This window comes from Carcharhinus amblyrhynchos, chromosome 12 (genome assembly GCF_965287045.1).
Source record: "Carcharhinus amblyrhynchos chromosome 12, sCarAmb.v2.hapA, whole genome shotgun sequence".
NCBI classification, from domain to species: domain Eukaryota; kingdom Metazoa; phylum Chordata; class Chondrichthyes; order Carcharhiniformes; family Carcharhinidae; genus Carcharhinus; species Carcharhinus amblyrhynchos.
Window position 1 is genome coordinate 88,977,657 of NC_137335.1, and position 121,982 is coordinate 89,099,638.

The window sequence follows — 121,982 nt, forward strand, 5'->3', positions numbered from 1 at the left end:
TCGCTGAAAGTAAGTGGCGGGTACAGCAAGCAATAAAGAAGGCAAATGGTATGTTGGCCTTCATAGCGAGAGGATTGGAGTATAAGGATAGGGATGCTTTACTGCAGTTGTACAGGGCCTTGGTGAGGCCACACCTGGAGTATTGTGTGCAGCTTTGTGTCTTTATCTAAGAAATGATGTCCTTGCTATAGAGGGAGTACAGTGAAGGTTTCCCAGGCTGATTCCTGGGATGGCAGGTCTGTCATATGAGGAGAGATTAAGTGGGTTAGGATTATATTTACTGGGGTTTAGAAGAGTGAGCGTGAATCTGATAGAAACTTATAAAATTCTAACAGGGTTAGACAGGGTAGATTCAGAAAGAATGTTCCCGATGGTGGGGGGAGTCCAGAACTAGGGGTCATAGTTTGAGGATAAGGGGTAAACCTTTTAGAACTGAGGTGAGGAGAAATTTCTTCACCCAGAGGGTGGTGAATGTGTGGAATTCACTCCCACAGAAAGTAGTTGAGGCCAAAACATTGTGTGATTTCAGGAAGAAATTAGATATCACTCTTCTGGTAAAGGGAATCAAGGGATATGGAGGGAGGGGGGAATCAGGATATTGAATTCGATAATCAGCCATAATCAAAATGAATGGCGGAACAGGCTTGAGGGGCCAAATGATTTACTCTTACATCTAGTTTCTATGTGAGATTTGCTTTTATCAATGGGATTGCTGGATTTGTATGCATTTTGTGAATTCTATCCATGATACAGAAATCTGAAAAGTTTATTTATTTATTAGTGCCACAAGTAGGCTTCCATTAACACTGCAATGAAGTTACTATGAAAATCCCCTAGTCGTCACGCTCTGGCACCTAGAACAAAGAACAAAGAAACAAAGAACAGAACAGCACAGGAAACAGGCCCTTCAGCCCTCCAAGCCTGCGCCGCTCATTGGTCCAACTAGACCATTCATTTGTATCCCTCCATTCCCAGTCTGTTCCTGTGGCTATCCAGATAAGTCTTAAACGATCCCACCATGTCCGCCTCCACCACCCTGCTCGGCAGTGCATTCCAGGCCCCCACCACCCTCTGTGTAAAATACGTCCCTCTGATATCTGAGTTAAACCTCGCCCCCCTCACCTTGAACCTGTGACTCCTCGTGACCGTCACCTCCGACCTGGGAAAAAGCTTCCCACTGTTCACTCAATCTATGCCTTTTGTTATTTTATACACCTCTATTAGGCCCCCCCTCATTCTCTGTCTTTCCAGGGAGATCAACCCCAGTTTACCTAATCTCTCCTCATAGCTAAGACCCTCCACACTAGGCAACATCCTGGTAAACCTTTTCTGTACTCTCTCCAAAGCCTCCATGTCTTTCTGGTAGTGTGGCGACCAGAACTGGACACAGTATTCCAAATGTGGCCTAACCAACGTTCTATATAACTGCAACATCAAATGCCAATTTTTACACTCTATGCCCCGTCCTATAAAGGCAAGCATGCCATATGCCTTCTTCACCACCTTCTCCACCTGTGCTGCCACCTTCAAGGATCTGTGGATTTGCCCACCCAGGTCCCTCTGTGTGTCTATACTCCTGATGGGTTCTGCCATTTATTGTATAGCTCCCCCCTACATTAGATCTACCGAAAAGTATCACTACGCGTTTATCTGGATTAAATTCCATCTGCCTGTACACTAGGGGGAATTTAGCATAGCCAATGCACCTAACCAGCATGTCTTTCAGACTGTGGGAGAAAACCAGAGCACCCGGAGGAAACGCACACAGCCACAGGGAGAATGTGCAGACCCCACGCAGACAGTGACCCTACCAGAAAACGAACCTGGGTCCCTGTGAGGCAGTAATGCTATAACCACTGTGCCACCCTAGATCTGCTTCCAGAATCTCTGTTTGATTGACTGGGTGTCACTAAGGGTATTGCAAACTTTGATCTTCTCAAATACTCCAAAGCAGCTAACTTCCTTTTGAGTTTGGCTATTATGAACTAATTCTGTTACTTAACAAGATCTCTTATGTTGTGAAGGAACGTGAATTTTAATGAAGAGTTCTCGGTAAGAATCAGTCTGTGAGGAGAATGTGGGGCAGACTCCGGTCTCAGTTTCTGGGTTTGCTGTGTGCTGTTGGACGAGGGGATGGAGGAAGAGAGGTGTCTGACCTACTTCTCCATCGTTAAGCAGATGATAAGATTTGGTGTGACTGGATATGAACTGTTCCAATCCAGTTCCTTGTTTGAATCTCTGAGAGAAGGCAACAGCTCATTGTCAGAACGCTGATGCTTGCGAAATGAGTCATTCAGTGACAGAATGGTGAGATAGGTATATTCTGACTGGTGACACAGAGTAGGTCAAAGACGGTGTTACAGACTATTTAAAATTACGCTTTAACTAAGAACACAAAAAGGAGAGTGGCCTTGTTACTTAAGGAGGAATTATTCCCATGATGGCAATTCAAGCCAGTCTGACTAAAGTTAATAAATTATCGAACCAACTGTTTTTAACCTCCGTGAGTTTGAGATCATCTAAAATTCTCCTCCCAGAACCTAAAATCTCTCACTCAGAACCTAAACTCTCTCATGTGGGGTTATGAGAATAGGGCCTGGGTGGGATTGGGGTCAGTGCAGACTCAATGGGCTGAATGGCTTCCTCCTGCATTGTACGGATTCTATGAATTTAACAACCCAACCTCTACAATTCTAAAGAATTCCACGATTCATTAACCTCTGAGAGAAGAAATTCCTTCTCATCCCTATGTTCAATGGGCAATCCCTTGTCCCACATTCTCCCACAAGGGGAAACAATCCCTCAGCATCTATCCTGTCACCACCACCCCCTGCAAGAATCCTATCTGTCTCAATAACGTCACCTCTCACTCTTCCAAACTCCAATGATTACAGGTCCAAACTACTCAACCTCTCCTCATTAGAAAATCCATCCATATCCAGGATAAACCTAGTGAACCTTCTCTGGACTGACAAGCACCTGAAACAATGGGAAATAATCACCAATGGGACGAGTGGGAGATTTAGAAAATGATAACAATGGAAAGTTTATCATCATAAAGAGTAGAGAAAACCAGTTTCTGTGCTCTGTGGATGTTGGCATCATTGGGACAGCTGGCCTTTATTGTACCTTCCTCGTTGTACAGAGAAGATGCTGGTGACCAACTTGAGCTATTAGTGTCTCCACAATGGTGTTAAGTAGGGACTAAAGAAGATCAGTTTAACCCAATGTCTTTCTGGGCCTGATTGGTCAATGTTGGTGTTGGGGAACAGGTGCCACATGTAGGGCAGTCCCGTAAAGATGGCAGAATTGCTTCCCCAGGGGGCATTAGTGAATCCATGGTTTTCACAATGATCTTCATTTTTGCGATTGCTGGCGCGCTTTCTGAACCTTCTGGTTACTGATCTCTCTACCAGTGAAAAGATTTTATAAGCTACTCCATCCAAACACACATAAGAATAGAAGGAGACATTCAAACCCTCAAGAATATTCTGCCATTTAATAAGACTATGACTGACTTGTGATCTAATTCTTATCCTGTACCTTAATAACTATGGTTTGCAAAAATCTCTCAATTTCAGGTTTAAAATTAACAATTGACTAAGCATCAGTTGTCATTGAGGAAGAGAATTCCATACTTCTACCGTCCTCAGGAGGTATAATTCTGGTAAATCTACGCTGCATTCCATCCAGGGTCAGTATGGTCCAAAGTTACGGTGCCCAGAGTTGCTCACAGTAACTCCAGGTGTAGTCTAATCAGGGTTTTGTGTGGTTGAAACTGACCTTTTGACTCGCTATATTCTGGCCCCCTCACTCAAACCAGCCTCCCATCCATTGACTCTCTCTACACTGCCACCTGCCTCAGAAAAGCACAGTAAAAAGTCTCACAACACCAAGTTAAAGTCCAAAAGGTTTATTTGGTAGCACAAGCCACAAGCTCTCAGAGCACTGTCTCTTCATCAGGAGAGTGGGAGTTGTGTTCATAAACAGGGCATATATAGACTCAAACTCAATTTACAAGATAATGGTTGGAATGCGAGTCTTTACAAGTAATCAAGTCTTAAAGGTACAGACAATGTGAGTGGAAAGAGGGTCAGCACAGGTTAAAGAGATGTGTATTATTTCCAGCCAGACAGTTAGTGAGATTTTGCAAGCCCAGGCAAGTCATGGGGATTACAGATAATGTGACATGAACCCAAGATCCCAGTTGAGGCCATCCTCATGTATGCGGATCTTGGCTATCAGTTTCTGCTCAGCGATTCTGCGTTGCTGTGCATCATGAAGGCCGCATTGGAGAACGCTTATCAGAAGATCAGAGGCTGAATGCCCGTGACCGCTGAAGTGTTCCCCAACAGGAAGAGAACACTCATGCCTGGTGATTGTTGAGTGACATTCATCATCTGTTGTCGTAGTGTCTGCGTGGTCTCCCCAATGTACCATGCCTCAGGACATCCTTTCTTGCAGCATATCAGTAGACAATGTTGGCCACGTTGATTTTGTGAAGGGGAGGTCGTATCTCACGTACCTGATTGAGATTTTTGAGAAAGTGACGAAGATGATTGAGGGTAAGGCAGTGGATATTGTCTACGTGGACTTCAGTAAGGCCTTTGACAAGGTCCCTCATGGCAGACTGGTACAGAAGGAGAAGTCGCATGGGATCAGAGATGAGCTGGCAAGGTGGATACAAAACTGGCTCGGTCAAAGAAGGTAGCAGTGGAAGGGTGTGTTTCTGAATGGAGGGCTGTGACAAGTGGCGCTCCTCACGGATCAGTGCTGGGACCTTTGCTGTTTATAATATATATAAATGATTTGGAGGAAAATGTAACTGGTTTGATTAGTAAGTTTGCGGACGACACAAAGGTTGATAGATTTGCGAATAGCGATGACGAACATCAGAGGATACAGCGGGATATAGATCAGTTGGAGACTTGGACAGAGAGATGGCAGATGGAGTTTAATCCGGACAAATGTGAGATAATGCATTTTGGAAGGTCTAACACAGATAGGAAATATACAGTAAATGGCAGAACCCAAGTCTACTCAGTCTCTCCTCATAAGTCAACCCTCTCAACTCCGGAATCAACCTAGTGAATCTCCTGTGCACCCCCTCCAGTGCCAGTATATCCTTTCTCAAGTAAGGAGACCAAAGCTGTGCACAGTACTCCAGGTGTGGCCTCACCAGCACCTTATACAGCTGAAACTTAACTTCACTGTTTTTAAACTCCATCCCTCTACCAATGAAGAACAAAATTCCATTTGCCTTCTTAATTACCTGCTGTACCTGCAAACCAACTCCTTGAGATTCCTGCACAAGGACACCCAGGTGCCTCTGCACAGCAGCATGCTGCAATTTTTTACCATTTAAATAATAGTCTATTTTGCTGTTATTCCTACCAGAATGAATGACTTCACATTTACCAACATCGTACTCCTTCTGCCAGACCCTTGCCCGCTCACTTAGACTTATCTATATCCCTTTGCAGACTTTCTGCACACTTTGCTCTGCTACTCATCTTAGTGTCATCTGCAAATTTTGACGCATTACACTTGGTTCCCAATTCCAAATCATCTATGTAAATTGTAAACAATTGCGAACCCAACACTGATCCCTGAGGCACACCACAAGTCACTGATCGCCAACCAGAAAAACACCCTTTTACCCCCACTCTTTGTTTTCTGTTAGTTAACCAATCTTCTATCCATGCTAATGCATTACCCATAACACTGTGCACCTTTATCTTATGTAGCAGTCTTTGGCACCTTGTCAAATGCCTTCTGGAAAGCCAGGTACACCACAACCACAGATTCCCCATTGTCCACTGCACATGTAATGTTCTCAAAGAATTCCACCAAATTAGTCAAACATGGCCTGCCCTTCATGAACCCATGTTACGTCTTACCAATGGGAAATTTTATATCCAGATGCCTCGCTATTTCTTCCCTGATGATAGATTCAAGCATTTTCCCGACTACAGAAATTAAGCTAACCGGCCTATAGTTACCTGCCTTTTGTCCACCTCCTTTTTTAAACAGTAACATCACATTTGCTGTTTTCCAATCTGCAGGAACCACCCAAGAGTCCAGCGAATTTTGGTAAATTACCACTCGTACATTTGCTATTTCCCCCGCCATCTCTTTTAGGACCCTGGAATACATTCCATCAGGACCAGGAGACTTGTCTACCCCATTAACTTTCCCAACTTTACCTCTTTTGTAATAGTGATAGTTTCTCGGTTCTCACCTGCCATCACCTTCCTGTCATCAATTTTTGGCATGTTATTTGTGTCTTCCACTGTGAAGACCAACACAAAATACCTGTTCAATGCCTCAGCCATTTTCTCATTTCCAGTTATTACATCCCCCTTCTCATCCCCTAAAGGACCAATGTTTACTTTAGTCACTCTTTTTCATTTTATATATTTGTAGAAAGTTTAGCTATCTGATTTTATATTCTGAGCTAGTTTGCTTTCATAATCCATCTTACTTTTCTTTATAGCTTTTTTCATGGCTTTCTGTTGACCTTTAAAGATTTCCCAATCCTCTAGTTTCCCACTAATCTTTGCCACTTTGGATGCATTTTCTTTCAATTTGATACCCTCCATTATTTCCTTAGATATCCATGGCAGATTATCTCTTTATCTACAGTCCTTCCTTATCACTGGTTTGACCAATTGAAATGTAGATTATAATCCCCCATGATAATTGCTGTACCATTTTTACATGTATCAGTTATTCCTCTGGTTTGTTTCTCACCCGATAATGATGCCATTATTTGGTGGCCGAGAGACTATACCTATCAGTGACTTCTTCTCCTTATTATTTCTAATTTTCACCCAAATGGATTCAATCTCTTTTTCCATAGAACCGATATCATCGCTCACTACCGCCGTGATATCATCCTTAAATATCAGAGCTACACCACCCCCCTTACCTTCCTGTCGGTCCCTCTGAACAGTTTGATAGCCCTGGATATTCAACTCCCAGTGGTGACCATCCTGTAACCATGTCTCTGTAATGGTCACCACATCAGACTCGATCACAATGATTTGTGCTGTCCACTCATTTACCTTGTTTCGAATGCAATGAGTACTCTGATAAAATGCTCTTATGCTAGTTTTTGTACCTTCCTTTTGAATTCTAACACTTCCATTCATAACATCTCCTGAGTTCTCCTTCCTTTTAACTGTTTTCCTGATCGTTGATATAGTTGGAACCTTCTCCCCACATTTTGTCCTTCTCCCTCCTTCTCGGACTCTTTACACAGGTTCCCATCCCCCTGGCATATTAGTTTCAACCCTCCCCAACCGCTCCAGCAAACACTCCCTTCGGACATCAGTCCCAGTCCTGCCCAGGTGTAACCCGTCCAATTTGTACAGGTCCCACCTCCCCCAGAACCGGTCCCAATGCCCCAGGAATCTGAAACCCTCCCCCGAAACCACTTCTTCAGCCACATATTTATCCGATATATCCTCTCACTCAAAGGGTGGTGAATCTCTGGAATTCTCTGCCCGTTGAAGTGGTGGAGGCTACCTTGCTAAATATATTTAAGTCACGGGTAGATAGGTTTCTGATAGACAAGGGAATTAAGGGTTATGGGGAAAAAGCGGGAAAGTGGAACTGATTCACTTCAGATCATATTGAATGGCGGGGCAGGCTCGAAGGGCTAGATGGCCTACTCCTGTTCCTATTTCTTATGTTCTTATGTTCTCATTTCTGCTCTGACTAGCACGTGGCACCGGTAGTAATCCTGAGATCACTACCTTTGACGTTCGATTTCTTAACTTTTCTCCTCGCTCCCTGTATTCTGCTTTTCGGGCCTCATCCCTTTTTTTACCCATGTCACTTGTACCAACGTGCACTCCGACCACTGGCTGTTCACCCTCCCCTTTCAGAATGTCCTGCAGCCGCTCTGAGATGTCCTTGACCCGAGCACCAGGGAGGCAACATACCATCCTGGAGACTGGTTTGCAGCCACAGAAACGCCTGTCTATTCCCCTTACAATTGAATCCCCTGTAACTATTGCACTGACACACTTTTTACCCCTCCCCTCTGCAGCAGAACCAACCAGTCCCTGGGCCTGCCTTATAAAAACCTCACGTGATGTGTTCCAGTGGGGCAGGCCACTTCCTGTTACCAGGGGGACTTATCAATAAGCCCCACTCAGAGGTTAATCAGTGATTCCCCATGGAGGGGTTATCACACCCATTATCGAATACCATTTGATACTAATCCGGTTTATCAGCATACCATGGCCGATTATACCTTGGTGCTCCTCTGCATCAGAACTTGGAGCTTCAAGCCTCACTCCAGTGTACAAAACCCAGGCAGTCACGGTCAAAGGTGCCATCTTTCAGATGAAATGTTAAGTCAAGGCTGCCACTGCCCCCTCAGGGGGTTCAAATAAAATCCCATGGCACCATTTAGAATTCCATTACAGCACAGGGACAGGCGATTGGCCCCAAAGCTCTGTACCAGTGTTGATATTCCATACAAGCCTCCTCCTCCCAGACCCTATCTCACCCTGACAACATTTGCCTCAATACATCTTCCCTCATGTGTTTATCTAACTTCTCTTTAAATGTGTCTGTTTGAAGAAGAATAGGGCTCTCCTCTAAAGATTGCTAATCGCATCATGATCTCATTGCAGTTTGTGGGATCTTGCTGTACACAAATTAGCTGCTATTTCAGTCAGCAGACTTCTGAAGTACTTCACTGGTTGTGAAATATTCATCATTTTATTCCAGAGATCCAAAAGGTGAAGGATTTAACTGGAGCCTATATTTTCACACCTTTATATTTATTTACAGAATTACACATTGCAAGCACATACCTCCTAACCCTACAGTTTTATCTCCGAATTAATAGGGATTGTTGTAAATTCCCGGTGATGAATATCCCCTGTGTGTGATTGAACACAGTTGCTGCACTATTAAGAGTTTGGATGTTGTGAGCTGAGAACAGCGCTCTGAAAACACATTCCTGCTTTTTTGGACAGATTCTGCATCTAGCAATTCCTGGTCACCTGATCACAGAAAGGAGGTTATTGCCCTAATCCTGGGCCTGATTTCTACCTCACTGCGTCCCAGTTTAACTGGGCAGTAATAGGAATTAAAGGCAACTAAATCCAACCTCCCTTCCCATTCTGGTTCAGTTGTCGAACAATCCTGCCAGAAAGCGGCAGGAACCTAATTACAGTTTTTAATGAAGGATGTAGTAAGGCTTCTGAGACCTGAACGTAATGTCCATGTTAATCTATAGTACTTCCAATGTTACTTCACCAACCTGTCCACTGATCAAATGGTGCTGAATTCCCTTATGTCCATTGACAGTTCTGCAATGGTTTGGGAGACAGTTTGCTGGCGGTGTACGATGGCTCTGCCTGGAATGACATAGCAATGATATTCTGGGAGCTACATTCCAAATGGATTCCCTTCCTGCAATCCCGCATTGGCTGGAGGAAAGGGAGCTGCAGTAGAAAGAAGCAGTACTTGTAAAGTTGATTTATTAGTCACAAGTAAGGCTTGCATTAACACTGCAATCAAGTTACGGTAAAATTCCCCCAGTCACTCCATTCCAGCCTGTTTGGATCAATGCAGCTAACCAGCACATCTTTTATTCTGGTTAGGTGCATTGACTCAGGCACTGGATTGCAGCGACTAGGGGGATTTCACAGTAACTAATTCTCTCCATAATGTGGAACACGTTCAAGGAGCCAACTCTCAGGGGATCCTTACCCTGCAAACAGCGTGCACAGCCCAGGAGGATGAAACAGGAGTTCACTGAAGAGGAGTTCAGGAGTTTCCCAAGGCTGTCCACCTCAAAACGAAACCAGTGATATAGTGGTACAGCCAGCATTCCAAAGTGCTCACTGTGTGGCCACAGCTGGTACCACGTGGTCAAATCTGCTGCTGTTAATGTCATTGCAACCCTGAGTTATCCGAGTCTCCGGTTTGTTTCGGGCTAGTATAAAAATCGCAGAAACAAATAAATGTCTCAGTAAAAGTGACTATGAAGCTGTCGATAGTTGTAAAGAAATGCACCTGGTTCACGAATCTCACTTAAGGAACAAGTCCTGCTGTCCTTACTCAGTCAGGTCTGGATAAAGAGATTTCTCCACCGAGGAAGGAGAAAGGTGAGGCGTCCAAATTGAACTTCACAGAACGCTCAGTAATAAATCCAGTTGGGAATTGAGGAGAAAACTCTTTACCTGCCGAGTGCTTGAGACAAAAACCACAGATATAAGGAGAAGCTAGGTAAATATTAATGTGAAAAGAATTTTAAAAAATTGCAAACAGGGTAAAATTAAATGGGAGAACACTGTTCTTTTTTAAAATTCGTTCATGGGATGTGGAAATCGTTGGCTGGGCCAGCAGTTATTACCTTTAGACTGAGTGTCTTGCTTCACCATTTCAGAGCATTTAACCACATTGCTGTGGCTCTGGAGTCACATCAGAACATCAGAATATCAGAACATCAGAAATAGGAGCAGGAGTAGGCCATCTAGCCCCTCGAGCCTGTCCCACCATTCAATAAGATCATGGCTGATCTGAAGTGGATCAGTTCCACTTTCCTGCTTTCTCCCCATAACCCTTAATTCCCTCGCCTACCAAAAACCTATCTACCTGTGTCTTAAAAATATTTAGCGAGGCAGCCTCCACCACTTCAACGGGCAGAGAATTCCAGAGATTCACCACCCTTTGAGTGAAGAAGTTCCTCCTCAATTCCGTTCTAAACTGCACTCCCCCCCCCCTTATCTTGAGGCTGTGCCCTCTAGTCCTGCTGTCCTTTCTGAGCGGGAAGAACCTCTCAACCTCTACCCTATCCATCCCATTCATCATCTTATACGTCTCTATAAGATCCCCCCTCATCCTTCTAAACTCCAACGAGTACAAGCCCAGTCTATTCAGCCTCTCTTCATAGTTCAACCCCCTCAACTCCGGTATCAGCCTAGTGAATCTCCTCTGCACTCCCTCCAAGGCCAATATATCCTTCCGCAAGTGCAGCGGCCAAAACTGCACACAATACTCCAGCTGCGGCCTCACCAGTGCCCTGTACAGTTGCAGCAAGACCTCCCTGCTTTTATACTCTATCCCCCTCGCTATGAAGGCCAGCATCCCATTCGCCTTCCTGATCACCTGCTGCACCTGTATGCTGGGTTTTTGCGACTCATGCACAAGGACCCCCAGGTCCCTCTGCACCGTAGCATGCTGCAGCTTTTCACCCTTTAAATAGTAATCCCTCCTACTATTATTCCTGCCAAAGTGGATAACCTCACACTTGCCAACATTGTATTCCATTTGCCAGTTCCTGGCCCATTCGCCCAGCCTATCCAGATCCCTCTGCAGACTTTCTACACCCTCCGCGCAATTTGCTTTTCCACTTATCTTTGTGTCATCAGCAAATTTCGACACCCTACACTCAGCCCCCTCCTCCAGATCATCTATATAAATGGTAAATAGCTGACGCCCCAGCACCGATCCCTGTGGCACTCCACTAGTCACCAACCGCCAATCCGAATAGCACCCATTGATACCAACTCTCTGCCTCCTATTAGACAACCAATCCTCTATCCACGCTAACACCTTACCCCCAACTCCATGTCCCCTAACCTTCTGTAACAACCTTTTGTGCGGCACCTTATCAAACGCCTTCTGAAAATCGAGAAACACCACATCCACCGGTTCCCCTCCATCCACCGCACGAGACACATCCTCATAGAATTCCAATAAATTCGTCAGACATGACTTCCCCTTAACGAATCCAAGCTGCATACACATATAGACCAGACCAGGTAAGGACAGCAGATTTCCTTCCCTAAAGGACATTAGTGAACCAGATGGGTTTTTATGACAACAGACAATGGTTTCACGGTCATCATTAGACTCTTAACTTCAGATTTTTTTTATATATGGAATTCAAATTTCACCATCTGCCATGAATTGAACTTAGGTCCCCCAGCTCAGTGACAATACCAGCACTTAACTTCCGATACTATATCCACTGGCACTCGTTTATCTACTCTGCACCCTCAAAAAACACAAATAAATTTGACAGACTCGTTTCCCTTTTGTGAAACTACGTTGACTATCTACTCCAGAGATGAGGGGGATGGTAGAGTGATGTTATCGCAGGACAGTAATCCAGAAACCCCAGGTAACGTTCTGGAGACTCCATTCATAATGTGGCTCCAGATCCACAGCCATGTGGTTGACTCCCAGATGCCCTCTGAATTACACTTAGGGATGAACAATTGACGCTGGCCCAGCAAAGCCCATCCAACAAATCAATGATAAAAATATTCGGGTTTCCAGGTGTGATCCTATCCAATGGAGGAGCAGGCTTGAAGGGCTGTATGGGTCGCTCCTACTCATATTCCTTTTGTTCTTAAGCATTAACATGGAGCAGTTGGGCTGAATCCCTGTTTCTGTGTCGTAATTTCTGAATAATATGTGATTCCAGGTCCAGTGTGACTCATTCTTAACTGTCCTCTTACTGGCCTCGAGGCTCCAAGAAATATAACAGTGAACTCCTGAAGGGTTTTGTTGTTAGATTGTTTCATTTGTGGGATATGGCCTTCACTGGCTAGGTGAGCAGTTATTTCCATCTCCAATTGCCCTTGAGAAGATGGTGCAGAGCTGCCTTCTTAAATACCTGCGGTCCCTGTGTTGTTAGGGAGGAAGTTCCAGCATTTTGACCCAGCCATAATGAAGGAACGTGATACATTTCCAAGTCAGGATGATGGTCAACGGTTGTTTGTAAGAGACCAATATGAGAAAGTAACCCACCTAACTTTATCGTCCTCAATCTACCTGTCAGAGAGGTGTGTGCCGTGACAGTTGGAATAATCACTGCATAGTCTCTGTGGACACCAAGTCTATCTTCACACTGAAGAAATATCAAAGTTCTTGTCAATTCTAGACTAATACAATCCATAATAGCACTGTGGTGGAGCTTTAGATGGTGTGAAAACCACACTTACTCACGGTTTATAAAATTAGCATTCTATCTAATCCTACTGATACCAGTCTCTACCTCATATCAGTGCTCACCAATAATAATGGGCACAGGAGTGACATCAATGATATAGGTGTCAATCTGACAGTCCTCATCGCAAACTTACTAATCAATCCAGTTACATTTTCCTCCAAATCATTTATATATACTACAAATAGCAAAGGTCCCAGCACTGATCCCTGAGGAACACCACTTGTCACAGCCCTCCATTCAGAAATGCACCCTTCCACTGCTACCCTCTGTCGTCTTTGATCGAGTTAGTTTTGTATCCACCTTGCCAGCTCACCTCTGATCCTGATCAACTTCACCTTCTGTACCATGAGGGACCTTGTCAAAGGTCTTACTGATGTCCATGCAGACAACATCCACTGCCCTATCCTCATCAATCATCTTCGTCGCTTCCTCGAAAAACTTGATCAAGTTCATGAGACATGACCTCCCCTTCACAAAACCATGTTGTCTCCCACTAATACGTCAACTTATTTCCAAGTGGGAATAAATCCTATCTCGAAAAATCCTCTCCAATAATTTCCCTACCACTGACATAAGGCTCACTGGCTTGTAATTACTTGGATTATTCTTGCTACCCTTCTTAAACAAAGGAAAAACATTGGCTATTCTCCAATCCTCTGGGACCTCCCTTGTAATCATGACGTGGACACACAACACACAACTTCACGACACACGACAGCGCAGAGTCGCTGAGCTGATAGCCAAGTTCCGCACACACGAGGACAGCCTCAATCGGGATCTTGGGTTCATGTCACACTTTCTGTAACCTCCATGACTTGGCTGGGCTTGCAAAATCTCACTAACTGTCCTGTCTGGAGACAATACACATCTCTTTAACCTGTGCTTAATGCTCTCTCCACTCACACTGTTTGTACCTTCAAGACTTGATTAGCTGTAAAGATTTGCATTCCAATCATTATTTCGTAAATTGAGTTTGTGTCTTTATATGCCCTGCTTGTGAACAGAACTCCCACTTACCTGACGAAGGAGCAACGCTCCGAAAGCTAGTGGCATTTGCTACCAAATAAACCTGTTGAACTTTCACCTGATGTTGTGAGACTTCTTATTGTACATCCCTTTTAGCCAGTGAGGATACAAAGATTTCTCCCAAGGCCCCAGCAATTTCCTCTTTTATCTCTCTCAGCATTCTGGGGTATATAAAGAACAAAGAACAAAGAACAACCCAGCACGGGAAACAGGCCCTTCGGCCCAACGAGCCTGCGCCGCCGCATCACCCTACACCTATTCTACCCTGTGTGTCTACGAATGGGACCCTACTCAGTCAGATTCAGGGAAGAAATAGTGTCAATTTGGTAAAAACCGATTAGCCTAAGAGCACATCTTTGGGGTGTGGGAGGAAACCGGAGCGCCCGGAGGAAACCCACGCAACCACAGGGAGAATGCGCAAACTCCCACAGACACAGGCCCAAATCCATGTGTCTGCACAGCCAGCAGTGCTAGTCACCGAGCTGTTGCGGTGCCCGTCTACCGGTCCAGGATCAAGCACACACACCGACACGAAGTACTAGGCCACTCCTGGACTTCCAAGAGCAGCCCACGCACGACCCGCCGTGTGCATGCCCCTCGCTTGACACGAGGTGGACCTCCACCTGTGGAATAAAGACAAAAAATATTAGTCATACAGCCTGCCCTTCCGGTGTCTCCCGAGGTTTAACCCTATTTAATAGCCCCTACCATATCCCTCCATTCTCGTTTCACTCATGTGCCTATCTAACTGCATCTTAAATGAGTCCAACGTTCCTGCCTCCACCACTCTACTCGGTAGTGCATTCCAGACCCCCACAACTCTCTGCGTAAAGAGAGTTATCCCACCAAGCCCTGGAGACTTGTCTATCTTGATGTTTCTCAAGAACCCCAATACCTCCTCCTTTCTGATCTCAGCGTGACTCAAATTATCTACACATCCTTTCCCAGACTCATCATCCACTAAGTCCTTCTCTTTGATGAATACTTACGCAAAGTACTCATTTAATACCTCACCTATTTCCTCTGGCTCCACACATAGAATTCCTTCCCTGTCCTTGAGTGGGCCAACCCTCTCCCTGGCTACCCTCTTGCTCTTTATATATGTGTAAAAAGCCTTGGGATTTTCCTTAATCCTGCCGGCCAATGCTTTTTCATGACCCCTTTTAGCTCTTCTTACTCCTTGCTTAAGTTTCTTTCTACTTTCCTTGTATTCCACACTTGCTTCCACTGTTCCTAGCCTCCCAGCTTTGACAAATGCTTCCTTTTTCTCTTTTACTAAGCTCACAATATCTCTCATTATCCAAGCTTCCCGAAACTTGCCATAGTTATCCTTCATAAGAACATAAGAAATAGGAGCAGGAGTAGGCCATCTAGCCCCTCGAGCCTGTCCCGCCATTCAATAAGATCATGGCTGATCTGTCGTGTCTCAGTTCCACATTCCCGCCCTCTCCCCATAACCCTTAATCCCCTCGCCTATCAAAAACCTATCAACCTGCGTCTTAAATATATTTAGCGAGGCAGCCTCCACCACTTCAACGGGCAGAGAATTCCAGAGATTCACCACCCTTTGAGTGAAGAAGTTTCTCCTCAACTCCGTTCTAAACCGCCCCCCCTTTATCTTGAGGTTCTGCCCCCTAGTCCTACTGTCCTTTCTGAGCGGGAAGAGCCTCTCCACCTCTATCCTATCCATCCCATTCATCATCTTATATGTCTCAATGAGATCTCCCCTCATTCTTCTAAACTCTAACGAGTACAAGCCTAGTTTATTCAGTCTCTCCTCATAGTTCAACCCTCTCAACTCCAGTATCAGCCTAGTAAACCTCCTCTGCACTCCCTCCAAGGCCAAAATATCCTTGCGTAAGTGCAGCGACCAAAACTGCACACAGTACTCCAGCTGTGGCCTCACCAGTGCCCTGTACAGTTGCAGCAAGACCTCCCTACTTTTATATTCAATCCCCCTCGCTATGAAGGCCAGCATCCCATTTGCCTTCCTGACCACCTGCTGCACCTGCAAGCTGGGTTTTTGCGACTCATGCACAAGGACCCCGAGGTCCCTCTGCACCGTAGCATGCTGCAGTTTTTCGCCATGTAAGTAAAAGTCCTTCCTACCATTCTTCCTACCAAAGTGGACAACTTCACACTTGCCAACATTAAATTCCATTTGCCAGTTCCTGGCCCATTCGCCCAGCCTATCTAGATCCTTCTGCAGACTCTCCACACCCTCCGCACAATTTGCCGTTCCACCAATCTTGGTGTCATCAGCAAATTTCGACACCATACACTCAGTTCCCTCCTCCAGATCATCTATATAAATGGTAAATAGCTGAGGCCCCAGCACCGACCCCTGGGGCACTCCACTCGTCACCAACCGCCAATCCGAATAGCACCCATTGACCCCCACTCTCTGCCTCCTATTTGACAGCCAATCCCCTATCCACGCTAACACCCTACCCCCAACTCCATGCCCCCTAACCTTCTGCAATAACCTCTTGTGCGGCACCTTATCAAACGCCTTCTGAAAATCAAGAAACACCACATCCACCGACTCTCCTCTATCCACCGCCCTAGACACATCCTCATAGAACTCCAATAAATTCGTCAGACACGACTTCCCCTTAACGAAACCGTGCTGCGTCTGCTCGATCAAACAATTCCCCTCAAGATGTCTCACTATTTTCTCCTTGATCACGGATTCTAACATGTTACCTACAACAGACGTTAAACTAACCGGCCTATAATTGCTCCTCCGTGAAGACCGAAACAAAAAAGTTATTCAAGGCCTCAGCCATTTCCCCATTCCCTACCACTAAGTCCCCCCTCTCATCCTCTAAGGGACCAACATTCACCCTAGTCAGCCTCTTCCTTTTTATATATTTATAAAAACTCTTACTATCCTTTTTTATATTAAGTGCTAGCCCAGCTTCATAGTTTATCCTACCCTTCTTTATCAACTTCTTTGTCATTCTTTGTTGATATTTAAACCTCTCCCAATCCTCTCCTCGCCCACTACTCTTAGCCACTCTAAACGCATCCACTTTTAATTTAATACTCTCCTTTACCTCCTTTGTTATCCACGGCTGATTATCTCTACTCCTACGATCCTTTTTAACCATCGGAATAAATTTCTGCTGAGCACCAAGAAAGATCTCCTTAAAGATCCTCCACTGTTCCTCAGCAGACCTAGCTTCCAATGCGCTCCCCAATCAACATTCGCCAATTCCTCTCTCATCCTACCGTACTCCCCTCTGTTCAAACAAAGGACACATGTCCGGGAACCCACTTTCTCCTCCTCCATCTGCATCAGAAACTCCACCATACAATGATCACTCTTCCCAAGAGGATCCTTCACCACAAGGTCCCCAATTCTACCTGCCTCATTACATAACACCAGATTCAAGATAGCTCGCTCCCTCGTCGGCTCCAACACACATTGTTCAAGGAAACTATCCCGGCAGCATTCCAAGAACTCTTCCTCAAGCCCACCGCGTTAAACATGGGTCGACCAATCAACATGTAGATTGAAATCCCCCATAATTATCGCTGTTCCATTCCTGCACACCGCATTTATTTGCGCGTTAACAGCCCGCCCCACCTCCAGATCATTATTTGGGGGCCTATGGATGACACCCACCAGCGTCATCCTTACTGGAATAGCGATGAGGACCATCAGAGGATACAGCAGGATATAGATCAGTTGGAGACTTGGGCAGAGAGGTGACAGATGGAGTTTAATCTGGACAAATGTGAGGTAATGCATTTTGTAAGGTCTAATACAGATAGGAAATATATAGTAAATGGCAGAACCCTTCAGAGTATTGATAGGCAAAGGGATCTGGGTGTACAGGTACACAGGTCACTGAAAGTGGCAATACAGGTGGAGAAGGTAGTCAAGAAAGCATACGGCATGCTTGACTTCATCGGCTGGAGCATTGAGTTTAAAAATTGGCAAGTCACGTTGCAGCTTTATAGAACCTTAGTTAGGCCGCACTTGGAATATAGTGTTCAATTCTGGTCGCCACGCTACCAGAAGGATGTGTCGGCTTTGGAGAGGATACAGAAAAGATTTACCAAGATGTTGCCTGGTATGGAGGGCATTAGCTATGAGAAGAGGTTGGAGAAACTTGGTTTGTTCTCAATGGAGCGACGAAGGTTGAGGGGAGACCTGATAGAAGTCTACAAGATTATGAGGGGCATGGACAGAGTGGATAGTCAGAAGCTTTTTCCCAGGATGGAAGAGTCAATTACTCGAGGGCACAGGTTTAAGGTGCGAGGGGTAAGTTTCAAAAGAGAGGTACAAAGCAGATGTTTTACACAGAGAGTAGTGGGTGTCTGGAACTCATTGTCGGGGGAGGTAGTGGAAGCAGATACCGTAGTGACTCTTAAGGGGCATCTTGACAAGTATATGAATGAGATGGGAATAGAGGGATCCGAACCCCAGAAGCGTAGGGGGTTTTAGTTCAGTCAGGCAGCATGGTCGGTGCAGGCTTGGAGGGCCGAAGGGCCTGTTCCTGTGCTGGAATTTTCTTTGTTCTTTGTTTATTCTGATGGAAACAACCAAACAACCGTTTACAAACTCAGAGATGTTAAAAATAAAACCAAGGCCACAAACAGTTACTGTGTGAGCGTGCATGTGTGGCATAGTGTAGGGCAGCACGGTGGCACAATGGTTAGCACTGCTCCTCACAGCGCCAGGGACCCTGGTTCAATTCCTGGCTTGGGTCACTTGGTGTGGAGTCTGCATGTTCTCCCTGTGTCTGTATGGGTTTCCTCCGGGTGCTCCAGCTTCCTCCCGCAATCCAAAGACGTGTAGGTTAGGGGGATTGGCCATGGTAAATGCGTAGGGTTACAGGGATAGGGCGAGGTGGGTCTGGTTGGATGCTCTTTCAAAGGCTTGATGGGCCAAATGGCCACTTCCTGTAATGTAGGGATTCTATGGGTGTGTGCGTGTGTGTCTAATGAGTTATCAAATGTGAGCTCAAACACTTTGTTACTCAGGTATAATGGCGCTGTCGGCAAATCGGGGGCTGGGGGGTGTGTTGATTCTCAACTACTGTAAAGGACCAATAGCCAGAGTATCAGTGCCTGTACCGTTCCTCCCTGCACCTATAACTCTCCTGCCTGTGCCTGGAACTGTCCCCCCTGCACCTGGAACTCCCACCCCGCACCTGAAATTCTCCTCTCTGTGCCTGAAACTCTTGTCTCTGTGCCTGTGACTCTCCTCTCTATGCCTGTACCTGTCCTCCGTGTGCCTGTACCTGTCCTCCCTGTGCCTGTACCTGTCCTCCCTGTGCCTGTACCTCTCCTCTCTGTGACTGTAACTCTCCTCCCTGTGCCTGTAATTCTCCTTCCTGTGCCTGTAACTCTCCTCCCTCTGCCTGTACCTGTCCTCTCTTGTGCCTGTAACTCTCCTCCCTCTGCCTGTACCTCTCCTCCCCGTGCCTGTACCTCTCCTCTCTGTGAATGTGTTTAGGGCTGAGTGCCACATGCATTCTGGTGATGAGAAGATTGAGCCTCAGTGAAAATGCCTGTTGTCGGGAGCAGTGAGTCTGCACCGTGTTTGATTCCTGTTGCTGCTTTCTCATTGTGGTTGCTGCTGACACTCTGCGAACAACGTTTCAGGGTTCACGTCTCTTCAGTTCCATTCTGAAACAGGTGCTGTGACACGCAGAAAAATATCCCCTGGGGGACAGCCTGGTTTTTAAACCAGAAACCCGTACCGAATGAAAGACATTCGGCGTGAACGCGAGACGCCTTTGGAACAAGGTGGATGAATTGACGGCAGTCGGAGCCTTTACAGGGATGTGGCTGCCGGGTGACCAAGTTTCAGGGTATCCGGCATTGAGGAAGCACAGGCAAGAAGGAGGTGGGGTCCCGCTAGGGTGAGATCGATAGAGTAGATGTAGAATCAGCTCGAGTGCAGCAAAGAAACTGCAAGGGACAGCAAATATTGATAGGATGTGTTTATGGTAATGTAGGGCACAGTATAAATCAGTACAGTAAAGGTGTTTGTAACAACGTCATTAATTATAGGGAATTTCCATCCACTTAACAGACAGGTTAAACCGAATTAACACGTGTGGTGGTGTCTTGTGTGGCTCAGTGGTGTAAACGTGCTTGACACAGCCAGGGTTACTGTGAGCCTGGGGAGTGTGGTGTGTGGGTAAAACAGTCTGGCAGCCGCAGTAACGTGGAATCCGAAAGGAGTTAAATACCATTTACCAATAAACAGCTCATGTTTAAATATATAAGCTTCTAGATCGCAGCATTGAGATATCTGAAACCCCCCACAATGAAACAGCACAAATTCCTGGGTTACACACAAAATGATTTTCCAGAACAATTTAGAACATAGAACATTCCAGCGCAGTACAGGCCCTTCAGCCCTCGATGTTGGTCTGACTAGTGGAACCAATCTAATGACCCTCTAACCTAAACTATTCCAATGTTATCCATACGCCTATCCACTGACCATCTGAATACCCTTAAAGTTGGCGAGTCCACAACTGCTGCAGGCAGGGCATTCCACACCCTTACTACCCTCTGAGTAAAGAACCTACCTCTGACATCCGTCCTATAATTACCACCCCTTAATTTAAAGCAATGTCCCCTTGTGTTAGCCATCACCATCCGAGGAAAAAGGCTCTCACGATCCACCCTATCTAACCCTCTGATCATCTTGTATATAGTCAGACTAAATTTGAAAACTGATTATTTTAGATCTTGTATTGTGCAATGAGAAAGGACAAGTTAATCACCTTGTTGTGAAGGTGACCGTAATATGATCTAGAATCCAGGATCCAGGATGCAGAACCAGGAGACACAGGCCGGAATTCTACCTTCCCGTCCGCCACGGAAATCGGAGCAGGCGAGGAGTGGACATTGGAACAGTTCTTAGGCCTCAGGCGGGTTTTTCTGGTCTCTGGTCGAGCGAGGCTATAAAATCTCACCCACTATCTCAGATTGAGGCAGGCCATTTACAACTGGGAGGAGGAAGAATTTCTTCACTCAGAGGGTGGTGAATCTCTGGAATTTTCTTCCCCAGAGACTGGAGGCTCAGTCGTCAAGTATGTTTAAGACAGAGATGGATACATTTCTAGGTGGTAAAGATATTTAGGGATATGGGGATCGTGGGGAAAGTGGTGTTGATGTGGAAGATCAGTCATGATCAAGGACAAAGAATAGAGAAAATTACAGCACATGAACAGGCCCTTCGGCCCTCCAAGCCTGTACCAACCGTGCTGCCTGACTGAACTAAAACCCCCTACCGTTCTGGGGTCCATATCCCTCTATTCCCACTCTATTCATTTATTTGACAAGAAGCCCCTTAAAGCTCACTGTTGTATCTGCTTCCACTACCTCCCCCAGCAGCGAGTTCCAGGCACCCACCACCCTCTGTGTAAAAACAATTTGCCCCGTATACCTTTAAACCTTGCTCCTCACATCTTAAACCTGTGCCCCCCAGTAATTGACCCTTTCACCCTGGGAAAAGGCTTCTGACTTTCCACTCTGTCCATGCCTCTCATAATCTTGGAGACTTCTGTCAGGTTGCCCCTCAACCTCTGTCGCTCCACAAACAAACCAAGTTTCTCCAACCTCTCCTCATAGCTAATGCCCTCCATACCAGGTAACATCCTGGTAAATCTTTTCTGTAAATAAGAACATAAGAAATAGGAGCAGGAGTAGGCCATCTAGCCCTTCGAGCCTGCCCCGCCATTCAGTAAGATCATGGCTGATCTGAAGTGGCTCAGTTCCACTTTCCTGCTTTCTCCCCATAACCCTTAATCCCCTTGCCTACCAAAAACCTACCTACCCGCGTCTTAAATATATTTAGCGAAGTAGCCTCCACCACTTCAACGGGCAGAGAATTCCAGAGATTCACCACCCTTTGAGTGAAGAAGTTCCTCCTCAACTCCATTCTAAACCGCACCCCCCCTTATCTTGAGGCTGTGCCCTCTCGTCCTGCTGTCCTTTCTGAGCGGGAAGAACCTCTCCACCTCTACCCTATCCATCCCTTTCATCATCTTATATGTCTCAGTCAGATCCCCCCTCATCCTTCTAAACTCTAACGACTACAAGCCCAGTCTATTCAGCCTCTCTTCATAGCTCAACCCCCTCAACTCCGGTATCAGCCTAGTGAACCTCCTCTGCACTCCCTCCAAGGCCAAAATATCCTTGCGCAAGTGCAGTGACCAAAACTGCACACAGTACTCCAGCTGCAGCCTCACCAGTGCCCTGTACAGTTGCAGCCAAGACCTCCCTACCTTTATATTCAATCCCCCTCGCTATGAAGGCCAGCATCCCATTTGCCTTCCTGACCACCTGCTGCACCTGTAGGCTGGGTTTTTGCGACTCATGCACAAGGACCCCCAGGTCCCTCTGCACCGTAGCATGCTGCAGCTTTTCGCCCTGTAAGTAGTAGTCCTTCCTACTATTATTCCAACCAAAGTGGATAACCTCACATTTGCCAACATTGTACTCCATCTGCCCCTCTCCAAAGCCTCCACATCCTTCTGGTAGTGTGGTGACCAGAATTGAAGGCTCTATTCCAAATGCGGCCTAACTAAGGTTCTATAAATCTGCAACATGACTTGCCAATTTTTAAACTCAATGCCTCAGTCAATGAAGGCAAGCATGTTGTATGCCTTCTTGACTACCTTCTCCACCTGCGTTGTCACTTTTAGTGACCTGTGATCAAGTTGAATGGTGGAGCAGACTGAATGGACCAAATGGTCTACGCCTGTTCTTGTTTTCTGTGTTTTTACAGCCACATAAACACTGTGTCAATTATTATTTTATAAACTTTAACCACACTAAATTGAACTGAAGTGTTCACTCACTCACTGAATATCTTTATGGCAGGTTAGTTTTGAATTCTCCCCTCTAAACCAAGGCTGCGTCCTTTCGTTGGAATGTCCTGGAGAAGGTGAAACAACTTGTCATACGGCCATCAACCAGTCTCTTCAGAATAGTCAAACAACAATTATATCAGCGTTCAGCTTCCTCTGATCCTGTTCAGCTTTGACACTGTGAGTTGCGGTTTTGATTCTGAATCAGTAGATCATGGATTTGAGCCCCAGCCTGGAGCTTGTGTGTGTGTGATCCTGGCTGACACACTCGGTGCAGTATTGAAGGAATCAGCCCTGGTGTATTGCAGATGATATGTGAAAGCAAGGTGCAGTCCAGCTCACCAAGTGGACATCCCAAAGATCGACTTCAAAAGGCAGGGAATTTTCTCAGTAACTTTTTCTCCCACAATCAACATCACTAACCAGATTGTGTAACATAAGAACATAAGAAATAGGAGCAGGAGTAGGCCATCTAGCCCCTCGAGACTGCCCCGCCATTCAATAAGATCATGGCTGATCTGTCATGGCTCAGTTCCACTTTCCCGCCCTCTCCCCATAACCCTTAATCCCCTCTCTTATCAAGAACCCATCAACCCGCATCTTAAAAATATTTAGCGAGGCAGCCTCCACCACTTCAATGGGCAGAGAATTCCAGAGATTCACAGTAACCATTATCACAATGCAGATTATTGGAAATTCATAGATTTCTTACAGCATAACAGTGACTTCAATGTCAAACACTGGAGCAGCCAGGTTTGCAAAAGTAGTTACAGAAATTCAGATCTTCCCTTTTCTTCCTCAGTGAGAATTTGCAGAGCCTCAAAAATTACTCATTGTTCGCTATCTTTCCCACTCCACCTTCCTGGTCTGTGCCAGTGAGACAGGTACAGAGCTTTCATTACCTTCCCTGACTGTGTGGGAAGCTCATTCCTTCAAACTGACCACTTTCAAGATGAGAATGGACTGGTTGGGGAATTGATGTGGAGATGCCAGCGTTGGACTGGGGTAAACACAGTAAGAATTCTCACAACACCAGGTTAAAGTCCAACAGGTTTATTTGGTGGCAAACGCCACTAGTTTTCGGAACGCTGCTCCTTCGTCAGGTGAGTGGGGGGTTCTGGTCACAGACAGGGCATATAAAGGCACACACTCAGTTTACAGAATGCTGACTAGAATGCGAGTCTTTACAGCTAATCAAGTTTGAAGGTTGCAGACAATGTGAGTGGAGATAGCATTAAGCATAGGTTAAACATATTAACCATATAAAGAATTTACAGAATACTGATTAGAATGCGAGTCTTTACAACTAATCAAGTCTTGAAGGTGCAGACAATGTGAGTGGAGATAGCATTAAGCACAGGTTAAAGAGATGTGTATTGTCTCCAGACAGGACAGTAAGTGGGATTTTGAGAATTAATGATGCAGACAACAGTCTCGTGGACCAGGAGAGAGTGTGTGCTCATATAAAATCATTGTTTCAAAGGATTCTTCACTCATTATACTAAAAAGCAATCTCTCGTTCACTAACATACAATGTCAGCCTGAGACTGACAAGGAAAAGGTGGTTCATCCACTTACCTGATGGATGCTTCATTCAACATCTGTCTCAGTGTCTGCAAGATCGCACACACGTCAGCTGGAGACTCCTGTCAGTACTAGCTCATGTTCTGCTCTTATACCGCCATAGTTGCAATGAAGCACATTTGCTGATGAGTCAAGGAAGGAGTTCCCTCCGTCCAATAAATGAGAAAGACTTGGCTTAGGGTGAACTGATGTCTGCTTCTCCACGCACCAGTACCTTATTTGCGGTCGATTCATTGCAAATGCAATTAATCTTCAAGCCACATCTAATCAAATTTGATTCGTGATATTTCTGAGAAAGAACATTCAAATACACAAATTAAGAGCAGGAGTAGGCCACTGGGCCCCTTAGGCCTGCTCTGCATTCAATCAGGTAAGAGCTGATCTTTATGTAACCTCTACGTTCCTGCCAGCCCCCATCAACCATTCACTCCTTCACTTAGAATCTATCTCGCTCTGTTTTAAAAATATTAAAAGAGTCTGCTTCCTCTGCCTTTCGAGGAAGAGAGTTCCAGAGACTCATAGAATCCCTACAATACAGGAGGAGCCATTTGGCCCATCGAATCTGTACCAGCCACAATCCTACACAGGCCCTATTCCTGTAATCCTGATTTACCCTGTTAATCCCACTGACACTAGGGTCAGTTTATCCCGACTGATCAACCGAACCTGCACACCTTTGGACTGTGGAAGGAAACTGGAGCACCCGGAGGAAACCCACACTGACACAGGGAGAAAGTGAAAACTCCACACAGACAGTGAACCGAGACCAGAATTGAACCTGGATCTCTGGTGATGTGAGGCAGCAGTGCTAACCACTGTGCCACCACAGAATCGTAGAATCCCAGCAGTACAGATCCATTTTGGTCAGCTTTCTGTTTCCAGTTAGCTGAGCCTATCTTCTATCTATGCCAGTATGTTATTCCTACATCATGAGCTTTTATTTTCCACAATAACTTTTGATGTGGCATCTTAGCAAATATCTTCCAGAAATATAAGAACTAGGGATCACTGTTTAAAAAGAAGAGGTCACCCATTTAGGGCAAAGATGAGAAGAAATGTTTCCTTCAGAGGATCATGAATCTCTGGAACTCTGTTCCTCAAAAGATAGTGAAGCACAGTCTTTGAATATTTTTGAACCAGAGCTGGGTAGATTCTTGATTAACGAGGAGGTGAAAGGTTACCTGGGGCAGGTAGGAATATGGCTTGATTAACAAGGGGGTGAATGGGTATTGGGACGTGTAGGAATATGGGTTGATTAGGTTAGGTGCATTGACCCGAACAGGTGCTGAAATGTGGCGACAAGGGGAATTTCACAGTAACTTCACTGCAGTGTTACTGTAAGCCTTACTTGTGGCAAGTAAATAAACTTTACTTCTAACAAGGGGTGAAAGGTTATTTGGGGGCAAGAATATGGGGTTGAGGTTATCATCTGCTCAGACACGATGAGATTTAATTTTCCTACCCCTGCTCCCAATTTGTTTGCTCGCATATTTACTTTGTGTGCTTTGCCAAGAGCTTATAACATACAAAACAAGTCTTCCTCTTTCATCTAACGTCACTGTGGCATCCTGGCTGCCCGGCAGATCACTTTGAAGTTAAGCTTTCTTTCTAAGAATGTGATTGTCAGTTGATGGAGAGAGATGAATTGGCAGATTTTTTTGTGTTAATCCTGGGCAGAAGCTCAGATACGCAGTGACTTACAAAGCTAACGTAACTGGGGAAAGGGTAAGTGAAAAATACCCTGCAGATCAGGGTATCTATACCAAATGTTCATGTAGAGATTAAACCTAAACAAATTCGACCATTTTTGGCTAAGATCAAATGTCAGACCAAGCCCAAGAAGGGGGCAATGCCTTAACTTGTCAGCTTGGATCTTGTTTGTGTCTCTTGTCAGGCCCATGAATTAGATTCAACTGGAATTTGAATTTGGTTTTTGGAGAAAGCAAGGGATGGATTTGCAGCATGGTGGTATAGCAGTTAGCACTGCTGTCTCACAGTGCCAGGAACCCAGGTTCGATTCCTGGCTTGGGCCACTGTCTGTGTGAAGTTTGCACATTCCCCCCATGTCTGTGTGGGTTTCCTCCAGGTGCTCTGGTTTTCTCCACAGATCTGCAGTTTAGGTAGATTGACCAGGGTAAATTGCCCCTTAGTGCTAGGGGGACTAGCAGGGTTAATATGAGAGGTTACTTAAAAGTTTGTTTATTATTGTAACAAATAGGCTTACATTAACACTGCTATGAAGTTTCTGTGAAAGTCCTTCAGTCACCACACTCTGGCACCTGTTCGGGTGCACTGAGGGAGAATTTAGCATGGCCAACGCAACTATCCAGCACCTCTCTTGTACTGTGGGACGAAGCTGGAGAACCCAGAGGGTACTTGTGCAGACACAGGGAGAATGTGCAGACTCTGCACAGACAGTGACCTGAGCCGGGAATTGAATCCAGGTTGCTGGCCCTGTGAGCCAGCAGTGCTAACCACTGTGTCACCATGCCACGAGAACAGGATCTGGATGGGATTGGTATCAGTGCAGGCTCGATGGGCCAAATGGCCGCCTTCCGCACTGTAGGGATTCTATGATTCTGTGCATTGGCTTTGTAACTTTAAGGGTGAAGTAAATATTTAAAAAACCCTTTCCTAACCTTCTTGACTCCACTGAATACTGCCTTAGCTTCACAAGTCAGCTGTCCCTGCTTCTATTCTTGTTTTTATAATCGAACAGCAAGGGGACATTTCCAAGATGCGGGATTGAGCAGAAAATGGAACACGATATTCAGTGGTTAGGTGAGAGTGCCAACTGTGCTCCCAGAGTCTGTTCACCACTTTAGCTGATTTGGGCAAAGGGAAGGAGTAACACAGGAGAAAACTCAGGCACCACCACCTGCTCGGGACAATTAGGGACAGGAGATAAACGCTGGCTTTGCATCCCTGAAAGAATAAAAGGAAGGTACTTAGAAATATCTGGGGATCAAGGCGAATGGGTGACAGGGATGCTGATTGGCAATGGCTAATGGCTTCAATATGGAACCAGGAGGAAACTCACTCACTCCCCCCAGCGCCACAATAAGGTCAGTAAAATAATAACCAGTTCAGGAGATAGTCACAGTGGTCCATTTAAGGACCCCTGGTTTAGTTGCCAATGACCTTAACAAAATGCCTGCAGTGTGTACTGAGTGCCATTCACTTGTTCCTGAGTGAATTTTGGGTCTCACCTTATTCACATATACAAAGAGAGCAGACCCTACCTCAGGTACATGGGTTAAAAACATTGGACTTCAGAACAGAAGTTGGCAAATTCAGCCCTTCAAGCTTGCTCCGCCATTCAATCAGATCATGACTGATCTCTCCCTGGTCTCAAATTCACCTCCCCACCTTCTCCCCATCTCCCCTTATCCCTTTTTCTCATTAGAAATATATTTATTTCCTTCTTGAAAACATTCAATGATTCAGACTCATTGAATCAGGGCTAGAGTTAGGGTAAGGGTCAGGGTTAGGGTCAGAGTTCGGGTTAGGTCAGGGTCAAGGTCAGGGTTAGGGTTAGGTTCAGGGTCAGAGTTAGAATTAGGGTCAGCATCAGGGTTAGGGTTAGGGATTAGGGTTGGGTCAGAGTCAGGGTTAGGGTTAGGTTATTAGGGTCAGGGTCAGAGTTAGGGTTAGGATCAGGGTCAGAGTTAGGGTTCGGGTCATGGTCAGATTTGAGTTAGGGTTTGGGTCAGGGTCAAGGTTAGGGTCAGGGTTAGGATCAGGGTCAGTGTTAGGGTTAGGGTCAGGGTCAGGATCAGGGTCAGGGTCAGTGTTAGGGTTAGGGTGCAATGTGGCAGCGAGTTCCACACATTCACCACCTTCCATGAGAAGTAGCTCCTTCTCATCTCAGTGTTAAATCCCCCATTATAGAAAGCGAAATAGGGGATTTAACCAAGATCACAGGGGAGGAGGGTGGGGGGAGTCGAGCTGAGTGTGGGCAGAGCATTGTATCAGGCCATCAGAGGCCCAATAAATACCAATCCAGAACGCATTGCAAAGAGGTTAGATTAAAAATACTGTGATAGAAGCAAGTTTCTGAAGGCGCTGGAGATCTGAAACAAAAACAGAAAGTGCTGGGTAAACTCAACAGATCTGGCAGCATCTGTGGAGAGAGAAACTGAATTAATGATTTGAGTTCTCTTTCGAGGCACAGAGACTTGAAACATTCTCTCTCCATTGATGCTGTCAGACCTGCTGACTTTTTCCAGCATTTTCTGTTTTTCATAAAAACATTAAGCCCAGCTCTAAGTGGGACATTGGAAATTGAGCTAAGGAGATTTGCAAAGATACTGAGGTGAAAAGTTTTTGATTTTGATTTATTATTGTCACATGTATTAGCATACAGTGAAAAGTATTATTTCTTGCACGCTATACAGACAAAGCATACCATTCATACAGAAGGAAAGCAATGTGTGTAAAATGTAGTGTTACAGTCGTAGTAGAGAAAGATCAACTTAGTGCGAGGGAAAGTCTGACAGCAGCAGAGAAGAAGCTGTTGAGTCGGTTGGTACGTGACCTCAGATTTTTGTACCTTTTTCCCAACAGATAAAGGTGGAAGAGAGAATGTCTGGGGCGCATGGGGGTCCTTGATTATGCTGGCTGCTTTGCCAAGGAAGCAGGAAGCGTAGACAGAGTCGATGGATGGAAGAAGGGTTTGCGTGATGGACTGGGCTTTGTTCATGGCCCTTTGTAATTTCTTGCGGTCTTGGGCATTGCAGGAGCCCATACCAAGCTGTGATACAGCCAGAAAGAATGCTTTTTAAGGTGCATCTGTAAAAGTTGGTGAGAGTTGTAGCTGACATGCCAAATTTCCTTAGTCTTCTGAGAAAGTAGAGGCGTTGGTGGAGCTTTCTTAACTTTAGTGTTGGCATGTCGGGAAACCACGACAGGTTGTTGGTTATCTGGACACCTAAAAACTTGAAATTTTTGACTATTTCTTCTTCTTCTTTGTTGACGTAGACAGGGGCATGTTCTCCACTACATTTCCTGAAGTTGATGACTAGCTCCTTTAGTTATGAAGCTAAAGAAACTGGGGCTCCTTCTAATGGGACTGGACAGGTTCAGACGAAGTCCGACTGAGCTGCTGAAAGGCTGTGATGATGAACACAAGGAAATGCATTTCAATTTGTCTATAACCAGGGAACATAAATTTAAAATTTATTTAAGACGCGGGTTGATGGGTTTTTGGTAGGCGAGGGGATTAAGGGTTATGGGGAGAGGGTGGGAATGTGGAACTGAGACACGACAGATCAGCCATGATCTTATTGAGTGGCGGGGCAGACTCGAAGGGCTAGATGGCCTACTCCTGCTCCTATTTCTTATGTTCTTATAAAATTACCATAAGAAGAAGACAGAATATTTATGGGCATGGGATTGGTGGCCTGACGAGTTTAACATTTTCACCTGAAAAGGCTTCTGCTCAGCCAATCCTCCCTCAGATGCTCCCTGAATTGCCAGCCCAGACTTTGTACTCTGGTCTCTGGCATGGGGTCTGCAGACATAAAGGTGTGACCGAGAGGCTGGAGTGTCATCACTGAGCCAATCTGATACTGACCAGGATGCTGGAATCTGAACCAAACACAGGGAATGATGGAAAATCTCCACATGTCTGGCAGCACCTGTGGAGAGGGAATAGAGCCAACATTGAGAGTCTGGATGACCCTTTGGCAGAGTTGAAAAGAAGGAAAATCAGACAAGTTTATCCTGTGATATTGGCCATAATACTCCATGGTTCCGAGCAGCCAGGTCAGGGGTTTAGCCCCTTTGATAAGTCTTGCCTGGCAAAACCTAAGTGAATCAGCACAAACTAGGGTCAAATCTGGGACACTAGTAGCCGGTGCAGTCAGAGCATCTCATTGCGTCAATTATTCCTATTACTCAGTGTGGGTCCGCACACACTCAAGTAGCAATACCTTCCATGAAACGAGGCAACCATCACATCTTCAGATGCGAACTGCAAAGATCAGTTTCTGGTACCCGAGCAGATAGACTGCAGCGCAGATCCTGCCTCTGTAAAGTAGGTTAGATGTGGTTTCCAGATAATTCTGCTGTAAATCATTAGAAAGAGGAAGGAAAGTCCATGGTGTTGGAGAACCTGCAGGTAACAACCTAACAACCCCCCCCCTTACTCAGTCATTCAGTGATATAATTTTCCACATGAATAGGTAGGAAACCCCTGAGCTGATGCCAGTAACCTGCGGCAAACCACATGTCAATGTTGTCCCCTATAAAAGAAGGCGCTGCAAGTACTCAGACAACCAGATTCAAGAGAGAACACAGAACAGGCACATCCGCTTCAAGCTCCAGTGAGTCTCTGTGAAAATTCTGCAGCAAAAATCAACAAGATGCTTTGTAAATTCAGCCCAAGATCCCTAATGGTGAGTAGATGGATAGTTAAAGTAAGAAATGCCAGTTGCCGCTAAGGGTGTACAGAAGAATGGTATGAGTTCTAATCGTTTATCGGGAGAATTCCAATGATGAACTGCAACCAAAACTTTCTCTTTCCTTTGCTGTAAAATTGAATATATTTCGACAGGTTTGGTTTTCAATGAATACCTAGTAAAATATTCAAATGTCACACTGAGGAATTAGATAAGGCTGTGGAATGGTGATGTGAATGTGTAAATGCGATGACAGTAGCTGTACTGGCTCTCTCAACCAAAACTGCACTCTGATTTAAAATTGCAGTGTTTCATTTCAATGTCAGATAATTGAAAAACATATTCAGCAGGAGCTGGTGAAAGAAATTAACATCATTTTTTGTTTGCATGTGGGCTGTGGGAAGTGATTAAATGGGGGGGTGGAGTGTACATGGGCTGTGCAAAGAGATTGAATGAAAGCACCACAAAGTCCTAGAAACAGCAAAAGATAATCTATTGTTGGCATTGCAGATTAAGTGTTAAATATTGGCCAGGTTATTGGGGTAACACCCACTACTCTTTTTGTAAACAGTGATGTTTCACATCCACCCATCAGGGTCATGGCTTAGCGCCTCATTCAAAAGACAGTATCTCTAACAGTGTAGCACTCCATCAGTGGTGTCATCCTACGTGATGTCTCCAGTTCTTGTTCTGCTACCAACTAAGTGAAGAGAAAATGTCAGTGAAGATGAGGGCTGTCTAATCCAAGGTATCCCTGAAACTGGAGGTTGTGTGTATGATTGATTCTGTCAATATGTCAACCTGAATTCACCTCTGCTTTATGGTTATGGAGGACAGGAATGTCTGAACATCAAAAAAGGTTTCTTTGTGAAGATTCTTTTTTCCTAAAATAAAAGAAACAGCTTTATTGTTGATTAGATTGCTCGGTACCCTCGCTCCATGTTTCATCTGAAAGGTTAAACTGTAGGCCCACAGAAATGGTGATAACACCACAGTGAGTAGTCTAATCCCAGAGACCTGAGACCTGAGTACAGCTGCTGGTTGCAAAAATGAAATGATATTCTCAGAACAATGCTAGTGACTTCCACAAGGAAATTATATAAATATTTCAAAAGGAAAGCAATTCCGTCACTAATGGAGAAAGAGTAGGGGGGAAAGAGCTAGCCTAGGAATGGCGGGCTAAACACCTGCTCCTGCACTCTATTCTTCTCTGATTGGTGATGAGGGAAGTGAGGGAGGATATTAAGATCTATGAAGGATGAAAACTTAGCCTAAAGATCAGCACACAATGGTGAATAATCTGAAGGATTGCCTCCTCTAAGTATTCACCAGGCAAGGCAAGAGCGACATGCTTGCTCCAAAGAGATCACAAGTTGAGGCAGAAGCTGGAGGTGAATTAATACTCAATGGTTGATGCTTTCTCTGACAATGGCCCGTTTTTGTTCAGGTCTCTGCTGTGTTGCTCATCGTAACGCTCACCATCCTAGCCGAAACCACCACTGCGGGAAAAGTGAGGAATAAAAAAACAAAGATGTGTCAGCCGCGTTTGAGGAGGGACACAAAATACACGTTGGACTTGGATCACATCAAGTTGCTGCTTCAAACTCCATCACCTATCTTGAAAGGTGGCTTCAATAATCGCTCCCTGTCCCCCTGGATCTACAAGTAAGTGTAACCTGCTTCATACCTCTCCTCGATTCTATTATCAAAATGCTGACTCCCTTTACAAAGTTGTTAACTAAGGAAGGCCAAAACATTGCATGTTTTTAAGAAACAGTTAGATATGACACTTGGGGCAAAGGGGATCAGAGGCTGCAGGAGGGGAAGGGAGATCAGGCTATTAAATTGGATGATCAACAATGATCATAATGAATGGTGGAGCAGGCTCAGTGGGCTGAATGGCCTCCTCCTGCTCCTATTTTCAATGTTTCTATGTTTCTAACTAATACCCGTATCCCCACTCCCACTACGTCATCATGGTATTCCCAACTGTCCACTCACACTACTGGCTCTTTCCACCTCACTAGGCTATCACACTCTGCCACTGAATGCTAATCAACTGTTTTCATGGTCCTTGGGATTTGAGGGTTTCTGATCTCAATCTCTGTCAGGACAAGATGATGATAAGAAGCTTCTTTTCATTCAGGACTAAGCAATCAAGCAATCAAATGAAGCTGTGTAACTTAGGATACTCACCAACAAACAGATAATGTGCCATTGAATCGATGCAATGTTTGACTTATTTACCTTTTTCTCCTGTTTCAGGGAAGACACTGATGACAATCGCTACCCTTCCACCATCTTTAAAGCACAATGTGTGAGTTCATATTGCAAGAACAGCAAAGGGTTCGAAGATCAAAATCTCAACACTGTCCTTGTCCAACAGGAGATAATTGTCTTGAAGAAGAAAAAGGTCTCTGATCACAATATCACCTACCGTGCGGAGAAGATGCTGGTCCCTGTTGCCTGTGTCTGTGTCTACCCAGATATTGTGAGTGCTTAAAGGAGGCAGCAAAGCCCCAACAAAGGGTAATGCTACTTTCAGCAAAGCCCGACCCAATCAGTCTTTATTATTCTAAATGGCCAATTCACAGTGAGGAAGAAAACCATTCAAATCAAGAGCTATCAGAAAGTCATTAGTAATGTTTTGAGGCACGAACTCATCCCCCCTCAACTCCCTCCCACCCCACTCCCCCCCTCAACTCCCTCCCCCCATTCCTCCCAACCCCACCTCCCCTCCCACACCCCACCCACACCCCCAGGTTAACAGGAGTCACCTTCATTTTAGGATCAGGCCTCCTGGTGCATTTGGCCCTTCAGTTAGAACAGTTAATGCTCCATAAACTCCAATCTTTTTGATTCTGGTCTCTTCTAAAGAACAGAAATTTCCCAAATTTCCTTTCCTCATGTGATTAAGAAATCCCCTAAAGATCCCATATCCTTTCAGGGAAAAAAGAACAATCAAACAATGTTGAATCCTCGGTGTACTTGGTTTACCCTAGAGTGGGCATGACAAAATTGAAAGCTTTCTCCCCATAACTGAATTATTGTGACAGATGTTGACTGGATTGGGAACCATTTCCCTCAGCCAGACCCAACCCTTACCAGAATCAGCATTGCGGCCTTTCTCTGACTGGGAAAGACCTATAAAGGCTAGAGTTCTGGTCCAGTATTCACATTGAGAGCAATGCTCCTTTCCCCTTCTCCCTCCAGAGATTATGCCTCTACTTATGGAATGGATACCTATTTCTCCAACACTTTTCAATATTGTATTTCTCTTTAAGCTAGATACCAATTTCATCTAAACAAAGCAAAGTTGTGTGTTTGCAAAATTTGGGATCTTGCTTGTCATCCACAACAGCTATGAGGGCTCTTCCTGGCAGTCAGCCTGTGTACACTGGTCCCAAAGTGCTGCCTTCTCAGAGTAAGCATTGAGCAAGGCTCTCTCTGCATCTTTCCCACATACTCCTGTCCATGCTACAGAATTACTAAATAACATTCTATGAATGAAATGCGACAGTGGGGCATGAGTTTGAGTGTGTGATAGATGCAGACTAGTCATTGTAAACCCAGCTAACATCTGCTTCAAAATATGGGGGGAGACAGTACAGAGGAGTGAATCTGATGTAAATTGGATTTGTTTAGAGAGGGGATGAGTGAGACACGAGTAACCAGTTCTGAGTGTAGCAGAGTATCAAAGTACTGACTATGTCAGAGGCAAGATGGAACTTGCTGGTACCATGCTTGTGTTGGCTTGTGCTGAAATAATTGCTTCATTTAAGTTGTTTGTGGCTTTTGCTTTATTGTTGAGATTCGGCTGTGCTTAGACAATGTGGAATGGCCCAATTCAAGTTTCCTCTGCCATTTCTCCCTGCCTCACAGCCAGCCCTGGGAGCAGTGACAGAGATCACAAACCCACCCATTGCCAGCTTGCCCACAAAAAATAAACTGCAATATTAGGTCAGCGACATTCTAATGATTCTCTGCTTAGCTTTAATAGTTGTTCAGGATGTACAGCAACTCCTTCCCGGGCTAGTGTGACAGTGAAATCTCCTGAAACTAACCCAGTATAATTAACTCCATGTAACGGCATGTCACAGGTGTCAGAGTTTTGTAAAGATAGGAAGGGGGTTCTGTGAGGGACCTTACCAAGCTCTCAAACCGCAGTGCAAATGCCGGTCTATGAGCCAGTCAGGAAGTGAAGAGTGGCCAGTTGCAGTCTGCATGGTGACGGTGTTAGCAGTGGACTATGCTGGGTAGCTTGTGGGCTCAAAAACTGTCTGCAAGCACTGACCAGATGTTAGCCCCATAGCCGATCCCACATAACTCTCACTAACATCAGTTGAAATCTATTATCCCAGAACCAGCGAGCCCTCTGAGTTGTAGCAATCTGAAAGTACAGGAAAGGTGGAAGAAAGCACATTAAATTAATTAAGGTTGGGTTGATGTTCAAACTGAATTGTGAGAATGTATTAATTGTGTTAATTTATTAAGTTATTTTTATATATTTATATAAGGATAAAATATTTCTGACTAAAGTGCCTCATCTGTGTATTTTGATTTTAAATAAAGATTCAATCAGTCACTGATTCTGGCTCGAGTATTTGAACAGGTTTCAGAACCAAGGTAAAGAAATGAACCTAGACTGCTGCATGCACTTTATCACAAACTAAACACAGAACACATAACATTTTCCAACTGCTCTTTGATGAGGTGAGCTGCCTTCTTGAACCGCTGCAGTTCATGTGGTGTAGGTACACCCATTGTACTGTGGGAGCACTGAGAGTGTTCCAGGATTTTGATCTAGCAACAGTGACAGAATAGTGATACATTTCCAAGTTAGGATGGTGAGTGGTTTGGAGGAGAACTTCCAGGTGGCTATGTCTGCCGCTCTTGCCCTTATAGATGGTAGAGATGGCAGGTATGGAAGATGTTAATGAAAGAGGCTTGGTGAGTTGCTGCAGTGGATGCCGCAGATAGTACACACTGCAGTAAAGGTGTACCAGTGGTGAATCAAATGGGTGAGAGATGGTGTTGAGCTTTATACATTGTTAGAGCTGCACACATTCAGGCATGCGGTGAGTAGTCCATCACACTCCTGACTTGGGCCTTGTAGATGGAGGACAGGCTTTGAAGGAAATCAGGAAGTGAGTTACTCACTGCAGAATTCCTAGTCTCTGACCTGTTCTTATGGCCACAGGATTTGTCCAATATACTGTCCAATTCAGTTTCTAGTCAATAGTAACCCTCAAGATATTGATAGTGTGGAATTCAGTAAAGTTACTGCCATTGAATGTCAAGGGATGATCATTAGATTTTCTCTTGTTGGAGGTGGTCGATGTCTGACACTTGTGTGGTGTGAATGTTACTTGTCAGCCCAAATCTGAATGTTGTCTAGGTTTTCTTCAAGCTATCAACCACCAAATCAGTACAGGATCCATCACTGGTGCTTCAGCAAGTCAATCGCAGCCATGATCATCATGACCTTGTGCTTGGTATGTTCAGTGTAGAGACAAACGTTCAAAACTTCACAAATCTCTTCCTTGTTTAGACTGGAGATGTGCATTTTTAAAATATATTCTTACTGAATTTATTTTCAATGCACAACAAACTCTCAGAGATTGATACAGTACAGCAAGATCATTTTCAAATCCATGTAGGAAGAGAGAAAGAAGAAAATACCAACCCAGTTGGTTTCGGGTTATTCATTTGTATCAGGCATCTCCCACCACACAAGTAATAAAAGGGTATGCCAAAGGATGGGGCGATATCAGGATACAGACACAACTGGTTCAGTGGCACACAACCAAGCTCACAGAAGAATGGAGACAGACCCACAGAACTTATGGAAAACCTTGCAGGAGCAAACTAGACAATGCAGAGCCCAGAACTTTAAGACTAGGGTCCCAAATATTACTGAATGTATCCGATTAAGCTCAACCGTTCCAATGGTACACATCCCAGAATGATTCCATGCCAATTCCTGATTGAAGGAGGCTTGTCACTAATCCACGAATAACAATGTCCTTCTGTGCTGCAAACGTTAGGATATTGTGCAGCCTTTTCCCATTCGCATCATTGATCTTATTGTTTGGGAGACCCAGTATCAGATTAAACTCTAGGTCCATATCAAAGATCTTCTCAAGCTCTTTAAGAACATTGAACCAATCGGCTTCAATCTTGACACAGGAGCAAAAAGCAGTGCACCAAAAAAGGATAGTAAGAGTTTTTATAAATATATAAAGAGGAGGAGGCTGGCTAGAGTGAATGTTGGACCCTTAGAGGATGAGAGGGGGGATTTAGTGGTGGGGGATGAGGAAATGGCTGAGGCCTTAAATAAGTTTTTTGCCTTGGTCTTCACGGAGGAGGACGCGAATAGTTTGCCGGGTATTAAAGATAGAAGGATGGTAGGAGTTGAGGGCCTGAATGCGATCACAGTCACCGGAGAGGTAGTGCTTGATAGACTAACGGGGCTGATGGTGGACAAGTCCTCAGGACCGGATGGAATGCATCCCAGGGTTCTGAAGGAAATGGCAGAGGTGATAGTAGATGCCTTAGTGATTATTTTCCAAACCTCGCTGGATTCCAGGGAAGTGCCGGAAGACTGGAAAATGGCTAATGTTACGCCGCTGTTTAAAAAGGGTAGCAGGCAAAAGGCAGGGAATTATAGGCTGGTTAGTTTAACGTCTGTTGTGGGAAAAATGCTTGAATCCGTCATCAAAGAAGAAATAGCGAGGCACCTTGAGAAAAATTGTTTGATAGAGCAGACGCAGCACGGATTCGTTATGGGGAAGTCGTGTCTGATGAATTTATTGGAATTCTATGAGGGTGTGACTAGTGCCGTAGATGGAGGGGAACAGGTGGATGTGGTGTTTCTCAATTTTCAGAAGGCGTTTGATAAGGTGCCGCACAAAAGGTTGTTTCAGAAGGTTAGGGTGCATGGAGTTGGGGGTAAGATGTTAGCGTGGATAAAGGATTGGCTGTCTAATAGGAGGCAGAGAGTTGGTATCAATGGGTGCTATTCGGATTGGCGGTTGGTGACTAGTGGAGTGCCCCAGGGATCGGTGCTGGGGCGTCAGCTATTTACCATTTATATAGATGATCTGGAGGAGGGGGCTGAGTGTAGGGTGTCGAAATTTGCTGATGATACAAAGATAAGTGGAAAAGCAAATTGCGCGGAGGGTGTAGAAAGTCTGCAGAGGGATCTGGATAGGCTGGGCGAATGGGCCAGGAACTGGCAAATGGAATACAATGTTGGCAAGTGTGAGGTTATCCACTTTGGCAGGAATAATAGTAGGAGGGATTACTATTTAAAGGGTGAAAAGCTGCAGCATGCTACAGTGCAGAGGGACCTGGGGGTCCTTGTGTATGAGTCGCAAAAACCCAGCCTGCAGGTGCAGCAGGCGATCAGGAAGGCAAATGGGATGCTGGCCTTTATAGCGAGGGGGATTGAATATAAAAGCAGGGAGGTCTTGCTGCAACTGTACAGGGCACTGGTGAGGCCGCAGCTGGAGTACTGTGTGCAGTTTTGGTCGCCACTCTTGTGCAAGGATATTTTGGCCTTGGAGGGAGTGCAGAGGAGATTCACTAGGCTGATACCAGAGATGAGGGGGTTGAACTATGAAGAGAGGCTGAATAGACTGGGCTTGTACTCGTTGGAATTTAGAAGGATGAAGGGGGATCTTATAGAGATGTATAAGATAATGAAGGGGATGGATAGGGTAGAGGTAGAGAGATTCTTCCCACTCAGAAAGGATAGCAGGACTAGAGGGCACAGCCTCAAGATAAGGGGGGGGGGGGGCAGTTTAGAACAGAGTTGAGGTGGAACTTCTTCACTCAAAGGGTGGTGAATCTCTGGAATTCTCTGCCCGTTGAAGTGGTGGAGGCTACCTCGCTAAATATATTTAAGACATGGGTGGATAGGTTTTTGGTAGGCAAGGGAATTAAGGGTTATGGGGAGAAAGCGGGAAAGTGGAACTGATCCACTTCAGATCAGCCATGATCTTATTGAATGGCGGGGCAGGCTCGAAGGGCTAGATGGCCTACTCCTGCTCCTACTTCTTATGTTCACCTTCGACACAAAGAGGATGCGGCAGGGTCAAAACAGTGCCACAAACTAATATTCAAAACTGAGGAATATCTTAAAGAGAGTTTCTTTTGTTCTATTATAAACTGAAATTTTATTTGCGCATTCCCAAATATCACCCCATATCTCCTTGTCAAATATTTGCTATGAAGTCTCTCTCCAAACACTGCAGTGTGCTCAATGTATAATCACCAGATCTAGAACAGAGAGTGTTGTAACATTTACTTGTTAATTGCCTGGGTTCCACAGATAGCAGGATTTTTCCACTGGGGAGCCTGCTCTGCCATTCATTTCGATCATGGCTGATCATCAAATTCAATATCCTGATCCTGCCTCCCTTCCCATATCCCTTGATCCCTTTAGCCCCAAGAGCTATATCTAATTCTCATCAGGATAGCAATGAAGATTTGAGTATATTCATTCACAGGATTGCCCCCTTTATTGTGATAAATTAAGTAACTGGATTAACTAAGAGATGGAACTTTCGGGGATACAGTCATGTTGACGCTTTATAGAACCTTAGTGAGGTCACACTTGGAATATAATGTTCAATTTTGGTTGCCACACAACCAGAAGGATGTGGAGGCTTTGGAGAGGGTACAGAAAAGATTTACCAGGATGTTGCCTGGTATGGAGGGCATTAGCTATGAGGAGATGTTGGAGAAACTTGGTTTGTTCTCACTGGAGCGACGGAGGTTGAGGGGAGACCTGATATAAGTCTACAAGATTATGAGAGGCATGGATAGAGTGGATAGTCAGAAGCCTTTTCCCAGGGTGGAAGAGTCAATTACTAGGGCACAGGTCTAAGATGCGAGGGACAAGGGACAAGGAGATGTACGAGGCAGATTTTTTTTAATGCAGAGAATGGTGGGTGCCTGGAACTCGGTGCCGGGGGAGGTAGTGGAAGTGGATACGGTAGTGACCTTTAAGAGGTGTCTTGACAAGTACATGAATGAGATGGGAATAGAGGGATTATGGTCCCCGGAAGCATAGGGGGTTTTAGTTCAGTCAGACAGCATGGTCGGTGCAGACTTGGAGAGTGGAAGGGCCTGTCCCCGTGCTGTAATTTTCTTTGTTCTTTGATGAACAAAGAACGCAAAATATTACTCCAAACAGGATGGTTGGCTAAGTTCGCCTCAGGATATCAGGATCTCTCAGGATTTCCGAGCAATGTGATAACTCATATCGCAGGATCAATGAAGAGATGACATTACAGGGGACAAAGATGAATGAATATCCTTGGACTCATCAGGATAGCGGGATATCAAGTAAAAGTTCACTGGCATGTTCACTCATAGGGTTGCCCCCAACCAATGTGATAGCTCACGTAACAGGATCAACTAAGAGACGCAATTACAGGAGATACGTTCAAGGATTTTCAACCAACTGCAGAATATGACTCTAAACGGGGCAGTTGATGAAAATCGCCCATACGTCAGTGACAGGATTGCTGTCATCAATATGAGAAAGCACAGGATCAACACAAGATAATAATGACAGGGGTGTGGAGCAAGAGCTGTGGATTGCAACTCCAAATCATTGCCTTTCACAAATTCTAAAAAAGCTGAAGTCTCGGCTGGATTATCAAATGTCCCAGTGGAACCTTTGAGGGTAACCCTCAGGGCAGGAGGATGGTGCAGGACAGACTGAATTCCAAATTCCTCCCAACGCTCTCTGACCACATCAAAGCCTTTAAGTTTTTGCTGTGTTACTGCTGAGAAGTCCTGGAAGAGCGAGACTTTTGCCCCATCATATAGTCCCGCCATGCCTGGCAGCCTCCAGAACTCTCTGGCAGCGCACGATGCCATGAAAAGCTATGATAATAGACCATGGACATTGGCTGTCCCTTGGCCGTGAGGATAGGGTAAATCCATTTTCGGTCTGATCCATCCCGCCCTCGTATTGAGTTTATAAAGGTGTGTCACCTGCTCACATCGTGGAAGACATCTTCCATCACTTTACTGACGATGGACAGTAAACGGAGGGGCAGTAATTGATTGGCTTTATCTTTGTTTTTGGGAACAGGACAGGTAGATACCAATGTCTTCAGTCTATTCTCTTCACTTTAAGCAGTATATACGGATGTTTCTTGATATCCTATGCAGTGAATCTAATTGACTGAGGTTTGGCACCTCTGATGCTAGGAACTTCAGGAGGGGACAGAGATAGAGGATCTGCTCGGCACTTCTGTCTGAAGCTGGTTAAAAATACTTCCACTTACTGTTATGGTGTCATATTCATCAATGTTTACATTTAATTAATTTTCTTTAAAAAAAAATTACCCGTACCTGTAATAGAATGGTGATCTACGTCTTGTGTCATGACAACGGATCATAGCTCTAAATTACAGACATCCTGAACTTTTATATAAGACATGCATTTTTTAAAAAAGGACTTACAAGCCAGAAGTGGCTGAGAATGTAAATTCTGAGACTGTAATTCAGCGACTGTCTAGAAAGTTCCTGTGTGGATTATAGTCAGCCCCGAGAGAAACCATGACAATTTTTTTCAGACAGAAGCACTTCAAAGCAAGAGATGTGATATAAAGACTGAACTGCAATCTCCTATGGAGATAATGGAAGCTGCTTACCATCTCGGCAGAAACCATCTCCTGTGAGCTATATTCCAGACTGTGGACATTATTTGAGTTGAAAGAAAGCAGTTTTTGAGCAAAAGACATATTTATGTTTTTCTCTCCCAGGAACACACAAGAAAAAGGATTACAAACTAACCGTGACTTGGGTTTGTGCACTAGTCTGGTGCTCCAGTGTGCATGTATGTGCTGTGGTGTGTCCTGTGAAGGTGACAGCTGAAAAACATCCAATAGGCACCTTTGCATTTGCAGGTAAAAGAAAAGTCTCACTCTCTGATAACTAGAAGCAAGTCACAACTCAACAAAGCCATAGATAAAAAGGAAACAGGACAACTCCTTTCAGCTAATGTGCAGAATCAAGGATTTCCAAACCAACTACTCAACTGTCAAAGTCAATATTTTCAGAATCACCCAACTTAATGACTGCAATACTTCACCATCCACTGTCATTGTCAAAACTTTTAGTTTTGGAATCACTCCTCATTTCTAATTTGTATGTATATATGCTGCATTTTATTTATTTTTCTTACCATGTTTTCTTTAACTGTGAGAAAGTCTGATTAAATGGCTCCTTTTAAAACTTAAAAACATTTGGACTGAGTAAAGATATCCAAGAGGGAAGGAATCCTTTTAGTTAACCTTGTTGCAACTAACTGAGAGGATTCAATAAAGATGGGAGCCAGTTTATCCCTCCTCATCACAAAGAAGATGCAGTAGATTTAGAAAGTTGAGCATTGCAAACGTAATGTGATTTTCTCAGCAAACATCACAGTACGTGCAGTTGTATCATCTATGAGCACATCATATACTTGAGTAGCTATTTGCAAACTTATAAGACTAAAACCCACATTTCTGGTGCATTCATAAGCAGCCTGTCTATTCTTAGCTTGGTCTTGAATGCCAAGGAAAGAAAAAAGGTTTCAAGATAACCATCACACCCAACTTCAGTACAATCTCAGTATGAAGGCAGATATAACCGGACAGCAATCAAGATCAGTCTTTGATAACATTGTGCTCACCTCAGAGGAAAAAGGCTTGATTCATTACAATGCCGCAGCTAATAGCTCAGGCCATCTTGCAAGATCAAACGTGTCTGCTGCATCGTAGGCAGGCATCTTGCAAGAGATACAAATGCCAATTTTGAGTAGACGTGCTCATATTTGCTTATATGATTGTAGCAGGGTTTGCACAGTGATAAACAACAGACATATTTACACATTCCTCAATTGCATAAATCTTAGCACGCTCAAGATTGCTTAGCAAGTGTTGTCCAATCAAGGAATCACATTTAATATTCTGTTCTTTGCAGAATTTGCCAGCTTTTAGTTCTAATAATTATCACAGCATTCTTTTTAATTATTTATTAGTGTCACAACTATGCAATGAACTTACTGTGAAAATCCCCTAGTCGCTACACTGCAGCGCCTGTTCATGTACACTGAGGGAGAATTTAGCATGGCCAATACACTTTATCAGCACACCTTTCAGACTGTGGAAAGAAACCAGAGCACCCGGATGAAACCCACATAGTCATAAGGAGAATGTGCAGACACCACACAGTAACCCAAGCTGGGAATCAAACCCAGGTCCCTGCCACCCTGGTTAACTCCCTGATGATAAAGTTCCTCTCTCCCTTTCACCCCGTGATTCACAACTATTTCTGGGAGATCATCTGTATCCTCCACAGGTTTAAAATATTTGTTAAATTCATCTGCCATTTTCATTAATTCCTCATTTTCACTCTTGGCTGGGTGGTGAGGGTCTGATGTATCAGTCACAACACTCACTCACTCTTTCCCTCCTTAAATACTTGTAGAAATTCTTACCTTTTTTATATTTCCAGCCAGGTTTTTCTTTTACTCAATAGCTCACTCCATGATCCCCTCTCAGAATTATAGAACTCTACAGTGCAGAAAGATGCCTTCAGCCCATCGATTCTGCACCGAACACAATCTCACCCAGACCCTACCCCCACATATTATACCTACACATCCCAGGACACTATGGGGCAATTTAGCATGGCCAATCAACCTAACCCGCACATCTTTGAACTGTGGGAGGAAACTGGAGTACCTGGAGGAAACCCACGCAGACACGAGGAGAATGTGCAAACTCCACACAGACAGTGACCCGAGCCAGTTCTTCCATTTGAACATTCTATCCCGAGTTACATTCTTTTTTATTTCCTTGCAACACAATCTCTTGTAAACAAATGCAGCAAATATTTTTAGCCAGAATGCTACAGGACAACAATCTGATATTTCCCACCTTTTGGATTGTTGGCAGCAAGTGGTCAACCCTGGAAAAAAGGGAACACATCACTACATCTCTTACAGTTTGAGAATGTTCAGTTCAGATCACAGATCTACCGACAGAAACAACACTGACGTGAACACAGATGAATGAAAATGTGAAGAAATGTCTAGGAGTGGGTGAAGAGTAGACAGCACTGAGGAGAGTTATCCAAGTAAAAAGTCTGACAACACCAGGTTTTAGTCCAACCGATTTATTTGATAGTAAACTCACAAGCTTTCGAGGGGACTGCCTCTTCGTCAGGTGAATGGAGAGTTCTGGCCTCAGACAGAGCATATAAAGCATGGACAGTTTAGAGATTACTGATTAGAATGCGAATCTTTACACCTAACCTGCTGTTCAAGTCCTAAGGTGGCCGACAATGTGTGTGGAAGGAGCACTGATCACAGGTTAAAGAGATGCGTATTGTCTCCAGACAGCACAGTGAGTGAGGTTTTGCAAACCCAGGCAAGTCACGGGGGTTACAGATAGTGCGACATGAGCCCAAGATCCCTGTTGAGACCGTCCTCATGTGTGTGGAACTTGGGTATCAGTCTCTGTTCAGCGACTCTGCGCTGTCATGTGTCATGAAAGCCGCCTTGGAGAATGCTTACCCGAAGGTCAGAGGCTGAATGCCCGTGACCACTGAAGTGTTCGCCAACAGGAAGGGAATAGTCTTGCCTGGTGATTGTCGAGCGATGTTCATTCATCCGTTGTCGTGGCGCTAAGATCAAGCATCAGGAAAAGACCAAGATAAACCCCACTTGGAGTACTGTGCGCAGTTCTGGTCGCCTCACTATAGGAAGGATGTGGAAGCTATTGAGAGGGTGCAGAGGAGATTTACGAGGATGTTGCCTGGATTGGGAGGCATGCCTTATGAAGATAGGTTGAGGGAGCTGGGACTCTTCTCCCTGGAGAGACGAAGGTTGAGAGGCAACCTGATAGAGGTTTATAAGATGTTGAGAGGAATAGATAGGATGGATTCTCAGGGGCTATTTCCCCGGGCTGAAGTGGTTGCTACGAGAGGACACAGGTTTAAGGTGCAGGGAAGCAAGCACAGAGGAGATGTTAGGGGTAAGTTTTTCACTCAGAGGGTGGTGAGTGAATGGAATCGGCTGCCGTCGGTGGTGGTGGAGGCGAACTCGCTGGGGTCTTTTAAAAGACTTCTGGATGGGTATATAGGATCTAATGGGATTGGGGGTTATAGATGGGTCTATGGCTTAGTAGGTATAGAAGTGATCAGCGCAACTAGTGGGCCGAAGGGCCTGTTTGTGCTGTAGTGTTCGATGTTCTATGGTACAATGCCTCATCTTGCCAGCTTGGATCTTGTTTATCTCCCTCTGGGGGACCATGAATTGGATTCAGTTGGAATTTGATTTTTGGAACCAGCATGGTGGATTGGATTTGTTTGGTCCACTCTGAACGCTGGCTTTGTAACTTTAAAGATGGAGTAAACATTTATTTTCCAAGAGAAATCAAAGTGTGACAGCACAGGAGGACAGAAATCTGCCTGTCCTCCTGTCATTTATTTGTAACAGTAAGGTGTTATTAGTTGTAAGATTTACTAGCAGTGATGAAGGTTATTGAAAAGGTGGAGTGGTAGCTCTGTTAATTAAGGATGACATTAGTACATAAGAACATAAGAAATATGTTCTGGCCCTTCGAGCCTGCCCCGCCATTCAATAAGATCATGGCTGATCTGAAGTGGATCAGTTCCACTTTCCCGCTTTCTCCCCATAACCCTTAATTCCCTTGTTTGTCAAAAACCTATCTACCCGTGTCTTAAATGTATTTAGCGAGGCAGCCTCCACCACTTCAACGGGCAGAGAATTCTAGAGATTCACCACCCTTTGAGTGAAGAAGTTCCTCCTCAACTCCGTTCTAAACTGCCCTCCCCCTTATCTTGAGGCTGTGCCCTCTAGTCCTGCTGTCCTTTCTGAGCAGGAAGAATCTCTCTACCTCTACCCTATCCATCCCTTTCATTATCTTACACGTCTCTATAAGATCCCCCCTCATCCTTCTAAACTCCAACGAGTCCAGACCCAGCCTATTTAGTCTCTCTTCATAATACAGCTGTGATAATTCAGCTTACCTGCTACCAGCCGACTACCAAGTAGTAACCATTTTGAATATCCCATGAAGTACATAAAGTTTCCAGCAATCTCAAATACATTAGAGAGAGAGCAAGATGACCTTATTCCTGGAGATCAAAATATAGAATCAGTTTTGGCAGAGATGAAGAATGCTAATAGATGTTACGTTTGGGTGAGGTTTAAATGTGTAGTGGTCCATTTTGGCAGGACCAATGGGATGAAGGAGTACAATATCAAGAGTAGGAGTCTTAGCAGTGTTGAGGAGCAGAAGGACCTTGGGGTCTGGGTCCATAGGACTCTTAAATCAGCCTTGCTGGTGGAGGAAATGGTCAAGAAGGCATATGGTGTACTGGCCTTCATTAATAGAGGGACTGAGTTTAGGAGACAGGAGGTAATGCAACTTTATAAGACCCTTGTCAGACCCCACTTGGAGTACTGTGCGCAGTTCTGGTTGCCTCACTACAGGAAGGATGTGGAAGCTATTGAGAGGGTGCAGAGGAGATTTACAAGGATGTTGCCTGGATTGGGAGGCATGCCTTATGAAGGTAGGTTGAGGGAGCTAGGTCTCTTCTCCGTGGAGAGACGAAGGTTGAGAGGCAACCTGATAGAGGTTTATAAAATGTTGAGAGGTACAGATAGGGTGGATTCTCAGAGGCTATTTCCCAGGACTGAAATGGTCGCTATGAGAGGACACAGATTTAAGGTGCTGGGAAGCAAGTACAGAGGAGATGTCAGGGGTAAGTTTTTCGCTCAGAGGGTGGTGAGTGAGTGGAATTGGCTGCCAGTGATGGTGGAGATGAACTCGCTGAGGTCTTTTAATAGACTTCTGGATGAGTACATGGGATTGGGAGTTACAGATAGTTCTATGATCGGTGCAACATGTGGGCCGAAGGGCCTGTTTGTGCTGTAGCGTTCTATTTTTATGTTCTATGTTAGAGCCCCAGAACAGTAAGCACACTGTAGGACAGATTATACAGAAAAACATATTGAAGACTTGTCAGAAAGGTACAGTGGTAATCATAGGTGATATTAATCTACGTATAGATTTGGTAGCCTGGCTGATAACTTAATTCCAGCATCAACCAGAGAGCAGGCTACATTAGATACGGTGTTGTGCATCAAGACAGGATTAATTAATGATCTTGTAGTGAAGGCACCCTTAAGTACAGTGGTCATAATTTGATTGAACTTCACATTTATGTTGGGGGAGAGGATTGGATCTAAGATGTGTGTTTTAAACTGAAATAAAAACAATTATGAGGGCATAAAACAGAGCAGGTTAAAGTGAACTGGGAAATTAAGTTGAGAGATAGGTCAGTAGAGATGCAATGGCACAAGATATTTCAGAACACTCAAAAAAAGATACATTCCAGTAGAGAAGATTCTCAGAGGACAAAGCATCTGTGGTTAACTGAAGAAGTTAATGAGCAGCAGGTCAGAGGGTTGGATAGAATAGCAAAGAATGACTAAAAGGTGAATGGGGAGGAGAGATTTGCATACAAGAGAAATGTAACTAGGAATATATAAAACATAAAATAGCAAGAGTTTCTATTTGACATGGAAAAGACCAAATGAGCATTGGAGTGAGAATGAGGAATTGATTAGGAAATAGCAGATGATCATGTCTTCACTGTCAAGGATCATAGAAAACAATATGTAGATTAATATCACAGGATACAAAACACTATTTATGAAGGCAATGAAAGGGAAGAACTTAAAACAATTACAATCACCAGGGAAAGGGTACAGAGAAAATTCTTAGAACTAAAAGTTGACAAGTCCCCAGGTTCTAATGGATTTCATCCTATGTCTCAAGTGACAGCTGCAATAGTAGATGCATTGGTTTTAATTTTCCAAAATTTCTTTATTCTGCAAAGGTTACTTCAGATTGGAAAATAGCAAATGTGCCTCCTCTATTCAAGGAGGGAGACAGGGAGCAGGAAACCGTTTAACTTCTCATCCATCATAGGGAAATTGCAGTAATCTATTATTCTAGGGCACTTGGAAAATCTCAATGTAGTCAAGCAGTCAACCTTACTGCATACCTTTAAGATCCTGAGGGGGTATTGACAAGGTGGATATGGACAGTGGGTGAAAGGTTACTGGGGAAGGCAGGACTGTTGTGTTGAAGTTACAATCAGATCAGGCATATTACTGAATAGTGCAGTAGGCTTAAGAGACCTATTGTTAATTCTATAACATGATCCTGTGAAAGGGAAATCACATTTGACTAATTCATTGGCGTGTGGATAAAGGGGAACCTGTGGATGTGCTGCATTTAGATTTCTAGAAAGCAGCTGACAAGGTGTTACATCAAAAATTACCATAAAACAAGAGGGCAACATACTGGGATAGATAGAGGATTAGTTAGCTAACAGGGAGCGAGGATAAATGGGTCTTTTTTCGGTTTGGAAATATGTGGAGCTCAAGAGGGATCAGTGCCAAGACCTCAACTGTTTGCAATTTGAATGAATGATTTGAATGGACTGAATGTATTGTAGCCAATTTTGCTGTAACACAAACAGGTCAGAAATTAAGTTGTGAAAGGGAGACGAGGAGTCTTTCAAAGGACATAGATAAGTGAGTGGGCAAACCATTTAACAGATGGGAGTACGACTTGGGAAAATCTGAACATAAGTAGGAGCAGGAGTAGGCCATCTAGCCCTTTGAGCCTGCCCCGCCATTCAATAAGATCATGGCTGATCTTAAGTGGCTCAGTTCCACTTTCCCGCTTTCTCCCCATAACCCTTAATTCCCTTGCCTACCAAAAACCTATCTACCCGTGTCTTAAATATATTTAGTGAGGTAGCCTCCACCACTTCAATGGGCAGAGAATTCCAGAGATTCACCACTCAGAGTTGTTCTTCCTCAACTCCGTTCTAAACTGCCCCCCCGCCCTTATCTTGAGGAACTTGTCTACTTTGGTAGGAAGATTAGAAAAACAGCAAATTATTTAAATTGAGATGATTGCAGAGGTACAGAGAGATGTAGGTGTCCTGGCACATGTTTCTCAAGTTTAATATTCAGGAACAAGTGATCAGTTAAGCAAACTGAGTTATTATTTATTGCAAGAGAAGTGGAATATAAGAGTGTTGACTGCATTCCCCAATGAAAGGTTTTGCAAGTCCCACTATCACTTGAAATCAGATTACTCTTTAACCATAATTCATTAATTTGTACATGAAACTTCACTCCAAATCAAAGTTCTCAAAAATTCCAGCTAAATACTCCCAGATGACTTCTAACATGGATTGTTTTGCTTTCATCCAGCTGCAAGCTCCCTGGTGCCTGGATTCCATTTCGACAAGTTGCTTCAAAGTCTCCCTCACATGGTTCTTGACATTTGACGCTGTGTTTTCTGGTTTTATGCTAACAATTTGCATCATTACCTCCCCACAACTCAACTTTTCTTCCCCCCTCCCTGCGCAGATCTTTCATGCTGAAACCATTGCAAACCTATCTGGTGCACCAGTCTGAAAACAATAGCCTTATGAGTATTGTACGCAACCCAACTCAATTATTTTCCAGGAAGACTTCTTGATGTATGAAAGCTGCTGCTCAGAGTGCTGTCTCTCCAGCTCAATTTAGTGCAACAGGCAGCAGTTACAATGACTAATCAGTCACCTACCTGTGTATAGCTGGCCACTGCCTCGATCATATTTAAATAGTAAGAATTCAGAACTATGACAAATAATTGCTGTTCATCCTCTGCACAATCTCCATTTCTGAATATTTTCACTAATTATTTGAGACAAGCTTGGGATTTTTACCCTGATTTATACCACCAAATTGCACATTTGAAACACCATCAGAGCAGAATTCTCCCCCAAAAATTCTAAGTGCTGAATTCACAAGATAACTAGAGTAATTCACACTGGCACTGCAAAGGTGCCCATGCCCAAGGGGCAACACCCTCCCCACAACTTGACCTCATGGGGGACCCCAATCTCCCCCCCTTCACTCCAGTGGGGTCATCCCACTAGTTTCTCAGAAGTGGGAAGCTAGTCTGAACCCTGCCGGAGTGAAACACTCTGGAGGGTGGGACAGGCTCTCCGGCCTGGAGAGTTCAGTCCCAGGTCTGTTATTGACATTTGAATGAAATTTTAAATATAATTTAAATACTAGGCCCGCCTCCCCACCAAATTCAGCACAACGGGATGGGAGAATCGGTCTTCTAGTGTAAAATTCAAGCTGACGGGTTTCCTAATAACAAGGTGTCTCCCATGTGCTGGAAAGATTGTGTGATTTGTGAGATCCCATCTTGTCTCTTCATATTCCAGAATCGATACTCCTGAGCTTGCTCTATTTCAGCAACATTCCTGTTTTGTCAGAAGGAAGTGAGAATGGATCCTCAGCAATCGAACGGAAGGATTCTCAAAACTAACGTACAAATGGGTAGAAGTGCAGTTGCTAATTACTGTGGGTCAGGTTATGGAGTTCTGTCTGAGATTTTCTTTGTCTGAGCACCTGTTCGCACTGTTCAGTTTGGTCATCCTGCTACAACAGCTATAGAAAAAAAACAGTAGTTCAAACCGCACATTACAGATGAACTGAAAGCGGACGTTCTGACGAGTCAGTATAACGCAGACAGAATTCAGAAAAGTGGAACAGGAAAACAAGGTCAATAACCCATGTTGGCGGAGAAAGATACACATTTCTTTCCATTATGTTCTTGCACTCAGCTTTTGCAATTCAAATATCTCATAGTGAAACCGAGGACAAAGGCTTCTTCTTTGAACAGAACAGCGTCCGTGAAAAAAAAGAGAGCCAAAACTCAGCTTTATTTTAGAAAAAACATAAGGCTTTTGTAAAAGTGGTTAACACAAATTTAGCAGTCTGCAAATTTCCTGGTTCTCCACCCATCCGGCAGTGTAAATTAGACTTTTGATTTACTGAAGTGTACCAATCATTGCTAACCAATAGTTCGGGCAAATTCCTGTAGTTAAGAGAGACCAATAAGTAGGGTCAGGGTGGTTGTTGCCAATGGGTCTGCAGGAGTTCAGGGGATTTACATTAGATGGTCCGATTACAAAGACCTCCTGCAAGAGTGCTCCTTCAGTGTAAAATAACCTGCGGTAATTGAAGGCCAGAGTAGTGGATTTGGCAGAACAGTAGGTCAATCATTCACAAGTGAGGAAGTGCTGCCACCTCACTGGAAACAACTCCAGTGAGCATAAAGCAAGCCAAACGCAAACGAGAACAGCAGGCCACCTCTCCAGTGCCCACACCTTTACATGTGGGCCACTGAGGCGATCGCTGATACCTGGTGTGTGTACCCCAGGGTAAATAATGCAGTGGCCAATGTGCTTATCATTTGTGAAGCACTGGTTAGGGCAAATCCAACAAAAAGGGCATGTCATGTTCTGTGCAGTAACATCCAGTTTAAAATATTGATCAGAGGACAAGACAACATGTACAAAATGTAGCTTCTGATATTTGCATAATTACCAATAAGTAATACTTGCATTTCGTTGCAGATTAGAATCAACCCTAGCCTCTCCCTCCTATAACCACACACCAAATAGCACAACACCAGTTCTGACAGAGTTGCTGATAGCTATAGGAAATTACTGCAATTTTTCCCCAAAAAATGTATGCCACCCCAACCTCTCCCTGACAGCACTTTGGGTTTCCAATCATTAGCCTCAAGTCTTCAGTCTAACATAAACAGATATTTTCCTCTGCACTTGATCACAAACCTCAATTGAATTAGCTGGTACACTAATTTTAAAAGTTATCATTTCCTTCAATTAATCAGAGCTCAGGACATTCACCTGTTATTGGGCCCCTTAGTCACTATCCACAACTTTAAACATCAGAACATAGCTCTGTGTGCTGTCACAGCACTAATACCTGCACAGAAACTCACCCTTGAAGGTGTGGGGTGGAAAGAGTGAGATAACCAGAGTTGAGAGCATACAGCAAAATTCGAAATTATATACAAAGAAATTGGGTGCATTAAATGGAAGTATGTTCTTCAGTCACCACCTACAGTTCAGTAAGAGTCTTTAACGCAGCTTGGCAGACTGGTGTGCCCCATACACACTGTCCCTTCACTAAGTTAGCAAATGTCAGTGCATTAGATAAGGAAGATGATCTGATCTGAGACCATGATCTGGTTGTCTTCCTGCATCTTGTCTAGGGCAGACTGCACCTCCACATCAGAGAATGGCGCCTTGTTATCTTTGTTGATTGATGCCATCAGGGTCTGCATCCCAAGGGACTGAGCATGTGCAGTCTTGAAAGCGTCCAGTAAAGCGGCTTTGAATTCTTTCAACCTGCGCCAGGATTACAGACAGGGTTAGGGTCACAAAGAAAAACCATCCAATCAAGGTTCAGTTACCCAATCCTGAGCAGCAGCACTAAGACAACAGCACTGGGTTTGTGCTGGAAGTAAAGTATGCAGCACTCCGCTGCTACCACCACACGCTGCCATTCAGAATGCTCCTTCCCTGCATTCCTTGTGTTCCTCTATATTCGCCAATTCACGGAGCTGAAGGTGAGCTCTCAGAGGCCTCCTTTATTCAGGACACAGCTGTTCCCAACTCGGTTCTCATTTCAATGGTTTCAACACTTAAATTCCATGCGCTTTGATTTTAAACTGCATTTTTTTAAAAATTCACTCGTGGGATGTGGGCGCCGCTGGCTGGGGCAGCATTTATTTGCCATCCCTAGTTGCCCCTGAATTGAGTGACTTGCTAGGCCATTTCAGAGGCCAACCACATTGCTGTGGTTCTGGAGTCACACGTAGGTCAGAGACGGTAAGGATAGCAGGTCTCCTTCCCTAAAGGACATTAACGAACCAGTTGGGTTTTCTGATGTTCAACATTGGGTTCATAGCCATCAGTAGATTCTTAATCCCACATGTATCCAGATACATTCAAATTCCACCACCTGTCGTGGTGGTTATTCAAACTTGGGTCCCCAGAACATTAGCTGAGTTTCTGGGTTAATAATCTAGCGATAATGCCACTAGGCCATCATCTCCCCATATGACCCCATAAATCCAGAAGAGCAGTGAGTAGGTCCCCTCTGACACACTGGTGCATGGATTGGTAGTGAAACATATGCATAATCAAGCCTGAGCAGTTAGAAAATCTATAAACACACCAATTTTATTTCTCAGTTAGTCGTCACTAGTCTCTAATTTTCAATCTCTCTGCTCATCTGAATCTGCTGAGGTTACATTTCCTCAGAGATTAATCAATTCTCTAATACCGGAGATTACTTTGGTTCCCAGTGTTCACTATTCAGCCAAAGACAAATACCCTCCTATATAAGGTTACGCTTTATTTGCCCGATGCCACTCACAATGTTCAAAGGGCTGGAGCAGTTTGTATAAAACCTGCCGAGGCAACAAGCCATTTCCAATCACTTACCCATATTCTCAAATACTGAAAAAGCCAGTGCAAAACACAAGCCAAAATGGAACAAAGCTACCCTGTGTCATTCACAGTGGAGGGAAAACAAAAGACAGATGTGACTCCACATCCAGAACCTGCGTAGCACCAAATTAGATGTACAGTAAAGTGAGGAACAACTATCAAGGTTTCACCATGCTCACCTCTGCTCACTCAGCCCAGGCTTCTCGGTAGATTCATCACTTGTATCCATGAGTTCCTCCGTTTCCGCGGTCTTTGGAGTGCGGGGTGGAACTGTGGGGGGGAAAATAATATCATACTGCTTTAATAACTTAGTTGCAAATGGTCCCTGCGTATATCCAGCCCAAAGCAGTCCCCGGCAGGTCTTAAATAACCGACTCCTTGTTTGTGATGATAACACATTCGTTGTGGCAGAAGCATTCTTCCACGGTCCTAACCTGAATTCGTCAAACGGGGTCTGCAGCACAAGATGAAATAGGAGCAGGAAGAGACCATACAGCCTAGCCAGGTAGAACATCTAAATGCCACACAGTCATTCAAGGTTAAAATTGAACGCAAATCCCTGGCACTACAGGCCCGATGTTAGCGTGAAAACATGGTAAAGTTGGATGAGAGACCATTAAGGCAATCCCTACCCATGTCCGTGCAGATTGCCATTTTACCGAAACCCGGGAATGGCTTTCTCCGTTTTCTGCGGCGTGGGAGCGATCTGACACGGCGTGCTTTTCCAAATTTATTTCTAACCGTGCATGCGCAGTTCAGAGCTGATTGTTTTGGCCGCGCTAAGCCACGCCCACAGTGTGAATGGGACTGGAGATGGCTGAGTGAGTATGGGGGTGTCTGAAAGCAGAGTTCTAAGTTGGATCTGCATTACGCCCAGATTCTGCGTTTAGAATGAAAATGGTAAAATTGCGCCCTGTGAGGCAGCAGTGTGCTAACCACTGTGGCCATCATGCCGCCCACAATCTCACACTCTGTCCACGTCTCACCAGGTGTAATCTCATGTGCCTCTTACTTCTCTGAATTTACTCTTTCTGCAGCTTAGTTCAGATTTAAGATCCACTCCTGTGCCACCCACGTGACTCAGTAAGATATTTAATTATGTATGACATCAGTGCCATATTTCTTAGCCAATCACCACTACTTAGGATCTTGGTTATTATCTCAAAATTGGTTGCTCAGGTTTTTATTACTCATAAACCACGAATCCCACCATTCAAAGTTCAGCTCACCTCTAATGAAAGCAAACAGGAAGTCAGTGTCCCTGCTGAACACACGGCTCTGATACCGTGCTGAGGATTAATGGTAAACCCACTCATTGCCCTCGGCCAGTCTCCCCCAGCCACACTCCGCACCAAGATCAATAGTCACTGAGCCCAAATATGGGAACTTACTATCTGGAGTCTCGCCCTCAGCGTCACTGAAGTCATAGGGATCGTACTGCTCATCCTCCTTCAGCTCCCGTCTCCTCTTCCTGCCTCTGCTGTCTTCAGCTTGAGATTTTCTTTTAAGAGGGACGGAGAAGAGAGAGTTAATGCACTGGATAGTGAAGAAAGAAGGATCCCCCAGTTACTATCTCATCAACTGAGCTAATGTTTTGGTTTTTTTGGATGGACGGAGATTATTAGTGAGAAAAAGGAAGATGGCTATCGATTGTCCAGTGAATGGCCGCATTGAGTCGGAATCAAAAATGCTCATTTTGTTGAGATTCTGATTACTGAGCTGGAATTCATTCCTTTCTTTAAGGATAGGTCCTCACAACCTATCCATCAACAGAGCCAGCTCCCGCAGAATACAGCAGTCGAGGACAAAAAAAAACGTTTAGGGCAGTGACTTGGACACTTTTTTATTGATGCACACAGGCAAATGAATTACATAGAACATAGAACACTACAGCACAAACAGGCCCTTCGGCCCACAAGTTGCGCCGATCACATCACCTACCAACCTACAGACCTATCTATAACCCTCAATCTCATTAAACCCCATATACTCATCCAGAAGTCTTTTAAAAGACCCCAGCGAGTTCGCCTCCACCACCACTGACGGCAGCCGATTCCATTCACTCACCACCCTCTGAGTGAAAAACTTACCCCTAACATCACTTCTGAACCTCCCTCCCCGCACCTTAAATCTGTGTCCTCTCGTAGCGACCATTTCAAACCGGGGAAATAGCCTCTGAGAGTCCACCCTATCTATTCCTCTCAACATTTTGTAAACTTCTATCAGGTCGCCTCTCAACCTTCGTCTCTCCAGGGAAAAGAGTCCCAGCTCCCTCAACCTAACTTCATAAGGCATGCCTCCCAGTCCAGGCAACATCCTTGTAAATCTCCTCTGCACCCTCTCAATAGCTTCTACATCTTTCCTATAGTGAGGCGACCAGAACTGCGCACAATACTCCAAATGAGGCCTGACAAGGGTCTTATAAAGTTCCAGCATTACCTCCCGACTCCTAAACTCAATCCCTCGATTAATGAAGGCCAGTACACCATACGCCTTCTTGACCACCTCCTCCACCTGCGAGGCCGATTTAAGAGTCCTGTGGACCCGGACCCCAAGATCCTTCTGCTCCTCAACACTACTCAGACTTCTGCCCTTGATAGTGTACTTGTTCATCCCGTTGGTTCTGCCAAAATGGACGACTACACATTTATCCACGTTGAAGTCCATCTGCCACTTCTCCGCCCAGTCCTGCATCCTATCTATGTCCTGCTGCAACTTTTGCCATCCTTCCAGATCATCCACACCACCGACCTTCGTGTCATCAGCGAACTTACTTACCCATCCCTCCACTTCCTCATCCAGGTCATTTATGAAAATGACAAACAACAAGGGTCCCAGAACAGATCCTTGAGGCACTCCGCTGGTGACTGACCTCCATTCAGAAAAAGCCCCATCCACAACCACTCTCTGCCTTCTGCAGGCAAGCCAGTTCTGGATCCACAAGGCCAAAGGCCCTTGGATCCCATGCCCTCTCACCTTCTCAAGAAGTCTTGCATGGGGGACCTTATCAAACGCCTTGCTGAAGTCCATGTACACTACGTCCACGGCACTTCCTTCGTCAATGTGTTCAGTCACATTATCGAAGAACTCAACTAGGCTTGTAAGGCACGACCTGCCCTTGACAAATCCATGCTGACTATTCCTGATCATGTCAAACCTCTCCAAATGTTCGTAAATCTTGTCCCTCAGAAGCCTCTCCATCAGCTTACCAACCACTGAGGTCAGACTCACCGGTCGGTAATTTCCCGGGCTATCTCTGTTCCCTTTCTTAAAAATAGGAACTACATCCGCAATCCTCCAATCCTCTGGAACCTCTCCCGTCTCCATTGATGATGCAAAGATCATCGCCAGGGGCTCTGCAATCTCTTCCCTCGCCTCCCACAGTATCCTGGGGTACATCCCATCTGGTCCCGGCGACTTATCTACCTTGATAGAATTCAAAAGTTCCAACACATCCTCCTCCTTAATATTCACGTACTCAATCCTTTCCATCTGCTGCAAATCCATAACAAAATCTCCCAGATCGGCTTCCACCGTGAATACTGAGGCGAAGTACTCGTTAAGCACCTCCGCCATTTCTTCTGGTTCCACACAAACCTTTCCCCCCTCACCTTTTATAGGTCCTATCCCTTCTCTTCTTATCCTTTTACCTTTCACATATTTATAGAAGGCCTTGGGATTCTCCTTAATCTTACCCGCCAAGGTCTTCTCATGACCCCTTCTGGCTCTCCTAATTTCCCTTTTAAGTTCCCTCCTACAGTCCTTATACTCCTCAAAATCTTTAACATCTCCTAATTCCCTGAACCTCTTGTACACCTTCCTTTTCTTCCTGACTAGGTTCAACACATCCTTTGTGCACCACGGTTCCCTCGACCCACCAAAACCCCCTCGTCTCATCGGAACGTTGTCATTCAGAGCTCCAGAGACACATTCCTTGAATATCTGCCACCTTCCTTCGGTACTTTTCCCTAAGAACGCCTCCTTCCAGTTTATTTGTCCAAGTAACTTCCTGACTTCTTCGTATCTCCCCTTACCCCAGACAAACACCTTCCTAGCCTGCCTGATCCTATCTCGTTCCAACGCAATTGTGAAGGAGATAGAATTATGGTCACCATATCCAAGATGCTCTCCTACCGAAAGATCCATCACCTGCCCTGGTTCATTCGCCAGTACCAGGTCAAGTACAGCCTCTCCCCTCGTAGGCTTGTCCACATACTGCGTCAGGAAACCCTCCTGAACACACCTAACAAACTCCTCCCCATCTATACCCCTTACCCTAGGGATATTCCAGTCGATGTTTGGGAAATTGAAGTCTCCCATCACGACAACTCTGTTATTAAAACATCTCTCCAGAATCTGTTTCCCTATTTGCACTTCAACTTCCCTGTCACTATTGGGCGGCCTATAGATTACACCCAGCAAAGTTTTTGACCCTTTGCTGTTCCTAACTTCCACCCACAGAGATTCTGTAGACAATCCCTCCACGACATCCTCTTTCTCTGTAGCCATGACACTATCCCTGATCAACAGTGCCACTCCACCACCTCTTCTGCCACCCTCCCTGTCCTTCCTGAAGCACCTGAAGCCTGGCACCTGAAGTACCCAGTCCTGTCCCTGAGACATCCAAGTCTCCGTAATGGCCACCACATCACAATCCCAAACAGCTATCCACGCCCTAAGCTCATCTACCTTATTCACTATACTCCTTGCATTAAAATATATACACTTCAGCCCCTCAGTCTGGGCATTTCCCATTTCCACCACCTGTCTAACCTCCCTCCCATACTGCCTGCGGTCCTCCCCTACCTGGGAGCGAACCTCCTCCGTCCCAGTTTCCCCAACACAGTTCCCTCCCCCCATCCTTTCTAGTTTAAAGTCCCCCCGGTAGCCTTAGCCAGTCTTCCCGCCAAGATACTAGTCCCCCTGGTATTTAAGTGCCACCCATCCCTACTATAGAGGTCCCACCTACCCCTAAAGAGGTCCCAGTGATCTAGGAACCGAAATCCCTGCCCTCTACACCAGTCCCTCAGCCACGCATTCACCCTCCACCTCATTTCATTTCTTCCCTCATTCTCCCTTGGCACAGGCAGCAATCCTGAGATTACTACCTTTGCTTTTCTCTTCCTCAGCTGCCTACCCAGTTCCCTATAGTCCTTTTTCACGAGTGCCTCCCTCTTCTTACCTACATCAGTAGTACCTATATGTACTACAACCTCCGGTTCCTCACCCTCCCCTTTCAGGATGTCTGGGACCCGCCCAGAGACATCCCGGATCCCAGCCCCAGGGAGGCAAACCACCATCCGCGACTCCCTTCTACGTCCACAAAAACGCCTGTCCGCGCCCCTCACTGTGGAGTCCCCTAACTTTAGCAAGTTTACATGCTAAACTTGTCAGAATTCTCAGCATATTCACACCCTTACCTCTTCTTGCTGTCTCCATCCTCCTGGCTCACTTCTTCCTCCTCTGTTTCCACATCACTCTCCTCTTTACGCCGTTTCTTCTCTTTCTCTAAAACCTAAACAAAACAAATGAAAATTTGAGTTTAGTGTCTTGCTGGAAACGTTACAGCGGGGTTTCCTTTGCATGGGGAGAATGGCTGGATAGACAGTATATTCAGGCTTCTCTTGTTAGCATGCAGCAGCACTCCAAGGATGGGAGAATAACAGACTTTTCTCTAGCACATTAACACAAAGCTCAAAGGCTTAACCCAGGTTCTTCCTCCACAACAATAGAATAATGATGAACTATGTGCTGTTATCAGAGATCGTTCCACTCTCTCTCAATACATCACCAGCCTGATGGGCTGAATTTATCTCAGCAGACTAATTACCACTGATGAGACTCTGAACCAAGGCACCTTTCCAGTAAAACTCCACAAGACTGCAATATTAAAACCAATTCTTCTGTACCTTGAGCTACTGCCTTTACAAGGCAACAAAGAAAAAGTGAACGCAGAGCGACTTTGAAGGCAAACATCATCGGCTCCAATGGTGGCTTTGTGGCAGGGGATGTCCGAGGTGAGAAGTCTGGCGGAAACACCGGGCCTTTTCTCGGGGTCCTAGCAGTTCCAAATTTCCAGTGGAACCAGGGTTACCAACCATCCCGGACTTTCAGGGACAGCCCCCTCATTTCCATCCTGGGGTGGGGGGTTCAGGCAGTCCCAGGGCACTTTCTGTGCCGATCTGTGTGTCTGCGTTTTCCCGTCCAGTCATGCACTGGGCTACTGTGTATGCACAGTCCCTAGCCCACCAGGAAACACTGGCCAGCACTCTCCTCAGGGGTTAAGAGTTTGGCTGGTGGGAAATTTGGGTTGGGAGCTGATGGGGTGGGGCACCAGCCAGCAACAGCTGTATCACACTTGGTCCGTGGGTTTGCAATGGCAAATGCATCCACTCCCACAATTGCATCAGCATCATCACAACCCTACCGTTAATGGTGTTCCTCAATTGTTTCTGCCCAGTTATTCACTCACCTGATTGGTCACCATAGCATAAGAATATAATAGGAGTAGGCCATTTAGCCCCTCCAGCCTGCCCAGTTACTGGCTGCCATTCAATAAGAGCATGGTTGATCTGATCAAGGCCCCAGATCCTCTTCTCAGTCTGTTCCCTAGCTATATATTATCAGCACAATTAAATACTGATATAGAATACCAAAGTTAAGGTCTCACTGACTGTACAGTGCACTGTTAGTCTGTTCCAAAGGCAAATCTCGCTCTCACCTTCTTGAAATATGCAAACTGAACCAGCTCAGCTGCTGCTTCTGAATCTTGCAGGTCTATAGTCTTGCTCATGCGAGCTTTAGCATGTGCAGTTGAAAGTCTGATCAAGGTCTCCAGAGTTCGGGCTGTCACAGGTGAAGTCTGAATGGCGGGGGTGGGGAAGAAAGACAGATTAGTTTTAATTCCTCAACCAACATGAAGAATCCACATCAAATCAGTACCTGAGCTCAGCAAGCAAAGTAAAGCTTAGCCACTGAGCACAAAATAAAACCTCACCACATACGCAACCAACTACTTAAGTGGGGCAGTTAGATGGGGAGGAGGAAATTAAATACATTGACATTTTACTTTGAAACCATTCATCTTTAAAATAGAATTGCAACAAAGCAGCTTCATAACCACATTTCTTTAGAACCTTCTAAGGATGAAACCCAAGACTTGTCACCAATCTGTCACTCTCACAAACACAACAGAGGAGGAGCACAGGACTGAAAATGCTATCTATTTTTCTCTGCCAGTAACTCTTTTGTTGAAAATAAATCTTCAAACCTTTGCCCTGGGGTCCTGGCCTCCAGTATCTGATATAACATGAAGTGTTCTGAAGAGGAAGGTACACCTACAATGAGTAGACTGACTCAACTCAACCAGTTACCGACTGCCATACATAACAATCATGGCAGAAACACAGACTAGATGTCAGCCAACCAGAACAACAATAATTGGCTTCCATCTAGAACAAACTGGGGCCCAAGGACTATTCAGCATAGGCAAGCTCTCAGTACCTCTACAAATCTCCCATAAGAGGGATCTGAGCAACCTACATAGCATTCCCCTTTACCAGACCCAACTAACACCAAACAAGATGGCTCTGCATCCCTACCCCATTCTGTGGCCCATTTGTCCCAGTACAACCAGTCACACCCAATCATTTGGCCATGCAGTCAGGGTATGCTGTGGTCACATGAAACAAGAATAGGAATGTTCATTGCAATGAGTGTCTGAATAGTCACCTGCAACTGCCTGTCCAAAGTTAGATGTGAATATCAATTGAAGCATACCCTAAATGTGCACATAAATTCATCTGGATGTGAAATAATTTCAAATAAATGGTTTGTGAAATGATAAAAACAAACAGAAATGCACAAACCCGCGCAACATCGGAGCTCATCTGGTCCTGACTGCGCAGGCTAGAATACTCCTCCGCAATGTGATTTGCTGCCTCAGACGTGAGCACAGGTTTGATAATCTTTGCTACGTGGATGTACTTGCGCATGAACTCCATGCTGACAATCTTCTCTCTGCAACATAAGACAATTAGAAAGGTCATTTAGTTATCACAACAGAATAGATTTACTTACTAGTGATAGGAGCAGCAATTAGAAGGAAACATTTATTGCCTATTTCTCATTATCAAGGGCATTAGAAGTCATCAGTCTGGCAACTTCCTTAATCAGTTTAGCACAATCCAGTAACTCTTTTGTGGCCGCATTCTTCTCGTGATACCCCAAAGATTAGCAGATTCAAAGGGGAATAAACACAGTGAGATAGTGGAATAAGACAGCACATGCGTTGAAACACCACCAACTGCAAGTTCCCCTACGAGCCACAGACCATCCTGATTTGGAAATATATCATTCCTTCACTGGGTCAAAATCCGAGATCTCAACTTCACTGTGGGTGCAGCTACACCACATGGATTGAAGCGATTCAAAAGGCAACTCAGCACCGCCTTCTCAAGGTCAATTAGAGATGGACAATAAATGCTGGCCTAGTCAATGATGCCCAGATCCTGTGAAACAATAAAAAGTAGGAACAGTGTCACAGAATGTATGATACATACACAGAACCATAGAATAGTATGTTGAGATATGCCACCTGTTGTGATGACTAGAGTAGGAATACAGAAAATACTTTTTAAAACAATCGAGATCACATGTCAGTGAGGGAGGTCTAAAGCTTATTTATTTAAATTGCATTTCTGATTAGTCGTTAGTCTCACCTGGATTCCCGATAAGCCACATTTGGCTAATGGTTGATGTATAGAACAACACTGTTGTTATATTATTGTACAGTGAGTCAGCTCTTTAGTTAGAAAGATGACAAGGCAGCCTGGTTAATACTGTGTAACTGTGTTAACATACTCAATGATATTCACTCCAGGGGTCATTGGCACCAGGGTGATATTTCTCACTGCAGCAACTCCAAAGTTGCAGACTATATCTGTGAGTTTTTGAGTAAAGTCAAGAAACACCTTTTCCACACAAAATGTCGTGGAAATTGCAAACAGGATTCCCAAAGGCAATATATGCGGAGACTACTGAAACTAAGACTCTGATCCAACAGAGAATTGACGGCATTTTGTGTTTTTTAGTTCAACAAGGAGAATGAGGAGCGTGGAGCAAAAGCAGGAAGTCAAAGCTGAGTATATCTCAACCCTAATCTAACTGAATGGCAGTAAGGGTCCATGGGGCTGAATGGCCTCTCCCCATTCATATTTTTCTCAACTCTAAGGTAGTTTTTATTGATACAACCCCTTTTTCTTCCATTTAGAATCCTTACAAACCGCTCAGATTTCTGTACAAGGTCAGTCTAAAGATGCTCTTTGGTTTCCTGAGTGCGACCAATGTGCGCGTAACCCACTGAGCTTCCCGCTGGCCACAAGCTCACTTACTTTAATTCGCTGGTCATTAAAAAGCAGCTGCACAGGCAGCTCAAAGAAAAAGAGAGTGCTATTTGAAGACAGTTTGTTTCCAGTATTTGAGCAGAACAAGCTGTGCCCCAGTTGCTGTTTCCCAGAGAGAAGATCCTCAGACTGTTCATTTCCTGACAAGCTCTGGTATCATTCCAGCGAATCGGTTTGACGTTCTCCACTGCCTGTTCACATTATATATCAATGATTTTTAAAAGGGATCTAAATGTATTATTTCCAAATTTGCAGATGATACAAAGTTGGGCGGGAGAGTGAATTGTGAGGAGGATGCAGAGATGCTTCAGCGTGATTTGGACAGGCTAAGTGCGTGAGCATCTGCGTGGCAGATCCAGTACAATATGGATAAATTAGCAGTTATCCACCTTGGTGGCAATAATAGGAAGACAGATTATTACTTCAATTGGTGTAATTTGAGAGAGGTGAATACTCAAGAGACCTTGGAGTCCTCGTGCATCAGTCACTGAAAGTAAGCGTGCAGTTACAGCAGGTAGTAAAGAAGGCAAAGGGTATGCTGGCCTTCATAGTGAGAAGATTTGACTATAGGAATAGAGATGTTTTACTACAATTGTATAGGGCATTGGTGAGGCCATACCTGGCATATTGGTGTCCTCATTTGAGGAAGGATGTCCTTGCTTTAGAGGGAGTGCAGCAAAGGTTTACCGGGCTGATTCCTGGGATGGGTCAATTCAGAAAGAATGTTCCCAATGGTGCAGGAGTCCAAAACTAAGTCATAGTTTGAGGATAAGGGGTAAACCTTTTGGAACTGAGGTGAGGAGAAATTTCTTTACTCAGAGGGTGGTGAATATGTGGAATTCACTACCACAGAAAGTAGTTGAGACCAAATTGTTGTTGGATTTCAGGAAGAGATTAGGTATAGCTCTTGGGGCTAAGGGGATCAAAGGATATTTGGGGAGGTGGGAAGTGGAAGGGGGATCAGAATATTGAATTTGATGATCAGCCATGATAACAACGAATGCTGGAGTAGGCTCAAAGGAATGAATGGCTTACTCATGCTTCTAGTTTCCATGCTTCCATAGGCCAATGTTTTTTTTTTACAGTACAAGTATTAATTACTAAACAATAACATCAATTTTCTTATATCATCAATATCACAGACACCTGTAGCTCTATTCACCACAAATAAATCAAGAACAGTAGTTTCACAGCTAACTGATTGTCAGGACATCACAGAGAATTCACCATGGAACTCAGCCAGAGCCGACTCATCAACCAATCAGCAACCTTTTCTCCTGCAGTACATAATCATTGATCCCTCTGAAATTTGGTATTTTTGCATCTCACCTATTGAGTGCAAGACATCAAGCTTCGACAGCATGTCTTTCTTTCAGCAATACTCGGGTTTTCAATTGTTGGGGAGTCCAGAATGAGGGATAAATATATTAAAATAATTAAAATCCAATTAACGAAGGTATGAATGTGGAACAGGTAACCTCAAGCAACAGCTAAGGCAAATGGCATAGATACATTTAAAGGGAAGTTAGACAAACACACCAGGAATAGAAGGCCACGGTAATGGAGTCAGATGAAGAGACACTGGGAGGAAGTTTGTATGGAACATAAACACTTGCAGGTTGAACAGTCTGTTTCTGTAGCATAAATGCTATGGAATAAAAGCAACAGGAGACTCAGGAAGGTTAGGCAGCTCCTGTAGAGAAATTCGACTTTTTTAGCTGAATCCTTTCTCCAAACATCAGATAGACAAAACATCTGGATAAGTTGGAGCTCAATTGCACTGGATAAATAAATAAGCAAGCAGAAAAGCACCTGATAGAGATCAATTATCATTACTGATCTTAATCCAAATAACGGTTGCTCTTCTTAGAAGAGAGAAAGCCAAGAGATTTGATAGAGGATTAAAACTGTGAAGTGTATAGATTGAGTAAATAAAGAGGAACTGTTGAGTCAATAACCAAAGGATACAGATTTAAAGGTGGCAAGAGAAAAAGTCTTAAGGAACAACTGATCAGAATTCAGAAAGCATTGCCTGATTCAATAGGAAATACCTAGGAGAAAATACTGCACAAGAAAGATTGGGCATTACTCAGACTGCCCACTGATAGAGTGGGCATAAACTAGACATCTTTGTGCGAGACCTTTCCACGATTTGACTCAACAGCCCCTTCCACGATTTATATTCAGTCAGTTCAGCTGCAAACTCTCGCATTAATGACCCCCGAAACCTCACTTTCACCAAACGTACAGCTACTTTGAATCATTTATAAATGGGAGTCAATTACTTATTATGAAGCCACGTTCTGATGGCCAGGCAACCCAGGAGTTGGAAGACAGTCAATATTGCAGTAACCCACTGCCCAGAACACGAGTTGGCTCAGGCTGCGCTGCAGGCCCAGAGGATGTGTAATTATCTATTCTGCACTTTACAATCTGATAAGTAGATGCAGACTGTGCTGATGTAGAAACCACATTGCAGATCGGTGGCTTTGATTCCATTACTGCAGGTGTGCAGAGGAAGTCCCAGCATCTGTACCCAAATTAATCATCCAACACACATTAATTATCCTTCCAACTCCGTTCAGTTGATGCAAGGGGGTGATTAAATGTCAAACTAGAGTATCAACAACCTAGTTATTACCCCAAAACTTCAATACATATTTACAAGTGATTACAAGTTAATAAAATCAATAAAACCCTTTGAGCACTGAGTAATGTTACTGCAACATCAGTAGATATAACTAAATCCTTTGATGTGGACGGAGGGAGCTACATCATCTCTCTTGCAGAAGGATAGAAGGGGCAATTAGAGAACTGGCAACTTGATAAAATGAGCACTGAAAACTGCATGAGTGTGTCAAAGATAGTTAGATAGTTAGTTAGATGTTAGCCAAATGGGAATTGATTGGATAAAGGGAATACTGTAGATGCAGAATATATGAACTTTTAAGAAGATGCTCAATACGTTACCTCAAAGAGACGTGTTAGTAAAACTCAAGCAAACGTAAATGTTTGTTAACTGACTAGGAATGGGGTCAGGGTGAAATCGACGTTGGCCAGTTTTCAAAAGGGAAGAAGTACACCCCAGAGGTCTGTGGTGTTTGTAAAGAAATTTAGTGCAAGGAATTCCATCTCCAAAACAAATGGAGCTGAGTTTGCAATCCTGATAATTTATATGAGAGCAGCAGGAATATCCATGAAGTTCAACAGTTTGTTTTGGGGAAAAGGAGGAGGGGCCAGGGAATACAAAAAAAAAGAGGGGGAGAGTGGAGGAGAGGAAGTGTGACAGGGGAATTGATGGATGGAGACAAGAGGAGGAAGACAGAGGACAGCAAATGAGAGCGAGAGAAAGGACGGCATGGTGACACAATGGTTAGCATGCTGCCCCAAAGACTAAGGATCCAGCCTCAAGTCACTGTCGATGTGGAGTTTGCATGTTCTCCCCATGTCTGCACGGGATTTCGCCCACCCCCACCCCCCAAAGTCGATGATGTGCTGGTTAGGTGGATTGGCCCTGCTACATTATCCCTTAGTGTCAGGGGGACTAGCTAGGGTAGATACCTGGGGTTATGGGAATAGGATCTGGATGGGATTGTGGTCAGTACAGACTCGATGGGCTGAACGGTCTCTTTCTGCACTGTAGGGATTCTATGAGTCTATTGTATGAGACTGTGGATTTCCTCTTAAGAACTTTCAATATCATTGAACACAATCACTGACATCACTCAGTTCCAGGAAGCTTTCCAATTGTATCGTACCTCCCACAATCACACTTCATCAACAGCTTAACCACTGCAGCCTCTCCTGAATCTTGGATTGAGATTTCACAGAAATAGCACACTCAGACCTCCTAACCTCCTTCATATGAACTGTCGTTCATAATTCCACTCTCTCCCCTAAATTTCCCAAGGAACCATTTAATTGTCTGTTGAGTTGCATCACAGAACTCCAGCAGAACGTAAAACAGATTATTCCTTGTACTGGTCACTTTTAGTTGCTACAGCTGCAATACGAAAAAGCACTGAACAGGAACCACGGGAGGAAAGAGGCACGAGAAGAAAAAGGTGTAAAACGGGCGCAACAACGGGGAACTTAATGTTACCAGTCAGAGACGTGCACAGGAAAGATTAGACATCTACACAGACACAGAAAATACTACAGCAGTGAAAGGATATGCTTTGACAAAGTGAGAGTTAAGTGTTGATTAAAGGAAACATTAAAAATGCATGACACAGCCATGGTGTGTACTTAGTAAAAATGATGGCTTTTACCAAGATTGCAGGATGCCCAGTGAAAGAATTTTACAACATGTTCATACAGCATCAAGTCATTTTAGTTATGGAGTTATTTTACTGGTTAATGAATAAAAGCAGCACAACATTCTGTAACAGTAATTAACTGAGTAAGCTGTTGAATATCTTGAGCACTGGTTAAGTGATGATCATGAACCAGGGACACAGAGCCATGGGATGGCTCACTCCCCAGTAACCCCCCTCCTCAGTTACATTAGGAGTGAGAGTCCAGAAGTAATGAGTCAGTTTTGAATTTATGAATTCAATCCACTGAGAGGAGACAGTTGGAAAATTAATGTTTTTATTGAAATGGTCAAGGACAGATCTGGGGGAAATAAAAATGCACTGCTGCCTTTAGCGAAAGAACAGAGAGGAATAAATTTATCACAAGGCATTAGAAACTTTTCTGCAGTTCATGTGGTTGGAATAGTTCTACCACAAGCCATTACAGAAACAAGTTACTTTCACAATCAGTTAATTACTGGGGTGAGTGGGCACAGACTCAGTGAATTAAGAATATTAATATCTGATGGGCAGTTTCTAATTCTATGATTTTGGACAATGGCTACGCCCATTAAAACATAGAAACTAGGAAGAGTAGGCCATTCGGCCCTTTGAGCCTGCCTCAGTCAGTATGATTACTGCTGATTCTCCATCTCACATGCTTCCCATACCCCTTGACGCCTTTCAGAATCTAGAAATCTTTTTCCTTCTTAAATACATTCAGTGACTTGCTCTCCACAGTCTTCTGTTGTAGAGAATTCCACAGGTTCACCACCCTCGAGTGAACAAGTTTCTCTTTTCAGTCCTAAATGGCTTGTCCCGTATCCTGAGACTGTACCCGTGTTCTAGACCCTCCAGCCACATCACTGCATCCAGTCTGCCCAGCCCTGTCTATATTCGATATGTTTCAATCAGATCCCCTCATTCTTCTACTGGCCCAGTCAACCCAATGTCTCCTCATGACAATCCTGCCACCCTAGGAATCAGTCTGGTGAACCTTCACTGCACTCCCTTTAAGAAAAATATATCCTTACTTCGGCAAGGAGACCAAAACTGCACACAATACTCCAGGTGTAGTCTCATCAAGACCCTATAAATCTGCAGTAAGACATCCTTGCTCCTGTACTCAAATCCCGTTGCAATGAAGGCCAATATGCCATCTGTCTTCCTAACTGCTTGCTGTACCTGCACGCTTGCTTTCAGTAACTGGTGTACAGGGACACACAGGTCTCTTTGTACATTAACATTTCCCATCTATCACCATTTAAATAATACTGTACTTCTGTAGATACCCTTCTGTATCTCCATCCAAAGTAGATAACTTCACATTTACGTCCTCATTAACCACCTCATGAGGTTCAAAATTAGGTCCAATTTAATGTTCCAAAACACATCCTCTTCCCTCTAAATGGGCAAGGGCAGAGATGCATGGGAACACCACCACCTACAAGCTCTCCTCCAAGCCACTCACCACACTGAATTAGAAATACATCATTGTTCCTTCACTATCACGGGGTCAAAATCTGGGCACTCCCTGCCTAACAGCACTGTGGATGTCCCGACAACTCACCACCATCTTCTGAAGGGCAAATAGGGATAGGAACTAAATGCAGGCCAAGCCAGCGATGCCCACATCCTTGAATGAACATAACTACTTTCAAATCCAGGGCATGGGTGTTATTTAATCTAGCTCTTTCCTGAGAGACACAGGGGTTTGAGATCTTGAAATCTGTTCTTAACTGGGTGACTATCATGCGCATCAACACCAACCACTCCATACAAACTGAGTGTTGCAATTTCAGAGTATTTCACAGTAACTTAATTGCAGTGTTAATGTAAGCATTACCTGTGACAAATAAGTAAACGTTACTTAATTTAAATTTGCCTCAGAGGCCTTGGCTATGCCTTGTACAGAAATATGGAAATGTTGAGGGCGCAGAGGAAGGTATTTATAGAACAATGTAAATGAGGACCCCATTCTGTACTGCCCTCCTCAGTGTTGGATATAGAAGGTTCTTAATGGAAAAATCCATGGGATCAAATGGATCACTGGATTGACACCAGCTCAACATTACTCTTCATCAACTTGAGAGAATGAAATGCAGCAGAGTGGAAAAGCAGCTGTGTCCTCACCAGTCTGCCCTGACCCACAAGTTTGGTTAAATAACTCCATTAACTTCAAAAGAGACATGCAAATAAATCTCTTTCACTCTGACCCAACACACTGACATATTTCAAAACAAGCTCAAACTCCAAATATTCATCTCTTCTCTACATGAACACACCCAGACACTGCTACGGAAACCGGATTTCACATGAAACCTACACACCGCTACCCTGAACACCTCATATCTGTGTTTTTATCCAGAAGATTTCCACTTACGCACAAGCCACAATGATTAAGTCTCACCAGGTTTAACAGACCGACCTAAATGGGGGATTCACCACTGGCGACAGATCCCATTACGAATAAATTACTTCCATGAGCACATTGTCTCATTTCTGTTTCTTCTTGCAATTTAACTTTCAATACGCAGAAAAAAACTTTCCACTCTAGATATTACCTGGCATATTAACTGTGTCCATGTCAGACACAGAACAGTGGCAATGGCTGCCAACTCAATAATAGTCTCCATTTCTGCTGCTAAACTGTCATCAAAAAGTCCGTCATTCCCAGATTTGAATATTCCAATGCTGTCCTGTTCAAGTCATATTCTATCCACCCAGACACTCAGCACATTCACTTCATCCATCAGTGCTATGCTCATTGCCCTACACAGACACTCCCTGCCTCAAAATCGGCATTGAGTTAATCCTTCCGCAGGCTCATCCTTCTCGATCTCCAGGCCTCTGGTTCTTTGTCTAATGCCCTCCCATCACTCCACTGGGAGACATGTCTTCAGCCACCTGCACCCCATGGGTTTAAGATTTCTCTCCCACCTTCCTAAACATCAGCATTCCAACCCAATATTTCTCAGTTGCCAGTGTTTGATTGGTTTGCCTTTGCGAAGTACTGAGGTTACAAAATACGAGCTGTAGTAACACACGAGAATCCACTTCACCAATCAGAGTTAAATTCCCAAGACTAAGGAAGTTCAGTGAAATTACAGTTTTGACACAAGAATCCATCCCAGATGTGAACATATTGTGACTGACACCATGTTACTACCATACTAGCTGCACTGACCGCACTGCTCATCATCATTACCAAGCAGTTCACAATCAATGAACCTCCTGCCCATGAAGTCCTGTCAATTTAAAATCAATTTAATTTGCACCTTTCCGTATAAATTGCAGCACATGGTCAGATGCAAATCAAGCCAGTTTTACACTCTGAGTATTGTAACTCGAGGCAGACCGTATACAAATCATTTCACTTCACTATTAGACAGGGAGCCCATACAAAGGAGCTCTATCAAAGGTTGTGGTGCATCAGTATTACAAAGGTCTTTTATGTGGTTTCTTCATTAGAGTCATGTTTCATTATTTGAGGCAAAACAGGATATTCTCAAGAACTCGCAGAAGCACAGGCTACATCACAGCCTTTGTATTTTACAAGATGAAATGTGAACATTAGTAAGCTCGTGCAGTCTCCTCTCAATAAACAAAGAACCCAGTTGGGTCTAATACACGACAACGGCACATCACACGTTTAAAGTAAACAAATTCAACAAACTCAGCCAACATCTTAAGATGAGCACTACAGTCACCCCAGATTGTGCAAACATTCAACTCACATCAACATATCCTCTAGCAATCTCTCATTAAGCAAATGGAAGAGAAAAAACCCCCCCTATCCATCAAAGCCTTATTTTTTTGCCTATTCACAACGGTATGATGGAACTCTGCTCAGTCCAGTGTGCGAGAGATGGGGGAAGTCTCTCTTCTTTGCCCAATGGTAACTCAACCAAAGCTGCACAGACTCATCCAATTCCATATCCTGGATGTAGGGGAGAAGGTATCATCTTCCATGCAGCATCCTGCCAACTCTCAGCACCATTTCCAGATCAATATTCACTGAGCTCCTTTTATGGAAGTCTACCTACAAACATCAGTCACTTGCATTTGGACAAAGAATTTTTCCGTCTCTGATCACATTTCCTCCCAAAAGATCCAAGTGAAAGTTTGGTGACATCTCCACTGAAGAGCCTCATGTCCGCAAAGCTCTCAGCACCGCCCTGACCACCTGTGAGCTACAGGTGAGCAAAATGTTCTCAATATTCCAAAGATGATCTCACTAGCTGTGTCTAATAAGACATAAGTAATCTTGAATCAATTCTACTGGAAAGCAAAACATCTTCAGATGCAGGGTAACATTTGAATAGTCACTGAAAGCTGCTCCATTCTGAGTGGGCACTTCTTCACATGGTCAGTACTAACGCCTAACCCTCAATCCCTTGTCAACCAGGAGCTCGTCATTACCAACTATTCTCCCTCTACTGCATCTTCAAGGTTACATTTTAAGAATGATATTTCTTCAATCGTCATTCTCACCTTCCAAACATCAGATTGTCAGGAATTTTATTTGTCTTTATTGGATTAGAGCCCAGGTCTCCTGAGTTTGAGTTGATTCAGTTTGTGATATTCTACTTCCCATGACATCTATAAACATCAAGTGTGACACCTAGTGGTAGCTCATTATCCACCATACTCCAACCTGTTCAGTTTTAAACAACAGTCGCTCGCCTTGAATCTTTAATTGTTTCTTTCTCCACAGATGCCATTAATCTGTTGATCTTTTCCAGTAATCTCAATTTTTATTTTAGTTATCCAACTGGACTTTTTCACAAACTGGGTAACAAGTGTGCACTTTTTAACCTCCTGTTCTCGCTACACACCCTTGCCCGCACATCGTGCTAATAATCTTGGCTGGGACTTACTTGCGTCTCTTGGCTCCATGTAGAAGGTTGTCATGCTTTTCATAAATCTGCAATTCCTGTTCCTCTTCCTGCGTGGCATCAGGATCCTCAGTCGCCAGGATATCAATGGCACTGCCCAGGGGCAAGGCTAAAAGATGTCAACATACATCAGATTTGACATTAGCAGTGTTGAAACAAGGGATTCAGGTCATTAAACCACAAACTGTCACTAATATTTTCCCCATACAATCAATAGTCTAAAATCATCCTCTGAGAGACTGGAAAAGTAGCAAGAGAGCTAGTAGCTCACGGGGATGTGGCAGATTGGGGACAGTGGAATGGTGGCAAAGTCACTGGACCAGTAATCCAGAGACCCAGGTTAATGCTCTGGGGACACAGATTCAAATTCCATCACAACAGCTGGTGGAACTCACTTAATAAATCTGGAATATTAAAGCTAGTCTCAGGAATAGGGTGGCACGGTGACAGAGTGGTTAGCGCCGCTGCCTCAGTGTCAGGGACCCAGGTTTGATTCCCGGCTTGGGTCGTTGTCTGTGCAGAGTTTGCACATTCTCACTGTGTCTCTCTGGGTTTCCTCCGGGTGCTCCGGTTTCTTCCCACAGTCTGAAAGATGTGTTGTTAGATGCATCGGCCCGAACAAGTACCAGTGTGTAGCGACTAGGGGAATTTCACAGTAATGTCACTGCAGTGTTAATGTGAGCCTTACTTGTGACTAATAAATATTCTTGACTTGACTTGGTGACCATCATCGATTGTTGTAAAACCAACCTGGTTCACTAATGTCCTTTCGGGAAGGATATCTACCGTCCTTACCCAGTCTGGTCTACATGCGCCCCCAGAACCACAGCAATGTGGTTGGCTCTCAATTTCCCTCCGAAATGACCTGGGTCAAAATCCTGCAACTCTCTGCCAAACAGCACTATGGGTATACCTACACCACATGGGCTGCAGCAGTTCAAGGCAACAGCTCATCATCACCTTCCCAAGGGCAATTAGGGATGGTAACAAATGCTGGCTGAGCCAACGAAATAATTAAAAACCTCCTTACACTTTGAAGGCCAACATGATAGTTGCTTTCCTAATTGCTTGTTGCATCTGCACATTAAACTGTGCTTCATATTTGACCTAAATCCCTCAGGCCATTAACTTTTAATAGTTTATTATTATTTAAAGTATTATTTTTCAATCCGCAATAAAGTAAATAGCCTCACATCTCCCCACATTATACTCAATCCACCATCTTCTTCCCACTTATCCCACTGAAATAGACAAGATTTTTGATGAGCAAGGGAATCGAGGGTTGTAGGGAAAAGGGCAGGAAAGCATACATGGGGAATGTTGGATCAGCTATGATCCTATTGAATGACGCAGCAGGTCTGAGGGGCCAAATGGCCTATTCCTGTTCCTATTTCTTGTGGTCTTATGCAGGCTCTATGTGCCCTCATCACAGCTTGCTTTCACACGTAGTTTCTACATTCAGCTAATTAATATAAGCTATAAGTAACCAAGACCCCAGCACTGATCCAGATGTCAACTACTATTAATAGCCAGCCAATTCTCTTTTCATCAACCCACCGTCCATATTATCCTCAACCCCAAGGGCCCTGACCTTGTGCAACAACCTCTTACATAGCACCTTAATGAATTCCTTCTGAAAATCCAAAATATACTAAATCCATTGGTTCCCCTCTATTACTCTGCTTGTTAGATCCTCAAAAACAAACTTTTTGTCAAAGGCTTAAGTGTCCTATTACCAGTTGTTAAACATACCGTCGCCATCCTGCTCCCCTGTGGCCCGGTATCTGTGCATTCTCAGTACATGCTCAGAAACTGCCCGGTCCTGCTCGGGGTCCATCTGGTCCAGCATGATGAAAAGCAGGTCGAAACGGGACAGCAGAGAATCCTGGAGGCCGATGTTCTCCATCGGAGTTTTATACTGGTTGTACTGGGTCGAGAAAAGAAAGACACAGAAATTGAGCAATCCGGCCGGGAGAAGCAAATATTAATGTATCAGTACAATCAAACATCCACCAGCACAGGATGGAGAGGAGACTGATACGTGACAGAACAGGATTAGCCTCACAACTTCATACAGGATTCTTGAGCCAACACAAACCCCTTTACGTGGTTTTCCATTAATATCAAAACATTGGCTCTGTTGATTTCAATGATCAACCACGATCAAACTGAATGGCTCAAAGAGCCGAATGGCCTCCTCGTTTCTACTTATTTTCTACATCTAAATTCACTGAGCTGAATCACAAAATCCCCTTAGTGCAGGAGGCAGCCATTTGGCCCATCTAACCTGCACCGTTAACAATCGCACCCAGGCCCTATCCTCATAACCCCAGATATTTACCCTGCTAGTCCTCCTGACACTAAGGGACCAATTTAGCATGGCCAACCTAACCTGCATGTCCTAGGACTGTGGGAGGAAGCCAGAGCACCCGGGGGAAACCCACGCAAATACGGGGAGAACGTGCAAACTCCACAGAGACAGTGACCCAAGGTGGGAATTCAACCCGGGTCCCTGGCACTGTGAGACTTTACCACCATGCCTCCCGGTCCTGAAGGGACAGGAGCGATTATCTTCCCAAAACAATCATTGACCCTCTCTCCATCTTCCATTAGAATAAAGAGCAACAATCCAGTTTAGATGCCTGCTTCTGTAGCTGATTTACTCTCTGGACATTTACAGGTCGACACTATAACGGGCCAAATAGAGGAGCATAGATCAGCTAAATAGTCAATATCTTTTCTCAAAGATAGGGAAGTCTAAAACTAGAGGGCATAGGTTTAAGGTGAGAAGGAAGAGATACAAAAGGGTCCAGAGGGGCAATTTTTTCAAACAGAAGGTGGTGAGTGTCTGGAACAAGCTGCTAGAGGCAACAGTAGAGGCGGATACAATTTTGTCTTTTAAACAGTTTTTAAGGCAGTTACGTGGGTAAGATGGGTATAGAGGGATATTGGCCAAATGCAGGCAATTGGGACTAGCTTAGGAGTTTAAAAAAAGGGCAGCGTGGACAAGTTAGGTTGAAGGGTCTGTTTCCATGCTGTAAACCTCTACGACTATAATTAAAACAGAATAGGAAGAATTGCACTCAATGGCAGGATTATCATGCTACATAAATAAGAGGCTTCATCTAGCTCTCTGCTTTTTCACTGACAAATAACATAAGAAATAGGAGCAGGAGTAGGCCATCTAGCCCTTCGAGCCTGCCCCGCCATTCAGTAAGATCATGGCTGATCTGAAGTGGCTCAGTTCCACTTTCCCGCTTTCTCCCCATAACCCTTAATCCCCTTGCCTACCAAAAACCTATCTACCCGCATCTTAAATATATTTAGCGAGGTAGCCTCAACCACTTCAATGGGCAGAGAATTCCAGAGATTCACCACCGTTTGAGTGAAGAAGTTCCTCCTCAACTCTGTTCTAAACTGCCCCCACCCCCCCTTATCTTGAGGCTGTGCCCTCTAGTCCTGCTGTCCTTTCTGAGCGGGAAGAACCTCTCCACCTCTACCCTATCCATCCCTTTCATCATCGTATACGTCTCTATAAGATCCCCCCTCATCCTTCTAAACTCTTAACGAGTACAAGCCCAGTCCATTCAGCCTCTCCTCATAGCTCAACCCCCTCAACTCCGGTATCAGCCTAGCGAACCTCCTCTGCACTCCCTCCAAGGCCAAAATATCCTTGCGCAAGTGCAGTGACCAAAACTGCACACAGTACTCCAGCTGCGGCCTCACCAGTGCCCTGTACAGTTGCAGCAAGACCTCCCTACTTTTATATTCAATCCCCCTCGTTATGAAGGCCAGCATCCCATTTACCTTCCTGACCACCTGCTGCACCTGTAGGCTGGGTTTTTGCGACTCAAGCACAAGGACCCCCAGGTCCCTCTGCAACGTAGTATGCTGCAGCTTTTCGCCCTGTAAGTAGTAGTCCTTCCTACTATTATTCCTACCAAAGTGGATAACCTCACACTTGCCAACATTGTATTCCATCAAGTCTGGTCACAACGAGTCACCAAGCACTAACTGAGTAATCAAACATCAGATTACAGCCTACAACTGCCAGACATTCACCGGTCAGCTAACATTCACACACTGGTACTTTCTGACGTAAAGGTCACTGATCTGAAATAGTTCTGCTCCTCTCTCCACAGATGCTGCCTGATGTGCTGAAGATCTCCAGCATTGTCTGTTTTTATTTCAGGATTCCAGCATCTGTAGCATCTTGTCAGGAAGAAGGTTAAAAATTCTTCACCAGAAATCTCAATCAGCGTATAAAAACTCAGAGAAATTAGATCAGATACGTTGACTGATAAACACACTCAGAGGGAGAACATCCACAGGATGGTCGCAATCCCAACGTGCGCTGCCTCCTTGCTGACATCCTCACCTTTCCATAGACAGGATTAGCTGCGGCCAGCACACTGCACCTGGCATTCAGCCTGGCATGAATGCCTGCTTTAGCAATGGTCACACGACCCTGCTCCATCACTTCGTGAATGGCGGTACGATCCAAGTCAGACATCTTGTCAAATTCATCAATACAGACAACTCCTCGGTCTGCCAGAACCATAGCTCCCGCCTCAAGCCGTCTTTCTCCTAACAGAGAGAGAAAACGGGTAAGTAAAACTCGGCAATGTGCACATGCTGCGCGCCCCCATGAAGGGTAACATGCTTGCACCACCAGGCAGGACAATGCGCTTGCGCTGCACGCCCCCAGGCAGGGCAGCGCGCCCAGACATGACAATGCACTTACACCACGCACCCAGACACAACAATGTACTCATGCTGCGTGCCCCGACAATCTCCTTTGTTTTGCTGGCATTGAAGAAGAGATTATTGTTGTCGCACCAGTTCACCAGATTGCCTCTCTCATTCCTGTACTCTGTCTCATCATTCTTTGAGATCCGATCGACTACAGTGGTGTTGTCAACAAACTTGAAAATCGAGTTGGAGGGGAGTTTGGCCATAGGTATATAAGGAATATAGTAGGGGGCTGAGAACACAGCCTAATGGAGCACCGGTGTTCAGGATGATCGTGGAGAAGATATTGTTGTCTATCCTCACTGGTTGTGGTCTGTGAGTTAGGAAGTTCAGGATCCAGTTGTTGGAAATCTAATATTGGAAATTACCCTTGGAAAGTATTTGGGATAAAACTCAAACTACCATTTTACCAACAGGTGAGAACACAGTGCCAGGGTAACAGAACTACAGAGTGACATTTCAAAACACAATTTGGATTCACGACTCAAACACACTCTCTCAACACAACTGCCTTCACCCACAAATCCCCTCCCCACCCAACCCCTCCATCCCACTCCCATCTGTCTCTAACTGTATCAGCACCATGGGATGATCTTGTCTTACCAGTTTCTTGGTCAGTGGTGACTGCGGCAGTCAATCCCACACCAGTGGAGCCTCGCCCAGTGGTCGGGATGGCACGCGGGGCACTGAATAGAACATAACGTAGAAGCTGCGATTTAGCCACTGATGGATCACCTAATAGAAGGAGGACAGAAGGTTGTACTTTCGTCAGTTTGAGGGTGGGGCAGAGGCAGGTCAGCTTCTATTACCCATCTCTAATTACTTCTTTCGACAAGGTGATGGTGAACTGACTTTCTGGACTGCTGTGGTCCACGTAGAGCAGGTACATCCACCGTGCTGTTACGGAGAGAGTTCCAAGATTTTGACCCCAGCAACACTGGAGGAACAGCGATCTATTTCCAAAGCAGGATGGTGAGTGACTTGGACAGGAACCTCCAGGTGGTGCTCTTCTCCTGTGTTTGCTGTCCTCTACATGGTAGTGGTTGCAGATTTGGAAGATGCTGCCTACAGAACCAAGGTGAGTTGCTGCAATGCATCTTGTAGATGGTACACACAGCTGCCACTGTGCATTAATGGTGGAGGGATTGAATGTTTATGGAAGGTGTGCCAATCAAGTGCGGCTGCTTTATCCTGGATGGTGTCGAGCTTCGAGCGTCACTGAAGCTGCACCCATCAGGCAAGTGGAGAGTATTCCATTACACTCCTGACTTATGTCTTGTAGACTTTGGGGAATCAGAGGTGAGTTATTCGCCACACAATTCCAAGTCACTGACCCTGTTCTGGTAGGCACACAATAATGTTTAGTTAAGGAGCCAACTTCAGCTTCACCAAGGCTAAACAGGAGGTGACCAAAGATAAATAGCAATTGAATAGGTGATGAGATTCGGCCTTAGCCTTGAATGTTATAGATCAGGAGCCCATCAGTTTAACATAGCTACAAAAGGAGTGTAACATTCTCATGCATTCAGACTCAGCTTGCATACTGCACCTATCAACAGGACGTTGATATCCCCACGGATCCGACTCCCATTCTCCAGCACTTTCTCCGATCCACCCAACAACAGGCAGAGGATTGCCTTCTTGATGTACTCGTGCCCATGAATACTGGGAGCCAGGGACCTGGCGAGCTGTTCAAAGATATCCTGGAAGTAGAGCCGAGGAGGGTGTGAATGAACACAATGGACCCCAGTGGGAGAAGGCAGCTAGAGAGCGTTGTGAGCAAACGCAGCAAAGAAAACCTCTGAACATTCAACAGTGACTCCTCAAAACATCTAATCAGCTTTGACTCAGACTTCACTAACATACTTGACATCCCCACAAAATGTTCAAACAAATAAAAAGGTGAGATCAGACTCTACCCTAAACTTTTGCAATGATTATATTCAAGAAACAATCGTTGTTCTGAAGGCTCTCTCTATTGCTGGAAAGGTAGACATGTTGCCCTCTCTCACTCGTGGTTAGATGAAAAGCCTCAATAACATATTTCTCTGTTCAACAACATACAAGTTCCAGCAAGTGACCATTACAAATAACGTGTTTGTGGCGCTGCATGTTATCAGATGTATATTAAATGACTCCCCAACTCCCACTCCCCCCTTACCGTGACTGACTTCATTAGCAAACTCAGCCAATCCTACCTTGGAGCGAGATTTGCTGAATTTCTTGATTTTGGCCACGTCGTCGGCAGAAAACATCGGTGACACCTCCTTGCTCATTAACCTGACGTTGCACGCAATCAGGATCGTCCTGTAGAAAACAGCAGAGTTTCTGAACACAGTATAGGGGGTGTAGGAATACAGTTAAGAGAGAAATCAGGAGGGCAAAAAGGGGACACGAGATTGTTTTGGCGGATAAGGCAAAGGAGAATCCAAATAGCTTCTACAAATACATAAAGGGCAAAAGAGTAACAAGGGAGAGAGCAGGGCCTCTTAAAGGTCAACAAGGTCATCCACGTGCAGATCCACAAGAGATGGGTGTCATCCTAAATGAATATTTCTCAACAGTGTTTACCGTTGAGAAAAGTATGGATGTTAGGGAACTTGGGGAAATAAACATTGATGTCTTAAGGACTGTATACATTACAGAGGTGGTGGTGCTGGAAATCTTAAAACGCATCAAGGTAGATAAATCTGCAGGACCTGATGAGGAATATCCCAGGACATTGTGGGAGGCTAGGGAGGAAATTGCGGGCTCCCCAGCTAAGATATTTGAATCATCGATAGTCACGGGTGAGGTGCCTGAAGTTGGAGAGTGGCAAATGTTGTGCCTCTGTTTAAAAAGGGCTGCAGGGAAAAGCCTGGCAACTACAGGTCAGTGAGCCTCACATCTACGGTGGGTAAATTGTTGGAAGGTATTTTGAGAGACAAGGTCTACAGGAATTTAGAGATGCAAAGACTGATTATGGACAGTCAGCATGGCTTTGAGAGTGGAAAATCATGCCTCACAAATTTGATTGAGTTTTTTGAAGGGGTAACCAAGAAGGTAGATGAGGGCAGTGCAGTTGATGTTGTCCACATGGACTCTAGCAAAGCCTTTGACAAGGTACCACATGGTAGGTAGTTGCATAACGTTAAATCTCATGGGATCCAGGGTGAGGTATCTAAATGGATACAAAATTGACACCTTGACAGAAGTCAGAGGATGGTTGTGGAGAATTGTTTTTCAAACTGGAGACCTGAGCCTCTGGGATCAGTGCCAGGTCCACTGTTATTTGTCATGTATATTAATGATTTGGATGAGAATATACTGGGCACGGTTAGTAAGTGTGCAGATGACACCAAGATTGGTGACATGGTGGACAGTGAGGAAGGTTATCTCCAATTGCAATGGGATCTTGATCAATTGGGCCGGTGGGCTGATGAATGGCAGATGGAGTTTAATTTAGACAAATGCGAGATAATGCACTTTGTTAGACTAAACCAGGGTAGGACTTACTCAGTTAATGGTAGGGTGTTGGGGAGAGTTACTGAAGAGATCTAGGGGTACAAGTTCATAGCTGCTTGAAAGTGAAGTCACAGGTGGACAGGGTGGTGAAGAAGGCATTCAGCAGGCTTGGTTTCATCAGTCAGGACGTTGAATACAGGAGTTGGGATGTCTTGTTGAAGTTGTACAAGACACTGGCAAAGCCACACTTGGAATACAGTGTGCAATTCTGGTCACCTCATTATAGAAAGGATATTATTAAACTAGACAGAGTGCAGAAAAGATTTACTAGGACGCTACTGAAACTTGATGGATTGAGTTATAAGGAGGGGCTGAATAGATTGGGACATTTTTCCTTTGGAGCGTAGGAGGCTGAGGGGTGACCTTACAGATCTATAAAATAATGAGAGGCATAGACAGGTAGATAGTCAATATCTTTTCCCAAAGGTAAGGGAGTCTAAAACGAGAGGGCATAGGTTTAAGGTGAGAGGGGAGAGATACAAATGTGTCCAGAAGGGAAGTTTTTTCACACAGAAGGTGATGAGTATCTGGAACAAGCTGCCAGAGGTAGTAGAGGCGAGTACAATTTTATCTTTTTAAAACGCATTTAGACAGTTACATGGGTATGATGGTTATAGAGGTATATGGGTCAAATGCAGGCAATTGGGATTAGTTTAGGGGTTTTAAAACAAAAGGCGGCATGGACAAGTTGGGCCGAAGGGCCTGTTTCCAAGCTGTAAACCTCTATGACATTATGTTTTATCACCTCCAAGTGAATCCAGTTCATTCCCTTTTAATTATTCACAGGATTCACATTGACGTCACCAAGTAATCCACAAAAATAAGTCATTACATTCCTTCACCTTTCAGATCCTCAAGGATTGATAAAAAAAGGAAAACTCAGCTGCTTTATAGTGAAACAATGAAGCTGATTCAACTGAAACGTTCTCAGCATTATTTCTGTCCAGCACTGGAGGAAGTATGGAAGCTGTCAGAATCATTGAAGAGGCACAGAATCCCTACCGTCAGGAGGCGGCCATCGAGTCTGCACCGACCACAGTCCCATCCAGACCCTATTCCCATAACCCCACGTATTTACCCTGCTAATCCAACACTAGGGTCAATTCAGCAGGGCCAATCAACCTAACCCGTACATTTTTGGACTGTGGGAGGAAGCCGGAGCGCCCAGAGGAAACCCACGCAGACACAGGGAGAATGTGCAAACTCTGCACAAACAGCGACCCAAGGCTGGAACTAAACTCAGGTCCCTGGTGCTGTGAGGCAGCAGTGCTAACCACTTATCTGATTGACTCATTTGAGATTCTAAAGGGTTTGACCCTAATATTGACTCTCAAACACAGATTCAGACAGTTAGATTTGAAAAGGTGGAGATTACTCAAGATTCTGTGTGACACAGGAAACCTAATAAGGAATTAGGTGAAAGGCATACAGGCTTACGTCTCTTACCACCAGAAGGTACACCTGGCAAACTGCTGCACTAGCTGAGCGATCAGTGCTCCTGTGTCAATGATTACATAAGAACATAAGAAATACGAGCAGGAGTAGGCCATCCAGCCCTTCGAGCCTGCCCCGCCATTCAATAAGATCATGGCTGATCTGTCATGTCTCAGTTCCACATTCCCGCCCTCTCCCCATAACCCTTAATCCCCTCTCCTATCAAAAACCCATCAACCCGCGTCTTAAAAATATTTAGCGAGGCAGCCTCCACCACTTCAACGGGCAGAGAATTCCAGAGATTCACCATCCTTTGAGTGAAGAAGTTCCTCCTCAACTCCGTTCTAAACCGCTCCCCCTTTTATCTTGAGGCTGTGCCCCCTAGTCCTACTGTCTTTTTTGAGCGGGAAGAGTCTCTCCACCTCTATCCTATCCATCCCATTCATCATCTTATACGTCTCAATGAGATCTCCCCTCATTCTTCTAAACTCTAACGAGTACAAGCCCAGTTTATTCAGCCTCTCCTCATAGCTCAACCCCCTCAACTCCAGTATCAGCCTAGTAAACCTCCTCTGCACTCCCTCCAAGGCCAAAATATCTTTGCGCAGGTGCGGCGCCCAAAACTGCACACAGTACTCCAGCTGCGGCCTCACCAATGCCCTATACAGCTGCAGCAAGACCTCCCTACTTTTATATTCAATCCCCCTCGCTATGAAGGCCAGCATCCCATTCGCCTTCCTGACCACCTGCTGCACCTGCAAGCTGGGTTTTTGCGACTCATGCACAAGGACCCCGAGGTCCCTCTGCACCGTCGCCTGCTGCAGTTTTTCGCCCCGTAAGTAATAGTCCTTCCTACCATTCTTCCTACCAAAGTGGACCACCTCACACTTGCCAACATTAAATTCCATTTGCCATTTCCTGGCCCATTCGCCCAGCCTATCTAGATCCTTCTGTAGACTCTCCACACCCTCCGCACAATTTGCCGTTCCCCCAATCTTGGTGTCATCAGCAAATTTCGACACCCTACACTCGGTTCCCTCCTCCAGATCATCTATATAAATGGTAAAAAGCTGAGGCCCCAGCACCGACCCCGGGGCACTCCACTAGTCGCCATCCGCCAATCCGAATAGCACCCGTTGACCCCCACTCTCTGCCTCCTATTTGACAACCAATCCTCTATCCACGCTAACACCCTACCCCCAACTCCATGTCCCTCGACCTTCTGCAATAACCTCTTGTGAGGTACTTTGTCAAACACCTTCTGAAAATCTAGAAAGACCACATCCACCGGCTCTCCTCTATCCACCGCCCTAGACACATCCTCATAGAACTCCAGTAAATTTGTCAGACACGACTTCCCTTTAATGAAACCGTGTTGCGTCTGCTCTATCAAACAATTCCCTTCAAGATGCCTCGCAATTTCCTCCTTAATGACAGATTCTAACATTTTACCTACCACAGACGTTAAACTAACCGGCCTATAATTCCCCGCCTTTTGCCTGGCACCCTTCTTAAACAACGGCGTAACATTAGCCGTTTTCCAATCATCCGGCACTTCCCCGGAATCCAGCGACGTCTGGAAAATAACCACCAAGGCATCCACTATCACCTCCGCCATTTCTTTCAGAACCCTCGGATGCATTCCATCCGGTCCTGGGGACTTGTCCACAATCAGCCTCTCCAGTCTGTCGAGCACCGCCTCTCTAGTAACAGTAATGTCATTAAGACCCTCCAGTCCTACCACCTTTCCATCGCTAACACCCGGCAAATTATTCACGTCCTTCTCCGTGAAGACAGAAACAAAAAAGTTATTCAATACCTTAGCCATATCCCCATCCCCTACCCACTAGGTCCCCTTTCTCATCCTCTAAAGGACCAACATTCACCCTAGCCAGCCTCCTCCTTTTTATATATTTATAAAATCTCTTGCTATTACTGCACCGAGTCACACCAAACATACCTAAACGTTCCAGAGGTGTATCCGTTCTTTTTCCCAGGCAGACAGCGGTAGGTGCCGATGACCTGTACCCGGTCACCAGGTTTCACAACGTCCACTAGGTCATTGTCCAGAATAACGTCAACTGAGCGGGGCAACTGGCCAGCAGGAGCTTTCTCAGGCATCTCCTGAATGGTTATGGTTTGGTGATCTTTGTACGAGGACAGCCCAAACTCAGTCTCCAGGGGATTATTTTCCTCATCCTGGGGATTTAATAAATACACACAAGTTTATGTGACAAATAGAATCAGTATCAAAATGCCCTTCAATGTTCTTTAACTCTAAATAGCACATCTACAGCATTCAGACTTAGTCTGCAGCAAGGGAGAAGTACAGTAACATTAAATCCATCAGTAAAATGTCCAGGACCATGCCACAAAGTCAGTAAAAGACCTGATGGTGATGATATTTGTTCATTTACCCCACCAGACATAGATCTCAGACTCAAGCTGCTGATAGTCTGAAGTGAAAGAAAGAGTTACGCCTTAATGGTGACATGGCAAGCTCTTTAATGGAAGCTTATGACCAAGATTTCCTACACCAATAAACAGAGGATTAAACAAACAAATTCAATCTGTTTTGTACTTGAAGTAGCTGAGAGTAAACAGCAGCCTGTGCAGCATCCTAATGACATCACCAACAAATCAAGCAAACAGCTCTTAAAATAATCATTTACAACATAATCAGATCAAACTTCTGTGATCTTGACAACAAATTACTATGATGTTATACACAGAGTCGATAATACTCAAGACAGACTGTGCAACATTAAGCATCATACACAGTCTGCAAGTCGATCAGGACGCCTACTCCTCGTTGGTTGAGCATGAAGTTCTGAAATTTGACTGTCCTAGAAGTACGATTTGGAACTTACCGGGTATAGTAGCTAAGACGCAATCAGATAACTAAGATGCAACCAAATCTTCTGTGTTGATATTCACAACACTAGGGACTAAGAAGTTGATACATCTGTAGATGATTCTTACAAATCATCAAAATTTACAAAGATGTTGCCTGGATTGGGTGGCATGCTTTATGAGGAGAGGTTGAGGGAGTTCGGTCTTTTCTCCCTGGAGAGACGAAGGATGAGAGGTGACCTGATAGAGGTTTATAAGATGTTGAGAGGTACAGATAGGGTGGATTCTCAAGAGGCTATTTCCCAGGGCTGAAACAGTCGCTACGAGAGGACACAGGTTTAAGGTGCTGGGGAGTAGGTACAGAGGAGATGTTAGGGGTAAGTTTTTCACTCAGAGGGTGGTGAGCGAGTGGAATCGGTTGCCGTCGGTGGTGGTGGAGGCGAACGTGCTGGGGTCTTTTAAAAGACTCTGGATGAATATAATGGGATTTAATGGGATTGAAGGTTATAGATAGGCTTGGTAGTTTGGGATATGATCGGCGCAACTTGTGGGCTGAAGGGCCTGTTTGTGCTGTGGTGTTCTATGTTCTATGACAACAATTAGACTGCATGGCGTTGCCAAATCAGTTAATCTTTCGTTTCAACAGTCTAAGAAATTGGACCAGTTTTTGCTGCTACCCATTTCTCACTCAGCATAATTATGCATTAACACTCTTATCTCCAACTTTGAGTAGTAATGCAGATGAATTTTGGGTAGTCACATGAGTAGCATCTCTATAAGATGCCAAAAAGCTATTTTAATGATGTGATAACAAAGCCTTCTCCATTGGAGCTTTCAAAGAGATGTTTCAAGGATTTGTATAAATCTTTCAGCCAATCCATTGGTTGATAGATAGCAAGGTGTGGACTTTATACTCAATACCATTTATCTGGAGATAATCCTCAAACGTAAAAGTAAATAGTGAACTGTTATCACTAACAATCTGTTCCTGTTTACCAAATCTTGCAAAAGTTTTGTCAAATCATTCAATGGTTTGTTCATATTAACAACTTCTGGCCACTTTGAGTGTGCATCAATTATAACTAAGAATATGTAACCCTCAAACAGACCAGCAAAATCTACATGCAATCACTGCTTTGGCATTTTAGGCCACTCCCAAGAGCATAGAGGAGACAACGGTGATGTATTCCTAATTCACGCACAAGACTAACACTGCCCCACTATTTCTTCAATCTGAACATCCAGACCCGGCTACGAGAACTAATTACGTATTGAATCCTTCATCCACACAGTACCAGGATGTCCTTCATCCTGTTGTTCAAGAACTCTTCCAGTTAGTCTAGGAGGAATGATCAGTCTGATACCCCACAATAGAGAACCACCTTGGACAGTCAACTCAAGCTTTCTTGGCACACGTGGTTTCAAATCAGGATACGGACGATGCGCTGCAGTTATCATTCCTTTAATATCAGATCTACCAACTTCCTCATCATGGGATCATTTCTGGTGTGCCTCTGGACTTGAGAAGCTGTCACAAGTAAATAATCTACTAGCGAAAAATAAAGATTAGCAAAACTATTGTGCGCCAGCTGCTCAACAGGCAAAGGTAACCATGGTAATTCATCAGCATTAGAATGGCATTCTGATTGACGATACGTTATATCGTAAGAGTGTGCAGATCAGTGCCCAGTGTTGCAATCAACTAGCAGCTAACAAAGATGCGCATTTATACTGTAAAAAAGGTTGATGATCAGTCAATAAGACAACCTGAAACAGTCACACGTCAAAAATTGTACTCAATGCTTTTTTTGTCCTAGCTAAGCAGTTAGATTCAGCAATTACAAGTGTGCAAAGCAAAAGATGTTGATCGTTCTTCTCCTGAAGGCATAATGCGAGAAACTACTGTCCCTACACCACAAGGGGAAGTGTTGCAAGCAAGCAGTCATAGTAGCTTCAGATTAAAATGAATCAAAACCTTCAGATTTCTGCAAAGCATCTTTGACATCTGTGCATGCTGTCTCATTCTGTTCTCCAATCCTATGACTGTTTCACATACAGCAAGTTAGGAACAAAATAATTTAATAATCCTAGAAAGGGCCAAAATTGCATCACGTTTTCAGATGTGGTGCTTGTAAAATAATTTCCATCTATTTCAGTTGTTTACGTCAGCCTTTACTATCATCAAGGTGACCCAGATACTAAACTGTCTAGAAAAAGTCACATTTTTCTTTCTTGATACACAGACCGTGTGCTAGACATGTTTTTCAAAACTATTCAAGTGCTCTTGTTCACTGTACTTTTTAATTAGAGCATCATCCAGATAACATTGCACACCAGAGAGACCACTTAAAATCTGAGCCAATGATCTTTAGAAAAGGGCTGGTGTGGATGTATTCCAAAAGGCAATCTTTTATAGCAAGGAAGACCTTTACAAGTAACAATGATAAGCAATGGTTTCAATTCAGCAGCTAGTCATCTGTAAATACGCTTGTGAAAGATCAATCTTACTAAATTTCTGCCCATCTGATTACTGGCGAATAAATCTTCAGTTAAAGGAAGTGGATATTGTCCAAATACAATACTGGATTTATAGTTGTTTTAAAATCACCACAAATACAAACTGAACCATCTAGTTTCATGACAGGTACAATTGCTTTAGCCCAGTCACTCATTGAAACCGGCTCGAACTCACCAGTGTTGATAAGTTGTACTAATTCTTCTTCGACCTTGGAACAAATTGCATATGGCACTGCTCTCGTTTTGAGAATTTTTGGTTGGCTATTGGGCTTCATCTTGAGTTTCATTTCAACTCCCTTCACTGAGCCAAGTATGTCTTTGAATAAACTCTCGTGTTTATCCAGAAGGCACTGCAGGTCTGTTTCAACATCTGCCATTCTGTTGACAGCACTCCAGTTAAGCTTCATCTTCTCCAACCTTGATCTCCCAAATAGAGCTGAAAAATTACCACAGGGAGAGACACCCCCACTATTTGTCCACTCAACTACACATTGAGCATGATGCAACCTCTTAACAGCATGATCTCTTCCAAGGATCTCCTTAAAATCACTTCAGCTGGTTTTAAAGAAGATGTTTCAGCTTTTGCTGGTACATTTGAATCATCCAGAATCTGTGCGATTCATCCTATATGGATAAGACATTCAGCTGGAGTTCATGATATTTCTGGACATTCTCTTCTGCACAGTTGTAATTATTTTCTTCCATGTTGTAAATTATTTTTGTAGAATACAATTTGTTCTTCTTTTGAAGAAACCAGATTTTTCTTTTGAACATCCTTCAGGGAAAGCTGGTCTAGCCCAACAAGGTTTCGTAATCTGACCCATTTTGCCACAATTCTTGCAGTGATTACCCTTGCTCCAGTGCTCACTCACTGAATGGCCCCTTTTGGCACATCTGTGACATGCTTGTGGCTGTTTTGCATTATGGGCAGTTCCCAGCTTGTAGATCTTCATTCCTGCAGTAAATTGTGAAGTCTCTTTAGCAACCAGTTCCATTGACACTCCGATTTCTACAGCTGTCCATAAAATCATAGCATGTTCAATCAACCTTCTTTAGATAACCTCATTTTGGAGGCTTCAAACTAGACTATCTTGAAGAGTATCCTCTAATGACTCAGCAAACTCACAATACTGTGCCAGCCGTTGTAAGGCTGCCATAAACTGAGCAATGCTTTCTCCTTCCGCTTGATTCCTTCAGAGCAACCCAAACCGTTCCACGATGACTAATAGCTTTGGAGAGAAATTCTCTTCAAGGATCTTTGCCAAGCAATCATACATTTTGGTTCCTGACCTTGCTGGATGAACCAAATTCCAGAGCTGTACAGCATCCTTTCTTTTCAAAGATGATAGATGCTGCATGGAATCTTACCCTTCTCTGATCAGAAACCCCCTCTTTTAAAGCCACTCAAAGCTTTTTCTTACTGTACTGGCAATTCAGTCTTCAATCCTGTTGTTGCTTCTCTCCAGCTTTCTAATATTCTAAGTGCGAGGACCCACAATGTTTTCCCTACTTAAGATCTTTTCTCAATGTTTTTGATGAAACAAAATCCCAACTCATTTATTTTATTTCATTTTTGTAATGCCCCAGCTATGTTAAGGGTTGTACACTAAAAGAAAAAGTGTGGTTTGCGTGCACAGATTCAAACAAACATATTTATTTTCAAAAGCTACAGCCTACACACAGTGTGAACTAAAAGTAAAACGGCAACCTCTGCAATACCCCAACGACACTTGATTTAATTTGTTACATGTACTGAGATGCAATGAAAAGTATTGATTTGCATGCCATCCATACAAATCATACCGTAAGAACATCACAGTAGTGGAACAGAGCGAAGAATGCAATGCTGCAGCAACAGAGAAGGTACAGGAAAGATCAGTTCAATATATGGGAGGTAATTAGGCAGGTTGAATTTGTCCTGCTTTATGTGTACAGGACATACCTGGGCAATTTTCCACATTGTCAGGTAAGTGTTGCTTTTTGGAATTCTTCTGGAAGAGCTTGGCTAGTGGAGTGCCAAATTCTGGAGCTCAAGTTTTCAGAAATATTCAGCAGCTGGAGTACTGTGTGCAGTTTTGGTTGCCGCACTTGCGCAAGGATATATTGGCCTTGGAGGGAGTGCAGAGGAGGTTCACTAGGCTGATACTGGAGATGAGGGGGTTAGCCTATGAAGACACACTAAATAGACCGGGTCTGTACTCGTTGGAGTTTAGAAGGATGAGGGGGGATCTTATAGAGACATATAAGATAATGAAGGGGATAGATAGGGTAGAGGTAGAGAGATTCTTCCCGCTTAGAAAGGATAGCAGGACTAGAGGACACAGCCTCAAGATAAGGGGGGCACAGTTTAGATCGGAGTTGAGGAGGAACTTCTTTACTCAAAGGGTGGTGAATCTCTGGAATTCTCTGCCCGTTGAAGTGGTGGAGGCTACCTCACTAAATACATTTAAGTCACGGGTAGACAGGTTTCTGATAGGTAGGGGAATTAAGGGTTATGGGGAGAAAGCAGGAAAGTGGAACTGATCCACTTCAGATCAGCCATGATCTTATTGAATGGTGGGGCAGGCTCGAAGGGCTAGATGGCCTACTCCTGCTCCTATTTCTTATGTTTATGTATTGCCAGAATGTTATTAGGGCCCTTTGCCTTTGCAATACCCAGTGCACCCAACCATTTCTTGATATCAGAGTCAATCTGGAGACTGACATCTGAGATGTTGAGGACCACTGGAGGAGACCGAGATGGATGATCCACTTGGTACTTCTGGCTGAAGATTGCTGCGAATGCTTCAGTCTTATTTTGTTTGCACTGTTATGCTGAGTTCTTCCATCATTGAGGATGGGGATATTTGTGGAGCCTCCTCCTCCAGCGAGTTGTTTAATTGTCCACCACCATTCATGACTAGATGTGGCAGGACTGCAGGTCTTAGATCTGATCCGTTGATTGTAGTATCACTTAGCTGTCTATCACTTACTGTTTGGCATTCAAGTATTACGTTTGGTAGCTTCACCAGGTTGACACCTCATTTTTAGGTATGCCCGGTGCTGTTCCTGGAATGCCTTCTTGCACCTCCCATTAAACCAGGTTTGATCCCCTGGCTTCATGGTAATGGTTGAGTGGAGGTATGCCGGGCCACGAGGGTGCAGATTGTTCTGGAGTACAATTCTGCTCCTGTTGATGGCTCACAGCACCTCATGGATGCCCAGTCTGGGGTTGCTAGAACTATTTGAAGTCTATTCCACTTAGCACAGTGATAGTGCCACACAACGCAATGGAGGCATGCTCAATGTGAAGACGGGACGTTGTCTCCACAAGGACTGTGCAATAGTCACTTTTACCAATATTATCGTTGACAGATGCATCTGCAGCTGGCAGATTGGTAAGGATGAGGTCAAGTATGTTTTTCCCTCTTGTTGGTTCCTTCATCACCTGCCACAAGCCCAGTCTAGCAGCTGTTTGATTTGTCACATATATTAGTATACAGTGAAAAGTATTGTTTCTTGCACATTATGCAGACAAAACATACTGCTCATAGAGAAGGAAAAGAATGCAGAACATAAGAAATAGAAGCAGGAGTAGGCCATCCAGCCCTTCGAGCCTGCCCCGCCATTCAATAAGGTCATGGCTGATCTGTCGTGTCTCAGTTCCACATTCCCGCCCTCTCCCCATAACCCTTAATCCCCTCGCTCATCAAAAACCCATCAACCCGCGTCTTAAAAATATTTAGCGAGGCAGCCTCCACCACCTCAACGGGCAGAGAATTCCAGAGATTCACCACCCTTTGAGTGAAGAAGTTCCTCCTCAAATGTAGTGTTAGTCATAGCTAGGGTGCAGAGAAAGATCAATTTAATACGAGGTAGGCCCATTCAAAAATCTGATGGCAGCAGGGAAGAAGCTGACGGTCTGTGGCCTCAGATTTTTGCATCTTCTTCCCGACAGAGGAAAGTGGGAGAGAGAATGTCCAGGTTGCACAGGGTCGATTATGCTGGCTGCTTTTCCAAGGTAGTGAAAAGTGTAGACAGAGTCAATGGATGGGAGACTGGTTTGCATGATGGATTGGGCTTTGTTCACAATCCTTTGTAGTTTCTTGCAGAATTGAACAGAGCAGGAGCCATACCAAGCTGTGATATAACCAGAAAGAATGCTTTCTATGGTACACCTGGAGAAGCTGTTGAGTGTTGTAGTGAACATGCAAATGTTCTTGCCCTCCTGAGAAAGTAGAGGTATTGGTAGTTTTTCGTAACTATAGCGACATTGAGCCTGCACCAGCAACAATTCTACCAGGCCACATTCCCATAACCCACTTACTTATCCAGCCAATCCCCCCGACATTAAGGAGAGCAATTTAGCATGGCCAATCATCTTTGGACTGTGTGAGGAAAACGGAGCAACCAGAGGAAACCCATGCCAACACGGAGAGAACGTGCAGACTCCGCACAGACATTCACCCAAAGCCAGAACTGAATCTAGGTCCCTGACGCTGTGAGGCAGCACTGCGAACCACTGGGCCACCATGCCGCTCTTTGCGTGCATCGTCCGTCGCAACTATCGATTAGATGGTTCAGTAAAGTCCTTGGATTGGCCCCGGAATCGACGGCAGACCTGGTGGAGTGCCAAGAAGATGGTCAAACTTGACAATCTAGAGGAAGTAAAAAGTCATAACAAGGTTTCCGTAGGTAAATGGGCGGAAGGATCATTATCAGCCTCGGGGACCCGTCACTCGTGGGCAGCCCATCATCTGCTTATCTTTTGCACTGAGCCAGCCGGTGCAGAGGCCAGCAGCAGTGCTCAGGGGCTGCCAGGCCCTGGGGCCTTGGCTGACTGGCGCCTCTCACATGGGTGGGAGGTCACCTCCAATCCTTCGCAGAACCCATCGACGCACCAAACCATGCATGACAGCTCACTCTGCCGCCAGACCGAAGCGAGTTACGGTCGATTCTCGGTGAAAGGTGGGTGGGCGCCCTACCCACCAACACACATGATAGCAGACCAACAAGACAAGAGCCCGACACACATTCTTCACTGAAGGAAGGACTTTGCAGTTGGTACCACACAACTGGAAAAGGAAAAAATGTTTTCAGCTGTGTACATTTTAAGTGCATTCTTCACTTCTGCCCAGGGTGGGATGTAGACTGCTGCCAAGGTAGAAGAAGTGAACTCCCGCAGAAGGTCATCAGGGTGTCATTTCACTGCTGGATATTCTAGGTCCAGGGAGCAGGAACTTGCCAGCGTCGTCGCACCCGAGCATCAAGAGGAGTTGATTAGGAGACAGATCTCTCTGATCCTTGCCTTGCCCAAGGCAGCATCAAGTCCACCGGTGGATTGAGAAGCCTTTGTAAGGCATTCAGGTGAGGCAGGAAGTGTGCCACGTCTCTGTAAAACATGGCAGACAGGAGACTCTCAGTTTCCTTTGAGAGGTGAGTCTAGTTTTAAGTTTATCCAGCACATTTTCAATTGCTTGGGCTTCTTTCAGGAACATGCTGGGAAGGGAGGACTTGAACGGGTGGTGTTTGTCTCACCTGCAGACCAGCACATGACCCATGCTTCCTGGGTAGGTGGTTGCTTCCGGTCGGGCCCAGGGGTTGGTGAGGATAGTCTACCCTTCCGGCTGATAAGTGGATGTGTCTGCTGCGATCCTGAGCTCAGGTCACTGCGTTGAGCATCACCAGGAGTTTTGTTTGCAGTCTAGTCTGGCCTCCACACAGGCCATGTAGTCAACTTGCCGGTCCGGGTCAGGTCTTTGAAGATTTGAAAAAGTTTCTGGTCTTCCTGATGTTGGGGTTCCAGCATCAGCAATCAGTCCCGTCGGTTCACACGATTGGGAGCTCCACGACTCCTGGATCATTGTGCCAGAAGCAATCAGGTCGATAGGTCTCAGGGGTCAGAAGATCGCCAGACTCTAAAGTACACTCAAGAGAACACTGCCAGTAACTCCGGTAACTTTAGAATTGAGTTTCAAAAGAGCAGAACAATTATAATGATTGGATCCTACAGTGCAGGATGCCATTTGGCCCATCAAGTCTGCACTGACTACAATCCCACCCAGGCCCTATCCACAGAACATCATGCATTTACACTAATCCCCCTGACACTAAGAGGGCAATTTAGCATGGCCAATCCACCTAACCCACACATCTTTCGAGTGTGGGAGGAAACAGGAGTACGCAGACATGGGGAGAATGTGCAAACTCCACACAGACATTGACTCAAGCCAGGAATTGAACCAGGGTCCCTGGTGCTGAGAGGCAGCAGTGCTAACCAACGTGCCGCCGTGCCAGATGTGAGGAGAGGATCGCTCAGGGCAAAGAATTGCCACAGTTAAATGTCCCATTGGCATCAAATCACATGATCAGCTCTGAAAGCAAGCTGCAACCAGTTAAATATAGAACACTCGCCCTTAGATTCAGCAGATGGCTGAAGGAAATTTCATTTTGTGATCAATAAAAATGCAACAGATCTTAACGTAAATGTTGCTCTTATAATGAAAAAGGTTTCATTCAGCCTGCACCCAATCACAAGTGCGTACATCCTCACAGCTCAGAACACGCACCACGTGTGTGAATGGCGATACACCAGGTTCCAGAGAACCAAGTATATACTTTATGTAACTCAGACATTCAATGTTGTGCTCCAGGAGCCTCACCTTGGTCGGGTAGACAGCGCTGGAAGGGAAGGCATCGAGGGATGTCATGTCTGTGTACTTGCGTTCGATGGTTTTCTTTGTAGCTGGACAGTAGTGGACACTGCGAACCACCTTGGGACGCACTAGTGAACCTGCAACGAGAACCAACAGCCATAGCAATAAATCTTACCAAGGCTTGATGACTGCTCAGCCAGCCGTGACCTCTGTGGAAGATTATACAGCTATATTGGAGAAAAACAGATCTATATTTATATCCAGCTTCATCACACCCCTCAAAATCAAACTGTTTGACTAATGAGGTTGTGTGTAGCAAGCAAGATCTCACAACCAGCAATTATCAGCTTTGGCTGCACTTACGTGGGGAGAAAGTCAGCAAAAACCCCAAGAGGGATCGCTTCAAATTGTGTCATGGGATCTTTAAAAGCCACCTGAACCACAGGAATAAACAGCTTTGCTTTATTTCACAGCTTCACTTAAGTATACCTTCTTTAACATAATACTACCCTAAAAACAAAATATTTCAGATGCTGCAAATCTGAAATAAAAGCACAAAGTGCTGGAAAAATCAGAGATAACATCAGTTCAATAACTGTACAAAACTCTGGTGCGGCCGCACTTGGAGTATTGTGTACAATTCTGGTCCCCACATTATAGGAAGGATGTGGAAGCTTTGGAGAGGGTGCAGAGGAGGTTTACCAGGATGTTGCCTGGTATGGAGGGGAGGTCCTATGAGGAGAGGCTGAGGGATTTGAGGCTGTTTTCATTAGAAAGGCAGCAGCTACGAGGGGACCTTATTGAAACATATAAGATGATTAGAGGTTTAGATAGGGTGGACAGTGATAGCCTTTTTCCTCGGATGGAGAAAGCTGGCACGAGGGGGCATAGCTTTAAATTAAGGGGTGGTAGTTATAGGACGGATGTCAGGGGTAGGTTCTTTACCCAGAGGGTGGTGAGGGATTGGAATGCCCTGCTTGCTGCAGTTGTAAATGCGCCTAGTTTGGGGGCGTTTAAGAGATCCGTGGATAGGTTTATGGATGGAAAGGGTTTGGTTTAGGTTAGAGGGTCATTGTTTTTTTAACTGGTCGGCGCAACATCGTGGGCCGAAGGGCCTGTTCTGCGCTGTAATGTTCTATGTTCTAATAATGATTCAACTTCAGAACACTTGGGGGTTCTAGTCAGATACTTGAAACATTAACTGCTTCTCTCTCTACAGATATTGTCAGAACTGTGTTTCTATTGCAGTTGGGTACATGGGTAGTAGCTCTGAGATTGAGCCTGTGCTCATTGGAGTTTAAAAGAATAAGAGGCCATGTTATTGCAACGGGTAGGATTTTCAAGGTAGACGCTGAGAGGCTGTTTTCTCCTGTGGGAGAGTCTAGGACCAGAGAGCATAGTCTCAGAGTGAGGGGTCACCCGTTTAAGACAGAGATGAGGTTGAATTTCTTCTCCAAGGGCACTGAATCTGTGGAATTTTTTACCGCAGAGGGCCGCAGTGGCAGGGTCGTTAAGCATGTTCAAGGCTGAGATAGACAGATTATTAAACAGTAAGGGAATCGAGGGTTACGGGAACCAAGCAGGAAAGTGAAATGAGGCTTACATTAGATCAGTCATGATCTCATTGAATGGCACAGCAGACTAAATGGGCTGAACGGCCTATTTCTGAAATAGGACTCAATTAACCCCCCCTGCCCAGAGGACAGAACTTCTCAGAAATATACATTAAGTATCAATTTGATTTACAGTGCTCACTAGTCCCACTGGGGTTGAACCCACAGCTAGAACACTAGTGAGCTGCCACTAACTGAAAAAAAAAGCACTACGTTACAATCCACATCTTACAGGGTGCTGGCCCATCCACCCCATCCCAATAACTCACATTTGATTACGATCCCCTCCACACAGACAATGTTGCTGAGGAAACGCGAGGTCAAGGTTCGTGGGCTGACATGATTAGACCCGAAGCTGCCTTCTAGTCCGACATAGAAGTCCTCAAACTGCTTGGCGTAGGTAGCATCAATAGAAGCAACAAAATCCTTCAATGCCCGCTGAAAGGCCAGGAGTTCCTCAAAGGAATTGTTGATGAGCCTGCAAGAGTTATAGAGGTAGTAGGCAACGGATGCAATGTTAAAATTAACCCCCTTCTCAAACAAGAACATAAATATCCCAATGTCACTGACACACATACCAGGCCACAGGTAACCTGTGCTTTCAGCTCTAGCCTGTTGCTGAGGGTGTACAGGGACTTCTGCTATTCCATATAGCTTTTATTTTTAAAATTTGTACATGAGATGTGGGAGCTACTGGCTAGGCCAGCATTTGTTGCCCATACCTAATTGCCCAGAGTGACTTGCTAGACCATTTCAGAATCAACACATTGCTGTGGCTCTGGAGTCACATGTAGGCCAGACCAGGTAAGGATGGCAGATTTCCTTCCCTAATTGATATTACTGAACCAGATGAGTCCTTCTAACAATCAACAATATCTCATCATCATTGTTGGACTTTTAATGCCAAACTTTTATTGGATTCAAATTTCACCACCTGCTGTTGTAAGATTCAAACCCAGGGTCTGTGGATTACTCACCCAATGACAATATCATATGCCACTGCCTTTTGGACAACAAGTATCCCATCTAGATCACCATTTCCATTTCCCAGAGCAACATAATGGCAGAGTCCACTACCAATAAAAACACATTTCATAGCAGCAGTCAAAACATCCCTGTACTGGTCTGCATCGAGCGCGCTGTTCTGGGTGCACAGAGGGTAAAGTGAGAGTTCGGTGAGGGACGTGCACCTTTCTTTTCCCCACCTGTTTTCAGCCTCCATCGGCTGGTTCTTATTTGGGTTCAGGTATTGTGCATCCGCAAGGCAGAGAACTGCATGGATAGCACATTTAGGGAGGAGGTCACACTGCAGGTTAGGAGCATACGAGCAGAGGGAATGGGTGGCCGCCAGGCAGTCTGGAAAACCAGACCAGTTTCTCACTTGCTAATCGGTTTTTAATTTTTGATTCTGGTGAGGGCGATGATTCCTCACGGCAGTGCAACCAGAGCCATGTCTGTAACACCATGGTTTTCTAAACCATTGTGTTGAGGAATTGAGGGAGAAGGCTAGACCTTGTATTATGCAACAATAACAAAAGCTAATTCATAATTGTGTTGTAAAAGAACCTTTCGGAATGTGTGACCATAATAATAGAATGTTGCATTATGTTTGAAAGCAGTTCAATCTGAAACCACCAAAGGAAATGAGGAAGGTATGAGACGCGAATTAACAGAGGAAGATTGGGGAACGGCATTAAGATATATTGCTAGACAGGCAACGGGCAGTTTTTAATTAATTATTATATAGTTTACAGCAACTACACATTTATTCAAGGCACAAAAACCTAAAAAGTCAGTTAACTGTGGCTAACAAAGGAAATTAAGGATTGTATAAGATTGAGGAAAGTGTTATAAAGTTGTCAGAAATGGTAATAAATCTGACAGCTGGGACGTTTCAAAGAATACAGAAAAGGAGGGACTTAAATGCTGATAAAGGGAAATTAGGAAATGAATGTAACAAAGGAAGTTAGTACAAGAGTGGGCTGTAGGCTAAAACAAACCTGAGTCTGTTACAGTCAGGTGAACTTATAATGGGAAACAGAGAAATGGTGGAGAAGCTAAATGATTATTTTGTGTCTGTCTTCACTGAGGGAGATATAGGAGATCTCCCAGAATTGGAGATCCAAGGAACTCGGGAGAATGAGGAATGGAAGGAAATTAATAATAAAGATATTTGAGAAATTAATGGCCCTGAAGGTTGGACCTGATATTATGCACCCCAGTGCTGAAAGAGGTTGCTACAGAGATAATGGACGCATTGACGATTATCTTCCAAAATTCTACAGATTCTGGAATGGTTCCTGAAAATTGGAAGAGAGCAAATATCACCACACTATTTAAGAGAGGAGAAAACAAGAAACTGCAGACCTGTTAGCCTTACATTAGTAGTTGTAGACTCGCTGCAGCTGGTGGGGTATTGGAATACAAGGCAAGGTGGAAATGTGTGTAAAGTGGCAACAGGAGGATTTGGACAGTTAGTGAGTGGGGAAGAACATGGCAGATAGAATATAATGTGGAAAAGTGAGAGAAAATCCATTTTGGTAGAAATGGTAAGAAATTAGAATGTGTAGATGTATAAAGGGACCCAGGTGTCCTTGCCCTTAAGTCATGCAGATGCAGCAAGCTATTAGGAAGACTAATGGAATGTTAGCCTTTATTGCAGGAGGGTTTGAGAATCAATGCAGACTTGATGGGCTGAATGGCCTTCTGTTGCACTGTAGGGACTGTATGATATGGAGATAGTACGGGTAAAAGACATTAAAATGAATGCTAGTCATATCACATTGAACGGTGGAGCAAGCTCAATGAGATGAATGGTCTATTCCTGTTTCTATCTTCCTATTATGGGGTTTGATAGACTCCCCTGGTTTATTCTGTTTCCAATAACCAGGGGACTCAGATTTGAAATAACCAGTCAAAGAACCTAGAAGATACGACTTTAGTTTTTGTAGTGATTTAGAATGCACTAAGAGATGGCAACAGATTCAGGGGTAGCTTTCTAAAAAAAAAATCAATTAAATACTTGAAACAGAATTGTGTGGGACTCTGATGAAAGAGGTGCCGGTTTAATTGGATATGTTTTCAAAGAGCCAGCAGCACATATACAATGGGCTGAATGGCCTCTGACTGTTCTGCAACTCTGAGTGTGACAGAAGAGTATCATTCCAAAAAGAGGAATGGAATAACAGCCACCTTTACCATTTTAAAAAGGCTACTTCAAGTTTAAGCAGAAATGTCTTCAGGGCTGTAAACCTTTGGCACCCAGCGGACCCAGAGCAGCAGATGCTTCATTGCATATTCCAAGAGTGAGATGGACACGGCAATATGGAAATTCAAACAGGAGAGTGGAGTGGATATACAAGATTGCCAGCATTTATTACCCATCCCTAGTTGTCGTACAGAAGGTGGTGACGAGCTGCCTTATCAAACTACTGCAGTCTGAATCCTCAGTGATGTAAGCTGAGGACTGAGTGCCACCAGGAAATGAGTGTGTGTGAAGATACTTACTGGATTGCTCTCTTCTCATTCTTCCTGCGCAGGTCATTGATGTTGACAATCAGTCGGTACAGGTTCTCATTGATCATGTCCCTGACCTTACCCTGGTAAATCCCCTGATCTTGCTGCGGGTGAAAAAAAAAACACAAGTTAATCTGAAATTCTATCAGCTGTTTATTTACAGCAGCGACACATCACGAATCCGGGATTAGTGCAGAAAAGCACAGGAATTACCCGGAGTAACCGATAAAACTCTCAGGAGGGACCGGCGGGGGTTGGCGGTGGCACTGGATACAAGTTGGGAGTGACTCCGTTACATAAGAACATAAGAAATAGGAGCAGGAGTAGGCCATCTAGCCCTTCGAGCCTGCCCCGCCATTCAATAAGATCATGGCTGATCTGTCGCTGCTCAGTTCCACTTTCCCGCTTTCTCCCCATAACCCTTAATCCCCTCTCTTATCAAAAACCCATCAACCCGCGTCTTAAAAATATTTAGCGAGGTAGCCTCCACCACTTCAACGGGCAGAGAATTCCAGAGATTCACCACCCTTTGAGTGAAGAAGTTCCTCCTCAACTCCGTTCTAAACCGCCCCCCCTTTATCTTGAGGCTGTGCCCCCTAGTCCTACCGTCTTTTCTGAGCAGGAAGAGTCTCTCCACCTCTATCCTATCCATCCCATTCATCATCTTATACGTCTCAATGAGATCTCCCCTCATTCTTCTAAACTCTAACGAGTACAAGCCTAGTTTATTCAGCCTCTCCTCATAGCTCAACCCCCTCAACTCCGGTATCAGCCTAGTAAACCTCCTCTGCACTCCCTCCAAGGCCAAAATATCCCCCGGTATATCCCCCTGAACAAGACGACAGTGAGTGACCAACCCAAACATTTACTGTGGCGTTATGTATGGAGGGGGTGGGTATTTGCAGCAACTCGTCTGGCTGTTGCTAAGCGCGGGAGGGGTGGAGGACGAAGGGCAATAACACAACAAACAACAACACTAATATTTGATGACAGGTTCCTGCACCAGCAAGAGTGGTTGGGCTGTGGAATGCACTGCCTGCTGTGATAGTGGAGTCGGACACTTTAGGAACTTTCACGCGGTTATTGGATAGGCACATGGAGCACTCCAGAATGATAGGGAGTGGGATAGACTGATCTTGGGTTTGGACATAGCTGGGCACAACACTGAGGGCCGAAGTACTGTCATGTACTGTTCTATATGTTCTCAGCCTAAAGCAGCAAAGGAAGAGTAAGGTCCGGGGGGGGGGGGGGGGGGGACAATCAGGGGCGCAGGATGGGATTGCACAGGCTGGACGGGCTGAATGGCCTCTCTCCCTGTCCCGGTGACACTGAGGGAGCATTACCGAGGCTGCAGCCCGCGTCCACATCCCCCCCCAATGTACCCCCCCCTCAACACCGCAGCCCCAAAAACCCTCCCAGCGCCCCCCCCCCCCCCCCCCCCCGCCGCCGCCGTCTGAGCAGCTCTCCCCGGGAACCCCGCGCTCTCCCCCCTCACTGTGCACGGACTCGGGCCGCTCTCCCGGCTTCTGTCTCCAAGTCCGCGCTCCCCCCCCCCCCGTCCCGGGACTCCGCTCCCCCGCCGCCGCCCCCCCAGTCCCGGGACTCCGCTCCGCCGCCCCCGCCCCCGCCCCCGCCCCCGCCCCCCCGGTCCCGGGACTCCGCTCCCCCGGGCCGTTGCCGGTACCTCATCATCGAGGAAATCCAGGTACTCTCTCTCCCGCTCGCGCTCTCCCGGTTCCGCCATCGCCGATTTCGCGCCAAAACTGGTCACGTGGGCCCGGCTTTCGCGGGTTAACGCTGGACCGGGACCGCAGCCAATCAGAGAGAGAGAGTGGGTCACATGGCCGGATCGCCCTCCCCCTCCCCCCCGGGCTGCCCCGCCCCCGTTTGATCGCGACCCCAACTGTCTCCGCCCCCTCCGCTGACCCCGCCCCCGCCGCGCCGACCCCGCCCCCGCCGCGCCGACCCCGCCCCCTCCACGCCAGCTGACAGGATGGATACATTCCAGGAACTTGCCGGAGAAGCTGGAGGTTTCCCTGTGGGTGTGAGGGAGCTGGTTGGTGAGGAAAATCAATACCAACGTAGATAAGGTGGGCCGAATGGCCTGTTTGTGTAATCTCCATGTAAAGCTGCCTCAGGAAATACAAACACTACATTTCACAGCCTCCAGCCCACTGCTACTGAACTCACATTCAGTAACCCCTCAGGAGGGGAACACTGCAGGGAGTCTGGGACCCTGAAGACGCTTTAGATCCCGGGGACCTTGAGTTTTAAAGATCCTTAACTCTGATTACGAGAAAGTTGTCTTTAGATTCTGTTTATTTATTAGTCACAACTCGGCTTACATTAACACTGCAATGAAGTTATTGTGAAAATCTCCTAGTGAGCACACTCTGGGGCCTGTTGGTGTACACTGAGGGAGAAGTTAGCATGGCCAGTGCACCTAACCAGTCCGTCTTTCAGGTTGGAAAGAAACCAGAGCGCCCAGAGGAAACTCACGTAGATGCGGGGAGAACGTGCAGATCTGCACAGACAGTGACCCAAGCTGGGAATTGAACCTGTGTCCCTGGTGTTATGAGGCAGCAGTGCTAACCACTGTGCCACCCTGTGTTACTGTATCTCTACTGATGTTAATCCAACTCCCTCACACTGTATCTCTACTGATGTTAATCCAACTCCCTCACACTGTATCTCTACTGATGTTAATCCAGCTCCCTCACACTCACTAAGGAACCCCTCTCCCCCTGCGTCCTGTGGAACTGACTGTCTCTCTATTGATGTTAATCCAGCTCCCTCAGACTGTCACCCTGTAATCCCTCTCCCCCAGCACCCTTACTACTGACTGCATCTGTACAGATGTCAAGCCAGCTCCTCATGTTGTCACTCTGTAACCCCTCTCCCCACCCCCCCAGCACCCTATGTTACTGATTGTGAAATGCAGTATCTCTACTAGCTCCCTCACACTCACTCAATAACCCCCTGTCCTCTCAGCACCCTTGTTACTGACTGTATCTGTACTGATGTTCACCCAGCTCCCTCACACTGTCACTCTGTAACCCCTCCGCCCCAAGCACCCTGTTTTACTGACTGTATCTGTACTGATGTTAATGCAGCTCCCTCACACTGTCACTCAGTAACCCCTCTCCCCCAGCACCGTGTTACTGACTGTATCTGTACTGATGTTAATCCAACTTCCTCACACAGTCACTCAGTAACCTCTCTCCCCCCAGCACTCTGTGTTACTGACTGTATCTGTACTGATGTTAATGCAGCTCCCTCACACTGTCACACTGCCATTCAATAATTCCTGATGTTTGGCCACGCCAGGCGGTTCTCAGCCTCAGTTCCTGCTTCCCGGAGAGTTTATTGGATCCACAAGATGAAATGATCTGCCATCATTTTAATAAACCAAGGACCCTGAAATCATTTGTGATGTGACAGTTGCAGAGGGAATTAGTGAGAAATATCAGAGTGTGTACGGGTGCGTTCAGCATATACACACAGCAATCTTGACTCTCCTATAATTTCATTGTTCTTTAACCTATCCCTTGGTGTGGTGTCAACTGCGTAACATCATCACCAGAACATGCTCCTATTCAGCACCTTACACAGGTCAACAATTGTCATTGCTTCTCAGACAATGTCACTGGGCTAAGAGCCAAAAGTGACATGCCTGGATCACCCCTGTCATCTCACACAGCTCCAGCAGGCAGGTTCAATGGGCAGAGATCAGGAGTGGTCACCCTCGCTGTGAAAGTGTTCTGACCTGGGGCGTAGTTGCCCCCACTGGTGCCAGCTGTCTGCAGGTCATTTGTAGGCTATCTGGATTGGTTCCACACTGACTAATAATCTGCTGAGCTTTTACAAGGTTAGTTTCTGCTCAATCCCCTGGGTACAGTCACAAGGCTGTGATTATTGCTGGCTTGTTTGTATGAGGCTCTCTGCTGAAAGCATGTGATTGTGTTTTTAGTGGGAGGTTTTACTCTGCAGATGCACTCACTGATGTTGCTTTGTGATGTCAGGTTGGCACTGTGATGTCAGCCAGTAGAAATTAGATATTTGCAATGTGAACGCAGCCTGGACTATGTGTGTACTTCCTACTGCTAACCTTGTTATCAATGTACAGCAACCTGTGTGTTCCTGTACATTGCTGCCTGCTCCCACCTAGATGAAGTCTTGGTTTCTCCAGGATTAGGTAGGTGTCCATCCCACTGAGCAGATATGCTGGGAACTGAGATCGGAGCTCCACCATTCTCCTGCTCAGTGTGGGAGGGTTTGGCTGAGGGGACAGTTATGGAGTGGCTGAGGGAAGTGATTGGAAAAGAACAGTTTGTGTTGTTCAATTGTATGAGAACAGACCAATCGGATGATGCCTGTGAGTATGAAGGGGAGAGTAGTTACTGAGTGGCAGTGTGAGGAGGCGTTGATCTGTATTAGAATGTGTCCATTGCATATTTACCTGTGAGTGTGTGTGTGTGTTTGTCTGAGTGTGTGTGTGGGAGTGCGTGTATGAGTGAGAGTGTGTGTATGTGTGAGAGAGTTTGTGAGAGAGAGAGTGTAAGAGAGAGTGCGTGAGAGTGTGTGTGAGAGTATGTGTGAGAGAGACAGTCTGTGTGAGTCTGTGTGTGGGAGTGTGTGTGTGTGTGTGTGTGTATGTTTGTGTGAGCGTGTCTGTGGGAGTGTATGTGTGTAAGCGAGAGTATGTGTATGTGTGAGAGAGTGAGAGAGAGAGTGTGTGTGTGTATAAGAGCGTGTATATGTGAGCAAGTGTGTGTGTGAGCGAGTGTATGTGTGTGAGCGAGAGCGAATGTGTGTGTGTGTGTGTGTGTGTGTGTGTGTGTGTGTGAGACTATGTGTGTGAGTGTGTAATCTGGTGCCCTAGGCAAATGGTGTAGGGACATCCAGATCTTTACCCCTATCTGATGAACGAAAGATCTGCTTGGGGGCCCCAGAAACAGCTGAGATTGTCCCCCTGCTCCCAGCCTATCAATAGAGAGAGACAGAGGGAGAAACAGAGAGAGGAAGAAAGAGAGAGACAGAGAGAGGAGACCATACAAGAGGCTGTTGTGTTTTAAGAGTGTGGGAGGAGAGTGGTGAGTTTAGGCCTCTTAAACATGCCTTTGGCACACAGCCTGTGAAAGCTTTGTCATAGCGAGTTTTGCTGGAATGTGCACTGTCAGGAATCTGAGCCAGCAGCAGCGATTCCTTGGCCTTGCTCTGGGGACATCTCCACATTACTGCCAACATGAAATTCTTTCCCTCTAGAAAATGCCAGATTCACCGAAACACATCAGCCTCGCAGTATTTTGGTATTAAATTTAAAACCTTTCTTCCGTCACCACCCTGAGATTGACCAATATCCCGAATACTTTCAGTTCTGTTTTACAGTCGGGTTGGGAGTGTTATAAAGTCTTCTCTGCCGTTTGTTTATCTTCTAATTCTCATTAGGGAGAAGGCCTTCCAATCCACAAAGATTCCTGTTTCTCTATCAGATGAGACTTGGATTGGAGTCATCGGGAGATAGAGAGAGAAGAGGGAGTGTGCGGTCCCAACTGGACAGGTCAGTATAACACTGGGAGTGTCCATGTGTCTGAGCCTGGCTGGCTCAGTTTGACAGGGTCGACAGTAGTCCAGGATGATACTGACTGGAGAAGCTGAGGCCTAAAACATCTCTCCACACAACAGCCTCTTGTACGCTCTCCTCTCGCTGTCTCTCCCTCTCCTCCTCTATCTGTCTGTCCCCCTGTCTCTCTCCATTGATAGGCTGGGAGCAGGGGGACAACCTCAGTTCTTTTGGGACCCCTCTAACTTCTCACCCTTACAGAGAGAAGTGAGAAATATCTGCTGGCTTCCTTTTTCCAAACATTGTTCAGAGAGGAGTATTGTCAGTGATTTGCCTGGTGAGTATTCTCATCCGCTAATCCAGCTGCTCATGATTTTCATTTCCATTTTAAGTGGAATGGAAGCAGCTACTCGTAGGAAAATCCACATTGGAACAGTGCAAGTCATTTAAAAAGGAAATGGAGAAGGTACGGAGCCAACATGTTCTGGTAAAGATAAAGAGAGGAGCAACAAGTCCAGAGATCCCTGAATGTCAAGGGATTGGATAAGGAAAAGGAAGGCTTATGGTAGAGACAGGAGGCTGAAAAAAAAACTTTTCAAAGAGACAGGGGGCTGAAGACAGTTGAAACCACAGAGGAGTATAGAGAGTACAGGGGGGAGAACTTAAAAAGGAGAACAAGGAGGGGGCATTAAAAAACACTGGAGGGTAAAAATAAAGGAAAATCCAAAGGTGTTTTCTAAATCTATTAATGAGAGGATGACCGGGGAAAGGGTACGGCCCATTAGGGACCAAAGTGGCAATGTGTGTGTGGAGCCAGAAGACGTGGGTAAGGTTTTAAATGAGTATTTTGAATCTGTGATCACTGTGGAGAACATAAGAACATAAGAAATAAGAACATAAGAACATAAGAAATAGGAGCAGGAGTAGGCCATCTAGCCCTTCGAGCCTGCCCCGCCATTCAATAAGATCATGGCTGATCTGTCGTGGCTCAGTTCCACTTTCCCGCCCTCTCCCCATAACCCTTAATCCCCTCTTTTATCAAGAACCCATCAACCCGCTTCTTAAAAATATTTAGCGAGGCAGCCTCCACCACTTCAACGGGCAGAGAATTCCAGAGATTCACCACCCTTTGAGTGAAGAAGTTCCTCCTCAACTCCGTTCTAAACCGCCTCCCCTTTATCTTGAGGCTGTGCCCCCTAGTCCTACTGTCTTTTTTGAGCGGGAAGAGTCTCTCCACCTCTATCCTATCCATCCCATTCATCATCTTATACGTCTCAATGAGATCTCCCCTCATTCTTCTAAACTCTAACGAGTACAAGCCTAGTTTATTCAGCCTCTCCTCATAGCTCAACCCCCTCAACTCCGGTATCAGCCTATTAAACCTCCTCTGCACTCCCTCCAGGGCCAAAATATCCTTGCGCAGGTGCGGCGCCCAAAACTGCACACAGTACTCCAGCTGCGGCCTCACCAATGCCCTATACAGCTGCAGCAAGACCTCCCTACTTTTATATTCAATCCCCCTCGCTATGAAGGCCAGCATCCCATTCGCCTTCCTGACCACCTGCTGCACCTGCAGGCTGGGTTTTTGCGACTCATGCACAAGGACCCCGAGGTCCCTCTGCACCGTCGCCTGCTGCAGTTTTTCGCCACGTAAGTAATAGTCCTTCCTACCATTCTTCCTACCAAAGTGGACCACCTCACACTTGCCAACATTAAATTCCATTTGCCATTTCCTGGCCCATTCGCCCAGCCTATCTAGATCCTTCTGCAGACTCTCCACACCCTCCGCACAATTTGCCTTTCCCCCAATCTTGGTGTCATCAGCAAATTTCGACACCCTGCACTCGGTTCCCTCCTCCAGATCATCTATATAAATGGTAAATAGCTGAGGCCCCAGCACCGACCCCTGGGGCACTCCACTAGTCACCAACCGCCAATCCGAATAGCACCCATTAACCCCCACTCTCTGCCTCCTCTTTGACAACCTATCCTCTATCCACGCTAACACCCTACCCCCAACTCCATGCCCCCTTACCTTCTAGGATGATGTAGATACAGAAATTATGGAGGGGCTTTGTGATTTACTTCAACAGCTTAACATTGAGAGGGAGGAGGTAATAACGGTTTTAAGGGGCCTACAAGTGGATAAATCCCCAGGTCCAGATGAGATGTGTCCCAGGCTGCTGTGGGAGGCAAGGGAGGAGATTGCCGCGACTCTGAAATTTTCAAATCTTCTTTGGCCACAGGAGAGGTGCCGGAGACTGGGAGACGGCTAACATGGGAGTATTACTCAAGAAGGGAAGTAGGGAAAAATGAGGAAATTACAGGCCAGAAAGTCTAACATCAATAGTAGGGAAACTATTGGAAAGAATTCTGAGGAGCAGGATTAATTTTCACTCGGGGAAGCAAGGATTAATCAAGGAAAGTCAGCATGGCTTCATCAACGGGAGATCAGGGCTTACAAATTTGATTGAATTTTTCAAGGAGGTGACTAGGTGTGAGGATGAGGGCAGTGCAGTTGACATGGTCATAGAGTCATAGAGGTTTACAGCATGGAAACAGGCCCTTCAGCCCAACTTGGCCACACCGCCCATTTTTTTAACCACTAAGCCGGTCCCAATTGCCCACATTTGGCCCATGTCCCTCTATACCCATCTTACTCATGAAATTGTCTAAATGCTTTTTAAAAAACAAAATTGTACCTGCCTTCACTATTACCTCTGACAGCTCGTTCCAGACACTCACCACCCTCTGTGTGGAAAAATTGCCCATCTGGACCCTTTTGTATCACTCCCCTCTCACCTTAAACCTACGCCCTCTAGTTTTAGATTCCCCTATCTTTGAGAAAAGGTTTTGACTATCTAGCTGATCTGTGCCCCTCATTATTTTATAGACCTCTATAAGGTCATCCCTCAGCCTCCTATTTCCAGAGGAAAAAGGTCCCAATCTATCCAGCCTCTCTTTATAACTCAAACCATCAGGTCCTGGTACCATCCTAGTAAATCTTTTCTGCACTATTTCTGGTTTAATAATATCCTTTCTATAATAGGGTGACCAGAAATGTACACAGTATTTCAAATGTGCCCTTACCAATGTCTTGTACAACTTCAACAAGACGTCCCAACTCCTGTGTTCAATGTTCTGACCGATGAAACCCAGCATGCTGAATGCCTTCTTCACCACTCTGTCCACCTGTGACTCCACTTTCAAGGAGTTATGAACCTGTACCTAAACCTCATTGTTCTGTAACTCTGCCCAACACTCTACCATTAACTAAGTAAATCCGGCCTTGGTTCGATCTACCAAAATACATCACTTTGTATTTATCTAAATTAAACTCCATCTGCCATTTGTCAGTCCACTGGCCCAATTGATTAAAATCCCGTAGCACTCTGAGATAACCTTCTTCACTGCCACCAAGTCTCCTCGATCCCTGGGAAGGCCTGTAATGTGGTGGTCCTTCATAAAAAGAGACAACTCAGGGTTCTTAGCAGCGTTTCACCAGGGATGGAGACTCTTATTACATAGAAACAAGAAGGCCCTTCGAGCCTTCTCTGCCATTCATTTTGATCATGACACATCATTGAATTCAATATCCTGATACCCCCCAGAATGATGCCACATTTCTGAAATACAATGTTAGCACATTTAATTTGCAATTGATGGTATACCACTCCCCTTACATTGAGGGCTTACAGATGGAGAGGGATAGGGTCACTAAATGCAGGAGTATAATGTGGGAAAATGTGAGGTTGTCCACTTTGGCAGAAATAATGGAAAAAAGGAAGAGAGATTATAGAATACTGAGGTACAGAGGGATCTGGTTGTCCTAGTACACAAATCTCAAATAGTTAGCTTTCAGGGACAGCAACTGATTAGGAAGTCCCATAGAATGTTGGCATTTGTTGCAAGTGGGATGGAATATAAAAACAGGGATGTCTTGTTACAGCCGTATAGGGTGTTGGTGAGACCACATCTGTAGTACTTCGTATAGTTTTGTCCCTTTACTTAAGGATGAATATACTTGCACTGGAAGCAATTCAGAGAAGTTTCACTCGGCTGATTCCTGGGAGGAAGAAGTTGTCTTACATGGAAAATTTGAGCAGCTTTGGGATGAAACTCATTGGCATTTTGAAGAAGAGAGGTTATTCTGAGGGGGCTTAATAGAGTGGATGCTGAGTGGGTGTTTCCCTTCATGTGGGAATCAAGAACCAGGGGTCACAGTCTCAAAATAAGGGGTCTCCCATTGAAGAAGGAGATGAGGAGGAAGTTCCTCGCTGGGAGGGTTGTTAGTGATTCGAATTTTCTCTCGCAAAGAGCGGAGGAAGCTGGGTTATTGAATATGTCTGAGGCTGAATGAGAGAAACGTTTTGATCAGAAATAGGGTCAAAGGTTATGGATGAACAAACAGCAATGGGATGTTGAGGGCACAGAGAGATCAGCCGTAATTTTATTGAATGGTGGAGCAGGCTTGATGGGCCGAATTATGAGCTTACGATCCTCAGCACTGTCTGTGGGTGTAGTGACAGGTGGGTCATTGTTTTGAAGGAAGGTACCTGACGTGGATCTGTGAATGATGGTCACAAACCATGTCCCTGTGGAGAGATCATCCCAGCTCCTGTCTCTGGAAGCAAGAACCAGAAAGAAGAAAGAGGGAACTCAGGAGCTCCCTCCCTAACAGCACTGTGGGTTTACCTACACCATCTGACCTACAGCCGTTCCAGAAGGCAATTCCCCACCATCTTCTCAAGGACACTTAGGGAAGGTCAATAAATGCTGGGTTCACAGTAAATGGTGGCACGGTGTTTAGCACTGTGCCTCACAATGCTAGGGACCCAGATTCAATTGCGGCCTTGGGTGACGCACGTTCTTCCTGTGTCTGCGTGGGTTTTCTCCCAATGCTCCGGTTTCCTCCCATCGTCCAAAGATGTGCAGGTTAGATGGATTGGCCATGCTAAATTGCCCCTTAGTGAAAGGAGGTTTAGCAGGGTAAATACGTGGGGAAAAACCTGGGTGGGATTGTGGACAGTGTGGGCTCGATGGGCCAAATGGCCTCCTTCTGCCCTGTAGGAATTCTATGATCCTTGACATCCCGTGCATGAATACAAAATAAGGTGATTGATTCCTTGGGTGTGACGCATTTCTGAATTTCCTGGGATCTGCGCTGCGGCTACAGAATTTCACAATATAGGGCATTGGTGAGGCCGCAGCTGGAGTACTGTGTGCAGTTTTGGGCGCCGCACTTACGCAAGGATATTTTGGCCTTGGAGGGAGTGCAGAGGAGGTTTACTAGGCTGATGCCGGAGTTGAGGGGGTTGAGCTATGAGGACAGGCTGAATAAACTAGGCTTGTACTCGTTAGAGTTTAGAAGAATGAGGGGAGATCTCATTGAGACATATAAGATGATGAATGGGATGGATAGGATAGAGGTGGAGAGACTCTTCCCGCTCAGAAAGGATAGTAGGACTAGGGGGCATAGCCTCAAGATAAAGGGGGGGCGGTTTAGAACGGAGTTGAGGAGGAACTTCTTCACTCAAAGGGTGGTGAATCTCTGGAATTCTCTGCCCATTGAAGTGGTGGAGGCTGCCTCGCTAAATATTTTTAAGACGCGGTTTGATGGGTTTTTGATAGGCAAGGGGATTAAGGGTTATGGGGAGAGGGCGGGAATGTGGAACTGAGCCACAACAGATCAGCCATGATCCTATTGAATGGCGGGGCAGGCTCGAAGTGCCAGATGGCCTACTCCTGCTCCTATTTCTTATGTTCTTATTCCTCAGGAAATCAGATGAGAGTGACTATGCAAATTAACTGATAGCACCGTGTTAGGGGGCATAGAGCTCGTGAGCATTTAATTGAGATATTGCAAAGGGATTGAGGAAGATTTGGTAAATGAGAAACTTTTTCAGAAGCGGTTGAATTTGGAGAAGTGTGAGGTCATCCACGTGGGATTTGAGAAGACCAAATGGGGATAGTTTTTGGAATGAGGACAGATTAGGAAGTGTAGATGAGCAATGGAACTTCATCTCCCTTGACACAAAATGTTAAAAACTAGCACAAAGGTACAAAAAGTACAGCAAATGGAATCTTAGCCTTGAGAGCAAGTAGGCAGTGTTACGCTGCAGTTCTGATGGGTTTTGCTCAGTTCTGGACATTTGATCTTAGGGCATAGTGGACTGGGAGGGAATGTAGCACTGATTACCAGATAATCCCCCAGCAATGAGAGGAATAATTATGGGGGAGGGTTCAGAGACTTCCATTTTCTCCAGTACAGAAGATCAAGTGGTGCTCCAATCAATGCGGGGTGAGGCTGGGGTGCTGGGGGTGAGGTCTGGGGCAAGGAAGTTTGCTGGGGATGGTTTGAACTGCTGGGGGATGGGGCACGGTGGGATGTGCTGGGGTGGATTGGAAGAGCTGGGATTAGAGTGCAGGGCGAGGGGAGCATTAAGGCTGGATTGCCCGCTCTGGGGAACAAAGCAACTCTCTTCCCCAAATGTCTGTAGGTGGTGGGGGTGAGATGATTCAGATTGGAATAGGGTTTTGTTGTGGGGGGTATTAAGGCACATGGAGCAAAGGCAGAAAGTGGAGCTGAGATGCCATCAAGAATGATCTGCTAGAATAGTGGAACTGGTGTCTGGGACTGAATGGCCTCCTCCTGTTGTTGCTGGGATTGAGGCTGGAATATCTTTCAACAAGGCACTCAAATTAATCTTTCAGAGTAATGAAAGAGAATGTGGGTTTGGGCAGGAGTCAACAATCCAAACTGCCGGGGAGCATGAAGGCCTCCTGGGTCTAAGATGCCTCTTCCTATGTGAGGAGCTGTGAAGTGGGCCTGGGGGAGGGGTTGGAGGGGAAGGTGAGTGGTTTGCTCCATATCACTGGCTGGTGTTAAACTGTTTATTTCTCTCTCAGGTGGCCCCAATGGTTTGTGAAATGAAAGTGAAGAATTCTCTGGGTGGGAATATGCTTGGCAGTGTCCTGGAGAAGCTCAGCACCATCACCATCAGCCCTCAGCAGATTATCGAAGATGTTTTGCCGAGAGTCCCGAGCACCGTGAGGGAGACTGACGTTCCCAATCTCTTCCGGGAGCCCTACATCCATAGCGGCTACCGGTTGGTGGAGCAGGATTGGAAATACTACCTTCTCAGCCTTTTCCAGCAACACAATGAATCCCTCAATGTCTGGACTCACTTGGTGACCGCTCTGCTGCTCCTGATCCGCTTCCGAGCGTTCCTAGAGACGACCTCATCAATCGCCACCGTCTACAGCTTACCGTTATACTGCTTTGTCATTACCTGTGTGACCTACCTATCCTGCAGTGTGTTGGCCCACCTCTTCCAGTCCAAGTCTGAGCTGGCTCATTACTCGTTCTACTTCCTGGATTATGTTGGCGTTGGCGCGTATCAGTACGGCAGTGCGCTGGCACATTACTACTACTGCACAGAGCCAGAGTGGTACCAGCTGATCCATCACTTCTTCCTTCCCAGTGCTGCTCTCCTGGGCTGGCTCTCCTGTATGGGCTGCTGCTTCTCAAAGATCCACTTCCAGCGGCCGTATCCGATCAGTCGGAAGATCTGCCAGGTGGTGCCTGCCTTTCTGGCCTACGTGGTGGACATCAGTCCCATTGTCCATCGGATCGGCAGCTGCTGGGCCAGGGATTGCTCAGACCGTGCCGTCTGGTACCACTGCTGTCAGATTGTTCTGTTTGTCATCGCATCCGGGTTCTTCTCCTCCCCGGTGCCGGAGAAGTATTTCCCCGGGAGCTTCGACATTGTGGGGCACGGCCACCAGATATTCCACGTCTTTTTGTCCCTCTGCACACTGGCACAGCTGGAGGCAGTGCTGATCGACTACAAGGACCGGCGCGAGATGTTCTTTGCCCGGGGCGATGAGGACACGGTGTACGCTGCCTGCCTGAATTTTGTCCTGCTGGTGATCTGCAGCAGCTTCTCAGCTCTCTATCTGCGGGGAATCATCAAACGCAAGCTGGACAAGAAAAGGAACTGAGGCCCAGTCCAGGGGCTTCACCTTCACTCCTGACTTTTCCCCGGGAGCTGACCAATGCCTTCAAACAAATTTCAGTGTTTTTTTTTGAATATATGCATATCTCCAGGCCCAATATGACTCCAGAGTTTTGTCTGTATTTATTTGTTGGTGAGGGGAGCTGGGGTGGGATGTGGGGAGAGCCTGGTTTCCTCGTTGATAGGGGTCTCCCTGCCTCACTGTCACGAGGAGAGGAGCGGGATCCTACAGAAGTGATGGAGGCGGATGCTGTTATTGCTGTTGGAGACAGCTCACTGAGCCACTGATTTGAGAGCGGTAGGTTCAGTCTCACACAGCTTCCCAAACTGGGAAAAGCTCCTCTGTGGAGCACAGACGGAATAAGGGAAGGACAAGGAAACTTCTAGAAGGAAAGGATGACAGGCAGGAGCAGCACTCTTCAGCAAAACTGGAATTTAACAGGTCCCAGGTGAAGGAATAAAAACAATCCGATATCTAAAAAGAGATAAATATTAAACTTGACATCTAACCCCGTGCTGTACCTGTCCTGGGAGTGTTTGATGGGGGACAGTGTAGAGGGAGCTTTACTCTGTATCTAATCCCGTGCTGTACTTGTCCTGAGAGTGTTTGATGGGGGACAGTGTAGAGGGAGCTTTACTCTGTATCTAACCCCGTGCTGTACCTGTCCTGGGAGTGTTTGATGGGGACAGTGTAGAGGGAGCTTTACTCTGTATCTAACCCTGTGCTGTACCTGTCCTGGGAGTGTTTGATGGGGGACAGTGTAGAGGGAGCTTTACTCTGTATCTAACCCCGTGCTGTACCTGTCCTGGGAGTGTTTGATGGGGGGACAGTGTAGAGGGAGCTTTACTCTGTATCTAACCCCGTGCTGTCCCTGTCCTGGGAGTGTTTGATGGGGGACAGTGTAGAGGGAGCTTTACTCTGTATCTAACCCTGTGCTGTACCTGCCCTGGGAGTGTTTGATGGGGGACAATATAGGGGGAGCTTTACTCTGTATCTAACCCCGTGCTGTCCCTGTCCTGGGAGTGTTTGATGGGGGGACAGTGTAGAGGGAGCTTTACTCTGTATCTAACCCTGTGCTGTACCTGCCCTGGGAGTGTTTGATGGGGGACAATATAGGGGGAGCTTTACTCTGTATCTAACCCCGTGCTGTCCCTGTCCTGGGAGTGTTTGATGGGGGGACAGTGTAGAGGGAGCTTTACTCTGTATCTAACCCCGTGCTGTACCTGTCCTGGGAGTGTTTGATGGGGGGACAGTGTAGAGGGAGCTTTACTCTGTATCTAACCCTGTGCTGTACCTGCCCTGGGAGTGTTTGATGGGGGACAATATAGGGGGAGCTTTACTCTGTATCTAACCCCGTGCTGTACCTGTACCTACCTGATGTCCCACTTCTCCTTTAATTTTAGATATGCCTGTATCCTTCGACTGTCTAATTTAGTCTAATGGGGCAGTCACTCTCTGTGTAAAACAGCAGGTGGCGCAGACATACAGGATAACCATTGGAAGTGACTGAGTGCGAGAGGGTTGAACCATCAGCCTGTGCAGAGAAATACCATCTTCAATTCAGTTTCATTTACTGAATCATTCAGTTTCAGTCCAATAAGTGAATTAGGATTTGGGGAATTTCAGGCAGAATTGAGCAATGGTGAGCGCTGGTAGATAAATGAGTGGTAATTTGTTTAAGAACATAAGAAATAGGAGCAGGAGTAGGCCATCTAGCCCTTCGAGCCTGCCCCGCCATTCAATAAGATCATGGCTGATCTGTCGCTGCTCAGTTCCACTTTCCCGCTTTCTCCCCATAACCCTTAATCCCCTCTCTTATCAAAAACCCATCAACCCGCGTCTTAAAAATATTTAGCAAGGCAGCCTCCACCACTTCGACGGGCAGAGAATTCCAGAGATTCACCACCCTTTGAGTGAAGAAGTTCCTCCTCAACTCTGTTCTAAACCGCCCCCCTTTTATCTTGAGGCCGTGCCCCCTAGTCCTACTGTCTTTTTTGAGCGGGAAGAGTCTCTCCACCTCTATCCTGTCCATCCCATTCATCATCTTATACGTCTCAATGAGATCTCCCCTCATTCTTCTAAACTCTAACGAGTACACGCCCAGTTTATTCAGCCTCTGCTCATAGCTCAACCCCCTCAACTCCGGTATCAGCCTAGTAAACCTCCCCTGCACTCCCTCCAAGGCCAAAATATCTTTGCGCAGGTGCGGCGCCCAAAACTGCACACAGTACTCCAGCTTAAGCCAGTTGTTTAAGCCAGTGTGAGCGGTGGGAGCTGAACAGTGTTGGGTATTTATGAGTGTTAAATTCTTTATCACCTGAGGAGTATCCTCAGGAACTCAGTCCACAGACAGGGCATAAGACACAGGAGCAGAATGAGGCCAGTCGGCCCATCGAGTCTGCTCCGCCATTCTATCATGGCTGATATTTTCCTCATCCCCATTCTCCTGCCTGTTCCCCATAACCCCTGATCCCCTTATTGATCAAGAACCTATCTATCTCTGTCTTAAAGACACTCAATGGACTTGCCTTTGCACCCTTCTGCGGCAAAGAGTTCCACAGATTCCCCACTCTCTGGCTGAAGAAATTCCTCCACATTTCTGATCGTCTCTTTAGCCTAAGGATCCTACAAGTGGAAACATCCTCTCCACGTCCACTCTATCCAGGCCTGGCAGTATCCTGTAAGCTTCAATAAGATCCCCCGTCATCCTTCTAAACTCCAACGAGTACAGACCCAGAGTCCTCAATCATTCCTTGTACGACAAACTCTTCATTCCAGGGATCATTCTTGTGAACCTCCTCTGGACCCTATCCAAGGCCAGCACATCCTTCCTTAGATACGAGGCCCAAAACTGCTCACAATATTCCAAGTGAGGTCTGACCAGAGTCTTGTACAGCCTTAGAAGTCCATCAAAGGAGTACATCAGGGAACATTGATATTTATTGTGGTTTTACCCACTTCACACTCCAAATGACAACTGCCCTCTCAGGGAGTCCCCGGACAGATCACCCCTCACCCAGGGTCACCTGACCCATTTCTTTAAAGGGGCTATGCCCCGACATACATAACAAGTAAGACAGATATAGACTGGGGATTTCCCCCAATTATTTTTGGGGGGGGGTGTTGGGAATGCTCGCTCTGAACCTCCACTCAGATCATTAGACCTGACCTTCCATCAGACTTCACCCAGACTCTCACCATCATTTCCTAAGGACACTGGGGTTATCTCTGGGAAAGGGTTTACCCCCCATCTCTGAGGATTCTCCCCAGCTCCCATTAAAGTTACAGGGGGAAAGACACGTAATGCCTCATGGAGTTTGGTTTGAATGTCATCTTGGAATCAGAGTGACACAGAGTCCATCTCTTGCAACTCAGTAAAACCCAAGCACACTGAGACCTCAGAATTACTTTTACTGGCATTCAGAGAAGAATCTCGCAAGTTTTTAAGGTCTCAACAGTCTCAGTTGCCAGATTGTTAAATTTAATGTCACAGTTTGTAATAATGGAATTGGACCTGCGATCTCTGGGTCTATCTCTCAGCAATCTCCTCCACTACTTGATGCTGATGAATCCGTGCAAATTAAAAGTTGTTCAGTTATGTTCAGTTATGCGTCTCTTGGTGCTATATAAATGAATAACATTAAAGGTACTATATAAATAAATGTTGTTGTTGGCCATGACTAAATGATGGGGGCAGATACATGGGATGATTGAAGGTTCAATGGGGGGAGGTTAGAATCAATGATGGGGGAGAGGCTACATGGGGCAATTAAAGGTTCAATGGGGGGATTAGACTCAGGGTTGGGGGAGAGGGTACATGAGGCAATTAAAGTTTGAATGGGGGGGGTTAGAATCAATGATGGGGAGAAGGTACATTGGGCTATTTGAGGCAATGGGGGGGTTAGACTCAGGGCTGGGGAGAGGGTACATGGGGCAATTGGAGTTTCAGTGTGGGTGTTAGAGTCAGTGAAGGGGTGAAGGTACATGGGGCTATGGGAGTTTGATTGTTGGGTGGAGACAGAGTTGAGCTGTACAAGAAGTGACACTGATATAGTGATTTAATTCTGTGGTTTCCTCTCTGTGGGATGTGATCTGTGAAAGAGTTTCTGCAGGAAATGAATTGAATCTTTTTGAAAAAGCTGAGAGGAGTTGAGACATTAGAATCAGCAGAACTGCCCCCTTATCTTGAGACTGTGACCCCCATGAAGAATGGACACACTGACACTGACCAACGCACACTGACCACATGGAGAATGGACGCACTGACACTGACCAACACACACTGACACTGACCAACACACACTGACCCCATGGGGAATGGACACACTGACACTGACCAACACACACTGACCCCATGGGGAATGGACACACTGACACTGACCAACACACACTGACCCCATGGAGAACGGACGCACTGACACTGACCAACACACACTGACACTGACCAACACACACTGACCCCACGGGGAATGGACACACTGACACTGACCAATACACTCTGACCCCATGGGAATGGAAACACTGACACTGACCAACACACTCTGACCTCATGGGGAATGGACGCACTGACACTGACCAATACACTCTGACCCCATGGGAATGGAAACACTGAGAGACTGACCCACACACTCTGACCCCATGGGGAATGGACACTCTGATACTGACCAATACACTCCGACCCCATGGGGAATGGACACACTGACACTGACCAACACACACTGACCGCATGGGGAATGGATGCACTGATACTGACCCACGCACTCTGACTCAACAAAGAACAAAGAACAACCCAGCACGGGAAACAGGCCCTTTGGCCCAACGAGCCCGCGCCGCCATTTTAACAAAGCATTTTCCTGCACCTACCCTGCCCCGTGTGTATGTGAATATTACCCCTATTGTAGCCAGATTCAGGGAGAATGGTGTAGGGTCAATTTGTTACACCAATCAGCCTAAGAGCACATCTTTGGGGTGTGGGAGGAAACCGGAGCGCCCGGAGGAAACCCACGCAACCACAGGGAGAATGTGCAAACTCCCACAGACACCGGCCCAAATCCATGTATCTGCACAGCTAGCAGTGATAGTCACTGAGCTGTTGTGGTGCCCGTCTGCTGGTCCAGGTTTAAGCACACACCACGACGTGAAGTACTAGGCCACTCTCAAAACATCCAAGAGCAGCCCATGCACGACCCACCGTGTGCATGTCCCTCGTTAGACAACAAGGTAGACCGACACACCTGCGGATTAAAAGAGACAAAACATTAACATGTAGTATTACACTTCCAGTATCGTCCCGAGGCTCTGACCCTTTTTAAAACTGTCTCCTAAAACCCTCCATCCCTGTTTCACTCATGTGCCTATCTAAGTAAACCTTAAACAAGTCCAGCGTGCCTGCCTCCACCACCTTACTTGGTAGCGCATTCCATATCCCCACGACCCTCTGTGTGAAAAACCTTCCTCTAGTATCCAGATTATACTTCTCCCCCCTCACCCTAAGCTCGTGACTTCTCGTGATAGTTGTCTCCAATCTAGGGAAAAGTTTACTGTATCTATACCCTTCATTATTTTATACACCTCTATCAGATCCCCCCTTAATCTCCGTCTTTCTAAGGAAAAGAGCCCCAGTTTACCCAATCTTTCCTCATAACCCAGTCCTTCCATACCAGGCAGCATCCTGGTAAACCTCCTCTGCACTCTCTCCAGGGTCTCCATGTCCTTCCGGTAGTAAGGTGACCAGAACTCCAAATGCGGTCTAACCAATGTTCTGTACAACTGAAGCATTAGACGGCAGCTCTTATACTCTACACCCCTTCCTATAAAGGCTAGCATTCCATAAGCTTTCTTCGCAACCTTCTCCACCTGTGTTGCCACCTTCAGAGACTTGTGCACTTGCACTCCCAGGTCCCTCTGCATTTCTATACTCTTAATTGGTCTACCTTTTATCACGTAACTCTTCCCTGCATTATTCCTTCCAAAATGCATCACCTCGCATTTGTCAGGATTAAATTCCATCAGCCATCTATCTGCCCAGTATACCAACCTATCTATATCCTGCTGTGTCACTCGACAATCTTCCTCACTATCCTCCAATCCTGCCATCTTGGTGTCATCTGCAAACTTGCTGACCACACCACTTACGCCCTCTTCTAAGTCGTTTATATATATTACGAAGAGAAGAGGTCCCAGTACTGAGCCCTGCGGCACACCACTGGTGACAGACCTCCAGCCAGAAAAGGACCCTTCCACTACTACTCTTTGTCTCCTGTTGCCTAGCCAGTTTTCAATCCATCCAGATACCTGTCCTTGTATCCCATGTGCCTTAACTTTTTCTACCAGCCTACCGTGAGGGACTTTGTCAAACGCCTTACTGAAATCCAGATAGATGACATCAACGGCTCACCCATCGTCAACCGTTTTTGTCACCTCCTCAAAAAATTCTACCAGATTCGTAAGGCAAGACCTCCCCTGAACAAAGCCATGTTGCGTATCCTTAATCAGATCGCAACGCTCCAAATGCTTATACATCCTATCCCTAAGAATTTTTTCCAATAATTTCCCTACTACTGATGTCAAACTCACTGGTCTATAATTACCAGGGTTATCCCTACTGCCCTTTTTAAACAACGGTACCACATTAGCTATCCTCCAGTCCTCTGGGACCTCACCTGTGTCCAAAGAAGAGACAAAGATTTGCGTCAGAGGCCCAGCAGTTTCATCTCTCACCTCCTTAAGCAGCCTGGGATAAATGCCATCAGGCCCCAGAGCTTTATCAGTTTTTATGCTACCTAAAAATACTAACACTTCCTCCCTCGTAATGGATATTTCCTTCAACTGATCTACAGCTCCCTCCAAGACACTACACGACATCAAACCCCTCTCCTTCGTGAATACCGACGCAAAGTATTCATTCAGGATCTCCCCCATTCCCTCAGACTCGATGCATAGCTCCCCTCCTTTGTCCCTAAGAGGACCAATTTTCCCTCGAACCACTCTCTTGTTCCTAATATAAGAGTAAAATGCTTTTGGATTTTCCTTAATCCTATCAGCCAAAGCTGTTTTATGCCCCCTTTTTGCCCTTCTAACTCCCATTTTAAGCTCCCTCCTGCTCTCTCCATATTCCTCCAGCGCTCTCTCCGTTCCCAGTTGTTTGGACCTAACATATGCCGCTCTCTTCTTCCTGACCAAGTCCTCAATACCCCCTGTAATCCATGGCTCTCTGATCCTGCCTTTCCCATCCTTCCTCTTTACCGGCACATGTCTTTCCTGCAACATTATCAGTTTGCCCTTGAAAGCCTCCCACTTACCAACCGTGGACTTGCCCGCTAACAGCCCCTCCCAATCAGTGTCCATCAGCTCCCTCCTAATCCGGCTATAGCTCGCCTTCCCCCAGTTCAGCACCCTCACCTTTGGACAGCACTCATCCTTTTCCATTTTTATTCTAAAGTAGACAGACTTGTGGTCACTGTTAGCCACATGTTCGCCTACTGCAACCTCAACCACCTGCCCCGGCTCATTACCCAAAACTAAATCCAGTATAGCCCCCTCCCTAGTCGGGCTAGTTACGTACTGCTCCAGGGACCCTTCCAGCACACTTTTTACAAATTCCTCTCCATCCGTACCCTCAGCTCTAGGCACCTTCCAATCCACTCCAGGAAGATTAAAGTCACCCACTACAACAACCCTATTCTTTCTGCACCTATGTAAAATGTCTTTACAAATGCCTTCCTCCACTGCCCATGGACTGTTGTGTGCCTATAATACACCCCTAGCATCGTAATCGCTCCCTTTCTATTCCTCAATTCCACCCACAGCGACTCAATTCCTAACTCCTCCATATTGTCCTCCCTCTGCACTGCTGTGATGTGCTCCTTAACTAACAACGTCACCCCACCACCTCTCTTCAACCCTCCGGGTAATGGACAGTGTGACAATGGTATTGAAACATGGGCATTATATGATTAAGTAAAGTTTATTTATTAGTCACAAGTAAGGCTCACATTCGCACTGCAATTTAAGTTACTGTGACATTCCCCTAGTCGCAACAGTTTGGGTCAATGCAATTAACTTGCATATCTTTCAGAATGTGGGAGGAAACTGGGGCACCCAGAGGAAACCCACGCAGACACGGGCAGAATGTGTAAACTCCGCACAGACAGTGACTCAAGCTGAGAATTGAACCTGGGTCCCTGGTGCTGTGAGGTAGCAGTGCCAACCACTGTGCCACCATGCTGCTCAAAGTTGGCAGGAATCAATCATTTTCTTTGACCTCATTCCTATCAGGTACAGTTTGAGGGAAACTTGCTGTACAAACCTCTGATCTCGCTCCCAGTTTAACATAAGCGATTTAGCCCAGAGTCTGCAATTTCTCTCTGATATGACCCATGGTGTAACAGTCTGGAATGAGTCCTGCCTGTAACACCCTCGCACTGTAGCTATCTTTTCTCGCTGATGTTTCTGGCTATCTATTACCCTGGTACAGTTTGCTATGCATGACCTTGTTTAGTGTATCTATCTTGAATGTTTGATAATATTTTAATCCACATGACTACGCTCTCTTGAAACCAGGGTTCCAGTTGACTGAATCTACCTTTATGTATAACAAATACAAATTGTCAAAATCGGACTCGTGTCCACAATGTGAAAGGTGCTGATAGGTGGCATGATAAATGATCAGCCCATTCACTTCAGCTTGTATCAGGGTTCCTTGCACTTGTACCTCTGTGGCAGAAGGTTCATAGAATCATAGAATCCCTACAGTGCAGAAAGAGGCCATTCGGCCCAAAAAGTCTGCACCAACTACAATCTTTCCCAGCCCTTATCCTTGTAACCCCATGTATTTACTCCGCTGGTCCCCCTGACACTAAGTGGTAATTTAGCACGGCCAATCCACCTAACCCACACATCTTTGGACTGTGGGAAGAAACTGGAGCACCCGGAGGAAACCCACGCAGACTCGGGGAGAACGTGCAGACTCCACACAGACAGTGACCCAAGTCGGGAATCGAATCCAGATAAATGGAGCTGTGAAGCAGCAGTGCTAACCACTGTGCCACCGTGCCACTAAAGTTCTGGGTTTAAGTTTTCATTTCAAAGGCTTGACTCCATTATCTTGGTTCTCACTTCAGGGTTGTACAGACTGAGTGCTGCACTGTCGGAGGTGCTGCCTCTCAGATGAAGAGTATCTCCCTCCGTTCCCTCCTCACTGCTCAGGTGAGTGTACAAGATCCTGCAACATTATTGGAAGAAGAGCAGGGGGGATTCTGGCCACTGCCTGAGATAATATTTCAACCAGCTGGCAGTCCGGGCCCTGCAGACCCAACGGAATGTGTCCTGTTCTGATAGTAATCCTCAGCCAGGCCGCAGAGTCACTGTACATGGATTCATGGACCTGACAACATGAACAGGAAGCTGCTAGCCAACTGAGGAAAGCTGGAGTGGAGCAGGGTGGAGGCCATGCCAGCGTTTCCTGATGTCAGCCCTACCAGTCACAGAGAATCTCATGGCTCAGTAAGTCTTGCAGTTGTTGTTATGGGGCTGAGAGGAACAGGAATAATCTCCCAGGAACCACAAGAGTGGACCAAGGCTCCAATCAATCCTCTATCCACCTGGAAATTGACACTACGGCCTAATTCTGTGCTGGTTCTCGATGTGTCCTGGCAGCTCACACACTGTCGCGTCTGACTCTCAA

At 45.3% G+C, this 121,982-nt stretch overlaps 3 protein-coding genes across 4 annotated transcripts; 2 read left to right on the plus strand and 1 right to left on the minus strand.

The window, feature by feature from the left end:
• Positions 1-30,748: 30,748 nt before the first annotated feature.
• On the plus strand, positions 30,749-33,454 carry LOC145350667 (interleukin-17F-like). The gene is made up of 3 exons (XM_080199885.1): positions 30,749-30,842; positions 32,293-32,510; positions 33,111-33,454. The coding sequence occupies exons 1-3, from the start codon at positions 30,810-30,812 to the stop codon at positions 33,346-33,348; spliced, it is 489 nt and encodes a 162-aa protein (XP_080056011.1). The 5' UTR covers positions 30,749-30,809; the 3' UTR covers positions 33,349-33,454.
• Positions 33,455-50,673: 17,219 nt separating this feature from the next.
• On the minus strand, positions 50,674-100,471 carry mcm3 (minichromosome maintenance complex component 3). The gene is made up of 17 exons (XM_080200921.1): positions 100,400-100,471; positions 98,707-98,819; positions 95,469-95,677; positions 93,593-93,723; positions 83,542-83,780; positions 78,842-78,950; positions 78,193-78,346; positions 77,247-77,378; positions 76,270-76,478; positions 73,644-73,818; positions 71,874-72,000; positions 61,163-61,313; positions 60,016-60,156; positions 58,715-58,809; positions 54,686-54,795; positions 53,474-53,564; positions 50,674-52,187 (listed from the first exon to the last, which is right to left on the minus strand). The coding sequence occupies exons 1-17, from the start codon at positions 100,457-100,459 to the stop codon at positions 51,989-51,991; spliced, it is 2,445 nt and encodes an 814-aa protein (XP_080057047.1). The 5' UTR covers positions 100,460-100,471; the 3' UTR covers positions 50,674-51,988.
• Positions 100,472-100,720: 249 nt separating this feature from the next.
• LOC145350668 (membrane progestin receptor beta-like) lies at positions 100,721-112,431 on the plus strand. Of its 2 annotated transcripts, none has more exons than XM_080199887.1 (3): positions 100,721-100,775; positions 104,164-104,275; positions 111,188-112,431. In XM_080199887.1, the coding sequence occupies exon 3, from the start codon at positions 111,197-111,199 to the stop codon at positions 112,280-112,282; it is 1,086 nt and encodes a 361-aa protein (XP_080056013.1). In that variant the 5' UTR covers positions 100,721-100,775; positions 104,164-104,275; positions 111,188-111,196; the 3' UTR covers positions 112,283-112,431. The 2 variants fall into 2 exon arrangements, with proteins under 2 accessions (XP_080056013.1, XP_080056012.1); XM_080199886.1 differs by lacking the exon at positions 100,721-100,775 and adding an exon at positions 102,731-102,910.
• The last annotated feature ends 9,551 nt before the right edge of the window (positions 112,432-121,982 follow it).

Coding starts and splice junctions, on each gene's coding strand:
- mcm3 (XM_080200921.1), bottom strand. CDS start 100,459: ATGGCGGAACCGGGAGAGCGCGAGCGGGAGAGAGAGTACCTGGATTTC. Junction 60,157..61,162: donor TGAGCTCCGATGTTGCGCGG/GTTTGTGCATTT, acceptor CCCGCCATTCAG/ACTTCACCTGTGACAGCCCG. Junction 53,565..54,685: donor TGAGGGCGAGACTCCAGATA/GTAAGTTCCCAT, acceptor TCCCCCCCACAG/TTCCACCCCGCACTCCAAAG.
- LOC145350668 (XM_080199887.1), top strand. CDS start 111,197: ATGGTTTGTGAAATGAAAGTGAAGAATTCTCTGGGTGGGAATATGCTT.
- LOC145350667 (XM_080199885.1), top strand. CDS start 30,810: ATGCTTTGTAAATTCAGCCCAAGATCCCTAATG. Junction 30,843..32,292: donor TCAGCCCAAGATCCCTAATG/GTGAGTAGATGG, acceptor GTTTTTGTTCAG/GTCTCTGCTGTGTTGCTCAT. Junction 32,511..33,110: donor CTGTCCCCCTGGATCTACAA/GTAAGTGTAACC, acceptor CTCCTGTTTCAG/GGAAGACACTGATGACAATC.